The 144,179-nt window shown below is 35.8% G+C and overlaps 2 protein-coding genes across 2 annotated transcripts; both read left to right on the forward strand.

Moving 5' to 3' along the window:
* The first annotated feature begins 3,172 nt into the window (after positions 1-3,172).
* Positions 3,173-63,605, forward strand: LOC149780110 (protein arginine N-methyltransferase 7-like). The gene is made up of 14 exons (XM_089936884.1): positions 3,173-3,395; positions 8,221-8,257; positions 14,584-14,733; positions 17,980-18,088; positions 23,300-23,412; positions 31,220-31,452; positions 33,396-33,579; positions 39,338-39,468; positions 41,552-41,684; positions 47,991-48,074; positions 52,030-52,167; positions 54,460-54,696; positions 55,180-55,340; positions 63,282-63,605. Exons 1-14 carry the CDS (start codon positions 3,187-3,189, stop codon positions 63,544-63,546), a joined length of 2,184 nt encoding a protein of 727 aa, XP_089793010.1. The 5' UTR covers positions 3,173-3,186; the 3' UTR covers positions 63,547-63,605.
* An 11,660-nt stretch (positions 63,606-75,265) lies between these two features.
* Positions 75,266-104,782, forward strand: LOC149780111 (uncharacterized). Its single transcript, XM_089936329.1, has 5 exons — positions 75,266-75,468; positions 78,862-78,993; positions 81,425-81,591; positions 103,835-103,983; positions 104,490-104,782. The coding sequence occupies exons 1-5, from the start codon at positions 75,290-75,292 to the stop codon at positions 104,631-104,633; spliced, it is 771 nt and encodes a 256-aa protein (XP_089792455.1). The 5' UTR covers positions 75,266-75,289; the 3' UTR covers positions 104,634-104,782.
* Positions 104,783-144,179: the final 39,397 nt, after the last annotated feature.

Genomic DNA, 144,179 nt, shown 5'->3' on the forward strand with positions numbered 1-144,179 from the left:
CAGACAAAGGTAAGGCAGCGTACCAAATATGCCTCGAAGGTACGCATTTAAATGGACAGTACATCAGCATATAGACCAAAGAGAAGAATGGCTCTAGCAAGTAAAGAACTGGTCAGATTCAACATTCAAATAGCAGCCCTAAATGAAATTTGCCTAGCTGAGGAAGGGCAATTCATCGAAGTAGGAGGCGGTTACACCTTCTTATGGATTGGCCGAAGTAAAGAAGAACGATGTTAAGCTGTTATTGGGTTGGCCAAATCCCTCAAAAGGAGTGAATCAGACTAATGCAAACGAGACTCATTGTTTGGAAAATGGAATGCAACTATTATCAGAGTCCGCCATAACCAACCCACATGAGATCAGGGACAAATGTCATGAAGACCTGGAGTCTCCTATTACCAAAGGTATATAACTCTCCATCCCTGGTGACTTCAATGCTAGAGTTGACACAGATTACCAGACATAGCCAGGCTTCATTGGCAAAGAATGGCGTTGGCAAATGCAACAATAAAGGACTCCTCCTACTGAGAATATGCGACGAACATGACCTTCTAATCACCAGCACAGTCTTCCGCCTGCAAAACTGCAACAAGAATTCTTAGATGCACCCATGCTCCAAGCACTAGCATCTTACCAACTACGTCATCATCAGGAGAAGAGACGGGCAGGATATCGGAATGATGAAGGCCATGAGAAGTGCATAATGCTGGACAGACCACAGGCACATAATTTCCAAACTCAATATCCAGATTCAGATTAGCAGACTATCACAAAGCAAACACTGCCCATAAAACGTGATGTCTCCAAATTTAAACAGGACAAAGAGAAACATCATTTATCAATGAACCGTGTAGCCAAGTTGATACAATCGAAATAAACTCTCAGAATGTCGAGGAAAACTGAACAGTCTTCAGAGGCTCTGTGTAATCAATTGCATCTAAAATCCTTGGTCCCACCAGAGGTAAGCATCAAGTTTGGTTTGATGAAAACGATCCTGCCATAAAGAAACTTCTGAATGAGAAACATCGGCAATAGAAGGCCTGCTTAGAAGACAACATAATATTATCTGAGAAGACAGCCTTCAACAACTTCGAGATGGCCGTCCAATGTAAATTAAAAAATCTACACGATTAAAGGATGAGCAATAAGGTAGATGAGTGGAGACCAACATTACACTTGCTGATTCTCCAACGCCGAATGAACTGTGCAAGCAATTGACCTAGTGTAAAATAGCAAAGCACATGGAGCAGAAGTCTACAAAGTCGGAGGCTCGCACATAGCACAGAACCATTCCCAGACACCAAAGGAGTCAAGCGGAGGGCTGTGTGTTGTTCCCAACCATTCCGTCACTACGACACTGGGATGGACATTAAATACAGGAATAGCTCTTTAATCTAAGGAGAATACAGCCGAAAATAACTTTACCGGAAGTGGCTATTCGTGATCTTAAATTTGCAGCAGACTGGTCTCTGACTGCCAAATATGAATTTGACATGCTGCAGAGTATGGACCCTTTCTTTGCAGCTTGTGACAATTTAGGTCTCACAATCAGCATTGAGAAGACAAATGTGATATACCAACCTGCACAAGGAAAGCTTTAAGCAGAGTCTACCAACACAGTAAATGTACAAAACCCTCCTGGCAATCAACAAGTTCAGCTATTTGGGCCGCACGCTATCAATTGCAGTCCACATCAATTATGAAACCAACTCCAGAAGTGCTAGAGCAAGTTTAGCGTTTGACAGAGAATACGTGCAAATGTGTGGGAGAACAGAGTATCGATTTACAAACAAAAAGCTAGATCTACAAAACCATAGTGTTGACGACCTGGACGGTGCGCAGTTGCCATACGAAGAAACTGAATCATTTTAACATGGGCTGTCTGAGGAAACCGATGAGAATAAGATGGCAGGATAGTGTTCCATATGCTGAGGTTCTCACACGGGAAAGCATTCCAAGCATCCACACTCTGCTTTTGAAATCACAGTTGAGATGGGAAGGCCAGATCACCAGAATATCAGAAGAGAGACTACCAATGAATATCTTCTGTGGCGAGCTGAAGGAGGGAACGTGATCTTGTGGTGATCGAAAGAAACACTTCAAAGATTCCTTCAAGTCATCCCTGAAACACTTCAATATTTACCCTGAGTCTTGGAATGATCTCACACAGGATCGTTCCGCTTGGCGGAGTTTCGTCCATACTGGAGTTACAAGCTTTGAACGAGAAGAATTGCAAAGGTAGTGCAGAAGCCCGAGCAGAAGAAATCTCCAAAGTGCGGAACGTCTTGATCAAGCAAACCCAGGCGGGCTCTCTTGTCAAGTGTGTCCCAGACAGTTCAGAGCACAAGTTAACTTGATCAGCCACTCACATACTCAAAAGAAACCAAACCAGTTAGTGATGTTATGGTCATCATTTAACTCGAAAGAGGAACTACAACAAGAACAATAACATCTCATCAGTCAAAATATTTTGGACTCGTCCCCAGTCGACTGAACTGTAGCGGTACAAATAGTCTTTTCTATTACAGTCACACGACTTCCGTGCAAATATTCTTTCCAAATGTTGGTACACGGCTGTCGTGCGAGTAGACCCTTCCTGAAAATTAAGCCAGTCATTTGATTTAAAGTATTTAGCAACTCTTGAATAGTAGGGGCAGCATTAAATCGAATTTCAAGACCTTAGTTTATAAAGGAATCAATTTTAAAATGGCAGCTGACAGCGATTGTTCTGATGTATATGGTAATAACTTATATTTGACAATTGTCATGCTAAATGCAATAATCTTTAAAATAAAATAATTAAAATAACCCCAGTTTTTTCTTCTTATTGGAAATATATATGCCAATATAAAAATATCAATTTTATTATGGAAAGAATAATTTTATTAATTTGTATATCAATATCCTGATGCAATATGCATCCAAACTTATATCCGTTCCATATTTTATTCATTTATAACAAATTTAAAACAAGACATGGATTTGTTTGTAAACCAGTCTAAGCATAAGGAGTATTTACTTGATATAAATACTATGCATACTTTATAATAATTTGTTTACTCAGAAGAAAAAGTTTATCAAAGAAATACTAAATAATTAAAAGTTTAGAAGAGAAAGTTAATATGTACTGAAGAAAGAGTATTTCATATTTTATTTATTTTGTGGAAAATTAAAATAACTACTCCCATGCGTAATGGTAGCCTCCGGTTGATGCACGTGCTCTTAAGCGGTCAATGTACCCTTATTTCACGATTCTTTAAACACTTTAAGGCCTGCGGTGGCAAATATTTTCGCAGAGAGATGGGGACCTTTGTTTCTGAACTAAATCCCGTTACGGGAAAACAAGAATGGACCTTTCATGACGAAAAATACGATTACAAACAAGAAATCGCCAGGTTTGTGTTAAACAACGTTTTAGCAACGGGGTGAATTTTCCATTATATTAAAATAAATAAAAATGAAATATTTTCTGCTTAATTCGAGTGTGCTGAATCTAAAATAAACACATCTTCATGATATCTTTTTAAGTAAATTCACAGGAAGCATTCAAAACACGTGTACCGTCTAACATTTTTAATATTGGTCTAGGTCACTTTTTGCAGAATCTTGACCTCGTGTTATTTCAAGCTGACATTTGCATATTTTATATATATGGTTATATATAAATATTGGATGAACATTCAGCCATAAGAATAAATAGACTTTTCCTATGTTCCAAGTACTTCGGAAGCTTTCTGTGGCTTTTTATCAAGCCCCGCCCCCCCCCCCCCCAATCTCTGCTGCCGCACGATTCACCCAAAACCACCAAAACCTGCCAAAATCCACTACAGACATGACGTAAATTAAGCGAAGCATACCCAAAACCACAAGAAAACATTGGAAACAGTATTATTTTGTAGACACACACGACAAAATAGGTTGCATTTTTTTATATTGGATGTAAACATTGAAACAAGGGAGACAAATGTTACTATATTCATCGCTAGTGCTGGTTATCAAGTCAAAACGGACCCAGTCAGTACGTTCCAAGTAAAAAGTGCACATTGTGAAGTAAGTAAACCAATGCCATACATACCAATGAGGATGAAAACAATAATATATACACCACACTGTAAATGTTCTTGTCCTTTTTAGCAATTGGTTGTCACTATGGGCTATACTGATATGTTGTATTTCTTCATTGCATTTTATTTAAATTCTCCTATTTAGAATCATCTGAAGTAAATAACTGCCTATCAGTGCCATAACTGTCAAATGAGATCAACACAACATTATAAAACAACGAACCACTTCAAGTACCACCTAATTTCTTTATAATTGATTTCAGATTTCTATCAATCTGCTAATTAAAAATTTATAAATATGTACAAAGATTGTTGTTCAAAGTCTTATCAAGCACAGTTTTAAAACGTGAAAGAAAGTGTATAAACATTAAACAAATAAAGTTCAACTCAATATTGTACTTTGCATATTTTAAAGCAAAGCATTAATAGTAAATACAGTCAACATAATACAAGTAATGATTGCAACCTGTGTTGTAGGTAACTAAAAATTCCTAAAATTCTACCAAGATTATAACTATTGCAAAGATTTGACATAAAACTATTTTAAAAACTGGAACAATGGAAATACATTGCCATTTATCGACATTAGACAAGTGTATTTCTTGTTCAGTTTGCACAGTCTAGGTCAATGCTCACTATTATCGCCATTTCTTTTGTGATGTTTGTTCTGCCTTTGCAAGCTTTCTTTGCCCAGGTTTGTGTTCCACATCTGTTTTCATCTGGATGCATTGGAAATTTCCATTGGATGGATGTATGTACATCAAAGTATTGGAATTTAGTTGCTTTTGTAAAAAAATTTGTAAAGATTCTTGTCTTTTCTGCTGATATTTTTGTGCACCAAATGGTTTCATCAATTACATAAATAGGAATGGCCAAATAATTTACAGTTGCCATGGTTTCATATAAAGAGGAAGGGCTAGATAATTTATAATTGCCTTGGTTTCATATAAAGAGGAAGGGCCAAATAATTTACAGTTGCCAATGGTTTCACAGGGATCGTCCTGGGCTTTGCCAATGTCGCAAATTGCGATTTTTTTTCCTTATTGGCGACAAAAATATCCCATCTGGCGATTTTTTTGGCGACAGACTTTTTGCTTATTTAATTTGTACATACAATCATGGATTTGGACTGAATAAATTTAAAGCCAGAACGAAAGGAAGCCACAAACTTGACTAAGCAATGCTTTGGAATCAATCTGTTACACAAATGATCCTTTGTTCTTATTGACAACCCCATCTTTACAGTGCATTGTTACATCATAATCTGCTTATGCTGACATCTGGGCTGAGTACTGTATGCTGTGATACAGTCAATCATGCTACCGCACTATACCTACAACTGACCGACTTCTGAAGACGCGAATAGAACAGATACAATTAATTGAATGGCTAATCCTTCTGTTATTTTTTTTTTTTTTTACATATACCAATACAATAGTTTTGTTGAACCTTCATAGAAAACTGATAACCTTTGAAGTACCGACTACTGCTTATAAATACAAAGCAAATGGAAAAAATCTCAATCACAATTATATCTGTCGCCAGTGCAGCATTTTACTCATTGATCTTTTTCTTTTGCCATCAATCCCGTGTTACGGAGACTTAAACTCCGCAACAAAAATAGCAACAAAAAAAAAAACAGTTTTGCATAATTAATAATAATTATTTATTTCTCAAAATACAGGAGTGAAAGAATACCTAAATAGGGTGTGAATTTATGCTTATATATACGGTCCAATATTGCCAGGTGTTGACTCATGTAAGTGTCATTCGTGGGAATGGAGATCCTATTTTGTTTGTCGAGAAAATTTATACAGCATTCAGTGATCATTCTTGGGATTTAGGAAGCAATTCACTACAAGCTTTGTGAAGTTAGCCATAAGGGTGTGGGGGGCGGGCTGCTGAGAGACTATTGGTGTCACCTGTCAGCACTGTAGACTGTGAATGTGGATTCAGTAAGATGAACCTCATAAAAACTGACATCAGAAATAAACTCTGCATCTCATCTCTCGAGAATTTAATGAGAATCAGCATGTACAGATGTGAAAAATTAGACTTTGAAACTGCGTTCAACAAGTGGGCAGCCCTAAAATTGCGACAGATCTTCATGTAACACTTTGTAACATTTTGTTAATGCTTGTTGTAATTAGAGTATTAACTAACCCATCTTTTGTAATTTTCATTGCCTGTTACATTAATAGACTAAATTAACACTTGAAAAAATGTACACTACTTGTTCTGGTGACACTTTTTGAAAATTGGCGACAAAATATTGAGGTTGGCAATTTTTTTGGCGACAGCTTTTTAAAAGCCAGGACCATCCCTGGTTTCATATAAAGAGGAAGGGCCAGATAATTTATAAATGCCAGAGCCATATAGTGCACAACATAAATTTATGAACTGAGCTTGAGTTACACTATATAACCTGTTGATTAATTCAAGAATCTTGTGTTGTTTCCAATCAGCAACCTGCTTAAGTTTATTATTTATAGATTATGAGTTGTTGTTGGTCCAAATACTTGTGATAGTTTTGTTTTTTAGTGGTTTGCACACAAACATTATCATTTTTTGACATATGAACTTTCTGAAATACAGTCCTACCCACTTATATCGACATCACTTATAGTTGACAAGCTGCCTATTTCAACAAGAAAACAAAGTCCCGGTCCCTTGGTCTACTATTACTTCCAAAATTGTCATGCTTATGTCGACGTCGAGATAGAAAATAAACATGTATGTTGACAGAAGCCATTGGTTCCAGCTTGAACAAATCCTTTATTTTCTAATCGTTTATGTCAACAAGCTGATTTTTGTGGTTTATCGTTTGGTTCATATTAGATCTTAAAGGAGGGTTCTAGGATGCATTCCTGTTTCATCATCATGTATCAACATTCTGAATAGATTCAAATTCTATCATTCCATGAATTTGGTAATTGGGTACATTAGCTGTTGCATATTGTGCTGGAAGATTTTAATATGTGCAGTTTGTTATGAGTAATCAGTAGAACAAACATCATAGACCCCGAGCTACAGGCACATTATGCTATAGCAGATGAGGATCTTTGATGTTTGCAGTTTGACTTATAATTGAGTACATACAGTATTCAGTGTCACCTTACAACTCATAAAATATACACATGCATGCCACTTTATTTAAACTATGTCTGAACTGGCAAATCATTTAAAACAGTAGTTTTTTTTAACTTAAGCTTTAATTTTATAAGTCACTATAACTGCGTAGCACACACCGACCACTATAGTATCGCTATATATTAGTGGATTACTCACATACATCAGGCATTTGTCTATTTAGAGCTGATGTCAGAAGATATTGATGGTGTTGATACACATAAAAAAATTGCACTGAATTCTATAAATGATTTCAAAACAATTACAATATGGGCAAGAATTGGCCAAACAGCCCTGTTTCTGAGTAACATTCGGGAGGACAGTTTATCTAACTCTGCATCATTAAATTAATATAGATTTTTCCAACTAAGACATTAAATATTGTATTTAGTGAATAACATGAGTCAAAACATCTGGCAAATTTGGCAGCTACCCTTGATATTTTGTATCAGAAGAAGCCATATGGAATAACTTTGGCAACTTTACCATAAAGAAATTGACGATTTTTGTATGTCTTGTACTTTCATGTGTAAAACAACTTAAGGTTGTATTGCCTAAGTCAGTATAAAATAAATGTATATCTTTTAAGTAATTTCCTTTTACGATAATCAGGGGCCCCGAGTGGCTGAATGGTCTAAAGCGCTTACTGTTCTGGATCACTGCTATCTCACCTCTGTCTGCGTGGGTTCAAGTCCAAGGCTCGGCGAGTGTGGATACGTGGGAAAGCCTGCCAGTAGCTTCTTGTGGGCTGGTGGTTCTTCCCTGGGTTTTCCAGGGTTCTATCTCCACCGGTTATACTGGCCGCCATGTATAGCCTATCTTGTGCTGAAAAATGGCGTTAAACCCTAGAACAGCAACAACTTACGATAATCTTTCAGCTCACAATTGAACCGCTTGATTGTAAAGAATGATAAATCAAAGGAATTTTTCTTTCATAAAGAGTGCTGTTTAGGTTTTTATCAATCTCGGGAATATTTTCTTTGCCACTGGATACAACTGATACACTACCTCTTTTCTTTTCTTTCAGGTCAGCCTATGCAGATATGCTTCACGATACAGAAAGGGTTGGTTTGGTGACAAACATTGTAGTTAACAAAAAGATACTTTCAGGGGTCATGCTAGGGGCAATTCAGACGAAACAATCACTCTTGTCCATGATATTTCATATCAACTTGCTAAGAATGCAATGTTTTCATTACCTTCGCAAAAATCGGCAATGAGCCCTCCGATACAAAATTAAACTTATTAATATTTTGCATAAAACAGTAAATCTTGTTTGCTTTTTAGTTTAAAACTTGTTTCATTGGCAATAAGCAGTGAAAATGTACTTTACAATCAATTTCATTGCTAATTTTGTAGTTTTCTGGTGCTCTCAAATATGCATGAGATATAACTCTGCTGCCAACCATACAAATGTGCAACTCATAATTTAGTGAAATCTCTATTTTATTCAAGCCCCGAACTAAATACTGTATCAATAAAGAAGTTTTGAAACTAAAAATATGAACAGATTAATGAATTTATCTGTTGAAAACATGGGGCCCGGAGTGGCCGAGTGATCTGAAGTGCTCACTGTTATGGATCATTGTCATCTCACCTCTGTCTGCGTGGGTTTGATTCTCAGGTTCATCTAATGTGGGCATGTGAGAAAGCTTGCCAGTGGCTTCTCGTGTGTCGGTTGTTCTTTCCAGAGTTTTCTTGGGTTCTTCCTCCATCATTTATACTGGCCGCCATGTATAGCCTATCTTGTGCTGAAAAATGGCGTTAAACCCTAAAACAACAACAACAACAATCTTGAAAACATAGTGGGTTTCAATTTTTTGCCTTTGATTTGTCATCTTTACTGCTTTTCTGGAATAGTTATTTTTTCATGATGTTACTATTGAGTGCTGTTGACCAAGTTATGCAGCAGTATTTAGATTCAAGACAGTTTTTGTAATCTTGTATTAAAAGATTATTGACATTTTGTGTATTTATATAACAAGGATGGACATTTTGTTTATTTAAATACTAATGATTGGCATTTGTGTATTGAAATACTAATGATGGGCATTTGTGTATTTTAAATACTAATGATTGTCATTTTGTGTATTTAAATACTAATGATTGGCATTTTGTGTATTTAAACACTAATAATGGACATTTTGTGTATTTAAATACTAAGGATTGGCATTTGTGTATTTAAATACTAATGATGGGCATTTTGTGTATTTATATAATAAGGATGGGCATTTTGTGTATTTAAATACTAATGATGGGCATTTTGTGTATTTAAGTACTAATGATTGGCATTTGTGTATTTTAAATGCCAATGATTGGCATTTTGTGTATCTAAATATTAATGATTGGCATTTGTGTATTTAAATACTAATGATGGAAATTTTGTTTATTTAAACACTAATGATTGGCATTTGTGTATTTAAATACTAACAATTGGCATTTTGTGTATTTAAATGCTAATGATGGGCATTTTATGTATCTAAATATTAATGATTGGCATTTGTGTATTTAAATGCTAATGATGGGCATTTTGTGTATTTAAACACTGATAATGGACATTTTGTGTATTTAAATACTAATGATTGGCATTTGTGTATTTAAATACTAATGATGGGCGTTTTGTGTATTTATATAATAAGGATGGGCATTTTGTGTATTTAAATACTAATGATGGGCATTTTATGTATTAAAATATTAATGATGGGCATTTTGTGTATTTAAATACTAATGATGGGCATTTTGTGTATTTAAGTACTAATGATTGGCATTTGTGTACTTTAAATGCTAATGATTGGCATTTTGTGTATTTAAATACTAATGATTGGAATTTGTGTATTTAATCTCTAATGATGGGCATTTTATGTATCTAAATATTAATGATTGGCATTTGTGTATTTAAATGCTAATGATGGGCATTTTGTGTATTTAAGTACAAATGATTGGCATTTGTGTATTTAAATACTAACAATTGGATTTTGTGTATTTAAATGCTAATGATGGGCATTTTGTGTATTTAAACACTAATAATGGACATTTTGTGTATTTGAATACTAATGATTGGCATTTTGTGTATTTAAATACTAATGATGGGCATTTTGTGTATTTAAGTACAAATGATTGGCATTTGTGTATTTTAAATGCTAATGATTGTCATTTTGTGTATTTAAATACTAATGATTGGCATTTGTGTATTTAAATACTAATGATGGACATTTTATGTAGTTAAACACTGATAATGGACATTTTGTGTATTTAAATACTAATGATGGGCATTTTGTGTATTTAAGTACTAATGATTGGCATTTGTGTATTTTAAATACTCATGATTGTCATTTTGTGTATTTAAATACTAATGATGGACATTTGTGTATTTAAATACTAATGATGGACATTTTATGTAGTTAAACACTGATAATGGACATTTTGTGTATTTAAATACTAATGATGGGCATTTGTGTATTTAAATACTAATGATGGACATTTTATGTAGTTAAACACTGATAATGGACATTTTGTGTATTTAAATACAAATGATGGGTATTTTATGTATTTAAATACTAATGATGGGATTTTGTGTTTTTAAGTACTGATGATTGGCATTTGTGTATTTTAAATACTAATGATTGTCATTTTGTGTATTTAAATGCTAATGATGGGCATTTGTGTATTTAAATACTAATGATGGGCATTTTGTGTATCTAAATATTAATGATTGGCATTTGTGTATTTAAATACTAATGATGGGCATTTGTGTATTTAAATACTAACAATTGGCGTTTGTGTATTTAAATGCTAATGATGGTCATTTTGTGTATTTAAATACTAATGATGGGCATTTTGTGTATCTAAATATTAATGATTGGCATTTGTGTATTTAAATACTAATGATGGGCATTTTGTGTATTTAAATACTAATGATGGGTATTTTATGTAGTTAAACACTGATAATGGACATTTTGTGTATTTAAATACTAATGATGGACATTTTATGTAGTTAAACACTGATAATGGACATTTTGTGTATTTAAATACTAATGATGGGCATTTTGTGTATTTAAGTACTAATGATTGGCATTTGTGTATTTTAAATACTAATGATTGGCATTTGTGTATTTTAAATACTAATGATGGACATTTTATGTAGTTAAACACTGATAATGGACATTTTGTGTATTTAAATACTAATGATGGGCATTTTGTGTATTTAAATACTAATGATTGGCATTTGTGTATTTAAATACTAATGATGGTCATTTTGTGTATTTAAATACTAATGATTGGCATTTGTGTATTTAAATACTAATGATGGACATTTTATGTAGTTAAACACTGATAATGGACATTTTATGTATTTAAATACTAATGATGGGCATTTTGTGTATTTAAGTACTAATGATTGGCATTTGTGTATTTTAAATACTCATGATTGTCATTTTGTGTATTTAAATACTAATGATGGACATTTGTGTATTTAAATACTAATGATGGACATTTTATGTAGTTAAACACTGATAATGGACATTTTGTGTATTTAAATACTAATGATGGGCATTTGTGTATTTAAATACTAATGATGGACATTTTATGTAGTTAAACACTGATAATGGACATTTTGTGTATTTAAATACAAATGATGGGTATTTTATGTATTTAAATACTAATGATGGGATTTTGTGTTTTTAAGTACTGATGATTGGCATTGTGTATTTTAAATACTAATGATTGTCATTTTGTGTATTTAAATGCTAATGATTGGCATTTGTGTATTTAAATACTAATGATGGGCATTTTGTGTATTTAAATGCTAATGATTGGCATTTGTGTATTTAAATACTAATGATGGGCATTTTGTGTATTTAAATGCTAATGATTGGCATTTGTGTATTTAAATACTAATGATGGGCATTTTATGTATCTAAATATTAATGATTGGCATTTGTGTATTTAAATACTAATGATGGACATTTTATGTAGTTAAACACTGATAATGGACATTTTGTGTATTTAAATACTAATGATGGACATTTTGTGTATTTAAATACTAACAATTGGCATTTGTGTATTTAAATACTAATGATGGGCATTTTGTGTATCTAAATATTAATGATTGGCATTTGTGTATTTAAATACTAATGATGGGCATTTTATGTATTTAAACACTGATAATGGGCATTTTGTGTATTTAAATACTAATGATGGGCATTTTGTGTATTTAAATACTAATGATGGAGATTTTGTGTATTTAAACACTGATAATGGACATTTTGTGTATTTAATTACAAATAATGGACATTTTGTGTATTTAAATACTAATGATGGAGATTTTGTGTATTTAAACACTGATAATGGGCATTTTGTGTATTTAAATACTAATGATGGGCATTTTGTGTATTTAAATACTAATGATGGAGATTTTGTGTATTTAAACACTGATAATGGACATTTTGTGTATTTAAATACTAATGATAGGCATTTTTTGTATTTAATTACAAACAATGGACATTTTGTGTATTTAAATACTAATGATGGGCATTTTGTCTATTCAAATACTAATGATGGAGATTGTGTGTATTTAAACACTAATAATGGACATTTTATGTATTTATATACTAATGATGGGCATTTTGTGTATTTAAATACTGATGATTGGCATTTTGTGTATTTAATTATAAATAATGGACATTTTGTGTATTTAAATACTAATGATGGACATTTTGTGTATTTAAATACTAATGATTGGCATTTTGTGTATTTAAATACTAATGATTGGAATTTTGTGTATTTAATTACAAATAATGGACATTTTGTGTATTTAAATACTAATGATGGAGATTTGGTGTATTTAATTAGTAAAAATAAACATTTTGGGTATTTAAATACTTTTTTGATGTGCATGCAGATCCATTAAAACATCAGTTGTTGATGAAATTATTTTGCCATTACAAAATTTGACTTTTAACTCCTCCCTATTTTCATCACTTTGTCCTACTTTTGACAAGATGGAAAAGTTCCTTAAGTCAGAATTTTTAGTTCAGCCTAACTTCTCTATGCTATTCAGAGCATACCAATGAAAATTTCAAAAGAATGGTGGTTTTAAGAGGTGATTTTTATAAATGGATGGGACTGAAGGCAGTTTCTTCCATTCAGGTTTATATTCTAAACACTTTCTCATATTAAAAAATGTTTGCAGATAAATTGTTTTTTGAGACACTTTAACAAAACAAAAATGAATAAGCATTGTAAATAGCTAAATATAACATATATCAAGTTCGCATATTCTGTAAAATCATTTATTTAGATAAGTTTAAGAGAATAAAGCCAAAAAATTAGGTTATGGTGACAAAATTAAGGCTTAGAGATGAGGACTTGTCTGGCATATAGAGCATGATATTGCTACTATGCCATACTGTTTAGAGACAAGGAATTGCCTGGCATATATGACATGATGTTGCCATTATGCCATACTGCTTAGAGATGAGGACTTTCTGGCATATATGGCATGATGTTGCCATTATGTCATACTGCTTAGAGACAAGGAATTGTCTGGCATATAGGGCATGATGTTACCATTATGTCATTCTGCTTAGAGATTAGGACTTGTCTGGCATATAGGGCATGATGTTGCCATTATGCCATACTGCTTAGAGATGAGGACTTTCTGGCATATATGGCATGATGTTGCTACTATGTCATACTGCTTAGAGATGAGGACTTGTTTGGCATATATGGCATGATGTTGCCATTATGCCATACTGCTTAGAGATGAGGACTTTCTGGCATATATGGCATGATGTTGCCATTATGCCATACTGCTTAGAGACAAGGACTTGTCTGGCATATAGGGCATGATGTTGCCACTATGCCATATTACTTAGAGCAATTAGGATTTTTTTTTTAGTTGTTAGCTAATTTTTTTCTATCTCATTTTCCTCTTTTAAGGGTAATGCTTGAAATTTGGTTAGATACATTTGTAGATAGAAGTGATAGTACTTGCTGTGATCTACCAATTACTATATTTTCTCTTTAGCTTGTAAATCCAGAATTAAACTTAGAATATCCATGCTTTGGATACCAAGAAGAACAGGTCCCAAGTGTCGATTTCTTGAAAATTGCAGCTTGATGCAAGTACACATACTTAAATTATCAGATTAACCAGGAACAAATGAACATTAGATTTCATGCATCCAGTAAAATGCACACTGAGTGATTTTTTAAGGTCATCACATTGCATACTAAATTAGATAGTGTCAATTATCAATGTGTGTAAAGGGTTGACCTACTTAATGACTGGTTGCGCAGTGCTTAATTTATGAGATACATTTCCTTTTGTCAGTTGTCTCGTACTTTTCCTGTATGAGTGCCATAATGTTTATTCTCTTGTTTCATTTAGAATCAGAAATATTACAGTGCATTGGCCAAAGCCATATCAAAACGTCAGATGGAAGGTAAACCACCGCATGTCCTTGACATTGGCACGGGGACTGGTCTGCTCTCCATGATGGCTGCTAGACTGGGTGCTCAGCAGGTTACTGCATGTGAGGTAAAACTCTAGCCAGTTTTTTTTTTCAGTGTAAAGCAATGGGTAATTGATCAAACAATAATAAAAAAACTGTGATAAATAGTCTGGAATTTTTATTCTATTCTGTTGTTTTATTATGTATCCATACAAAATTTAAGTTGTCACAGCTTTTGCATGAAATTGTTTAAAATATCTTAGATTGGGGAATAAAAGCCTAATATATTAGAATTTTTATGTCAATATTTGTCTTACTGTCAACATTTCTTCAGTCTTACTTATAAAAAGGATGTTGGGAACAGTACAGGTGTCTTTATTATCATCTAATCCTTTAATACCAGATTATTTTTATCCTTAATCATATCCCATTATAACAAGGGTGTCATAAATTTCAGAAGTAGAAGTGGATTCAAAGGAAATGGCATTTTCATTATCAGCATGTTTGTATTGAAGCAGCCAGATGCCAGATCAGCAGGAATAAAACTCACAGACCAAAAGACATTAATGGCACTCTGTGGTATAGATTAAAATCCCTGGCCTCAATTTCTTAACATCGCTTGAAGTATAGGATTAAATCATTTTAATAACACCCTGCTGAAGTCGATGTTAAAACCCCAGACCTTAAGCTTGTAATGCTGGAGTATAGATTAAAATTCCTGGCCCCAAGCTCTTTATGACACCCTGGAGAATAGGTTCAAACCCAGGTGTGGAGAATCGATCCCTAAATTGGAACTAATTGTTTAAATTTCATGAGTTAAAGTCTTGCTGCTGAATAAAAGCCTGGTTCTGTATGTTCATTTTAAAAAATTGATATAATGAATACATACCTTCATCTATATATATATATATATATATATATATATATATATATATATATATATATATATATATATATATATATATATATGTCCATCTTTGTATGTCTTGTAAATTAGAGGAATAGACTATTATTTTCAACATATTTAATAAACTTGTGCCTTCCGTATTCATTTAGTCTATTCTGTGTACTGTAAAAAAGCAGACAGTGAATTAATTATATGTGAGTGAATGTGGAGGATAGCCCATTGATTAATGCAAACATTAATGGTTACTGATAACAGCTAATTAGTTACCACCAGCTTTACTGGTTTTGTTAAGTTAAGTTTTGTTAAGTTAGAACCAGCATATGCCTGTTGAGAATTTATTACAGATGTGGTCTAATAAAAGGTGCATCAGGTAGGGGTAACTGCCTTGAAAACAGGTGCATCTGCTGGATTTCATGCTAGAAAATCCAGACTCAGATTTTGTATGTATTCGACCTGAGTTCATACATTATTGAGAGCATGTTATATTTGATGATGAACAGCATAACCACAGGAAATCTATGCAGGCAGAAAAATTCTGATAATATTTTTTGAGATTGAATTGAATGTATTTCACATTTTCATATCATTGTCTTCATAACAGTGTTCAATCGTCTTTCAAGCTGATCCTTCCAGAATGTTTACATGGACTTAAAAGTGAAAATGCATTGTTTCTTCTTCAGATTCATGTATATATGTATGTGTGTATATATATATATATATATATATATATATAAAATTTAAGGGGCAATAACTCTTTCCCATACAATACTGTTAAATAGATTGTCTTTCAAGTCAATCCTTCAAGATATTTGAATGGGCTTTCAGCTAAAAATGCATTGTTTCTCATTCACATTTAGTGGAACCTCGCTATAACGCAATAATTGGGGTCCAAACAATTGGATCACATTAATAGCTGGGTCATATTAATGCGGGGTTTTACACTGTTTAACTTTTTTTCAGAGAACAACGCATTGGCACATATCCGTTTATTAATGTCTAATGTATATCATGAATAGGGTATCAACACCATTTACTATTGTGTCATTGTGGCATGCAGTTCGTTCATAATGCATGTAATTCATTGAAAAATTGCACACAGATTTAAAATATTCAGTAATTTTATCACATATCATTGTGTCTGAATTCAACGTCCAATATATAGCATGAACAGAGTATTAACACTGTTTACTTGCCATCTGATATCATACCAGTGTGGCATGGAGTTAATCCATAATACATGTAATTCCATTGCAAAAATTGCATACATATTTAAACTGTTCAGTAATTTTGTCACAGATCATTATGTGCCTGAAGCAGATGTATGGTTCATTATGTTCCAGGGTCTATGAACAGAGTCTGTACAAATTTCATACTGCTACAGTTTTCTCATATGCATTTCCATGTATCTTTATCCATTGTAAATTCCCAATAATTAACACTTGTACACCTATTCATTTGAACGACTACAGCAAGAATAATTAACAAACAACGCACGTTCAACGTGCATATAAATTTTGTGAATATCGAAAGAAACATGTGAAAAATACTTTTATAAAGATTTTGAAGCTGAACACATGTACAGTTTCATGCCCTTTCAGTTTCCAGCTAATAAAGTGGACATATTTACTGGTCAACAGATTGTGTCTAATAACACCGCCAAGCCCAGCAAACATATTGGCAGCTTTCATTTTTTTATGTTTATTAAATTATGAGAATCTTTTATCAACCACCGCATTGTCTGCTGCTTGGTTGTGTATGCATTTAAAGAAGAAACACATGTTGGCTATTGTTTGAGGAACGATTGTGTACAGAATTAATTGAAGACAATCACAAACATGACTTTCTGGCTTTACTCGTGGATCAGTAATAAGTAACATTTCCGATAATGTTTATTTTGGCATAACACTTAAAGAACCTGGTGAAATTGTTAAATTTGAGAAACCACGCCACTCCACGATCATATTATATTTAAATTCATTCCTGAACTCTTCCCCCAAACGATAATAAACATTTTTCAAACTATTTCTTGTACTTTAAAAAAAAAGATTTTTCTGGGTACAAGAAAAATACTTGTAACATGTATTTAAAATTTCAGGAACTATGCCACAATCGTATTATATTCGAATTCATACATGATCTTTTCCCCAAATTGATAATAAATTTTGTATACACTATTTGATGTATTTTGATGAAGAAATTTTTTTTCATGTGCGAATGAGTATATGAAATTTCGGGAGCCATGCCACAACTGCGTTATATCCGAATTCACATTATTGTGGTGTGTGTTGTAGTGGGGTTGCACTGTATGTTATTATGTTACATAGACAAGGTCAATAACTCTTGCCTATTACCTCCCCTTACAATACTGTTGAATAAATTGCCTTTCAATTGTTTCCATTATTTAATACATTTTTTTTTTCTTCAGGCATTTGAACCAGTGGCTAATTGTGCAAGGCAAATACTCAACCAGAATGGTTTTCAGGACAAAGTTCATCTCATACCGAAAAGATCTACAGATATTAAAGTTGGTCATGGTATGTATTTGTTATAAATAGACCATCTGATCATTAACTTGCAGGCAGCAGGATATTAATCTCCAGAATGAGGATGTACATGTGTAAGAGAAAGGGTCAGAAGGACTTTAACTTTCACAGGAGATATTAACACATTAACCCCTGGTGACGAGTTTATGTGGCAGGAGGTAGTAGCCTACTGCTGAGCTCTGTAGCGTCAAGGTCATATATGATACACTATAATGGGTGGTATTATAGAAAGTTATACAGATGTAGCTCTACAATGCTACCAAAAAGTCTGGAATTTCTAGTTGTACTACAAAATACAATGGAAAAAACCCTCATTTTTTGGACCCGATTTTCTTCTACCCAAAATTCGCCTGTGGTCGGAATCCGATTTTCTGTCCAGATTTTAGACTTTTTGGTCTCAGATCTAAGGCAGACCGGTATGAACTGAAAACAGACAGATGAACCTATGCAAAAAAGTAGGATAAGATGGGCATTTGGAATCAAGAGTGGTCTCAATACAAAAATAATGGGTCCATTAAGCAAAAAAAAAAAAGAACTCCAAGTTTTACCCTTGTGCTCAGGCTTGAGCCAAATAGCCAATGAAAAACTATGTTTCTAACACAACTAGGCAGTATGTTATTGGAAGATCACCTGGAAGTTGATGTTTTAGGATGTATTCAGAAATAGCTTTCAAAATGTGTTTCCTACTCGAATTTCAGATGAAAACGACAAAAACCTCCAGGGGTTAATGTGTTAATACATAATGTTCAGTCAGGTAGTACTCTGAATTAAATATAAGAGTTTCCTCCCTTTACTATCAAAGTACATGCAATCCATACATCAGTTGTATATATATCTAAATTAAAGAATCGGTTTGCACTGAAAAATAAAGTAAGTAACAGCCAGATAACACTTGTGTAAATTGACAAAGTAAGACTAAGTGGTGTTAATACTGTTAACAAAGTCACTGTATGGTGGTCACACAAAGTAAGACTCAGTGGTGTTAATACTGTTAACAAAGTCACTGTATGGTGGTCACACAATGTAAGACTCAGTGGTGTTAATACTGTTAACAAAGTCACTGTATGGTGGTCACACAAAGTAAGACTCAGTGGTGTTAATACTGTTAACAAAGTCACTGTATGGTGGTCACACAAAGTAAGACTCAGTGGTGTTAATACTGTTAACAAAGTCACTGTATGGTGGTCACACAAAGTAAGACTCAGTGGTGTTAATACTGTTAACAAAGTCACTGTATGGTGGTCACACAATGTAAGACTCAGTGGTGTTAATACTGTTAACAAAGTCACTGTATGGTGGTCACACAAAGTAAGACTCAGTGGTGTTAATACTGTTAACAAAGTCACTGTATGGTGGTCACACAATGTAAGACTCAGTGGTGTTAATACTGTTAACAAAGTCACTGTATGGTGGTCACACAATGTAAGACTCAGTGGTGTTAATACTGTTAACAAAGTCACTGTATGGTGGTCACACAAAGTAAGACTCAGTGGTGTTAATACTGTTAACAAAGTCACTGTATGGTGGTCACACAAAGTAAGACTCAGTGGTGTTAATACTGTTAACAAAGTCACTGTATGGTGGTCACACAAAGTAAGACTCAGTGGTGTTAATACTGTTAACAAAGTCACTGTATGGTGGTCACACAAAGTAAGACTCAGTGGTGTTAATACTGTTAACAAAGTCACTGTATGGTGGTCACACAAAGTAAGACTCAGTGGTGTTAATACTGTTAACAAAGTCACTGTATGGTGGTCACACAAAGTAAGACTCAGTGGTGTTAATACTGTTAACAAAGTCACTGTATGGTGGTCACACAAAGTAAGACTCAGTGGTGTTAATACTGTTAACAAAGTCACTGTATGGTGGTCACACAAAGTAAGACTCAGTGGTGTTAATACTGTTAACAAAGTCACTGTATGGTGGTCACACAAAGTAAGACTCAGTGGTGTTAATACTGTCAACAAAGTCACTGTATGGTGGTCACACAAAGTAAGACTCAGTGGTGTTAATACTGTCAACAAAGTCACTGTATGGTGGTCACACAAAGTAAGACTCAGTGGTGTTAATACTGTTAACAAAGTCACTGTATGGTGGTCACACAATGTAAGACTCAGTGGTGTTAATACTGTTAACAAAGTCACTGTATGGTGGTCACACAATGTAAGACTCAGTGGTGTTAATACTGTTAACAAAGTCACTGTATGGTGGTCACACAAAGTAAGACTCAGTGGTGTTAATACTGTTAACAAAGTCACTGTATGGTGGTCACACAAAGTAAGACTCAGTGGTGTTAATACTGTCAACAAAGTCACTGTATGGTGGTCACACAATGTAAGACTCAGTGGTGTTAATACTGTCAACAAAGTCACTGTATGGTGGTCACACAAAGTAAGACTCAGTGGTGTTAATACTGTTAACAAAGTCACTGTATGGTGGTCACACAAAGTAAGACTCAGTGGTGTTAATACTGTTAACAAAGTCACTGTATGGTGGTCACACAAAGTAAGGCTCAGTGGTGTTAATACTGTCAACAAAGTCACTGTATGGTGGTCACACAAAGTAAGGCTCAGTGGTGTTAATACTGTCAACAAAGTCACTGTATGGTGGTCACACAATGTAAGACTCAGTGGTGTTAATACTGTTAACAAAGTCACTGTATGGTGGTCACACAATGTAAGACTCAGTGGTGTTAATACTGTCAACAAAGTCACTGTATGGTGGTCACACAAAGTAAGACTCAGTGGTGTTAATACTGTCAACAAAGTCACTGTATGGTGGTCACACAATGTAAGACTCAGTGGTGTTAATACTGTTAACAAAGTCACTGTATGGTGGTCACACAATGTAAGACTCAGTGGTGTTAATACTGTTAACAAAGTCACTGTATGATGGTCACACAAAGTAAGACTCAGTGGTGTTAATACTGTTAACAAAGTCACTGTATGATGGTCACACAAAGTAAGACTCAGTGGTGTTAATACTGTTAACAAAGTCACTGTATGGTGGTCACACAAAGTAAGACTCAGTGGTGTTAATACTGTCAACAAAGTCACTGTATGGTGGTCACACAATGTAAGACTCAGTGGTGTTAATACTGTTAACAAAGTCACTGTATGATGGTCACACAAAGTAAGACTCAGTGGTGTTAATACTGTTAACAAAGTCACTGTATGGTGGTCACACAATGTAAGACTCAGTGGTGTTAATACTGTTAACAAAGTCACTGTATGGTGGTCACACAATGTAAGACTCAGTGGTGTTAATACTGTCAACAAAGTCACTGTATGGTGGTCACACAAAGTAAGACTCATTGGTGTTAATACTGTTAACAAAGTCACTGTATAATGGTCACACAAAGTAAGACTCAGTGGTGTTAATACTGTTAACAAAGTCACTGTATGGTGGTCACACAAAGTAAGACTCAGTGGTGTTAATACTGTTAACAAAGTTACTGTATGGTGGTCACACAGTCCAGAATACTGCATTTTGTATTGGGCTTGATTGTAAAAATCTTTTCATTTTTTCCATCCATCAAAATCATGGTTATACAGTTCACTAAGTGTTTTGACCATATTTCACACATATTAGTGGTGGGTGCTCTTAAGTGTAGTTCAGGTAACAAAGCCTTTAAAATGTCATGTCTTTAACTGTACTTTGTCACTTTAACTCAATTCCACTTCAGCAGTGGATTCTGCCTTACCAGTTTGCAGATTACCTATGTATCCTTAAAGGACTTACTGAATGTGGTGACATTCTGGGTCATAAATCAGTGAAGTCTTTTACTCAACAGCAGTGTACTTCATGCCTCCTGTAAATCCTGGTGTTTTTTACTGCGTAGCAGGGTGTACTTAAGTGGATACTACTTATAACTTAACGGAAGATGGTCAATGTATTTTGTGTGTATACATTACCCAGACCTGCCAACACTTAACAATTTTGCCATAAGTCTTACGAAAATTACCCTTAAAATACAGACTTACTGCATAAAAGCAAAAACTACAGAAAAATGATATTGCCGAAACGTCAGGATAATTTATTCATCTGTGTTTGATTTGGATCCTGGTTTCATATTAGAATTAGAGAACTAGACTAACTTTACAGCAGCACCTCAGACGCTTTAAACTGCACCTATTTGTTCATGCAAAGTGTCTGCATGATAAAACTGTTGAATATAACCTTTATTTCAAATGGCATCAAGCAAGTAATGCATGTTCAAGACGAAAGGGAAAATAAACCTCTTGAGAAATGTTAAAAATCAAGACAGAAGAATAAATAGGAATATTCAGATTCTTGTGAAAAAAAGCAGGAAGAGACAAAGTTACATCTATTGGACATCAAGTTGATAGATAGGAAGAAGCCATTGAGCTGCGTAGGGTTTGGAACTAAAGTTTGTGCAACTGTACTGGTGGTAAATAGTGTTTACGTACACTTTACAAATTTTTCAGTTGAACATAACGTTTATCATCACTGTATGTTTCGAATAGTGAACTTTTAATTACATTTTCCAGCTTTACAAGAGCAGTTTATGGTATTTTGTTAAACCTTACTGAAAACTGGTCAAACTCACGGAAAAAAATCAACTGCCTTACTGAGATGGACTTGTCAGGGTTGGCAGGTCTGCATTACCCCAAAATATTTCTTAAAGTTAATTTGTATGTGCCTATCATATGGGGCAGAGCTTGTTATGGTATGCTTTTGTCCTTGTATCCATCTGTCCATTTGTAATTAAATCTGTTTCATATCTTACCTGTAATTTATACATAGATTTGGCGTAGTGGAATACACTTGAGTCAGTGCAACCTCACAAACGAATAGTGTTACTGAGCAATGTCTTTTTCATTTTATGTTTTTATTTATTAAATTTCAGTAGTTGTCTAGATTCGAAAGATGGTTTTGGACTTGTGGATCAAAAATTGAAACTTTTTAAAAAAAAAAGGATGGTAGATCATCTTTCTCTACCAGATTTCATAAGTGGATTTCTTAATGGACAAGGAAAAACCTGTTTATATGGGATTCAGGAGGTCATCAGTCTAAAATTAATTATCACCTAAGCAACAGTCTACATGATATCTTAGTTCGATTTTGCTAAAACCTTTTGCTTACATGATATATTGATCATGTTTATGTATTGTCTGTGATACTTGTATTCCGTTTCTGACATTAACCTCATAAATTTGTGTTTCTTAATATCCACTTCAGGTAAAGACATGGAATCAAGAGCTGACATTCTTGTTACAGAAGTGTTTGATACAGAGTTGATTGGGGAAGGGGCTGTTCAGACTTTCACACATGCTCATCAGCAGCTTTTGAAGGTATAACTACATCTAGTCAAAAACTTTAGGTGTAATGGTATATTATATTGAATTATGACAATGTCAGTATTTTAGTTGCAATGCAGTATTATATTTTCATGAAAAGGTGATTATGTACCAATCAGACTACTTATGAAATTCAAAATTTATTAAAAGTTTCCTTGTGCAACATTTATTCTAGTCCAGTTGCTAATAAATGGTAAAAATATTGGTGACTTTTGTAAAATTATGCCTGTAGCTAGTCCATTAATCTGTTGAAGAAAGAACAAAAATATAAAACAAAACAAAGAAAGAAATGGATCCTGCCTGGTCCATCCGTTTGCCAAAAGGAACTGTAAAACTAACAGAATTCATATAAAGAAATTCCAGCTCACATTGCAGGATATAACCGATTGTTCCTGGTCATCAGAATGTTTGACTTAGTGCACAAAAGCCATGATCAAGTGTTGAAATGTCATGGACTAAAATAAGCAAGATATGATTTGATACTGAGTATTGTAAATGGCTGTCCTTGCAGGGCACCACATCTTTACTGCAGTGGAGAGAGGTATCTTGGCTGATAGTACAAAGCTGTTGCTTTCTGTTTAATGCTCTTGAATGTACCACAAATTTCAAGATACTAGGTTTTCAGGAACTTATAAAATATCCTGGGGACTAGTAATTTTTTAACTTAAAATAGCAGAATCAAGCTTTCTTAACTAAGCAAACTAACTAAGCTGACCTTTGATGAAAGACAACCAACTCTTAAAAATGTCAGTCAGGGATCTGATCCAGGACTGTATCATACATTCCAGCCATTATGGTTTTGGTGTAATCATTAAACTTTATTTTATCTAATTACATATCATCCTTGCCTGTATATGGATTACGTTATTTTGGTACACTAAAAACTAAAATTAAAATAGGCAGTAAAAGTTGTTGGTCATTTCTTTATCATCTCTTTGATTCCACTCATCATCTAAATATGAGAATATTCTTATTAAGATGCTGCACCATGAGAGTACTAGATGTCCACGTGCTTTCCTTATTTTCAATTTATTGCAACTGTACATGACACATTTCCAAGAAACAGATGGGCTTCTTCAATTTATATTTTTGCCTCCAACCAAAGTTTACAGATCAATCTATACTTTTGAAGAAATTGGTGCCAGATGTTAAGCAAAACAGGCTGTGACTTTTGGATGTTATATGACTGAATATTTTAGAACAGATGGATCTTTTCAAACTTCAAAACACGTAAAATCAGAAGAAAAAAAAGACAAAACATAACCACTTTATAAACTTTTAAAGAAGAATATCAGCACTTGGATTGAGTTCATTGCAGAATTCATGGCTTCACGATCAGTCAGCAAAAGTTAGATATATAGACTAGTTAAAAAGTGAGTGCTCAGTATAAATAATTTGTCGGTTTGTTTTGTGTCTGTATTCTGTTTGTAATCCACAAGGGTTTTGCCCTTTCGTGACAATAATTTTGAACCGCTGCAGAACCAGGTTATTAGCAAATATAAATGTATGCCGTATCTGATCAAATAATAATTTTTTTCCTGTCCAGAACATGTTGAATTTGCACACCCCTGCACTTTGCAATAAAATAGATAAACAAAATGCTTATTTGATAATAAAATGAAAGAAACTAACCTTGTATTGTTATTATTTATTCCTTTTTTTTCATCATGAGCATTAAAGAATAAAATATATCCATGAACTCCATATATGTAGCATAGGCATCCATACTGTAGTGTGTATCACTCATGTCTGATAACACATGCCATATTGTTCATTGACATGAACATTGAGATTAAAATCGTGTTTGGTTGCACTCAAAGGTTTGGATATGATATCCGACTGAAAACTGGATCCAACAAAATTGCAAATGAGAGAGGAATGTCATTCATGCATGACAGTGTTAGGTGCAAAATAACCATGTCAACTATATGACAGTATGTCGCAAATAAAAATCATTATTTGAAAATACATTCACTTGAGTGACAATGTTTTCACTAGCATGGGTTACAAAAGATATTATTGAAGCTAGTTATTGTTGTGTATACTATTTACATGCAGGCATCAATGCCTGTTTGTATTAAGTATGACTAGATGCCAAGCAAATAGAAGTGGGATGTGTGTGAATAAACACAGCTGCCAGCAAGCAGTAAACTCATTGTTTGAACTTACTGACAGGACATCAAAGACAAAGGTTATTTTCATTAGAGAGCAAACCAACCTCGGAGGACGAATTTTGATACTTTTAAGCCAATTTTTTTAAAGGATATAAATACAAAGGTTATTTTATTACAAAGCAAGCCAATCTCAGGAGCCGACTTTGGATTCTTAAGTGAGCTGATTGTTGTTTTTCTTTTAATAACTTTTTTAATGTTTTTTTCAGTATGCAAACTGGAAATTTGAAAATAAATTGAAACAATTAAAAAAAAATTTAAAGTGACACAATATAGTGCTTCGTGCATGGACATTGATGACCCAGCATTGCCCAGAAGATTTCAAGAAAATAAAATCATTTGATGAATTCATGAAGGCCCAAAGAGAATAAGATGATTACGCCAACAATATGATCATTAACATGGATAATATTCTAGTGTACTTTGATCTCATTCCTGGCTGGATGGTAAGATGGGGGTGAAAAGTGTGAGAACTAGCATGACTGGTGCAAAAAATTTTTAAAAAAAGGCTTTAGATTCTGTAGCTCCTGCTTCAGGAGATGTGTTCCCTCGAACAATAAGTTTTCATGGTATGAGAAATTTAAAAAAATATTCATCCACCGAAAGAATGGATTGTACAGGAGAAGTGTTGTGTTGATTAGATGCTGCTGCAGTAGATTAAAGAGTTTTGTCTCAAGTTGTTGTTGTTGTTGTGAGGTTTAACACCATTTTTCAGCACACGATAGGCTATACATGGCGGCCAGTATTAATGATGGAGGAAGAACCCGGGAAAGAACCACTGACCCACGAGAAGCTACTGGCAAGCTTTCTCACATACCCACATTGGCTGAATCTGAGACTCGAACCGGTGCAGACAGGTGAGATGGCAGTGATCCATAATGGAGAGCACTTTAGACCATTCGGCCACTCGCATAGCTGCCAACCCTCACAAATTTGGCGTGAATTTCATAACTTTTCAGCAATTCATGGATTCATGCTGCAAGCCAAAAATTCATGAATTTTCCAATTTTCAATTATTTTAAATCTTTAATAAAATAACCGATTTCCTGTTGAGCGCTAGTCGTGATGATATTCGCAGTTGCTGAAATGGTCTGGTACTGCTGGTCGCGATATTAGTAGAACTATAGCTGAGTAGTACAGTTGGCCCGGTAGCAAGCATTTTAGCCTATTTTAATCTCTATATATAAGAGTAGTTTTACAAATGCTTCTGAGAGAAACTGGGGCCTAAACGGAATTTTGCTCCGTGCATGCTTCACCAACACTGATTTGAGTTACTGTTCAGCATCGCATGTATGATCTTGAAAATGTCTTCACCACCAAGGAAAAGGAAATGTATTGCTTGAAAAGTGAAGTTTAATTTGGAATATATCAAAAATTGGCTGTGCATTCAACCATTAAACATTGATATACATCATGCTTTTTGCACACAGTGTGCCACAAATTGTAGTATTGCACATGGTCACAGAGATGATGTGAGGAAGTACATCGGTTGCAAAAAACACGTAGAGGTTGGGAAAATTAAAAATTTGCAGATTTCAGCTCTGGACTATTTTAAGCCATCGGCGGAAGACCTGCGAGCTACCAACGCTGAAGCATTATTTGTGAGTTTTCTTGTGGAACACAATCTTCCTTTATCAGCTGGAGATCATGCTAAACATTTGTTCCGACAAATGTTCCCAGACTCGAAAATCGCTTCCAAATTTTCCTGTGGAAGAACCAAAAGTGCTGCAGCTCCTATGCATTCCTCACAGCAACAGTGACAGCCAAAGAGTATTTTCTCTAGTGAAGAAAAATAAGACAGACTTTAGGGCCTCATTAGCTGTGGAAAATTTGTCAGCAATTTTATTCACCAAGATCAACCAGCAGGCAAGAAGTCTGAACTGTTTAGAAAACAAATTTACGATCAAGCAGTTGAGTAAGTTCAGGTCTGCCACAGTATCATGTCTTGATAAGTAACCACAAGAACAAGTGAAGTTTATGAATACCATAATAAATAGAAATGCAGATAATATGTTAGTTTTATATTGCGATCTTGATATAGTGTAGTATTGACAGTCAGAGTGGATGGAGTTATTGTCGTGGTATTTTTCACTAATTCATGTCCAAATTCACGACTTTTTATCACTATTTTCACTAATTGTGAGCCTGGAGGGTTGGCAGTTATGCACTCGGGGGCCCCCCTCTAACTGAAGTACAAGTGTTTATATTTTTTAAAATAAAATTTCAGTTGGACTGCATTTTTCAATATGTAATTTTTGAATGATTTAAAAGGTGTCCACAACTTACAACTCGAAAAAATGTGTCCCAGAACACACGGTGCTCCGAAACATTACTTACAAAATTTATTTATGGTGTTTCAACAAATAGGGTATATTTCATACATGTGTACTGTACTTATGGCAATATAAGATTATATTTGTTATGCTCCGATTAGGCTTTTTTTGCCACTTATATTAGCAATAATTATGCTTACACCTCTCGAGAGGTTGGTATGTATGCTGTAAGTGTGAAAAGTAAGAGTGCAACAACTTAACATTACAGGACACCATTACATATCGTTAACTGAATTACTTCATTAATTCAACGCTGTTGTACTACCATCGGGATGTGCATGTATAAAAGAGCAATGTGTACATCCTCACTGCATCTTGACAAATGTTTTCTTACTGGGACCCATGATAACGGTTTGGAGTTTTTTCGGAGCATCGACCCCCTGGGGAGAAGGCTTACTTTGTATATGCATGTCAGTTATTCTTTGTTAAGTTGTTTTCATTTAGCTCAGATTTATTGTACAGTGTATGCATACTGTTTTACATGGAAGTTTGAAACTTGGTGAGGGGATGCATTTTGGTGAGCACTATGAATGTAAGAATAAAAATGGTTTCTGTGTAGTAATATTAGTCTTGCATCACATATCTCAATCAAGCTTTATGGATGGCTCGCATTCGTGGTTGAAAAGAAGCTCAAAAGCCTCAAAGTCAGGGTCACCATGGTATTCTTGTTTTGTGTAGTTAGACCCAGGGAGTTTTAGTTATCATACTTAGAATTTGGGATCAAGAAGGTTTGTCCTTTCATATGCCTGCACCACAACCCCTAACTCTGACCCCAAGTCACGGTCGAGGTCATTTGAAATTACTAGTAATATATTTTGGTTTAAGGATTTGAACAGTTGTAAGACCTGAACCCTGGAAGGGATAGATGTCATGCATGTAATTGGACTGTACAATCAGTAACCACTGCCCGTTGCTCCTATCCTCTCCATTGACTCTCAGGCAAGATAATGTTAAATTCATTTAAAATATCCTTGTATCAGTGTCAGATGGGGTTGGGTGAAGTGAGACATACAATTTCTTGGAATTTCTCATTTGTGTTTTTTTTTTTAAAGCAAAAAACCTAGACATTGTTGTTGGTACCTAAATTCTTGGATATGCCTCTTCATAACATGGCATTTATGTCGATAACATTTTTTGTTTTGTCTCTACATTTATGGTTTGTAGCAACAACAAAATCTATGGAAATGAGGATCACAGTATTTTAATAATAAAAATGAACTTAATTCCATTTAATTTATAAGTTTCATTTGCTGCATTACATGCCAGCTTTTAGCTATGACCAATAGAGCTTATAGAATAGCCTGTTGTCTGTCCATTAGCATATGTTTGTTAACACTCCTCCTCCTCAACTACTTGGATGATTTATCCCAAGGTTGAGTTGATCCCAAATGAAAATGATGCTGCTCATTCAAAATGGCCACCACAGTGGCCAGTTTACAAATCGTGTTATTGCTATTCCTGAATGTATGGTCATAAAAGCGTGGCATTATTATAAAAGACTTATTATGATGTCAAGGCAGTCCTAAATGAAAATGGTACTGATCTGACATCCAATAATTCAACTATGGCAGCCGTCTTGAAAATTTTGTAATCTGTACTTTACCTGAATGGCAAGCCATATCAACATGGGGTTTTCACCAGAAGACTTTGTTGTTGATCTCAAATGACATTGATAATACTGAGGCATGCAACATGATCACCACAAAAACCATCTTGAAAATCTTGTTTTTGCTACTCTTCCTGAACGGATGGTTGTATCAGTATCAGGTTTTCACTTAAAGACTTGTGATGTCTAGTTGGCACTAAATGAAAACTGTGTCGATCTGAAGGCCACAATGACAACCATCCTGAAAATCTTATTATCGACACTTTTCTTGGCATTTGTATTTCACCAATAAACTTCTTATAATGCCAGATTTTTATCTTAAAATGCTGCTGCCTGGACATCCAGTATGATCACCACAGCGGCCATCTTAAAAATCTTTCTATCACTGCTTCTGAATTGATGTCCATATCACCATGGGGTTTTCACCACAATACTTCTTACAATGTCAAGTTGGTGCCACTTGTACATCCAGTATGGGGCCCCGAGTGGTCTAAAGTGCTCTCCGTTACAGCGTTAAACCCTACAACAACAACATCCAATATGGCCACAAGGGACCAGTTTTGAAAATCTTGTTATTACTCCTCCTGATGGATACTCACGTCAACATGGGGTTTTCACCAAAAGACTTATCATTATGTATGGTTGGTCTTAAATAACCACAGACCCAGTTGACTTAAACATGCTACAAATCTATGCTATTAAACTAAGAAACAGAAAAGAGTAAAAACCAACAAGTTTGGTAAAATTCCACATATTATTTACCAAGAAGACTAGTGAAAACTTCAAAAGAACTGACAGTATTGTGAATTCAATCCTAAATAGTCATAAACGTTCTATCACAAGTCCAAATATATGAAGTTCCAATTCCAAATTGAATTCCAGAGATGTTCCAAATAAATCCCAATATTGAAAGTGTTCATGTGCTTGTGGTCTTGAACATGCTAATGTGCCAATGGCTTGGAATGTGGCGATGTGTTAACAGTCTTTTGATGTACCACATTTATGTAATCCAAAATGTCCTTGACTGAATTTACTATAATTCCAATTTAATAATTTAGTCCAATAAGTATTAATGAACACTGTTTTTCCAGTGAACGGTTTAAATAAATATAAATTGACCCAGATTAAAAACTGAACACAGCAATAAGACTGATTCTGCTTTGGATGTTAAGGCAAAAATGAATAATAATAATAAGAATAATCCTTTAGTAAAAACACTTTATATACTCATCCACTTGACCTGGGTTGCAATTACTGTTTTCTGGAAATACTGTGTCAGCTTAATGGAAAATATCTTTTTTGGAACTTTCTAAGGTCAGAATCAAGACTGTATCTTTAACTCAAACTGAAGTAAACATGTTTACAAATAATAATGATCTGAATATTTAATCTACAGTCATAGAGAAATGTGTATTATGTTGTTTACAAAATAAATGTTACCAGTTAGGTAGACCATTAACTTGATTTTGGACTAAGGACAATTACAGAATACAGATATTTGTAACATATTCATGGAGAAATGCCAACAAACAATACAATTAAATATGTATTATAACTATTTTTTTTTTGGTATAAATATAGTTTGTTGAGGGTCTCAGTTCGTATCATGTGTGCTGTAAAACAAACAATGATCAAAGTTTTATTTTTTACCTTTCTTGAATATTTATTACTTAAAACTCCTTTTATTTCAGCCAGATTGTACAGTTATACCAGCTGCAGGAAATCTTTATATCCAGCTAGCATCATCAAAACTGGTGAGACGATGGAATCAAGTTCCACCAATACAGGTACCAGGATATGAGGCAATTATCTCTCCAGAAAAGATCTCCAGTTGTGGAGGTGCTCCGTCATTACATGACCTGCAGCTCGACCAACTGCCATTGAGTGCCTTCACACTATTAACAGGACCATTAAAAGTCTTCAGGTGATTACAGTCTTCATGTTGATATAAAAAAAAAGGGATGATAGTTATGATGGAATGCAAAGCATCGGGCAAATTAAATTAGTGAAATCATTTTTCATAAATCTTATTTTGGAACACACGACTAAAAATCAAAAGATTGCTTTTATATTTTCCTGTTACATTTTTATTATATAAATTTTATGAATAATCTTAAGTTATAAGAGGTCAAACAGTTTCTTTGCAAAACAAAAAAGAGGCAGGAACCTTTTCACTAGTAAGTGTGAAGATTGAAGAAAGACAGTGATGTCCTGTCAGCCTGACAATATTTAAAACAAATTAATTAGGGGTGCTGATTGGTTGAACAGTCTAAAACAATTGCCTGTACTGATAACTACCATCTCATCTCTGTCCGTGTGGGTTTGAGTCTCACACTCGGGCAATGTTTGTGTGTGAAAAAACTTGCCAGTAGCTCCCATGGATGGTTCTTCCAAGGGCTTTCCTAGATTCATCCATTTCCAGATAAACTAGCTGCCATGTATAGCCAATCATGTTCTAAAAAATGGCAACAATAATAAAACAATTCCTGATTACTATGTCACCTTTACATATACAATATTTTCTAAATATGTTCATGCCAATTTGATGTCAAACTCAAAAATAGATAGTTTACATTTGATGTCTGATTTTAGAACTGAAAATAAGCTAATATTTATTACTTGTCTTGAGAGTGTTTAACTTGGGCAAAAAATGAGGGTCAGATGTTTGTACATTAGAGGCCCAACTAGAAATAGTGATGGTTATACAGTACATACCCAAAAATGTGAAATTTTATTTATATTCCATTTAAATTTGCATTTCACATATCATCTCATTGTTTTTCGCTTAGTCTCAGTAATGCATTTTGAATTTACATTTATCATGTCCATTTATCATTTCCTTTCATTTTTGTTTGTTTGGAATGATTGCCAGTTCTGCACTCCTGCATATTGTGAGAGTGAACTAACGGAGACAGTAGCTGCTGTGGCTGGCATACTGGGGTTGTGTCTGGAAGAGTGTTGGTTTGAATCCTTCTGTTGGATCAACCTTCATCTGCTACTATGAAGACTGTGGGCAGGCACTTTACTCCAGGGCTGTTCCAGTAAAACATACCTGGGTTCAAGGGAAGGCACTTTTAATGTGGGGTACTCACCCATAGATGCAGTTTGTAATTTTCTTATGATTTGAATATGAACTCTGTGCTATCAAAGTACCCTGACATATTTTTTTTAAAACTGCCTTCTCTGGCTACCATGTATGTTTAACCGGAACAGCCCCCAGTTGCCTCAGCATGAAATAATCTAGTTTTGTTGCTGTGTAATAAAACATAAACTAAACCAAACCTGATCATTTGGAATGAAATAGAAATAAATTGACAGAAGTGTAGTTATTATTTTGAAGATTGTTAAAGGGAGAGAATTATTGCAATAATTTTGTCTTTTTTAAAAGTGTGCTTTAATAAATAGCAAATGCATACAATGCAAAAACAGTTTTGAATTTATGATAAATAAAAATATAACCACAACTACAATAAATTTTAAACTTGTTGAGTATTGTCAGCTAATTGTTTTTATTTCTTGAAATTCAGATAAAAACATTATATACAGCCACCAGTGGCACTGTCATCACAGAACAATATATCTGTTTTTAAGAAGTGAAAACATGTCTGTCAGTGTATTATCATGGAAATTTAGTACATCCAGAAAATAATTGCATTTCGTCCCGCTTTAGTTTATCATTCATCATTCAGCAATCTTCATTTTGGTTTTTCACTCCCCATTTCTTAAAAAAAATGCATTCTTAACTCTGTTTCAGTCATTTTTTTGTTTCATTTACATTACACTGGAAAAATGATCAATTTCAGGGTCTTTATGTCAGTAAAGTCAAAGTTTAAATTTTAGATAAGTTCTGAATATGTCCATTTTCAGGTTTGATTTCAGCGGCAAGACAGTCTTAAGGCCTGATGAATCTATTGGCACAGTAGTGAGGAGTCTGAATGCAGGACAGGTGGATGCCATTTTCATGTGGTGGGATCTGGAGATGGATGAAGAAGGGGAGATAATCCTAAGTTGTGCCCCCAGATGGGCTCATCCAACACCATCTCATATGCAGGTATTGTAACATGTGTGCAATATTTCATCAGTGATGACACTTTGTAACGAAAGATTTAAAGTCTCAAGATTTGTACATTCTTGAAGATAGAAAAATAATAAATTCACCTCTGCATTACCTATTGTCAGCTTATTTCAGTGCTACTCAACATTTGTGGCACAAACTGTGTTCCAGTAACCCCTGCTTGCAAAGTCTGATATAAAAATAAAGTTTTTAATTCTAAGTTGACTGATATTTTCAGTATGCCTGTGAAAAGGAGTAGTGCCCAGACAACAGAATAACTGGTAAGAATTTCCAGAGTGGTGAGTCATTCGACAATTTAAGAAATGGTGTTGTGAGGAAAATTATACCTTTAAGTGAAAAATTTTAGGAATTGCCTAGTATTTTTGAAAACAGTCATCCACCAATTCTGAAAATACGTGTTTGAATGGAGACAAGTTTTAGCGAAAATGTATGTATCGATGTGTTTGTCTGTATTTATGGCTGTGCATGGGCAATTTTTATTGTAAATGTATGAATGGGTTTGATTGTCTGTTCATGGCCTGGGTAAATGTTTTGGTAAATTTAATTGTATTAAGTGTGTCGGTATATATTTGTCATTTTCTGACTGCTATTATTCTGTTATACCCTTTTCCCAAAAGAAATTGTTCACCTACAGTATGGTTCGGTTACCAAGGTTGAATGCAAAAATAGATGAAGAGATGTGATATAGCAAGTCAGGGCACAGGAACAGGTGAAATTCCCATGTTTGAGTGAGACCACAGTGACAAGAATTGTAAGTCTTGAAAATCTTGCTTTTCTAATTGCAATTTGGGACAGAAACTTAATGGAAAAGTTAGTTTGCAGCAACGAAAAATCATCAGGCATAAATTATTTTACCATATTGTTGAATTAAACTTTAAAACTCTGATCTTTAAATTAGTTACAAGAATTTTAATATGAGTATTTATGCATAGCTGAGAAATGTTGAAACCTAATGTTGGAAAGGATATTTCTTCAGATTAGTTACTTTTTATTAGAACAACATATTTTAAAAAATCAGGTTTATTCAGAATATGGGAAGAAAGAGAGAGAGAGTAAGGTTAGTATTAGCTGCACAGTCTTGACTGCTGCAGTAATAGCTAGATTTCAATCTGATTGCATATCTTTGAATAATATGTGTTCATATTTTGTGCATATGATGTACGTGTATGCCATTTTGTTTACACATAACACAAGAATCCAAAATCTAAGATGAGTGCCACTTTAGCATATACATGAGTGGGGGGAGTAATGTTGTTAAATTACTTTTGCACACAAAGTCTGATTGCACACATTTGCACATCATTCTCTTGAAAATGTTAGCCAGAGAATTTCACAATGAATATTCATCTTCATAAGTATCGATACAATTACAGTTTTTAGACACTTCCGAGGGCTGAATCAGCCAATTGGATAGCTTCATCTGATATGTCAGACATCTCTTTCATGAAATTGACAACCTCCTTTTATAATGCTATTGAAGGTAATGCTTTGAAACAGTGTTGTAATTGATGGTAATGCTTTGAAACAATGTTGTAATTGGTGGTAATGCATTGAAACAATGTTGTAATTGATGATAATGCTTTGAAACAGTGTAGTAATTGATGGTAATGCATTGAAACAATGCTGTAATTCATGGTAATGCATTGAAACAGTGTTGTAATTGATGATAATGCATTGAAACAATGTTGTAATTCATGGTAATGCATTGAAGCAATGTTTTAATTGATGATAATGCATTGAAACAATGTTTTAATTGATGATAATGCTTTGAAACGATATTTTAATTGATGGCATTACATTGAAAGTGTTGTAATTGATGATAATGCATTGAAACATTGTTGTAATTTATGGTAATGCATTTAAACAATGTTGTAATTGATGGTAATGCATTGAAACAATGTTGTATTTGATGGTAATGCTTCGATACAAACAATTTTGTAATTGATGGTATTGCTTTGAAACAATGTAGTAATTGGTGGTATTGCATTGAAACAATGTTGTAATTAATGGTAAGGCATTGGAACAATGTTGTAATTGATGGTAAGGTATTGAAACAATGTTGTAATTGACGATAATCTTTGAAACAATGTTGTAATTGATGGTAATGCATTGAAACAATGTTGTAATTGATGGTAATGCATTGAAACAATGTTGTAATTGATGATAATCTTTGAAAGAATGTTGTAATTGATGGTAATGCATTGAAACAATGTTGTAATTGATGGTAATGCATTGAAACAATGTTGTAATCGATGATAATCTTTGAAACAATGTTATAATTGATGGTAATGCATTGAAACAATGTTGTAATTGATGGTAATGCATTGAAACAATGTTGTAATTGATGATAATCTTTGAAACAATGTTATAATTGATGGTAATCTTTGAAACAATGTAGTAATTGGCGGTATTGCATTGAAACAATGTTGTAATTGATGATAATCTTTGAAACAATGTTATAATTGATGGTAATCTTTGAAACAATGTAGTAATTGGTGGTATTGCATTGAAACAATGTTGTAATTAATGGTAAGGCATTGGAACAATGTTGTAATTGATGGTAAGGTATTGAAACAATGTTGTAATTGATGATAATCTTTGAAAGAATGTTGTAATTGATGGTAATGCATTGAAACAATGTTGTAATTGATGGTAATGCATTGAAACAATGTTGTAATTGATGGCATTGCATTGAAACAAACAATGTTGTATTTGATAGTAATGCTTTGATACAAACAATTTGTAATTGATGGTATTGCTTTGAAACAATGTAGTAATTGGTGGTATTGCATTGAAACAATGTTGTAATTAATGGTAAGGCATTGGAACAATGTTGTAATTGATGGTAAGGCATTGAAACAATGTTGTAATTGATGGTAAGGCATTGAAACAATGTTGTAATTGATGGTAAGGCATTGAAACAATGTACATAAATTGCCAGGAGATACATTTGGAAATTCAAGATGTGTCCAGGTCTCTGCTAAAGACCTGGAAATCCAAGTTGTGTTCAGGTCCCTGCTAAAGACAACATGACAACACAGTTATTGAATCTCAGACAGTTGGTCATGGACAACTAAGCTTTCATATGATCTTGCAGTTAGCTAGTGCTGCAGTTAGGAGCTAACCATTATTTTCAAGGGACAATATCATAAATTACTTTGCTCTGAACATTAAGTACAGAAAATTCTTTCACTGATTCATGTGAATGATGTGGGATACAGTAGTAAAAGTATGAAAATTGCAACCTTGATTTAGTGCAACAAAATGCCTTTCTCCTCTTATCACTGAAGCAGGTTCACACTTTGTCTATGTTTTCACTGCCTTTTGGGTTGTCACTGCTACTCATTCGCCATGTAAAGGATATACAGAGAGATGATCATAAAGGGAGAGAAGTCTAAATCCTGCTCATCATAAGTCTCAGCTACATTCTTAAGATAGCAACATATGCCTCAATCTCAAAGACAGTATCCAAAATGGGACAGAAATCTGAGTTTTGCTTCCCCAAGATTTGTAATAATTGCCAGTGATATATCACTGTGTGACAGAATTTGTCTGCAGGCACCAGACTTGTATGTTGTTAGGTAATCTTGGGTCAATTCTATTCAGCAACTCAAATTGGTGATCTACTTGTGTTAGAGGGGCTTCAGTTATTCAACCTCCTCCCCTTTTGTATTCTCTTTCCATGACAAAGGTTCAGGCTGATCCATAGCCATGAAATGATACTGCAGGAGATTAATTCATTACTGGCCAAGCTGGCACTTGAGAGATTTAGCAAAGGTACCAAAAATCAAACTCAGGCCAGTGATAGATATCAGCCAGCTGAACAAATACATAATTATGCCAGAGTTCAAGATGGATACCTCAGGGATGAATTTAGGATCAGCCTTAATCTGATTAATGCATACTTCCATATCCCTTATTCACCAGTTTGCATTCCAAGGAACAGTTTGCCAATTTCATACTCTGCCATTCAGTCTGAATAGCAACCTGTACCCACTTTTGAAAACAATTAACTGCAATATGATCTTAATTAGGTCTTTCAAGTTGACAGCAACTGGAGCATGCCTACAAGTAATCAGTCTACATGGGCTAAGTTCAGTTTTAATAATGGACATGTATCTCACTTTTCTCACCCTCCCATCACTTGTCACTCTAGAGCATGTTACAATCTCAGCTGAGTTTAAACATTTCCTGCATCAGTGTCAAGACAATTAAGGGCTTATGACTGCAATTCCTCAGGAATTATGGTTTATGGTTTTTACAGATGCTAGTTCATTCGTTTTGGGGCTCAAGAACTGGTGCAGGGTCAACATTGTGCCTTTGATCTCTCAACTGGCTAATTATAGGCTAGCTCCTGTTACTATCAAGTGCTACCACTCTATGATCTTGACACCTTAAGGTATCATGGTAGAGATAACTTAGACCAGGATAAGGCCGTATCACATGTGCTGGCCAACTTAGACCTTAGTAGGCAGAGACTACTCAACTTGTTTCTGTGTGGAATCTGTCATGGGTTTGGGCACAATTCAAGTAAGGTGAAGCCTTTAGACAGAATCTCGCTTGAGCTAATATCTCTCAGAACATGGGTTTTTACAACTGTAGCTTCAGCTGCATGTCTTTTCATTGGATCTCCAGATGAGATTGGATGGTTCCATGGTCCTTATGATGCATACAGCTTTCACAGTAAAGAACTGGTTACTGTCTGCAGGAAATCAAAAAGTGGTTGTCTGCTGTGTATTCTCAGTTGCTAATCAAGAACAGCAGTGATGCATGATCCCATTTGTGTTTTCAAGCAGTACTTAAAACACAGAAAAGGGTTGTGGGACACAACAAAACTCCTTTCTTCTGTTAAAGGTAGAAAAAGATGAATTATACCTCTCAGTCCTCATTCTTGTATCCTGAGTACTGGGTTACAGGCTTGGCTTGATTTTTGTTTTGGTCTTGTATCTCATCAATCTCAAATTCTTTGTACTGGTTTTCTTTTAGTGGACATCAGTACACATCTATGTTGATTCTAGTGGTGGCTGGAGTTGCTAACTTGAGGTCTAGTGCCACAGAGGCAAGTCTTGGAATGTTTTGGTTACATTGGCTGTGGCCACTATAACAACCAGATCCAGTTAATATCAGCACAACCTCCTCATTAACATGGATTTAGGACTTTTGCTGGCTTCAAATGGAATTTCCCTTGATAAGAAAATGTTGATCATTTCTCATAACCTGTGTATTGACTTTATTTGTTTCAGTACCATAAGTTTTGCCACCTTCATGTTGTGGGAGCAATTTATCCTTCATATAATGACTCCAGCCCTATTTTCCTCAGAGGATACCAATGGTAGAGGTTGGATGCTGATGCATTTCCTCCTGTTACATATTCTCAGTACATGAATTTGATTGGTGAAAATATTCAATGGGGAAAGTGAATTTTGTTATAAATTATGCTACCAGTATTTGAGAATACATACACAATCACATTACTATGTTAAGCCCTCCCACACCTCCCAGTTGTTAAGCCCTCCCACACCTCCCAGTTGTGTTAGCATCCTCATTGATAATGTACTCAAACTGAAATAGGTAAACATTTGGTATATGGGTATTGAGTCCACCACTGAACCACCGTTGCTTCTGAAGCCAGCATCTTTACAAAAATAAATACATTATGCAAAGTTACTGCCTTTTAGAGTTATTTTTTCATGTTTCAAACATGTTTCACATATGTGATACTCCCATTTTTCAGTGGCGTGACCACTGGATGCAAGCAATCTACTATCCATACAACAATATCACAGTCAAGGAGAATGAAGAGCTTAAAGTTATTAGCAGCCATGATGAATATAGTTTTTGGTTTGATGTATCCAAGGAAACAAGGTATCAATTTGTAATTTGCATTATCATCAATCTGAATGTAGTTCAGTGGTTTACTGCACAGTGTTTTCAGATTCCTAATGTATGATATCAGGGGAAATCTTTGAAATTTTGATTTCATTTCTATTATATACAAAAGGAGATGGTGTATTTTGCCTACTGAAAAATGGAAATAACTTTGGATACAATGTTGAATCAGATATGAACTGTAACTCTTATAATTAGTAGATCACCACTTTGGAAGTATCTGTCTGCTGTACGTTTTCCTAATGTTAAAGAACATGGTATAATCAAAAACCCCATTTACATACAAAGTCATGGATAAACTAATTCATTAGTTTGTGATTAATAATTCGGATATTGATACAGACAAAATGAAACATTTATTTTGATGGATGATGGCAAATATCTACTGTATATGCTTGACTATAAGTGGGATCCAATTGCAAAATGCATAGACCTAGATCAACCATTGCATAATGCATTGGCAAGTCTTTGTGCATTTTTTTATATAGTAATAAGTAGAAGAGACAACATAGACCCTGATGTGCCAGTGCATTAGGTTTCTGTTGCTAGCAGTTCAACCCAAGTTGTCAGCAAGTATATAGAGTAGATTGGAAATTAGTACATGTTTTGAGAAAAAGACTTGAGCTTGACTCAAATCACAGTTTTTTAGAATTAAAGTTTTTGAAAACTTAAAAACTTTTTTTATAAACTTGACAACTTTGAAAATTCAGATTTCTGTTATGGCTGTTCCATTTAAACATAAATGGTACCCAGGGAAGGCACTTATTAAAAAAAAAATATATGCCAGGGTACTTTGGTTAATTGCGTCTATGGGTGACTATCCCACATTGTAAGTATCTTCCCTGGGTACCAAGTATATTTTACTGGAGCAGCTCTTAGAGAAAAGTAGATAGAAGTGAAACTTTCTTGCTATTTTCTTTGCTACATTTGGAGATATTTAACTTTATCTTGCTGTTTCAAGTGAATATTTAGTATTAGACTCCAGCATTTTGAACTTAAGGATAGATATTAGAATTTTATATGCTGCTTTGGCATACTGTTGTACAAAACCTTTTTTGTAATTAATGGCAGATTGATTTAATTAGTCATGGGTAAACAACAAAAACATGAATAACTTTATTTTTAATGCAGGAAACAAATGGAAAATATTAGCTTTGCCTTCATTTTCCTTCAGCTTGTCATGGTGTTCAAGCAGTCATTTGTGTATGATCCTTTTTAGCTGATGGGTTTACCATTAATATTGTTTTCTTTGTTGCTTGAAATAGGTTTGTCTATTGACATGTCATGCCAGTGTTTGTATAATGAAATAGATTTCTGTCTGTTGACATGTAATGGCACTGATTCTATATTGAAGTAGGTTTCAGTCTGTTGATATGTCATGCCAGTGTTTGCATATTGAAATAGGTTTCAGTCTATTGACATGTCATGCCAGTGTTTGTATAATGAAATAGGTTTAAGTCTGTTGACATGTCATGGCATTGTTTGTGTATTGAAATAGGTTTCATTCAATTGACATGTCATGCCAGTGTTTGTATAATGAAATAGGCTTCAGTCTGTTGACATGTCATGGCAGTGTTTGTGTATTGAAATAGGTTTTATTTTATTGACATGTCATGGCAGTGTTTGTATAATGAAATAGGTTTCATTCTATCGACATGTCATGCCAGTGTTTGTATAATGAAATAGGCCTCTGTCTGTTGTCATGTCATGCCATTGTTTGTATAATGAAATAGGTTTCAGTCTGTTGACATGTCATGCCAGTGTTTGTATAATGAAATAGGCTTCAGTCTGTTGACATGTCATGGCAGTGTTTGTATAATGAAATAGGTTTCATTCTATTGACATATCATGCCATTGTTTATATATTGAAATAGGTTTCAATCTATTTACATGTCATGCCAGTGTTTGTATAATGAAGTAGACTTCAGTCTCTTGTCATGTCATGCCAGTGTTTGTATAATGAAATAGGCTTCAGTCTCTTGTTATGTAATGCCATTGTTTGTATATTGAAATAGGTTTCAGTTTATTGACATGTCATCCCAGTGTTTGTATATTGCAGTGAAGAGAGGACAGATGGAATAAAAGACAGACCAGTGTGTACATGTGGTGCTCACATTACTCATAGCAGGTCACGTCTAGCCATGATTAGTGATCCATACAGACTGGACATCTACATTAAAACTCTCCAACAGGTTACACTTTTTCTTATTGAATGTTGCTATAGTGCTGCTATTTTTAATGTGGTTCGTGGGAGTAGGAAAGTGTCTTATCTTGTTCCATAATGGATGTAAGTCTTGGGACATGGAAAATAATTACTATTTCCCATTGTCTAATGATTTGTTTGCACTTAAAAAATACAGCCCATTTAGCATCCCAGCATTTACAACAACAGAATGACAGCTCCGGTGACCTAAGTGGTTAGAGCAATCACCTTGGATGTGGGAGGTTGTCAGTTTGAACCCTGACCAAGTCATACCAAAGATTTATAAAAACAGTAATTGCTGATGCAGGGCCCCGAGTGGCAGAGTGGTCTAAAGTGCTCACCGCTCTGGATCACTGCCATCTCACCTCTGTCTGCGTGGGTTCGAGTCCAAGGCTCGGCGGGCATGGGTACGGGGGAAAGCCTGCCAGTAGCTTATTGTGGGTCGGTGGTTCTTCCCTGAGTTTTCCAGGGTTCTTCCTCCACCAGTTATACTGGCCGCCATGTATAGCCTATCTTGTGCTGAAAAATGGCGTTAAACCCTAGAACAACAACAACAGTTTACTGATGCCTTGCTTGGCACTCAGCATTAAGAGGTTAGTGTTGGTATTGGTCATCAAGATAATGCGACTGGGTGGGACATGATGCTAAATGTCTCTAGTATGATGCCCCAGTGCTTAACATTACTATAGACTGCCACACTACAGACATTGTAGTGACACACACATACACACAGATATAAAATTCATAATATAATTGGCAAGATCACCACATATGCACCAGCAATGATCAGTTCTTATTACATCAGTAAACCGTTAGCCCTGTAGTTGATTTTATATTATTGTGTGTGTGTATATATATAAAGTACTTTTTTGCGATTACTAATATTTGAGGTATTTTCAGTGCATCAGTTGTGTAGTTGTTTGAGCTGCCAGATGGACATTTCATGCATCTCTTTTCCTCTACAATGGTCAGTGGGAATTTGTTAACTTTAGGGCAACATTGGCCGTTTGGGGTGGAGAATATCCCCTGGGCTCTCTCAGTTTGCAATACTGAGTTCTGTGACTTCTTTGTAGTTTTTCCAGGCAATAATTAAGTTTAGTGCACTGGTGCATATGATTTAATACCAAGAGACATACTTCACTGAGCATGAGGTAGTCATTTTCCTGTAAAATGTGTGATGCCATGATGTAAATAAAGGTCACTCATTGCACGTGATACACCATACACATGTTGTTGTACTGGTACCACATTTCAGTGAATTAGGAATTGAAATTTGTAAGGCAGAAACATTGTAATTGCTAATGTGTTGCAACTGACAACTATTTTCATGCAATACTACATAATATCAGTTTAAACTAGGCTAGAATCAAACAAAATGGGAATTTCACTTACTATCACAATATGGTGGTGGTAATTTTACATGCTTGTAAGTGTGTAGTTACATTATACACATTTGAAATAGAAATAAGAAAACGACATTAGAATTAAACATGATACTTGTTTTCTCAAAAAATTGATATCAACCTGATTTATAGGTGTAAGACTGTTCCCTTGTTTTGGCTGATATCTTGATTTTTTCTCAGATCAGGATGAGTCTTGAGAGTTGCATAAATTTGCCGTGAAAATGTGATGGGGATTGTAGGGAGTCATCCTATTTTTGTTGGTGAGTGCAGCCAGCTCACCAGTAAAATACAACCAGTAAATGGATGAATATTTCAGCTGAGTATTTTTTGTAGAACTAGTCTACACCTGCATCTAGTTGGAATTATTTGATTTTCTTCCCAGTTCATATGCACAAAACAGCATCAGTTGTTGTTCTTGTAGGGTTTAATGCCATTTTTCAGCACAAGATGGGCTATACATGGCGGCCAGTAAAATGATGGAGGAAGAACTCGGGGAAAACCCCGGAAAGAACCACCAACCCACGAGACGCTACTGACAAGCTTTCTCACATTGGCAAAACAGCATCAGCATGGCAGAAAACCACATAGTTAAAAGGGTAATTGGGTGTTAAAGATATCAATCAGGATCTTTAAAATGTAATTAAATACGGATGGTTGGAGCAGGAAATTGATAATGCTGACAGTTTATTTTTTAAAGTAAGTGTTTATGGAAAGGCATCCTGCACCTTGTTTCTGAAGTACATGAATTATGCTTGACATATAATCAGGGCATTAGACAGTGATATGGGAATGAATATTCATGCTATGTGGGAGTGAATGTTCATGCTATGTGGGAGTGAATATTCATGATATGTGCGAGTGAATATTCATGCTATGTGGGAGTGAATATTCATGATCAAAAACTGAGTCAAGGAAGCTGAATATAGTCAGCCAGATGAGTATGAACTTAGATTAATTCATGGTTTATTAATCTCTTTTTAGTCCCAGACACAGTTTGTCTATAGTAGATTTACATTTTTTCCATACATTATACATGTTAGGTGCCCTTGTGTTGTTTCCTGCACAGTTTGTTAATAAATGCATGCAACGATGTGTCCACAACTTTTGTATTTTCTGAAATGTAAATTATAGACCTTTAGGCGCTGCTGGTAATTGTTGTCTGTAGAAAACTATAATTGTTTTGCAGTGTCCACCTCATTGGGTTCTAAATGACATTGATGCGTGTCTTCAGTATACATTATGCTTATCTTTGAATATATACAAGCAAGTTTGAAATAGTGGCACTTTGATATTTAGAAAACAATGCTTCATTGACTTGACCTATGTAGGCCATCACTTGATCTATGTAGGCCTTCACTTCATCTATGTAGGCCATTACTTGATCGATGTTGGCCATCACTTGATATATGTAGGCCATCACTTGATCTATGTAGGCCATCACTTGATCTATGTAGGCCTTCACTTCATCTATGTAGGCCATCACTTGATCGATGTTGGCCATCACTTGATATATGTAGGCCATCACTTGATCTATGTAGGCCATCACTTGATCGATGTTGGCCATCACTTGATATATGTAGGCCATCACTTGATCTATGTAGGCCATCACTTGATATATGTAGGGCCATCACTTGATCTATGTAGGCCATCACTTGATCTACGTAGGCTATCTCTTGATCTGTGTAGGCCTTCATTTGATCTATGTAGGCCATCGCTTGATATATGTAGGGCCATCACTTGATATATGTAGACCATCACTTGATATATGTAGGGCCATCGCTTGATATATGTAGGCCATCACTTGATATATGTAGGGCCATCGCTTGATATATGTAGGCCATCACTTGATCTATGTAGGCCATCGCTTGATATATGTAGGGCCATCGCTTGATATATGTAGGGCCATCGCTTGATATATGTAGGCCATCACTTGATATATGTAGGCCATCACTTGATATATGTAGGGCCATCACTTGATATATGTAGGCCATCACTTGATATATGTAGGGCCATCGCTTGATCTATGTAGGCCATCACTTGATATATGTAGGCCATCACTTGATTTATCTTGGCCATCACTTGGGGGCCTTTCTTTTCATATAATTTTCAATTGAACATTGCAGTAGCCCAGTAATGGTCACTTTATAGTTTGCAAAGTTAGGCTTGACCTGCTACATTTGTATATTGTCTTGCTGAGTTTATATTTACATAGTCTGTAATATGGGCAGGACTGAGCCCAAGCAGTTTGAATGCATAAAGGGTATGGATGATAACCATAATACATGTACAGCATGTGTTGAATGACAGTTGGAATATATATGCCAAATATACAGTGTATGGATGGAGAGTCAGTGGCCTGTTGTCCTCGATGGACAGTGTACACAGAAAAGGAAAGCGGATAAACACATTTGAGAGACGAGGATGTCTTTAGCATTGATGCTGATACCATCTCAGTTAATAAATTGCTTATCGATAAGTATGGCAAAGCAGAGAGCTCACCAGCACCATCTTTGCCACCTCAACTGACAAGATTTTTTTGGCAGTATCTATTGGCCCGATGCCTAAGGTGTATAATGGCCAGTCTTCTTTCCTTTGCCAGATACAAGCCAAATCAAGAGCAGGCCATTCCAAGTCTGGTACTGACTTGCATGATATAAGTAGGAACCAGTTTTGTGTATGACATATCCCATAACCCACCCTGACATAAGGAACTTTACAGTGTTATGGAGGATAAGATGTTCCAGTTCAATCACAATCAGGCTAATAGTCAGATTACAGTATAACCTCATTAATCTGGACACCTTTATTTCCAGTGAATATGTCTGGATTAATGAGTTTTCCTGATAATTGAATCATGCACATTTTTATTTTATTATGTCATCATATCTTATATTTGTACATATATTTGCTAGCTGTACATGTACTGTATATTCAATAATGGTTGAATAAATTAAATGAATACATCAGTTAACATGTGTTTATTTCACTTTATTATAACATGTACTTGTACATAAATATTGGTATTAAGGGTAATGAATGGGCAAATAAACAGCCAAGAGTCAATATACTGATTTCAAATATTATATGTGTTGGCATGTTGTATAAACTTGGCAAAATATATGTAATGAGAACTCCACAGGCAAGCTTCATGACATCAAACCCATCATTTGAGAGTGGTGTCCATCATCTAGAACACATTGTAGAGATGAGGTGGTATTGTGCCAGTCACAAACAGGATATGCATTCCTGACTCACACATACCTCCGGAAGGGTGAACCTTGACCAGTGTACATACTTTATCAGTGTCCAGTGACAGTGCAGTATGTTTTTTATTGAGAGTATCGACATTTGTCCCATGACAGTAAAGTTTATTTATGTAACATAGAAACTGTATTATGATGGACCACCAGAAATCTGAAGCTGTATATAAGGATTTTAGTTTTTACCTTTATCTTTTTTTTTTATATAGTGTAAAGAATTGTAGCATCTTTACCTTTGATGTTTTATATGTAGTTTTACATGTTTACATTATTTGGAAGGGATTGTCTTCCTAAAGTCATTTGGCAGTTGTTTATCTTTACAATTTTAGAAATTTTAATCTGCACAATACAGCCAATATTGTGATGAAGTACAGTTAAACCCTATTGTTAATACCAAGTCAGAAGGAAAAGAAAAAAGCCAAGCTCTATCTCTGATGAGAATTAACAATACCATATCTCCTCTATAAGATGAATCCAACTGCAAACTGCACGGACCCAGATCTGCTGTTGCATAATGTGCCAGCAAATCTGAGTCTGTTTATTGGTTAGGAATACTCAGCAGAACAAACAATGTAGACCCTGATCTGCAGGTACATTATGCTATGGCAGATCATGATCTTTGTTGTTTTCAGTTTGACTTGGCTTATAAGTGAGTACAGACAGTATACTTGGCCAAATTCTGCACAGTTATTGCATTTGCAGAATAATGGGTATCCCAGGTTAATGTGGTTTCATAATTGGACCTACAAGACTGGAATAGTAATTATGACTTGATCTGTGTGGTAAAAAGGTTTGGGCAGTGTACAAGCACTGTACAAGGTTTACATAAGTGATATAACTCTTGTAACCTATAAATGAACGATGAATAGACTAAAATAACTTTTCTTCGAGTGGACAACTGTAGGTACTTGTTTATAAGTCAGGTCTGACCAAGCTGCATAGACTCATCTCTGCCATCACATAATGCACCGGGGCCCCGAGTGGCCGAGTGGTCTAAAGCGTTCTCCGTCACTGATCACTGCCACCTCACCTCTGTTTGCGTGGGTTCGAGTCTCGGGCTCGGCCAATGTGGATATGTGAGAAAGCTTGCCGGTAGCTTCTCGTGGGTCGGTGGTTCTTTCCTGGGGTTTTCCCTGGTTCTTCCTCCACCATTAATACTGGCCGCCATGTATAGCCTATCTTGTGTTGAAAAATGGCGTTAAACCCCATAACAACAACAACAACATAATGCACCAGTACTGACAAAGTCTATGCAGTTTGAGAGGAGTATTCAGTAGAACAAAAAACCTAGACCCTGATCTGCAGGTGCAGTATGCAATGGCCAAGCATGAGGTTGGCCTTTTGTGAATATTCCACCAAAAGATCAAATCAGCACTTCATTCTGGGTGACATTTTTTGTTGTTGATAAATATAAATTAATACTAATAATATTAACAGCAAAAATTGTCTCATTGTTTTCTTGCCTTTTTAGCATTTTGCATAGTATATGGCGGACTGACAAAATATCAAAGAATAATAAAATTATATTAGGCATCACTTGTATAAAATTAAGAAATGCACCAAAAGCTTCAACTTCATTTCTTGATTGCAGTAGGTTATAGTTAGATGATATATTTTATTTGCTGATTTCAGAACATAAAATCAGACAGTGTATGTCTCTGTGTCAGCGATGGGAGTTTACTTCCATTAATAGCAGCCAGACTTGGAGCAAAAAAGGTAAAACTAGTGCAGCCTTCTGCATGCTTTTCAAATATTTCTTATGAAAATTAGAAACACTTTAATTTTAGAGCAACTGCAAACATTACCCCCTTCCCCCAACAAATCTTGTTCAAGTCCAAAATGTATTATATTGTGTTTCTTTCCAGTGTGATTGCAGTCATAATAGTCAAAAAGAACACTGCAATTTAATCTTTGCAATTTTGATCTTTAGCCTCCTCCCAGGGACAGGTGAGGTAGCAGAAAATATATATGCATATTGTACTTAGCCACACAAGTTATGTACCAAGTTTTGTGAATTTTAATGCATTAACTTAAGCATATATAGCGTTATCAATGTACCAATTTTATTTCAGTGCCCTAGTGACTTTTGCAACTAAAGGTTGTAAACGATTAGACAGTGGTCACAGTGCTGTGTATCCATCATCCATCACGCATCAAGTCGTAAGGTTAAAGTTTTTTAAAAGGGCAGTATCCATAGTTTTCATTTGTGGCTCTGACTTGCCCGAAATTTATGATGGAGAAGGAACATTGCCTAGTGGTTAGAAGTTAAGTAGGTCAATGGTCAGGTGCACAGAAAGTCCTTTTTCAAAACTATGCACACCTTTTATATTATGATGTCCATCAATCCATCCATCTTTACCAATTTTGCTTCTGTACAGTAATTCCTGATCTCCACAATCTTAGGTTACCAAACTTTCTGGGTGGATTGCAGTTGGGTTTTGGAAGAGCCTTTCAGTTTCCAGATCAAAAGGGCAAGGGCACTGTGGCTGAAAGAAGAAAAATGGTCTAACTAAATAATTAAGAGTTTTTCATTATCTGTAGTTTCCAAACATTTTGGTTGGCTTGCACTTTGGGTATGGAAGAATCCTGAAAATTTTGGGACCTGAAGGTCAAAGACTAAGGTCACTGTGACTGAAAGAAACAAATAGTTCTGCACATTAATATTAATTCAACATAAGACACCTCACTTTAACAGTTCCTTTTATTATGTAGGTATGGTTATGAATCACATTACATTATATAATGCTATGTATAATGTACCCCAGTATAATGTACCTCGTAGTAATACCTATTTAATAGACAGGTGTGGTCTTGGATCTCATGTTATTTAATACTATGTATAATGTACCCCATTATAATACAGTTCCATTTATAAGACTGATATGGTCTTGGATCTCATGCTGTTTAGTACAATATATAATGTACCCTAGTATAATTCACTTTAGTTTAATACCTTTAGTTAAATACCTTTTGTTTAATACATTTAGTTAAATACCTTTTATTTAATACCTTATATAAAGCAGGTATAGTCTTGGATCACTTAGCATTATGTATTACTATGTATAATGTACATAGTGTAATGCAGCCTGTTTTATAAAGCAGGTATGGTCTTGGATCACTTAGCATTATGTATTACTATGTATAATGTACATAGTGTAATGAAGCCTGTTTTATAAGGCAGGTATGGTCTTGGATCACTCTGCATTATGTATTACTATGTATAATGTACATAGTGTAATGAAGCCTGTTTTATAAGGCAGGTATAGTCTTGGATCACTCTGCATTATGTATTACTATGTATAATGTACATAGTGTAATGAAGCCTGTTTTATAAAGCAGGTATGGTCTTGGATCACTTAGCATTATGTATTACTATGTATAATGTACGTTAATGTACATAGTGTAATGCAGCCTGTTTTATAAAGCAGGTATAGTCTTGGATCACTTAGCATTATGTATTACTATGTATAATGTACATAGTGTAATGCAGCCTGTTTTATAAAGCAGGTATAGTCTTGGATCACTTAGCATTATGTATTACTATGTATAATGTACATAGTGTAATGCAGCCTGTTTTATAAAGCAGGTATGGTCTTGGATCACTTAGCATTATGTATTACTATGTATAATGTACATAGTGTAATGCAGCCTGTTTTATAAAGCAGGTATAGTCTTGGATCACTTAGCATTATGTATTACTGTGTATAATGCACAAGGTGTAATGCAGCCTGTTTTATAAAGCAGGTATGGTCTTGGATCCCATTACATTATGTAATAATAATATCTACAATTTATCCCATTATTATGTACCTCAGTATAAAACATTCCCATTTTTAAAGGCATTTATAGTCATGTACCTCAGTATAACATAATCCCATTTATAGGCAGGTATGGTCATGGATCCCATTACATTATGTAATGGAAATACATGTACTGTGTATAATGTACCCCCATATAGTGTACTTCAGTATAACAGTTCCATTTATAAGCCTGGTATTGTCATAGAAACCATTATATTTTATAATAGCAGTACTGTGTATAATTTACCTCAATATAAGGTGACTTTATTTAAGATATTACACTTGTATGGTTCTCTTGAACCATGTTATAGGGAGGGAATACCATACTTAAACTGGTCATTAGTTCATGATAACCCATATGCAAAAGACTAATAGCAATGTGCTGTTGTAAAAGGTGTCTAATTGAAGCTTATTCCTATAATTGAGAATATTTGATAGCAATTTTATATTAGCAATTTTATATTTATATATTTTACTTTAGATGTACATGTTCTCTTTTGAAATATGACAAAGCTCTTATATTTTAAAAAATTGGCAATTGTTAAAAAGTTTATTTGCCCCTTTAATTGATTTTTTTTTTTACTTTTGTGACTGCATTAGGCTGCTGCACTATGGATATTTTACAGCCTTGGGCTTCGTTTAGCTTGTATTATTATATGCTCATTTTTTTGGTCCGTTAAGTTTACATTGTCAGAATCCTGCAGTATTTTAAGATATTGCACTCATGTGCACTTCATAATGCACTCATGCGATTGACATGTGTGCCCAATAGTGTTTTAGGAACTACTTTACAAACAAATCATGATCACTCATGTAGTAGATGCTGTACGTTTTGGTTGATTAAATTTGTTTCTGAATTAACTAAAGCAGATGTTTCGTGGACTACCACATACCAGCTGCTTTGCCACATTCTGCATTAACTTTTTTGATGCAATGTTTCAGATTTAGGCTAGCAATAGATGCCAGACAGGTCATAAAATTGCTGGGTCTGTACAAATAACATGCAAGTGACAAGGCATAAGCTGTCTTCTTTAGCTCGGAATAAGAATGGCAAAAATATACTTAAAGATTTACATCCTGAATTTCCTCAGAATGTACTTACTAAGTTCTGCAAATCTGAATTACAACAGCCATGTCATGGGTTCTTAAGCTTGATTACACATTTCGAAATTGTACTGTAATTTTGACTGTATGTTCCAAGTGCAATTACATCCTCCTTATTGCACTCAAAATGAAAGAAACATTATATTCCAAAGTGTCTTTTTGATGATTGCAATTGAAAGACTTTATGTTTTTCCTACATTATGATTTCAAACATTCAATCACAGAACAGAAACACACTTGCAAATGTCAACACACTGCTCACTCACTGCTGAAATTAGATGTACAACATGTAGAATTGACACAGATAAATCCAGTCATTATCACAAAATTTAGCAGAATTCATTCCAGACTAAATGGAAAAGTTGTTGTAATGTGCATTCATTCACAATATGAATCTAAATTTCAATTTTAAGTTGACCAAAACACCATTTTTTTTCGAAAGTGATGTTTAGTGCATGACTAAGTTCAAATTTATCTGGGCAGAGTTATGTGTGCATTAATAATGTTGTGTACTGATGAATCTGCACTTATGTATTTAGTTTAGAACATGTCATACATTCAGTTATTTTGTTTGTTCTTGTGTATTTTTGTTTATATAATTAAGCCCTAGGTAATGAGTATATAATAAAAAGGTTAATGCATTTGTATGGGAAAATATGAACTCCCAAGGTCATGCAGTTTATCCGTCTGAAAAACTTGTTCACATTTCATATATGCAGCAACCTATAAATACTACATGTATTAGTAGTAACATTTTTGCTTTTCAGGTATTTGCATTAGAGCCCAATCATCAGTGCAGTAGGTTTGTGATGGACTTTGTAAACCAGAACAATCTGCAGGAGAGGGTCACTGTGCTGTGCAAGAGACCTGAGGAGGTCACACCACAGGATCTTTGTGGCTTAAAAGTAAGGGCATGTAGCATCTTGTATTACAGAAATTTATATCCTTTCTTCATGCATTCAAACAGAACACACGAGTAAATAGGAAATGACTATTTCACAGAACGTAATATCTGTTATGCCAAGGTTTATTCAAGATACTCCGCTCAATTACTGGAATGTGGCAAGTAGGTCGTTGTGACCTCCCACTGTATGTGATTAGCAGTGCCCACTAAGATGAATAAACCCATCAAGTTTTATGACTATATACAACAGTATCAGAGAAACTGAGCTTGCTGCAAAAACATGGATTCCTATGACAATGCCATTGGAAAAGTGACCTCTTTCATATTTTGATTGCAGTTTCTAGGCAAGACAAAAACAAATAGTTTGGTTAAGGTTGCATTTGGCACAGTGATACTTTCGGCAAGCATTTTCAAAAACAGTCCGGTAATAAGATTAATACATGCAGATTCCATGCAGTTTGCCAGCTATGTTTCACAAGTCTATTCAAGAGTGGAAAATAAGGAAGCCACAAGCAAAATGCTTGCCCTGAAATTATGTGGATGCTGTGAGGCAACAAGTTTTGGACCCATTTTTGCCTGAAATGATTGAAATGGGGCCTAAATTTGAGAAGTCATCATGCTTGCTTGATATTTGATGAGGCTGTGGTCAATTTAATATTGCCAGTGCAGATGGCATGCAGTTAATTAAATGTTTATAAAATGAATAATAATACATGATAACTTGCTTGGATTTTGTCTCCATTGTATGGGATTTATACTCCATCTGTGACACTATGAATTTTCTGATCAATTATCACCAACAGATAAATCACTGCAGTGGCCTAAGTGGTTAGAGTGTCTGCCTTGGATGAGGAAGGTTGCAGGTTTGAACCTTGGCCAAGAGTCATACCAAAGACTTATAAAAATGGTACTAGCAGCTGCCTTGCTTGGCACTCAGAATTAGGAGGTTAGTGTCAGGACTGGTCTGCCTGGTGTCAGGGTAATGTGACTGGGTGGGACATGATGCTACATGTCTGCGGCATGATGCCCAAGTGCTGTCACTATAAACTGCCACACTGCAGACATCATATCAATATGACTGGAAAATTGTTAAAGCTACGTTAAAAATCAGATTACACATATACACATTCACCAACATACATGAGGACTCAACCAATACACAAAATGAACTATGTTATGTACCATATGTACTCATAAGTTGAACCCAACTGCAGACAACAAAAACACTGATCTACTGTTGCATAATGTCCCAGCGGATTAGGGTCTATGTTGTTCTATTAATTACTACTTTTTTAAAACAGCAAAAAAGACCTAGATCTGCGGGTGCATTTTGTGACAGTAGATCTGGATCTTTGCAGTTTGCAGTTGAGTTGACTTCTAAGTGAGTATATATGGTCAGTTCTTTAAAATACCAACCTAACATCTGGATTGATAGGAGCTATTCAATTCTGTTGTTCCCACGGCTAATTAAAAAAACCTTCAAGACACAGAGATTTCCTGTGAAATCCTTGTAAACTCAGACAACACAGGAGTTTATGGAGACAGCTTACTTTGTTAAGCAGGTGACTGCTACATACATGATGATAATTTTGTACAATATGACAAGACCAAGACAATCAGAGTGGGTAACCTTAATATGGAGGTGACTGCTAATACAGTAACTTCCTCCAGGGACTAGTAATACATGTTTGTATATACATTCCTGCATACATACTTATGGTCAATCCATAAATAACACATTTTTATGTAGTTACTTATCTGTCAAGTATACATACAAACATACATGCATGTATGCATACATACATATTGTCTAACAATAGACTCATAAATAGTGTTTAAAAATAGACTCATAAACGTGTTCAACAACTGAATTGTTAATTGCTCCAAACAGTAGACTTATAAACAGTGTCTAAAAAAAGGATCCAAGATAAAGTTGTTGATTTTCCAGTAATAGCTTGTATGTTTATAGATTTTAGTAAGATTGAAGTTGTTTATTTCTAGACTGAAATTGACACTTGCAGGGGGTGGGTTTCAACACCATTTTTCAGTACATGATAGCCTCTACATGGTGGTTAGGATATTTGATGGAGAAAGAACCTGGGATAACCCCAGGAAGAACCACTGACTCACGTGACTTGACACACAGACAGTTGAGATTTGTGAGTGATCGGTAAAGGCAAGTGCTTTAGACCACTTGACCACTCTGGGATCCATATTGAAATTTACTTTCATAAATTTGATAATGAATTTTCTGCATATGATTAGTGTGACTGGCTTCTATTTGTTGTTTCAGATCAGTGTTATAATAGCAGAACCAGTCTTTCAGTCATCTGTTTTACCATGGGATCATATATATTTCTGGTATGCTATAGATGAACTTAGAGAGCACATGACCAGGGACTGTAAAATATTGCCAAAGAGCATGAGTGTCAAGACCATTGCTGTTGACTACACTGATTTATGGAAGATCAGAGCACCTGTTGGGATTTGTGAAGGATTTGACCTTAAGATATTTGATTACCTAATTCAGGTAAGCTAATACATCTGCCATGATTTTTTAAATTTATTTTAAATATAAAAAATTTCATAACTTTTATTTTATTTATGTTTGTAAGAATATTTCATGCACAAAAATGAAGTTATATGTCACAGACTGACATAAAGAACTGATTCATTTCGGTCCAAAAATGCAAGATTCAAAGAGAAAAGTGGCTTTTAACTTGTAAGACAATAAAGTTCATTTTTCTTAGCAATAATTGATTATTCAGTGTCTTTTTTAATCCTATTTTATTTACTTTTGGTCATTTAGCTTTTTTCTGGCATATGTGTTGTGAAATATGTGTTAATTTTTTTTCTTGGCAGTAGCTTTTTTCCCCCTATTTTTAGGAATTAATCAGTTTTGATTTTTTGTGTTTATTTTTACTCCCAGATTTCATGTTTTAGGTGTGGAGGATTTGTATTACTATTATTTGCTCATTTATCGTGCAGTTTATTCTAATTTTAACTCACATAGGAAGCAATAGAGAAAATTGATGCCCATGTGGAGCCTCAGCCCTTATGGGAGTATCCATGTAGAGCCCTTAGCAAGGAGTTGGAGGCTTTGAACCTAGACTTCACAACCTGTGTTAAAGACCATGAAAACCTCACCAGAGAGTTGACTATGAAAATAGAGAGGTTAGTAGTGTTAGTGAAATACCCCAGGAGACTAATCTGTTTGTTCAAAGTTGAAAGAATTCAAAAGCCTTTTTATTCAAATTATCTATTGAAAAGTCAAGATCTTGAAAGTTTACCTGTTCCATGACTTAAATACAGGACACAAAAACTTCACTTTTCATGTTCCTGAAGATTGGTAAGTGGGTTGGAATGATTGACCTTTTCATCACAAGACAGTAGATCATAGTAACTTTATTGTCCTTTGTCCTGCAGGAGAAGTAGACATTTTTCAAATCTTTTTGAGGCCTGAAAAATTATTTAGAAATAAGTCTTTTACTATTTTGTCAAGCAAGCAGTTGTAATACCCCAAGACTCAGCATGGCATCTGCACAGACAAAAGACCAATACATTTGGAAGTAGTAGTAAATATATTTATTTGATGGTAGACTTTCCATATTAATGACATGACATTGCACATTGAGATGTTACCCTTAACAGTTAACTGTATTGTACAAGTGAAGAAATATTTGAATTGATGAGCAGACTGCATGTTACATGCTTTTCATATGTGGCTTCCAAGCCTGCCAGCTTTCCAGATAGTGTTGGGTTTTTTTGAGACTCCAAAAGTGTGTTTTAATAGCCGTAATAGATTACATGCTACTGTTGAATTGCTTTCCATTTCCAGGACTCATAGTCCCCATTATTTGTATAGGTTGCTAGATTGAGCATCGTCGAAAAAGATTCCACACAGCTATCCCCCCCCCATGCCCAGCACATGTGCACACACTTACATAATCACAACACACAGACATCAAATAAAAAATACACTTTAAAGTTCTTTCTTTAGGGGCTGACCATATAATTTTCTGGAGAGCCTGGAATTTCTTTTTAAAGAAACTTCTGACCCCAGAATAGTTGAAAAAGGACGCTTGCTCTGATTTGTAGAAAACAAACAAATTCTATTAATCATATTAGTTGATGTAAAAAAATTATCTTGAGATAATTGAAGAAAATATATCCTGGTTAGAAAGAAAATACCAGGCTTTCCCTACTTCCTAGAGATTAAATAGTCAGTCCCTTAAATTCCACTTTACAGTGGAATGCAGCATTAACTAGATTAAATAGTCAGTCCCTTAAATTCCACTTTACAGTGGAATGCAGCATTAACTAGATTAAATAGTCAGACCCTTAAATTCCACTTTACAGTGGAATGCAGCATTAACTAGATTAAATAGTCGTCCCTTAAATTCCACTTTACAGTGGAATGCAGCATTAACTAGATGCAGACTGTGTTACTGTTAGTAGTTTAGTGAGCAGTTTGAAGGTCATGCTAATGTCATTGATGTTTATCTTTACACTTATTAGAAACTGGATGGTATTAGTGTTCTAATCCTGGATGGTATTACTAAATAACTCTGTTGATGGAAGTCGTACACTCCAGAATGACTAATGTCGATATGGTGTTTTCAGTATAAAATTTTCCCCAGGGCTGCAGTGCTTCACAAAGTCAAACTCACTCAACCAAGAGTTCTGAAATTTAGTTTTGCTGGGTTTTGCTCATTTCACAGATGGCACAGCCTTCTCACAATTACACTTGTGTATGCAGGGTTTCCACACTACATGGAAATTGTGAAAAAGTTGGAGAAAATGATAATTTTTTTCCCGACCATGAAAAGTCCTGGAATTTCGCAAATACTGATTAAAGTCATGAAGAATCAGGGAATTTTCTGCCACCACTTGACGCCCAAAACAATCACGTAATTGAGTCGTAACTAAACTGATCATGGGTTAAATTTATCGAGTTCTAACCAGAATATTTGAAGGGTGCAGTATGGATCATTTGGGTGATTGCAATAAACATATATGCTGAGTCAATCCAAACGCTTAGTTGATTAGATTCATCTAGTAGAATTTTATTTTCAAAGTCAACTCGATATCCATATCTTTCCTTACGTGGAAGGTATGAAAACTAGTCTAACGTCACAAGAGGCCAACATGGTGGTGGCAAACCGTAGCTGCTTACCGCATGAAATTGATATGAAAATTGTGAGTATTAAAATCATTATGTCTTTAATCTGCTGAAAGACAAGATAAAACTACGGCATTAATGAAATGTGACCTGGTACTTGCGATTTGCATTGCTAGTCGCATGAGTACACATATCTAACAACCCACATTTTCAAATGATGTAGAGAAAAAATAAAATATTTAAAGGAAAGTCTTATACAGATTGTAATAAAAATACAATAACGACAGAACACAAAATTGTCCATATTTATATATTCCATGAACAACTTTTTTGTTGTATAACACGACTACCACGTTGACATGTGCTTTCTGTTTGATAAATCAGACTTGCCAGATTGCTGGTTTTTACAGAATGTATCTGACTTTCATTTAATATAATTGAATTTCTATACAACAACATCAAAATGGAGTTTGTTGTTGATATCATGTGACGAATGAACTTCTGATGTCGTCATTTGAGCTTCGTGAAGTGACTAGTAATAAAAATGATGAGTACTGGGTCAGATATCATCAATGCCATAGTTACGTCTAGTCTGTCAGTGGATTAAAACATAAAGATTATAATACTTGCTATTTCTGAGAAAGAAAAACGATTTAAAGCAGGTATGAGTCGATATAACGTAAGTGTTGTGATGTGATGTGATTTGGATTTTTGACGTAGCTTTAACAATTTTTCAGTCATATCGCTATGGTGTCTGCATTGTGGCAGTTTATAGTGATGTCTAGCACTGGGGCATCATGCCGCAGACATGTAGCATGATGTCCCATCCAGTCCCATTATCCTGACACCAGGCCAACCAGTCCTAACACTAATCTCTGAATGCTGAAACCCCACTGAGGCAGATGTTCATACCATTTTTGTAAGTCTTTGGTATGACTCTGCTGGGGTTCAAACCCATGACCTCCCACATCCGAGGGGGATGCTCTAACCACTAGGCCACCAGAGCGGTCTGATATAACATAAGTGTAATTTTTCTAGGCCAGCTGGTAAACTACTACCTTATATCACTACCACATGGTGGTGTCCAATTCCAAATTTTCGATATTCAATTGCAAGGACCCCATACAACCTAAATGTCCAAATATGAAAAATGGGGTGGGAATATTAGGAGGAAACCCGGATTAGAAAACGGACTGCTATTCGTTTCAAACCAAATTTGTAGTCCAAATTGTTGAATCTCAGAGCTGAAATGAGAAATTGTCGTCCCTTATATTATAAAAATGATTCGAGCCCCTGTATCAATGCAGGTTTGGGGACTGGTTTAACAAATTACAAGAAGACAAGTTGATTTTACTGAAAATTAAGTCCTTTTTTATACAACAGTTTATAATTTTGAAGGTCTTTTGTCAAAATTTAAATCAACCCTTTTGAAAATGTTTTTTAAATGATGGATTTTTAACCAGATCGTCTTAAGGATATTCGGTTGTTTGGATAATCTTGTGTGGGATTTTATTGGCACAGATAAATTCAGGGTTAAACTCTCTTTGTTACAAGACACATTTCTAATTATTTGCATTTATTGTTTTTTTTAAATACTGTATATATATATTGGGCTAGTACCATTGAAAAGCTTATTGATGACTTATTGGAAATTAAGCTCATGTTAAAAAGTTAATACAAACTGGGGGCCCCGAGTGGCCAAGTGGTCTAAAGTGCTCTTCGTTACGGATCACTGCCATCTCACCTCTGTTTGCGTTGGTTCAAGTCTAAGATTCAGCCAATGTGGGTATGTAAGAAAGCTTGCCAGTAGCTTCTTGTGGGTCGGTGGTTCTTTCTGGGGTTTTCCCGGGTTCTTCCTCCACCATTAATACTGGCCGCCATATATAGCCTATCGTGTGCTGAAAAATGGCATTAAACCCCACAACAACAGCAACAACAACTCTTCATTACAAGACACATTTCTAATTATTTGCATTTATTGTTTTTTTTTATATACTGTAAAAGGAAATGTTTACTTTCCATAAAATACATACATATATAGAATTCTTTAGAATTAAAGGTTTGAAAGGAACAAAACTAATTTATGTTCATTATGTTGTTCCCACTGTGCAGCATAATGCAGATCAGCAAAATAATGTTAGAATTTTTATTTTGCACATTGAAATGACTTTACATGCCAATTTATAGGAATATAATTAAACTTGTTTCGTGTGATACATTTTGTGGTTTTGTACATGATCATCTTTTCTGGCTTAGATGTTTTGGAGAGTCTTGAAAGAGAACCATTTTTAGATTTATAAAATACATGTTTTATAATCTAAAATATTGTATAATTCCATTCGATAATGGTCATATGTAAACCTTGAAAAATTAATTTCATCCTGGAAAAACCCTGAAAATGACCTGGAGATTTATCTTTAGAAAAGCGTGGGAACCGTGTGTATGTTACCATTTTGCATTTAGAAAATGTCACTTCCATACTATTCCTACTAACAAAATAATCCTGTTTTGCATGTTATACGTGGAGAGTAAATCATACATCAAAGGAATATTGCCACTAAACACCAACTAACCAGTAATCTTTAATAAAAACAGCTTAATCATTCTCAGTAAAGGCAATGAAGTGTAAATAATGTTTGTTTCTTCAACACGGATCTCTTTGATTGACCACTTCTAATGAATTGAGTTGGTCCATTTTCTCTACTTTGCATATTTGCCTCATGGGTGAAGTGCTTATAGGTTGCTGTTACACAAAATCACTCATGCTTTTGTCAGTCAGTTGCATAATCTGACTGACATCAGATGTATAGACTACCCTGTAGTGTTAGTTTTCCTTGAGTATTAAGTATAACTGTTTCCATTTATCCAGGCAACAGGTTATGGGCATATATAGTGGCAAGAAAGGTCTCTCTCACTCTGTTCGTAAGATTACTGAAATTTTTGTTGTGATATTAGACAAGGACAGTGGGAATTTTGTTAAACCATTCATTTGCACCACAGATTAAATAATTTGGCTACCTTAAGAGAGTCATAGTTACAAATATGAGCACACTGACATTGATTTTAAGGTCAAAGGTCATTCCTCAGGTGTTTAGCTGTACTGGCCCTTGAGCATGAAAATGATAGTACAAAACAAGTATGAATTGATTTTTTTTCTTTGCCAGTCAGATCTAGTTAGTAGTTATATCTGATAGGTAACGTAAGTAATCGAACTTGAAACTTTGTTTTGCTTTAAAATATTTAATTATAGATTTAACTAAATTTATTACGTATGCATATCTTGACATTGCCCAAAATAAGTTGAATGATAGCCTATTCATGATATTATGTTCAAAGTTTAAAGTGGCCATGACAAAGAAATTTGTCCTTCATTTACAGGTATGTTAACTTGAACATGTAAGAAAATATTTTGTCACCAAATATATTATGTTGGCATTTCTGAAAAAGATACCAGAGTCAGTTTCAGTACTCAGCAGTCTCAATACTCAGTACTTAAGAAAAAAGACAGTCTTATCTTGGATTCCTAATAATTCCTTTCAGCAGTATTACATCAGTCTCTTTGTGGGAGTCTTGTTTATCTCATTTTTCACATCAGTCTCTTTGTGGGAGTCTTGTTTATCTCATGTTTCACATCAGTCTCTTTGTGGGAGTTTTGTTTATCACATTTTTCACATCAGTCTCTTCGTGGGAGTCTTGTTTATCACATTTTGCACATCAGTCTCTTTGTGGGAGTCTTGTTTATCTCATTTTTCACACCAGTCACTTTGTCGGAAGTCTTGTTTATCACATTTTTCAAATCAGTCTCTTTGTGGGAGTCTTATTTATCTCATTTTTCACATCAGTCTCTTTGTGGGAGTCTTGTTTGTCACATTTTTCACATCAGTCTCTTTGTGGGAGTCCTGTTTATCACATTTTTCACATCAGTCTCTTTGTGGGAGTCTTGTTTATCACATTTTTCACATCAGTCTCTTTGTGGGAGTCTTGTTTATCACATTTTATTCCATGACATATTATTTGAATGTCAGTTTCAAAGATAAGTTCAATTCAGCTTTTCATTGATTGATGTTGTTGTAATAAAACAATACTATTTATATACAACAGTTCTATGGAAGGTGTCACACCTGATGCTGAAAGTAAAATATGCATTACATTACATCTGCAGTAGTATTGTTGTCCTGTTGAGGCAAGACAATAAAGCAAGCTGAATGAATTTGTTGGATTTCTTGTGAAGCAGAAATATTAGTTTCTGTTGCATACATCACACACCCATCAAAATTCTTATACTCAGAATTTCATGGGTGAAACCTAAGCTAGGTTATCTTTCCTGTGCAGACTGCTCTGGTGGCCTAGTGGTTAGAGCAACCGCCTTGGATGCGGGAGGTTGTGCATTTGATCCCCGGCTGAGTCGAAAGAACTTATAAAAATGGTGCTAACAGATGTCTCACTTGATGCTCAGCATTAAGAGGTTAGTGTTGGGATTCGTTGGCCTGGTGTCACGATAATGAGACTAGGTGGGACATAATGCTACATGTTTGCGGCATGATGCCCCAGTGCTAGACATTACTATAAACTGCCACACTGCAGACTTCGTAGTGATATGACTGAAAAATTGTTAAAGCTACATTAAAAATCCAAATCACACACACTTTCCTGTGCAGTGTTTAGCATCTTGATCCTTTTTAAAAGATATAAAATTCATACTTGAATAATTTGTAACTTTATTTTTGGTTACTCTCTTCATGTTGACATGAATTGGCATGATTTTTGTCTTACCAAAGGTGTGACATAGTATCACTGTTCCATCAACCTTTTGGTTAAAATTCTTGTAAAGGGCCATTTCTTCTGTTTTTATAGGGGAATCATCATCAGACTGTCCAAAAATATATCTGGGGTGGGGTGGGGGTGAATATTCCTAGAGGCTGATGGGCAGTAATCTAGAAGATCAAGGCCACAAGGAGCATTTATTAAAATCTTTGCTGGGTGGTCATTGGGTAACGTTTCTGAATTTTGTCAGTACCATCTGTTGTTGTTATGGATTAATTGACATCACACATAGTGGAAATATCTATTGTGGGATATATGCTGCATTGGAGGTCTATAAGGTCAAAGGTCAAATTAAGTATCTTGAATGTTTGGATGAAAAGAAAACCTATGTGTCTAGTGATAAGCTTTAGAGTTTAACCAGATTCCCATAAATGGCACCTCCTTGGTGATGATGTATCCATGCACCAAAGGTCAGGATCATGAGAGGAATTGTTTTCAGACTAAATTCTTAAGAGTTATATGTTTCCATGCATGCAGTATGTCAGACTGGTCACATATTACCAGAGTATTGGAGTGGTCTGAAGTCATGGTATGGGATTTGTATGGTTGTGTGTTACTTGGGCTGCTGCAACATCATTGTAGGTGTCAAAGCAAATTTACAATTGTTTATGCATTCTGGAGTGATTACATATAGTGATGGAAGTACCTTACAAAGATTAGGTCACCTAGCAACCATAAATAAATGGAATTGTGTTACCAAGTGTTAATGCTTGAATTCTGTATATGTTTCCTTATTTTCACTGTCTGTGGCATGTAAATGTCATTGGTTCATTCACTTCTCATGAAGTTTTATTGTGTGGCATCTTGTGAGTCTAGATATAGTTATCTTTTATCCAGCATCAGCTGCTCCATCATAAATTTGTAATGACTCAATTCTAGCTGGCTGATTATTAACACCAAAGTGTTTCTTTTACATTTTGTAAAATAAGACTCAATAACAAGAAAGTTCAGTACATAATGTTTCATCTGTTCATTATATCATCATCTAATGCCAGTTTGTATAAATAATCCAGCTTTCCAGGACAGAGTCCACATGCCACAATCATTGTGGATAATGTTAAGATTCCACATCATTGAAACTCATTTAATGTAAATTGTGGCTGTTCTCTGCAAGCATTCTCACTACCAATAAAAATGAACTCTTTTCTTTTCATTCATTGCTTTTTCAGCCAAAGTCATTGTAATGGTGTGGCCGTATGGTCAGAATTTGAATTTGGAGATGGACAGGTAGTGTCAACAGGTCCTAGAGAGCCAATTGTTCTTGACAGGAAGATAGAGTGGGATATGTACACCAGACAAGGAGTTCATTTCCTGAGAAACTCTGAAAAAGAAAACGACGACGACAAACAAGACAGATTTATTAGGGTTAAAGTTGAATTCAAGCCAAGTGCTGGACATGTCAATCTTGATTTCAATCTCACCAAGTCCTCATAATGTTATTACATATTGTATTAAAAAAAAATTGTCATTTTAATAAATTTTGATGCTAATAATATTTTTCTGTCTTTATTTTATTCACTTATATTTTAGAGAGTTTTCTAAAAAAAGTGTGTATTTTGTTAAAGCAGTAAATATCTTGTTTAAAATAACTCTTAAAATCATTTTTAAATAGATTTCAAAATTTTGTTTGAACTAGCCCTCAAATAGCAGATACATTTGTTAAGAGTTGTCTATCTTTGTATCAGTAAATCAGTAATTTTGAGCCAACCATCAAAGTTGACTAATACACTACAAAATTAAACATTGCCAGCTTAACAGGAAATTATATGTGTACCCACCAATATGGTGTACAATCTTTTGAAAGGTAAAATAATTTACTTTAAATCATTTATATGTAAAATAAACTGAATTTAAGTACAAGGTCTTTAAATAGCACAATCTTTTGCTTGGATATTTATATTTTTTGTTATGAGATTTTCAGTCTTGATTATAGAAGACAAAGTATTTTATTTTGAATGTTAAACGTATCACTTTGACATTGTGAATATAAACGTAATACACACACATAAAATGAATGACTAGATTTGTGTAAAATACAATTATCCTACTGTTGCCAAAGAGGATGAAGTCCAAATTGACAAAAAACCAAGAAAACTTGCAAATTTGCAACAATACCCAGCTGTAGTATTGGGCCCAGCTAAACTGTTGAAGAAACACCCCACCCCTTTCAGGAAAATCCGTGACTCCTCCTCCTGCGTGTTCTAAGTGGTAAACAATCAGATTCAGAGTAATTTATAGTTTAAAACCTCTTTTCACCCATCATTCTTATGATGAGGTTGCAGGATGAGCCAGGAAAGGAATTCTACTAACACCTTCCTCTTTCCCAGTACATGCCAGATTAAGTCTTTTTGAAAGGTCTTTGTCAGAGCTCTCAGAAAATGCATGGGTCCATTTCACAAGGTTGGGTTACCAGCTTTGCTTTCAGCTCCCTCTGGTATCTTTACAGGAAAAAATGCATTTCAGATTACAACAGAATATATTCATTAACCTTTAAGGATGTGAAGATGATGGAATAGTAAAAACCTTTCTCTTCATGGATTCACATAGTCATTGCAAAGTACACCACACCACTTCCAATAAGACTATGGTCTAATCCACTAGAATTAAAAGTCAAGATACTTGCTTTATCTGTCAAGAGAAAGGGCACTGGGCTCTAGAATGTCCACAATGCGAAAAAAAGGACATACAAGAAAAAAAAGATGAGAGACAAAGGAAAATATACATATTGTCAGGAAACGAGTCATTTCATCTTCAAATTGCCTAAAGAAAAAACAGAGGAGGAGGAGAAGCAAGAGGAACATACTTCAGAATCAAGGAAAAAAAGCCATGTCTATCAAGAAGGCAAGACATCTATAAGACTCTGAAGAGGAACATATGCTGGGGAATACATGCAAAGAGGCTGACAGAGACAGAAAGAAGAAAATGGACTTTTGTGTTATGAAATTTCATTATTATTCTTATTCAGAGAGAACATGTGAAAGAAATGCAAGGGTTTATTGTGATTATATAAACTTTTAGGATGAATAAGATACCTAAAAGCCCCGCACACACAGTGGGAAGGGATTTAAGTTTTACCTGTTTTGGCAGTTATTGAGTAGCATCTCGTTACTGAGAAATATAGGTGGCACTGAAAAGGACGTTGTATTTACTTAATATGAAACCGGATTGTTTTGACATCATCATTCTTTTCCACGACCAAGTCATACTCATTGTGCTTCTGCTGTTGCTGCTTTGGCATCTCAGTGTTGGTGAGAGTGGATATAGCGATTCCAGGTGTAGAAAACTTCGTACATTGTAGCAAGATAACCGGGTTGGATTTCGGATTTATAACAGAACAGTTTTGATGGTGATACAAATACAATGTTTAATGATGAATGACTTGAATGAGAAAAGATTTGATTAATACGTGCATGTATAAGATGCAGACAAATTAACATAATCTGCATGAACCTAATAATGCAACAAATGAAATACAAATAAATTACCTTACACAGCTCAAGGACAAAGGTGAATGAATCACATTAATTTCACACGACGAAAAGAATGATGTGTTTTACTCAAATAGTAAAAATGAACTCGGTGACAAATGAGGTATTTTACTCAAATAGTAAAATAATGAAAGCAAAGGGACAGATACCATACAAATATCTGTACAATTCCAAAATTAACCCACGTCTAAAATATTACGTGTACGGAGTTGCACAATTCGTTACCAGCACACTTGTCTACCAATCACACTGGTCAATCGAGAAGTATTTGAAGTAGTCACCGACCACCATTCAGTTCCTTGGTCAATCAAGTAATCAGCACCAACCAATCGGTCAGCAACGCCCAATCACACGCTACACGACCAGCAACAGTTACCTCAGCTCTACGGTTGGTATGGTTCAGCTTTACAGCTGCTATGGTCAACTTCTGTGGTTAGCTTTACAGCTGGTACCACGTCGACTCCAATGAGCACCACAGCTTGAATCCTAGACCGTGTCCGTTCAGATTCATTTCCTTTGTAGTACACTGTTTCATATGCTCCCACTTGCTTGCGTTGACGGCATTGTGCTGTGTTGTAATGAAAAAAACGTTTTAGTTTTATTGGTGTGGTCCTTCTCAGACTTGCATCATAGAGGAGACCCCATAGTGTCTAAAGTTAAAAAGGGTTTTATGTGCCTATGGTTTTCCCCCAAAATGTCTTTTAATAAATTTGATTTTTTATTAAATTTGGTTCTTGGGTTTGTACACCTTCCTTACCAGTGTTTAGATACTCTTGGACCTTGGCTGGTCTTAGGAGACTTCATTTACAGAAGTGATCCGTGCCAGGGATCAGAGTTGTCCGGTGTTTGCGATGTGTTTTGTTTTATAGTGTTTTGTATGTTAACCATTGTATTTTGTACGGACTGGCTGGTATAAATAAAAAAAACTGAGTTATTTAATTATGCAAGATTTAAGTTTTGTAGAAGCAGTTTAATGTTAAGTAAAAGAGAAGGAAGCCAATGTAATTGGTGCAAAAGAGGAATAAGGACATTTTTTTGACGCACGAGTTAAATTATGGTCGTTTAGTTATAAGTTATTCTAGCCTGGCAATTGGTAGCAAATCTGGTGAAAATCATTTGGTAACTCATCTGTAGTAATTAGTATAAATGAGTAAGCCGAATATAAATTCAGGAATCTTTGCAAATTACCAAGTTACTTTCTGTTGAAACCATTAGATCTGAAACGAGTATAATAATGAATGTACATAAGGAGCACTGGAATTGCTTAGAGCACTAGTTCAAATTAGAGCCGCTTAGCTAAAGCACGGGCAGCGGACATGGTATGCATCATCGAGCTAGTGAGCATTGGTCATGCTAGTTCACGTGCTGCGGATTTATTGTCAATATAGCTGATTAATTTTATGTAGGTATTAGTTATGAAAATTCTAGTTATGGCAATTGATAGTAACTCCGGTGAAATCATGTAAATACATAAATAACATAACATTCTGTGTGGTGCTTGTTATGTTTGCAAATAGTTTAGAAGAGTTATTTGCAAAAAGTTTAGAAGAGTTATAGAGTAGAGAGTTAAGGAAGCTGTTAAACGTGTCTCTTCATTCATTCCTTAGAAGTATGAATGTCCTGTCCTGATGCAGACAATTTGTTCTTGTGGAATGTTCATTCATCAGTATCCTTTTTCCTTCCAAGTTTTATACTTTGGTATACATTCTATTGTATTGTTACCTTGGTCTCGAATTCTATGCTTCAACTTGTATACAGTCCTATTATAGAAACCTTCATATGTATTTCATTGAGAATATGAAACTTTATCCGTTGTCCTTATTCCGTTTCCGTTTCGATATTGTAATTTATTATATAAAATTCCATCCTCCTCCATTTCACGTCGACAGCATTTCTCCTACTTGGGAGATTTTCTCTTGTAGTATTCCGTTTATATTTTTATTTCCCTTTGTATCCATTGTCTGAATCATAGCCTATATTCATTCTGGATCACGCGGGTCTCTAAGTGGACCGCTCACTGACAAGACTTCCGTAATGTGAATATTTAGTCTTACGGTGAGGCGTTTATACACAGATGATGCAGTCATATATCATCTGTGCGCTGGAAGTATTCAGTTTTTCCCATCGAGAGCACTTCGCACGTGTGGCATAGAATTAACCGAACTCACTGTTTCGAAATATTGTACAATATACATAAATCACCCTCGGGTATCGTTGTACACAAAAAACGAAACCCAAGGACATGTATGTAATAAATAAACGGATTTATCAATTCCGTGACATACATTAAGGTCTCTTCTCTTGGTTTGAGCTAAAGAAGTTGAATATATTTCTGTTAGGTGCTTCAACTCCTTAAAAATGCCCTGTGGAAGACTCGCCATTTTGTTTTCCCTCTTTCTGCTGTTCACTGTTGACTGTTTTCCTCTTCTCCTCTTCTTCTTGCTGTTTTGAACAAATACTTAATCTTCTTTCGTTCTGATGTTACAAAAAATCTCCATTCGTTCCATTTGTTTCTTCATAAAGTCATCCACCAATGGTAATGACATTGGGATGCATTATGGCTCTGTGGTCTTAAAATAAATAATAGAAAAGAGTGAGAAGCAAGCAAATAACTCATTTACCTAGTATGCAAAATGAAAATATAAAAAGGGGAACTTTGGTATTGCGAATTAAATCCTAAATAATCATAGAATTACAGGCACAAATCCTAATAATTAAAATTCTAAATAAACTTTGGTGGAAATCCAAATTAAATCCAGTGCTGAAGTGTTGATATGCTTGTGGTGGCCCGTGTCGTAGTAATGTACCAGCAGTCTTCTGTTGGATCACACTAATACAATCCAAGAATTAACCCCTTATTTGAAATTTGACTCTGAATTCAAGTATTTATTTCCAAGAATGCTATTTTATGAAGAGTGCTCTGTATTTCTCGTGAATAAAGAATTTGAATAAATTCCAGCCCAAACAAATTTCTGGACACAACAATAATATCAATTGGTTCTGCTAAGATCTTAAAGCAGGAAGAATTCATTTTCCAGTAACAAGATTATACAGTCTCCTATTTTACTTAATTAGCATTTTCTAAAATAAACTATTAAATAATGGAAAATATCCGTTTCGAATGATCCTAATGTTTACTATTTAAAATTTAGGTTATACTTAGAAGGTCTGCTACTAAAATTATAATATAGAATATGGAGTATGTCGGGTAGGCCAGGTATATGTATAGGGGAATTCTTATGTCATAGATCCGGACCAAATAAGTATGTTTGCTTGTATAAATAATGATCCTAATGTTAAACCCATTCACAAAAATTCTTTTATCTATGTATTAAGTGTTTACAGAAGAAATAAAATCAATAATTCAGGTTAAGTAGAAAATGAACATGTTTATCGACACGGTTAAGTCTAACATCTGATGTTACATTTCAATAACATCTAATGAAATAAATTTAAAACAAATAAAAAAAACAATGCAAATTAAATATACATAACAAGTGAAGGCAGTACTATCATCGCACGGAAATATTCTTCCGGAAAGATGGGAAAGCAGTCAAAACAAAATTTAAGCCATCCTCTTCTGGAATAAACTTATTAGCTATATCCGCAGTAGTAATCGTAGTCATAGTACTTTGACTTTGAATCAAAGATGTAACTGCAGCAGGTGCACTCCTATATATTGTCATCGTTTTTTCAGCGATATGTATTGTACATGAACTGTTCGCAATTGTAAACTCTAGGAATACCCGTGCGCTTATATATTAAAAGTGAGTCAGGCAACCTATTTCTAATGCTTAGAAAAGAGAACGCATGTTTTGACTGAATTTTGTAACGTGCGTTTTGATTGTGGAACATCTTGATCCGTTTCAGTCCAGTCTTAAACTATATACAAGCGCATTCTCCTGTCGTTTCACGTTGACTCAAGAAAACACAGAGTACTCAACCATGCATGTGAATGTATCGTGGACTATCCCAAGCATCACAGACACTGTACTATGGAATAAAAGAGTTTATGTGGACAGGCAAGGGTGTCAAGCGGGTATCAGTCTACGGATCTGCCGTGAGACGAGATTTAAAAAGAAAAATGAAGTGATGCCATGAATTAAGTATAGGGCACCCAAAAAATCACTTACGTGTCAACAAACCCTAAAGGCCCTTTCAGGGCTACCTAGTTCTCTAGTAATTATAGGGTACTGCATTTGTATGGGAAAATGTAACAAGTTTTTTTTCTTCTGGTTAATACTGCACGACATTGGAAGTGAAGTATTATTCCGACAAAACTAGTTCATATCTTCCCATACAAATGCAGAAAACTTTTTATTATCATTTTCTTTTCCTACCTAAGGTCTATTAATACAAGAATAAACTAAAAGAAACAAGGTAATTGTATTTTTGCTGTATTTCAAAAAATACACAACCGTAGATTCATCAATTTACAGTGACACTATTAATGCGCACATAGCACCGCCCAGCGGCCTTTGAACATTGCTTGCTCGACACTGGTTTAAAAAAAATAATCTTGTTTTGGTCTACTTAAAACTGAAATTTATAGTCCTATTCTGAATGAATGCGCATTTTTTAAAAAAAAGACTTTTCCAGTTGGTCTGGAATGGAGATTTTATTTGTTGATCCAACTCAATTCAGCTTTTCTGCATAAGATGAACTGGATTTATTGGGTCAGTTCAGTGCCTTAAGGAAACTGTAATTTCAGCTGGAAACGTAGTCGAAATTACAGTACAGATTTGGTCCGTATCAGGTTTTCCATGATATGGTCTTGTCATTCGGATTTGAAGAACTAAGAAAATACATTTTAAGTATATTTATTACCATTTTTATCACCAGCTAAAGAAGACATGTTTATATCCAATCACTTATATGCTCATTGTTGGAAGGACCAAAGCTATGACTTGTATCATACATTGTATATCATCTATCGCTAGCCTAATATTGTATCAAAATAGTTCAACGGGGAAACTTGCAAAGCAGCTCTTGTGCGACAGTTCATTTAGCTAGCGGACATAATTTTTTTTTGTCGTCTTGGCTTATTGGCTTTGGTTTATTGGCTCTGGGGCTCATAGTTTCCTACCAAAACCTTCAGTTGCATTTTTTTTCTCTAATCTAGTGTTTTGCCAATGTTGTAAAATGGCTGGTACGTCATTGATCGATATCACTGGTCAACAGTGAAATCATTACTGACTTGAAAAGGCCCTAATCTGTAGTATTTTGGTGTGCCGAACACGAATATAACCGTGAAAAATTTGTATTGGCTCTCGTTTTGAAGATATTCATATACCTCATTTTCTATGTTTCACTGTGTAAATTTCTCCAGTAGGACTGCAGCAACATCCGGAATAATGATGTAACATTGCATAATACCATCATGCTCACATCATCCACAGTTGATTGCATCATTTTCTGATGCAATGCAATACTAATGCCATGCGGCTGCTGAAGTAAGTTGACGTCAGCAGTGTACTATACATGTGTAGGCCTATTATACTAATGCCAGGCGGCTGCTGAAGCTGACGTAAGCAGTGTACTATATAAAGCCCAATCAGATAGGTTCAGCATTTAAAATATTTTAGACGTTGTGCGAGACAGTTCAAGCTACTGTTACATAAAACTTATTATTTTATCCATTTACGTACAATAAAGAACAGTAATGCCTCGAAAGTGTGTTAATACCGCGGACAATTTTTGCTATATTTGTGGGGAAGTGACATTTGCCAACCAGAAGAAAAGTATCAATTCTCAAGTGAAGAAGGCATATCATCTTTACTTCGGATGCAAGGTTGGTGACCAAGACAAGCCTTGGGCTCCGCATATATGCTGTGCTACATGTACAACACAGCTTTCACAGTGGTTGAATTGCAAAAGGTCATCAATGCCGTTTGCAGTCCCAATGGTGTGGAGAGAGCCAAGCAACCACCTAAATGACTGTTACTTCTGCTTGGTTCCTCCTCTTTCCGGCGGAATAACGAAGCGAAAGAAGTCGAGAATAGTCTACCCAAACATTCCGTCTGCATTGAGACCAGTTCCACATGGTGAGGGACTTCCTATTCCAGAACCTCCAGCAGAATATTCTCTTGATTCATCTGACGAAGACAAAGGTGAGTCGACCTGTTCTTCTCCTGGTCCATCAGCATGCAGTGATCCAGATTTTCACTGTGGTGCATCATCAACCCCACACAGAATAACACAGGAAGAACTAAATGACCTGATTCGTGATTTGGACTTATCAAACAACAAGGCAGAATTGCTAGGATCAAGACTCCAACAATGGAATCTTCTAGAAGAAGATGTCACAATTGCTGCATATCGAAAGCGCCACCAGCAATTGGAGCCTTTCTTCAGAAAGGAAAGTAATCTGATATTCTGTTCCGATATTGAGGGCCTCATGAATGCTTTAAAAATCACTCATGACCCACAAGAATGGAGACTATTTGTGGACTCTTCGAAACTGAGTCTCAAGGCTGTGCTTTTGCACAATGGAAACATTCTTCCATCTATTCCAGTAGCGTATGCTGTCCACATGAAAGATACATACGATAACTTAAGGCAGCTACTGAATTCCATTGAGTATAACAAGTACAGCTGGCACCTCTGTGGTGATTTGAAGGTAGTTGCCCTTTTAATGGGACTGCAGCAAGGATATACAAAATACATGTGTTTCTTATGCGAGTGGGATAGCCGAGCAAGGGAAATGCACTACATGAGGAAGGAATGGACTCACAGGCAGAATGTAGCCATTGGAGAGAAGAATATCCAACACCCAGCTCTGGTTGAGGCTCAGAAAATCTTGCTACACCCCTTCACATCAAACTAGGTTTGATGAAGAACTTCGTGAAAGCCATTGACCGGACTTTGCCAGCATTTCGATACCTGCATGAAAAATTCCCTCGACTCAGCGAAGATGACCGGTTCAACAACTTGCTGGAAGGTGACGCGAAACAAGCATGGAATGCTTTTCGCCTAGTTTCTACAAACTTCCTCGGAAATGTTAGGGCAGAAAACTATAAGGAACTAGTAGAAGACATGTTGATGAAGTATAAGAAACTTGGCTGCAATATGTCTCTAAAGATTCACTTCCTTCATTCCCATTTGGATTTCTTTCCTAGCAACTGTGGTATTGTTAGTGATGAACACGGCGAACGTTTTCATCAAGATATCGCAACAATGGAACAAAGATACCAGGGAAAATGGTCCACTACAATGCTGGCTGACTACTGCTGGACACTCCTCAGAGATGCTCCCGAACAGCTGTACAAGAGACAGGCGAAGAAATCTAAGATGTAGTCAATGACTTGATTTTTTATAGGTAGGCTATTACAGTTGACCTTTTACTATTGGAATGCATTTCGTTATGTAAACATTAATTTCTTGCAGATTACAAAAAAACTAGAGCCAATTTTGCAATTTGACTGTCATATTCGTGTTCAGCACATAAAAATTGATAAGAATTGACTAATTTTATTTCAGTAACATGACTTTTGTAAAAATTTGTTGTCCAGTGTATGCGATAGCACTTGGGCTTATTATGCTTTTCTGTGATATTTTATTATAGACCCTAGAGAGCACTGATCATAGTCTGAACCATTCTATTTGCGGAAAGTTACGTATATTTAACTTAAATAACTGTTTACATGATCAGAATGGTATTTTAATCTTTGCGTCTTCCACGGTTATTGTTGACATTAAGAATACCACGTTCATTCGCTTGCTTGTTTGAAAGTTTCATTTGTGACTCAGTGAACTCATCCACATCGCTAACTCTATCATCTCTACTTTCAAATGGACGAAAGAACTTGTTTAATTCATTCACAGATATAATAACCAAAATTTTACAATGTTACACTTTAAAATGGCATGTCCTGTATTGATTTATAACTTGATACTGAAATAAAACCAATCTGATCTGATCTCAGTACCGGAATATAGCGAAGTCTTTATTCTTATGTGTTCCATTTTAAATTTAACTTGAAACTGTGAGTTTCGAAAGTTCACGCGCTATTTAATCTTAGGTAAAAATAACCGAAAACTTTATAAATCATCGTTCAAGAACAATTCCACCATTCCCTAATCATGGTGATACATCTAGTCTTTCTGGTTTTCTTTGGTGTGTTTTTTGCCTGGCGACTACAACAGGGCGACAGGTTCCAATGGCAGCTGTCCGGGAAACACATATATACAAGAGTAGATGTTGATATATGACATATATCTGTGGACAAAAGACCAGACCGGATGGAATTATCTAAAATAGTATGTATGTATGTATGTATGTATGTATGTATGTATGTATGTATGTATGTATGTATGGGTGGAGGAAGAACTCTGGGAAAACCCCGGAACGAACCAGCGACCCACGAGAAGCTCCTGGCAAGCTTTCTCACATAACCCACATTGGCCGAATCCTAGACTCGAACCCACGCAGACAGAGGTGAGATGGCAGTGATCAGTAACGGAGAGCGCTTTAGACCACTCGGCCACTCGGTGCCCCGTGTGTGTGTGTGTGTGCGCGCGCGTGCGTGCGTGCGTGCGTGAGTGCATGCATGCATGCATGGATGTTCTTAACATTTATATGCAACATTCATACCGAAAAACACATCTGAAATACAAGAAATCATTAAACACCCTTCGCAGTTCGCGATTAAGTAATGTTCCCACCTCCCCCAATTTAAAAAAAAATAGAAACGGATATAATACAGTGCAGTATGCTATAAAAATGCATTAGTGTATTGATACAATGTATTACGTTTTCCATACAAATTAAAACAACCAGGATATGATTTCTTTGGTCATGTAGTGAAAATATATCAGTGTATTGATATAATGTACAAAGCATCGCTTTTTAATTTTTCATTAATCTGGAATAATTAATTTTAACTGTTAAGATCTGGTTGTAGAGTACGTATGAAATATAGTTCCTTTTCTTCTCTTAAATATTCATTATCAGTAAATATTTTATATAAGTGAAAAACTTTCCTCCCGACCAATGTTGATATTTATCAAATTTCATAAATCCACTGCTCTTGCTTGCTCTCAATGTACTGCATTCTATTTATGTAGATTCTATTTATTTAGTCATCTTTCGTCTGACCGATGTAAAGGACTTATCATTTAAAGATATCAATGCATAAATGACATTTTTTGAATAGCAATCCACGTCTAAAGCAGTTGTGTTGATTTTGATGTTAATAACTTAACTACAAAGAAGGATCCAGGGATATTAATTGTTTTTTGGAGTTTTTTGTGCTGTTTTATTTTTGTTTTGGTCTGCTTTTTTATTTGTTTGTTTGTTTGGTTGTTTGGTTGTTTCTGGGGGACGGAAGGGACTAAAGAGGTATGAAGTATCGTTTACTTTATCATTTCTACTTTCAGATGGACGAAAGAACCTGTCTAGTTTATTCACAAACATATATAATAACCAAAAATTTACAATTTTACAATTTAAAATGCATGTTCTGTATTTATTTTTAACTTGATACTGAAATAAAACCAATCTAATTTAATCTAATCTCACTACCAGAATACGGCGAAGTCTTTATTCTTATGTGTTCCATTTTAAATTCATCTTGAACGGTGAGTCACGAAAGTTTAGATAAGACAATCACGCGTTATTTGACCTTTGGTAAAGATAACCGAAAACTTTATAAGTCATCGTTCAAGAACAATTCCACCATTCTCTGATCATGGTGATACCTCTTGTCTTTCTGGTTTTCTTTGGTGCGTCTTTTGCCTGGCGACCACAACAGGGCGACAGGTTCCAATGGCAGCTGTCCGGGGAACACATAGATACAAGTGTAGATGCTGATATATATGACATAGATCTGTGGACAAAAGACCAAACCGGATGGAATTATTTAAAATCGTATGTATGTATGTATGTATGTATGTATGTATGTATGTATGTACGTACGCATGCATGCATGCATGTATGTATGTATGTATGTATGTATGTATGTATGTATGTATGTATGACTGACTGACTGACTTCATTTCCTCTTAAAAAGAGATTACATCAGATCAAACAAATTCATGATAATGCAAGATCATAAAATAGAACAGAAAACTGACAAAAATACAATAGTAATACTGTGTCAGCTACCGTATTGACAAAACGAAATATCTCAATACCTGCAATTATGCAAATCTGCAATCATTTGGCGGAGCAAGGCACTGATCTTTTAACAGTTGCAGGATGATGATAATATTTCGAAAAGTTAATACGTCTATAGTGTTATGTGCTTAACATTAAGTTCGAGATAGTAACGAAAATGAAATGAAAAACTTATAACAGTGTAATTATATATGTAGTTTTGTTTCTTCATATGACGCATGTATTTATGCATATATATACTTGTTTGCGCGTATGCGTGCGTGCATGCATTTATCTATGACTGACTGTCTAAATGACTTAGTTACCTCTTCAACAAAGAGTATATCAGGTTGCTAAGATACATATTATACATATCATAGGATTATGAGACACATCATAGACGAGAACGCAAGCATGATATATACATCGTCAACTAATGCATTTACAAAATGAGATATATAAATACAGAAAACCATATAGAAATCTCTAGGAAATAAACATAAACAAATACATAAACAAATACATAAACACACACACAAACAGCTGTCATACAACAAAATTTGCGAATTTGACAAGAAGACTTTGCCCTCTAATTGTTTATTTTTAATGTTAATTTACTACTTACTTTTTATATCATGTTAGGGCATGTTAGTTGATAGTAGGGCACACATTTTATTGTAGAAGCTATGCTGTTTGCGGTCACCAACATGAGCCTATCTGATGCATCATCGTCAATAGACGACATGCAGTCAACCCTGCTTCCAAGAAGTGTCTCCAACAATATATCGTCTTCTTGACTGAATAAGTTAACCCCGTCTCTCACTTCTAAAGAGTCAATCACTCTCTCAAAGAAAACGTTTCGTTCCTCAAGCAGCATTCCCCAGCCTAAAATAAGATGTTTCGCTCTGTCGTCAGTCTCTTTTCCAGAGTTTGCATACCATAACTTTACCAACAGGCATGATATATAGTTTCATTACTTCAGAGAGAGGCCATAACATGGATGGAAATTTACGCCCAAGAAACCATATATTACTTGGTTTTAAGTCCAAATAAATATTTCTGAAGTGAATTAAATCACCCCTTAGTTCCATATTTGCTCTCCAGGTAGTTTCTTCATGGTTTTGGATAATATCAATAATATGTCGATTCCAGATGAGTTTTTCTTCAGTTTGTACTCTTTCTGCATAGTATAAAAGAACACTTCCCATACCATATTTCTTAGTTATTCTGTCAATATCTGGTATAAATCCCGTCTGTAGATATTTATCAAATTTCATAAATCCACTGCTCTTGCTTGCTCTCAATGTACTGCATTCTATTTATGTAGATTCTATTTATTTAGTCATCTTTCGTCTGACCGATGTAAAAGGCTTATCATTTAAAAATATCAATGCATAAATGACATTTTTTGAATAGCAATCCATGTCTAAAGCAGTTGTGTTGATTTTGATGTTAATAACTTAACTACAAAGAAGGATCCAGGGATATTGCTTGTTTTGGGAGGATTTTTCGCTGTTTTTGTGTTGTTTTTTGTTTTCTTGGTTTGTTTATTTGGTTGGTTGTTTCTGGGGGTGGGAGGAGACTAAAGAAGTATGAGGTATGCAAATGGCAACAAAAAACAAGTAACAACAACAACAAATAATAATAATAATAATAATAATAATAATAATAATAATAATAAAAATAATTATGAGGACTTATAGCGCCTAATCTTTAGAAGATCTAAGCGCTTTGCAACATTAGATAACACCTATAACATAAAAACATATAATGATATTATTACAAAAAACAAGCACCATGAAATAAAAAAACATTAAAAAAATGCTGACAATATTTAAGGTAGGGAACATTATTAGGCCTTTAAGTTTGTTCTTGCAGTCGAAATAAGTGAGTTTTAAGAGCACTCTTGAATGGGATCATTGTGGCTTTGTGTCTAAGTTCAGTGGGCAGTTCATTCCACGTTGCCGGGCCCTGGTATGCAAAAGAACGTTGTCCATATGACTTCGTTTTCGTAGTGGGAATAATGAGTATACGATTGTCAGAACAGGAGCGTAAGTGTCTTGCTGGTGTGTACACATGGGTGAGGTCGGACAGGTATGTTGGACTGGAGTCTGTCAGTGAAACGTAGCACAGAGAACACATTTTGTGTTTGATTCTGGATCGAATAGATAGCCAGTGTAGGGTACAGAGTAGCGGGGAGGTGTGCTCTGATCGTGGTACTATAAGTATGATTCGAGTAGCAGTGTTTTGAACTTTTTGAAGTTTCTGAAGTAGATATTTAGATGAACCAGACAAAATTGAGTTACAATAGTCCAGTCTTGAAAGTATTAATGAACATACAAGTGTTTTAGTGGCATCAACTGAAAGACATTTGCCAATGGAGCTGATGCGTATCAGCCCAAGATAAGCAGCCTTGCATATGTTCATGACCTGTTGGTGCAATGTGAGAGTACTTTCCAGAATGACATCTAGGTTTCGTATTGACTATGTGAATTTAATGTTGGTGTTACTGATATTTATTGTTTGAGGTAAAGGATGTGACTGAGAAAGTTTTTATGTTGGGATCATAATGGCCTCAGTTTTATCATCATTCATCTGCAGCTGGTTACATGTCATCCATGATTTCACATCAGAAATGCACATCTCTACACCATGGATGGTAGCATCAACTTCAGTTAGGTGGCTAGATTTGTATATTTGGGTGTCATCAGCGTACAACTGGTGAGACACTGGATGATGATCTATGACACTTGAGAGCGACTGAGTGTATAGAATGAAAAGAACAGGTCCAAGAACAGAACCCTGTGGAACACCACAACATAGATTAACTGGGCTGGAGTGTATTCGATTTGCAGACACAATTTGTGTCCTGTTGACCAAGTAGGACTTGAACAACAGTAAGGCTGTATCATGAATGCCAAATACATGCTGGATATATGCAGACTGTACATGGCTAAAACGACTTTGAATTCAGATGAGATACAAGCTGGGATAGAATAACATTTTCTAATATTTTTTATATGAATGGGAGATTAGAAACTGGGCGGTAGTTCTTTAATCTCAATCCAAAATCTGAAAACTACCAGTTTACAAACAGAAGATTGTCCATGTCATCTTTAATCTTGCCATCCATTTCTGGATTGAATAATATCTTTCTAATTGTAGCCATGGGAAGAAGATTATTTGTTACTTTTCGGCCGGGTCATATGATCACAACCGTCCGGATGCACATCTCTTCCACAGCTCAGACAAAGGTAATAAAATGCACGGATGGGACGAACTCTGGCTGGATATACGGTAAGGAACATATTGTTTCCTCAGGTGTTAAAGTTGCCTTCAGCACTAAGATCACACCATACTTTAATCTAACCACGAAAGTTACATTGTAACGTTTTGAGAACTTATTGTCCAATCCACGTGTCACGAATCAGGTAACCGTTTTCATAACGATTCCTTTATACGGTAAGATAAATAACTATATGAAAACCAAAGAACAATTAACAACAATTCACATACTTTTGATTATCGGTCTGATTTGCGTTAATATGCTTTGAAATTGAATAGGCAAACTTCTTGATTACGTCATACAACATTATTCATCTCAACGAAATGTTTCGTCTAGGGTTTAAGCTAGGCAGCAAGGCAAAGTAAAACACAACAAGCATTCAATTTTACAAAATATCAATATATTTCCCTAACATATAAAATCAAACAACGTGAAAGAATTAAAAATAATCTGGAGACCCACAGTGTATGAATTCATAGTATATCATCCTAAATTGTATTATCAGTTCTACATTAGTCCGGAAACTGTCAAATGAAGGTTCTAATGTGCTTATGTGCTAGCACCTTTGAAGAAACAGTTTTATTATCCAAATGTTTTACTTCAAGGTAATCCAGTGGAAGTAAAGTATTACTAATGTCCTTGGAAGTTCCTCATAATCCTACAAAACTATTTAAATGTTCAATTCTTTGAATAATTTCACATAATCCAAAAGGTTTAAATTCAGTTAAAGGTTTTTCTACTCTGGTAATCAAAGCAACAAATTTAAAATAAATCACAATTTCCTCTTTCCCTTACAGAACTGAATATAACTTGAAAATAAGACGTTGCGTATTTAATTCTTTTATAAATCCACCACCTACGCAAGGAATCAACAAATCTCCAATCACAGAAATGGTTCTCCAGCATTTAAATCATATATTGGAAAAGAACTTAACAGTCAAGTTCTGACCTTCATTAATATTTGAGCAAATCAACAACTAGGACGTGCATGATATCTCTACAGGACAAAGGTTATCCTTAGATCACTTGATGTGTTCATGACCTCCATTCAAACAAATGAGTGCCGTACATTGACCGAAATAGTTATTGACTTGACCTTAGCAATTGGCTTTATTTTATTACGGAAATTTCACTTTTGCATTTTTATACAAGTTTGCCAATGAATTTAAAGTATTAAAATATAAATTTCATAAGTCCGATTGATTTAAATATATCTATATTATAAATTGATATATAGTACAGATATCCGTAACACAGTCTGAAACAAATCGTTATAAACATCAAAACGTTGTTATTTCAGGGCATCAGTTACTGGCTTCCTTTCATCGTAAAGAACAAAATTCAGTTACCATTGTTTTTAAATGTTCGCAACCTTTAGATGATCAAATAGTTCTGTTTTCTCAGACGCATTATTCATTCAGGCACAAACTATGTTAAGCCCTTAGTTACTTTATATTGTAATGACGCCATCTTCCAACATCCCAGTAGTTGCCACATTCAGCTTTTTTTAGAGGCTTGGTCTGATCTTTCGGAAGTTGCGTGGGTCCTTTTCAACAGTTAAGGAGAGTTACCGGCTTTGGTTCCGAGAACCAAGATCTCTTGTAAGGACCCCTATGTTTTTTCACCAGTCTCAACTGTTATCTCTACGTGAAGACGTGTACAGTAGATAGGGTGAAATACACGTTTTGGATTTTATTCTGGTATCTTCTCAGTTTCAAAGAGAAGGGGAAAGTTTTGACCAGCTATTATTTCTCAATTTTCTCATCACGTTCCCCGACTTTAATGTCCTTCAGTTTCGGTCCAAAGCAGGAGAATATTTTGATTGTCCATAGTGGACTGAGGTATGAAAATGGGATCACGTTGTCTTTTATTCTAAACCTCTAATTTCTACTTGGCGGAAGGAATAATGTCCTTATAATGGGGTCGAGCGCCAGGAAAAGATATAGCAACGCGCTAATAGCAGATCAGTTTTACATACTTGCAAGGTGTTTCTTCCCGTTTCCATCCCCTAAAAATCCACCAACTGCATGCCAATATGCATTTTGATGATTCTTATTTGGAAAAACAAACAGCAGCAACAGAAAAAGAAGCATCGCTTTTCAAAGATTTGTCTCGATTACTGAAGTGAAAGAGCTAAGAAACTTACTGAGTAATCATCTCTGAAATTTGAAGCGATCCCCAGTTGACTTTGAAAAACAACGCCACTACTAACACAATCCATTTTAAATTAAATATATTGTATTTTCCGTTCCTTCTGCAGATTCCTTGCAAAATTAGGTTATACCTAAATCAGTAATTCTGGAGATATCAACTTGTGGTGGCATTCAATTCCGAAAGCAACATGAACGCCATTTTCAGAGTAGTTAGCTTTGTTCTGTTTTGATTGATAAGAGAGATGATGTCAAAGGTAACATTATGAATCCGGATGGAACCACGTTTCAGGAGTGCTAACGTACGGTCAATCATGCTGGCAAGACTGAATCTGGCTAAATCTAAGGGATGTGACGGAGTAGAACCGGACAACGTGGACGGGTACGCTGATGGTCAAAACACCGGTTTCCACTTCACAGCACATGATCAGATTGAATACAACAGATGGCTTGCAACAGGTGTCATATCTATCTATATATCTATCTATCTATCTATCTATCTATCTATCTATCTATCTATCTATCCATCCATCCATCCATCCATCCATCCATCCATCTTGTACTTTTTCATACGTTTGCAATTTGAACTCAGAACTGTAATGGCAAATCTTTAGAAACGTCATGTTCTGATTTCGTGAGGGTACAGTTTACTTTCTACAGGTCTGATTTTATAATTGACGCCAGAAAATGTATATACTTTGAAAGAGGATATAAAAGATTTTGAAAAAGCGTTTTGTCGTTAACATTTTATTCCACGTATTTGGTAACTCAATAACGAAATAAGCAGCCTGATTATGCACCGCAGAATGTACAGAATTGCATGTCTGACATTTAGAAACGAAAGCATGTCTCACGCATTTATTCAGAATGCAAATTGCAGCAAACAACAAATCAGGGCATTGCAAAATTTAGACACCCCCCCCCCCAACCAGGCGCATACTAGATGAACTGACTATGGAAACCATAGCAGAAAGTGCTAGGATAAAGGAGGAGGAAGATGAGAAAAAGAAAATTGGGATACTGCCTCACATTATGCTATTCATGTTGTCTCGTTGACGATGATTAGACAGACTGTCTAACTGACTACTGGATTATAATGGTTTTTGTACAAAGATACATGTACCACTGGTTTATACCTGCACGGCAGGTTGTTAAATTGATCCTTGGGGAAGGAATTAGCACCACATCCCCCAGGCATTAATGTGCTCACAGAGCACTGTTTTATTTAGCCGTCAAGTCGTGGGACTAATTAAAGGGCTTTCATGATTGGGAATGGACCCAACACACACTCATGTTAAAATAAATGAATTTCAGTCTGCTATCGACTGGTCCAGGTGTCTACCAAAGCAGTAATAATTCTAGTACATAGTGTACATTGTAAGTACCCTACACTTTTCTAATTACTAATATGTCTGAGCGACATAAAACAAGTTTAGCTACTATTAGGTTAAATAAAGTTTTAATTTTGAAACGATGGATGAAAGGATCAGGCCAGTTTAGTGGTTTTATCGAATTGGGATACCATGGTCCTCTTAATAAGAAGCAATATTGGTAGCCATTATTAAAAGGGCTTTTTAGGTTAAGTAAATGTTCCACGGTTGTCTTCTGCCTCTTTACGTTTCTCCTCACTCCGTTTATTTTGTCTGGTTATTTCAGGAAAATTCTAACCGTGCACCGCAGACAAGTAGCTGGTCGCTTCCACTAGCTGGTAGAGTGGATAAGTCTTGCAGGCTTGTTTGTAGAATTGAGAGAGGATCCTGACTCCATAGTGCCATTGGGCAGGACGGGGTTTATAAACGTCCAGGGACCTATAGGCTAGGTATTTTACTGCGTTGATGTAATGTCACGCCTCTTTAACCTCGTCCATTGCTGGTCCTAGCCCCATTTCCCGGTAGCGTTTCTGTTCTGGGTCAGTTTCCTCTTCCTCTTCTATTTCCTCTTCCTCTACCTCTTCTTCACTAGAGAAGGCCATTTCCAAATCTGCTACCAACGTGGACGCGTCCACACGGGGAACTTCCTGCCTTTGTGATGCTATTTGACGAACAGAAGAGTGAGCTACTTTACTTGCGAACGTCTCCTGTGTAGTCTGTTGATATTGCTGTTTTCTCGGAACGAAGTCCGGTTTTTCTGGAGCAGCCTGTACCTTTGTCCTGGCTCCTTTTTTGAATATTTGGAGAGGTTGGCTGCTGCAGGTTGCTGTCTTCGTGGGTCGAAAAACTAGAGTTGCAAGATAACTGGGTATGCGTAAGCTCCGCCTGTTTCTGCTATCTCCTCTTTCGACTCCTGGGCCTTCTCTTCCTATCCTTGTCGTTATTTTTCCCATATTAAAGGTCCCTTAGTGCACTCAGCGCTTGAGCTGGTATAATTTTCGTCGCTAGCTCCATTATTGTTGTGTTGCTCGCTGCTTTGTTCGCTGCGGACTGAATGCTTAGCCAGACTCGGTCGGTCGGTCGTTTCAATTAAAGTCGTGTTCGCCCTTACGGGCACGTACGACTTGTTAATTTCCAACTTGGGAATAATTGATTTTTCGAGGGAGAAGGAATGGTGCTACTTCCCCCAACGTATTAATGCATTTAGGAAGTGCTATTTGATTAGACAGATTTCGAGACATTGATGTCTCACGGGACTCACGGTGAGTGGGAATGGTCCACACGCACTCACCTAGATGATACATATCTGGAAGTGGCAAAGGAGGGCTGGACTCAATGGAAGTGATGCGCCCTACATCTGGTATCGATTTTGGTACCCCGTTTCCGAATAGCAAATGGAATCTTTTGCCGTATTTATAATTTGGAAAATCACTTGTGGTGTTTGTAGAATAAGATATAGATATAGATAGCACGATGAATCTCCTAGTCTGTTTTAAGGAGAAGTTATTTAATCGAGTAATATTTGGGGTTTCCATTCTAAAATTAAATATTTCCGCTTTGTGCGGGGTGCCTGATGAATGGGGTTTAGTCACCTTATAGTTCTAATGTTTTAAGGACATATTTCCTAAGTTATGTAATTCGGTACTGCATTGTGTAGTTGGTCTTGATGGCTTTGGGTTTTTAGCCACCTTATAGGTCTAATTTTGGGTTGTTACTCTAATATTTAAATAGTTTACAAATCAATTTATTGCCGAATTGTGAAGCGGGCCCTGATGGCAGGGATTTAAGCCACCTTATAATGTTTATTGTTGTTGGCCAGTCATAATTAATATATGTTAAGACGATTCATGATGCCTTAAATAATGATAGAGCAGATAGATGTTGTTATGAATGATGGTTACTTAGTACTTAGCCAGAGTAACGAACGCTTCCTTTATATTTGTGAAGCATGGACATAAGGAAAACATCCCCATACACCAAAATTTACATTGCCCATCTCATTACCCAAAAACACGGAACGCGCGGGCCTAAAAGAAACCCCCCCTTTATTTTGACCTACAAACACTAACTACAAACAAAAACACACATACTATTTGACAATGCAGGAAAACGAATTTCTTATAAACACGCTTCTATAATTTTGACGTACAGTCAAACACAAACACAAATACACGTATGTTTGGCAATTGGACAAGGATATCGTTTCTAGACTATCCCTGATAAGGGCTGTATTTGTGGACGAGGAGTTATGACAATCATGTATCTTCTATGATTGAGTCCCTGTCTGGCGGCAGGCTTTTCCACAGGATAAGGTCTGCTTCTTCGGCAAGAGAAAGAGAACTCCTTCGTGTCTAAACGGCAGTAGACAAAACCTCTGTCTGGTTCCTGCTATTGCTGCTGCTGCTGATCTCTCTGTTCTCTCTGCTTCTGAAGTCTGTATATCTCGGTCCATTCTTCTTTCCCCTTCTTGATTTCCTCTCTGAAGACCTTTCTCATCAGGTCTTTGGCCACCTTCAACATCCTGACATTCTCTATCTCTTCAGGATTGGGTATCAGGCCTTGTCTGACACGATGCAAATGCACTTAAGATTCGTTTAGTTTAGGTAAATTTGAAGGCATCGTCATAGGTTGAAGAGTCTACAATAGAGGGGCCAGACTGGAGACTGCCTCCCTTTATATGGTTCAAGCGCGGACGCGATAGAAAATATCCCTACTATTTTACTTGGGTCGGAACGCTGTCGTAGCTGTCTTTATGGTAAGGGATAGAGAGAAGTCAACGAGCAATTATGTTTACAAAAATTGAAAACAGCCGACATACACAATTTTTTTCAAAACACAGCATTTTTCATTCAAACGACAAACAACCGCTAATTAGCAATAATAAAATGCTATGTTTGACAAGGTTGACACCGTTGTGAAGTGAGGTTACATTTTCACTGATGGAAGTCGTTGGGCCATTTATGTACACTAAATTTTCTAGTTAAATACAAAAGATAGTCGTAATGGTCACAAATCGTCTAAAAAATATCCAAGACTGCGTTGATGAAGACAATACACACAATATTGTCCACACACCATGGAATATGTGCTTTGTAATTTCACATTATAGAATTGTGTCGTCTGGGCATTTCTTCTCATAAGGTCGATAATGTCGTCTTCCAAAGGTGGCAATCCATACGAATCAAAATACTTGACACAACCCGTTTTAGGGAAGTAGATGGCTACCCATTGGGTTCCTGGGAGATTACTGTCGTCCGTGTTGATGACATAAGCTTGATGGTCTTGAGGTTTGAGATGAGGCAGTTCATCTTTACCACACACGAGAGGATTCCAAGAAGCAGTGTACGAACGTTGGTTCAAAAGGTAATAAAGTTCCCAGGTATCCATTTTTTTCTCCACAGGTAATCAATAAGTCATCAATTAAATCCTGGCTTTTTACTTAAAAATCTCTGACAAATAACCGTTTCTTTGCTTCGTCTCCGCACTCTGAGCCAAGAGAGCTTCGATGTGATGGATCTCTAGAGCAATCAGTGAAGGAATGGAATGATCACGCAAGTCTTTATACCACTGATGCAACACGGCTTCTTCTGAGATAAGACTCCAAGCGTCCTCCAGATAATCGTCCAATTCCTCTTCTTGACTCATCACCATACATTTATCGTGTTGATTTGACCGGGATAATCGTTTTGACTGACATTCATAGCAATCTTTATTGATCGATTCCGTAATTTGTTTTGCCAGGTGTTTGTCAAAACAGGAGACTAAACGTTGTTCTTGTTCTAGACATCTAGACTTCATCAGTGAGAGGAGTGTCTAAAAGAGAATTGTTGTTGTTGGACTGGTGACTGTTGGGAGGGTGACTGACGTTGGACGCAAGACTCCTGCTGTTCCCGTTTGAGGAATAATTCAGGAAAGGATTGGGGAGAAGATAACAGATGTAACTGCTCAGTGAAATGGTCAACAGTTGTCTGTCTCCTTGTTGCAAATTCAAATTGGCCATGGCAGCACCAATGACACAATACACCACAAAGATTTGACAGAAAAGGACGATTTGCATTTTAGGCACACGTTCTCCACACCACAGCCACAAAGGTTGCTTTTGTAGATCTTGCAGGGAAGAACTCGGTGAAGTAGTCGTCACGGTTGTAGTGCCAGCTGCAGCTGTGTTGAAGGGCATGATGGTCACTTATTTGTATAGTCGATGACTTGCGAAGCGTCTATCCAAGAATCAAAACCGGGAGGATATCCTTTCCAACATACTTTGACTTCTTTGACACGGCATTTTCCCACTTTACAGGTTCTTCGTTCGAGAATAATTTTGATGTCGTACACTTCGTCTTCTTTTTTAGTTACGCGTTGTTACTCGGGTAAGTAAAACGTTCTTTTTAACACTTCCCCGTTTATGTCTTCCAATTTATAGACGACAGGATGACGGCCACGCACTCGTCCAGTGACACGGAACAATTCGGTGGTCCAGTTGGGTAAGTAACCTTTGTCAAAAGTGCGTTTTATTTTGCCATTGTGCACCCATCTCCTGTTAACAACACTACACCTTTCTTGGGAACAGTAACCGTCGGGGACGTACCAAACGGTCGCTCAAAAACAGTCACTTCGTTGTCAGGAGTCACTTCTTAGGGAGCATATCAGATGCTCCGATGGTAAGATTGGTTGTACACATCGACCAAGTGCGGTAAGACGTCGATGTACCTGAGCGTGTGTTAAAATATTTCCACATGCGTTTTTCAAGGTGCGCTGAAAACGTTCCACAATGCTGGCTTTGGTTTCTAGATTCTCGGTGGTGAAAAATGAATGTCACATTTCTTCAATTCATTTTGGAAATCTTGGTTCAGAGATTCGGTACCTTTGTCAGATTACTGTTGAAGAGAGTGATGGTCACTTTGTTTCAACACCAGTTTGAGGGATCGCACTTACTCAGTTCTCGATCGGGAAGTCACTGGCAGGACCCAGGCAAATTTGGAAAAGACGTCGATGACACAAAAAATAAATATTTGTAGCCACAACTGTAGGTGGCCAAATGAGAGACATCGGCAAAATCTGCTTGCCATTGATGATCGATGCCCTCCAGTCGGGTGCGACAGCTGGAAAATTTTCGTCGAATGATTTGGTGTAAAGTGTACGTGGCTTGTTCTTGTAACCATCGTTTCACCTGAGGTAAACGTACACGTTTCAGTTGAGTTTTGACAGCATGATTCAATTTCCGAACTCCGTAACCTGCAGGATCGTAGTAAATGTTGACTAACACCTTCTCCATTTTTAGTAGGTTACCTATTCTTCAATGATGCTACTTTGGATCTGGCAAGATGGTGGTTTAGAAACGGCTTTACGTGTCCGCCGTTCGACGGGAGTGGAGTCAAGGGTTGTGGTGGTGGTGGTGGTAATTTGACGAATTTAGTCTTCTTTTCTTTTTCACTTATGGTTTCCCTTCTTTCTTTTTCACTTTTGTCGAAGGAGGAGTGGACATCATCTTCTTAACCCGAGCTTTAAGTTCTTCTCGTTGAGAGGTGGGGTGGTGGTGTGAAGATATCAACAAGTACGCCTAAATCTTTCTACGGATGGGAGCTGCTAACGGTGTTTGAAAGACTTCTCGGGCCTCTTCTTCCTCTGGCATCAGTGGGGCTGCGTCTGTCTTGACCGCTGGGGGTGGGAGTGGTGAAAGAGTTGTAGTCGTTGCAAGAGTTGACCGTACTTTTGCGATTATTCTGTTTCGGACAAATCATTGCGATCCATCAACGACTGTAATTCGTGTTGTAACTGGGACATCTCGTTCAAATGAGGATTGGGAGGCAAATGCAGGGTCCGTTGTTCTTACCAACGATGGTATTCCATCCATCGTTTGGATGGTACTAAAGCCAGTTTTTGTCCTTTCATTCGATTCCAAAGGTCACGTCTGAGATCGTTTGACTCCTGAGGTCCCTTTTATCTTCTGGACCCTTGTTATCTTGGACCCATGGGTAAAACACCTCCCAGGAGTCCTCCCAGCATGGCAGTCACTATTCCTTTGACAAAAGGTCCAAAAAAATCCTCAGCGTTGCACCAACAACATCTTTTTCTTTTGACGGTTGGGTATTTTCTTTTGGACCATTTGGCAAAAAACGTGTCGATGGTTGGCTAAGCATTCTTTCTGGTGTTTAGACAAAGGTATCGTTCCTTTCCAAACACTGAGACAACATTCGCTCACGGTATTGATGACATCGTTAAAGTCGGTTTGAATGAGTTCTTTTCCCATAAGTGAAGGAGCTTTGGACAGGACAGACAACATATCCCAATGTTTGGCTAAATGAGGAGGAAGTCCTTTCATTTTGTTTCCTTTTTAGCCAGAGAGTGGTGTGCACTTCTTTGAGGGGAATCGTTTTGGTTCAGGAACAAAAATACACTGAATGTCCATCGCTTGACATGCGTCCTTTTATCTTATTTGTCTGATAAGGTTTGAGAGAAAAAAATCCTCTCTTTTGGTTGCTCATCTTTTTCCTTGGACGACTGCGTCTTCTCAGGGGTAGACATAGATGCTTGGCTAAGTGTTTGTTCGGATAATAAGACTGTCCTTTTCTTTTTATTTTTCCTTTTTGAACAGAAGAACGACAACGGCGACGGTGTACACTTTTTTGAGAGAACATCTTTGAATGTTCAGGAGCAGAAAAATACTGATATCCATGCTTTACTGCAGGTCTTTTATTTATACTGAAATGGGTCGCCACTGATTGTCTTTACGTCGTATAAACTTGATGACAGGCATCACACGTCGTGGAGGGGTGCGCAACGGATTAAACCGGTACAGTTCTTACTTGGATCAATCCAGTAAACTCTGTAACATGCCCGATTTCTCTTGGACTTTGATTTTGGGGGCAGGTACTTTCTGAGCATCTGACACTGCAGCTAAAGAGACAGAGGGTGTCACCGCTAAAGAGAAGTTCTTGGAGACGCGGCTTTCCATTGTTTCATCAAATGAGGAAGAACGGATGTCAAATTGGGTTTGGCAGGCATCACCAGCAACGGAGAAGTGGAAAGATCTGTAGCTACTGAAGACTCTGCTGCCATCACTGCATGTCGTGGTTTGCGAATGTAAGGTTGCATCCTTGCCGAAGTGCCTCTCTTCCGGGTAGAAGTTCTTTTCTTGGGGTTTTTCTTTTTCTGAAGAAATTTCTTTTTCTGTGGTTGTGACCTGGTCTTGACACCTCCGCTCTTATTCTTCTGCGCTCGTTTGGTTTTTTCGGGAGTGTCATTTTTCTTGGGGAAGACTTTGGGGCATTGGGATACCATTTTAAGAGGGAATGAATGTTGACACCTCCTAGAGAACCGCTACCTCCAGGTATCAAAATGCTTTGCTTTTTGCTTTGAGTGTCGATGTGAGCATCAGCCCGTTGCGTCAAGGCTACTTTGTTTCTGTCAAAAAGGCGTTTGGTTTGATGTGGAATGTGAATGATGCCTCGCAGTAATTGACGTGCTGTCACCGTAAACCATCGTAGGACCTCCTTGAGACTGGTTTCTAAGACACGAGCACGTATTTGTGGATTTTTTCGCGACTAATGCCGTGCAAGGCACGAATCAATTTCACGGGAAGATATGACTGAATGACGTCATGAAGACGATTATGAGACAGATCCGAAATGACCGAGGTTTGTATAGATATTTTGTTGTTTTTAAGTCGACACCAGTGGTGAAACAGATGGGTACGAAATCGCAAATAATGCCTTTTTTAAAAATCCAATAGTAAATAGGCGTGTGGGGCTTGAGTGGCATCGTCGTACGCATATGTCAGCCAAGGCGTTCCTACCTGTTTGGCTAAGTCTTGCACTTATGATTTATCTCGAGGGCTTTTAAACAAGACCACTTAATGAACATTAAGACTGATGGTGCGATTGGCATTACTTTGTTGAAACAATTGTGAGTGACGTAAATGACACTGGCATTACGATGATGCCATTTGCGCGTAAACAATGTTCAAAGACTTCTTCTTCGTCTTCTCCTAAATGTCGTCGAAGATGACAAGATGGGTTTGACTAGGGTCAGACACGATCCCGTCGTCTTCTCCAGGAATGCCTTCCACAAACACGATGGAATCGCCTTGATTTTCTTGCACAAGACGCCGATTGCCACTTTTTCTAACACCACACGATTCGTTGTGGTGGACGATCGATCAAATAATGTTTATGTTCGATCGAACGTTTGTCAAATTCGGTTTCGCCGGAACCGCAATTAACATGTTAAAGGGATTGCGAAGATACAAGGCCTCCCAACTAGGACGATCTATGTGTTCCTCGATGACTTTGAAAGTGTAGGAAAGAAGAGCAGAGACAGTAGAGGTAGCCCTAGTGTAGGGAATGTCTCTTTGACAGAAGCACAGGCAAGACAAGAGATTTAATAATTTTGTCAGGACACAAAATGGAACAACACGAAATACAGAAACACATAAAAGCCAAATGGTTAAATGCATCTTTAAAATTCATCTCAAAACGATAAAAGATTAATATAAACACTTCTCTGAACAACATGTTTTTGGTAACAAAGTTGTCCCAGGGGCAGTGTGTAATAGGGTTAGGGTTATATAATGTGTACAGTCACACAGGTAACCGCCCGGAATGGTCTTTTGGGAATGTCCATTACAGTCCTGTCCTGAAGGGAGTGGTTTTCCGTGGTGACGGGTTCTTCTCCTAACACGGTCACTAACACAGGTTTTAAAGCTACTCTTTCACTGGACGTTTGAATTTAGGATCACAAATCGTGGGCATAGTTGGTCACTTCTCTGGTCCAAGTATCGAAACCCCAACTTTTCTAGTCACGTACATCTGTCCATTGAGGGTGTAAGTCACAAGTTACACACACACATCGTCGTACACATCTTCAGTACCTAAAATTTGACGAGTCTTTTTTCCCGTAGAGGTCGAGAAGTATCCAGATGAAAGCGCAAGGCTTTAAACAGAAAGAGCCTCTCGCAGACATTTAAAGAGACCACTTTCATGTGTTTTGGCGGTACCGTACTGTACAGATCGTACCGAATCCACAAGGAATCGTCTGGTAAACGAAATCCCCGAAAGGAAGTCACTAAGACACACACCACACGTCGACCCTAATTCATGGGACACATTGCTCGTAATAAGTGTTGGAAATCCTCCACATTTTGAATATTCTCATTGATTTCCTTAGACGGGATCTGTTGTATCACAACTGATAAAGGTCGTGGTATGGTAGCCCTTTTTATACCCTCTCTTTTCGGAAGCAATAAGTGTCCACAGACATGATCGTAATCCAGTGGCAAATTTAAATGGTTCAGTCACTAACATGCACATCAGAGGCCGTTCAGAAGTTTCCTCTTGAACTAAGTTCACGTTGTGTAAAAGAGTTTGGTAATCCTCTAACTCTTCTTTTGGAATTCCTTGCAGTATATCTACCTCGTAGTAAAAAATCACCAACAATCCAATTGTTCTTACCCGTGAGTAGTTAATCAAACTTCGAACCACTGGAACATTTTCATTTGAATCAGTCCTCTTATAGCATTCAGGTACCAGTGGTTTTAACATCGGTGTCGTAACGGATGCAATTGTTCTTTGCGTTGAACTTATATTTTGACCAGCTCTCGGTAAATGGGTTCTCTCAACTCCACAGCCAAACGACGAATGTTCCCTTGTAAAGTAGCCATTCAGTCTCCAGTAAGAATCAGGAATCGCTGGGTCGTGGCCAATTGCCTCGTTTATCTTTCTGACTGAAGTAGTGTCCGTCCTGTCATATTCAGTCTTCGTTTACTTTGAAAAAGTGCATAATTAAAAATGGAAAATGATTTTGAGTCCGCGATTTACTTGTATTTTGCCCAACTCTCGGTAAATGCGTTCTCTCAGTTCCAGAGGTAGATTCTCATTGTGTTCTTCTAAACTAGACATTCACAGCGATGTATTTCTTTTGTCGGAGGTAATAAATGTACTTTTTGCACAGAATTGATCGTACTCCAGTAGCGAATTTAAAAGTGTAGTCACTAGTTCACACACTATATGTCACTCAGAATTTCCCTCTACATCCAAAATTTGACAGCGTAAAATATTTTGGTAATCCTTTAAGTCTTCCTCTGGAATTCGTTGAAGTATGGTCACAGTGTAAGTAGTATCATGTGTAACCTCCAAAGTCTTCTGGTCATCGTCTAGTTGAACAATGTCTGACCATTGGAACTCTTTTAAATGAATCAGTCCTCTTATAGCATTCAGGTGCCAGTGGTTCTAACATTAGTGACGTAACGGATGCAGTTGCTTCTTGCGTTTCACTTGTTTCTTGACAAACTCACAGTAAATGCGTTCTCTCAACTCCGCAGCAAACCACCAATGTTCTCTTGTAAAGTATCCATCCAGAGATTACTGAGGTCATCCCACTAAAGATAGGTAATGACAATCCGGAGACCATCGTACATGTTCCAGGTAAGCCGAATATTTCTGCTCCCACTCGTGAAGTGACATACCGCAACTGAAACACTTGACTTTATCCCCTTTGCCCAAGTTGATAAATCCGGCTTTGGCTAATTCTTCGGGGGTATGTCCTCCAGGAGAGTTAGGCCATTTTCCTCGGAAGGTTTGGAATCGACATTCAAAATTGCAGTATTCAGGAAAACGCACACGGAACGAATATTCGTCTTTCTCAGGTTCATTTCGATGAAGGTACAATGACAGGAGTTTACTTGGGGTTAGATGACATCCTTAGGGTGGTAGCTGCATCGTTTCACGTGGAGGTCCACGATAACGAGTGGCATAGCTTTCGCATCCGTCAGGTTTGACACGTACATCATCACTTTCCATGGTAGGTGTAGTGGTAGTAGTAGTCATAGCAAGGTTCCCATGATGTGGTACTGAATCACTGAGGTCACAGCGTACGGTATCCCTGCAATCGCAAAGTACAGCATCGCACTCGAGTTTTCTCTCGCTTGATAGTTGCTGTTTAAAAGGATTCATCTTTCTTGCTTGATCTTTGTAGTTACAATGAAATATCTGTTTTGGACGATTTCCCTTTTTATATGCTGACCAATATCGACGTGACCGTACGGTAAAGGGAAGTGATTGGGAAGCCACACTCGTTTCTGGTAAAGTATTTGATAGACTTTTTCCAAGGGCCTGCTGACAATTAGGTGTGTGGGTAAACGTACAATCTTGTGCGGTTCGTAGGTGGTCACTTTAAAATCTTGATCCTTTCCAGACTGCAAGGGTTCTTTCAAGACCCCAAAGTTCACCACTCGACTGGTGCGATAATTGAGAATCAATCCTTTCACTTTACAATCGGTGTGTACTTCTCCTTATTTGTCCCGGTATTCTTAGCCGTAATTTTCAGGTCCACCACTAGCAAAACTTAGAATCTTGTCGTCGGGGTGCTCGTCTGTCCAGGCTCTTAAACGGTCTCCTTCAATTTTAGGGTAACAGCGACTCAGATGATTGATGTAGATGCAACTGTCCGTGTCAAAATAAAGTACACGATCCTTGGCAAAATGTAGGTGAAACAGGATGGTTCAAGTCCGTGGGAGGCAAGACTTGACATTTGATCAATCCTTCGTATTGTCTAATGTTGTCCAGGTCGCTCTGTTCTGTCAGCAATAACGGGTGCTCTGAGGAAAGTGACAAAATTTATAGACGTAAGGAGACAGCGGACACTCATCCAATTATTTGATTTCTTCTCATTTCTCCTCGTCGGCGTGGTACAACAAATATGTGGCATTCATTCGTCCTCCGTACAAACTATCCCGCGGGTTCAGCGGGTCCCCCCAACATTTCCTCCACTTGGTGTCCTTGTTGTTCTAACTTCAAGACCCGCTGACAAGTGGCCTGGTATAAGTCTTCCATGGTCCATTATAAAAACTGATTTGTAGTGCCACGTTGAGGGGTAACAGAGGGGACATCCGTGAAATAAGCACCCCTTAAACTCGTACACGATCTTGAGGTTTTCTAAGTCCTAGCCATCTATCGAATACGTTCCGATGGTCTTTTCGCCTCCTCCGTTTCGGGGGTGTTGGATCCATTTTTGTCTTCCCTGTCACACAAGTAATGTAACCAACGTAGGGCTTTGACCGAGTATTGACGTTTGACAAAATTGGTCGTTTGAGGGTTTATGACAGACACGGTGTTTTCCGGCATGAATAGTTTACGGCATACTAAGGAAACTCTTTGGCAGTGATGCAGGCTTCTTTCAAAGGATCGATCCATTCGTGCTCCATGAACAGTTCTCGACATTTTCCACATCAACGCCTTAAAATATCCACGTCGGAACGACAACACTTTTGCATTTCTTCCTGAAAGTCGAAATGGTCCGACGCGTGAGTGTGGTACCAAGCGTAGAAAGCTTCTCTATGCTCAGTGTGCATATTGTCGGGGTCGTCGTAGTGAACCTCAAACAAATGGGGCAGAACGGTGTCTTGATTGGTTTCGGTATTGAAAAAGTGCGGCAATAGTCTTTGGTCATTTCTGTCATTTCAAACGTTTAAGCATTCGATTCAAAGGCATGGAGAAATAACTCATCGAATCTTTAAACTGCACTTGCCACACTTGCATGGAGATGATTTTGGCTCTGTTCAAAGTCACTTTAGGACGTTCGGTACTTTGCTCCGTACAGTATCCCGAGAAATTGTCAGCCATCACCGTGGTATGACGATGAAAATCTCCGTAATGTTCGATGTCTTCTTTCTCCACGTCTCATCCATGGGGTTTAAGATCCATAGGGCAAAATCAGTTAGCGTATTAGATCCCCGAAAGATTTTTTCACATCCTCCAGGAATCTTGATGCATTGAGGGCAATGACTTGAGATAGGCTCTTGGATTCACTTCTCGCACGCTCGGTGACCCACGCAGAAATTAGGAATGTGAACACAGGTCTTTTACATGCATTCAAAATCGAAAAGGATGAAATTGCCTTTCTTCTGGTCATCGTATTCCTCTTGATGTTTGGGTTGGTATTTTTGAATGACGCATTCGTGTTCCAGGCCCACGATTTGGCGACAAATGTGGCATTGTTTATTTCCTGAATATAAGTATGCCTTGGCATTATTGGCACGTATCACTTGTACACAAGTAGGGCACAATCTCTGCAGTGGACAATCACTTTTCTTCTGTGAACCTTGCGTCTTTAGATGTTGTTGGTAACGGGCAGGGCTGACAAATATGCGATGACAAGCAGGGCAATGAACTCCTTTTTTATATCCACAATACTTGTGTTGCTCTCGATTGTTGTATCCTTAGTCACATTTCTCACAGTAATAACTATATCCCAGGAATCCGGTGATATTGGTAATGACATTTAAATGTTCATCGTGATGATAGATGTGAATGTATTTTCTGTCTTCGAAATTTTTAAAATATTTGCCTCGAAACAACAGAGGTCCGTGCACTTCTTGAGGATGCACTATCGAGGTGAACCATGGAACTATGAGGTCTTGCAATTTTTGCATTTCAGGAATACCACAGGGTGTATCTTTGGATAGCCCAGCCTGATGTAACAGTAGATCTGCTTCTTTTCGTTGTTTGGCTAGGTCCGATCGTTGAATAGTTTTCCAGGTTCTATTCTATTCTGCCATGTCGTTCTTGTCGGCATACGTTCGTCCCACCACGATGGCACGGGCTAAACACATCTTGTCTTGAGGGTTGTTCATTTGGACGAGGTTTTGTTTGGTGCTGCGAAGGTCGTCAAGCAAAATCACACGTGGGTCATGAGTAGTGTCGCTTTTCCATCGGTGATGTGAAACTTGTCTTTGGATTGTTGCAGCTATTGAATCTTGTCGATGACATTGGAAGGTGTCCGTTACGATGGGCTGCTAAAATCGATCCAAACGGTCACGATGACTGGAAAGTCTCAAGCCATCGTTTTCTTTGACTTCGCATTGTCGTTTCAGAGTGGTTAACAAAAGATCCCATACATCGGTGATGAACTCTTCTGCATTCTCCAACGGTACGTCGGACTTGAAATCTTTGAATTTCATCAATTACGTATAAGCCGTAGTCCTAAATTTTCAAGAAGAGCGCTTTTGCGTCTCTCGAATGTGTGAGTACTTTTCAGGGTTTACTGGTGGACTTTGGTTTTCTGTAGACTCTCTGAGGTCTGGATTCTGGCTCACTCATGTCATCTTCAAAATCGCTGGCATGACTTTGAGCCAAGACTTCAGCTACTGTGCGAGGCGATAAATCACGTTTCTGTCTCTTACTTTCTTCTCTTTTCTCCACGAAATTATGAGATCGTTTCATCTTGACTGCAAAAAGTCAAATGACTACATTTTAAACTCCATAGGTCCCAATATCAATGTCAGACCAGTGTCTTCCCTACATAAAAGGTCAGTGTCTTCCCTGCCAGTATTCATTTCACTCTCAAACCGACCAGAACAATGGAAGATGCCAAACAGATCGAACTTCTGATCAGAGCTTTGCGAGGTGTGTCATACTAAAGTTTTCTTCAAACAAGCCGACGGACAACTCCCCATCCTTTCGATATAAAAGTCAACATACTTGCTATATATGTAAGATGAAAGGGCATTGGGCTAGAGAATGTCCAGACCGTCAGAAAAGCAAGACAGGTATAAGAAGAGACAAAAGTCATATTACCTGTTTTCATTGTCAATAGAAGAGATATTGGCCTTCATAATTCCCTAAACAACAACAGGAGCAAGATGAAGAGAGGGTTTCAGAACAGGAAGAAGAGGTATCCTCCCCAAATGAAGAACCCAGACACGTACAGAAAGAGAAAAAGACAAGAAAAGAACACGAGGAAAAGTGAGGGAGAAGAGGAGAATAAACCCGTGAAAGTGAAGAAATTTAAAAAAACCCAGAGAGAATGAACAAAGACACAGAAGAAGTCGATGAACTTTCTGAAGTATTTTGTTGTGAATTGGATTGTAAGATTTATAACAGAATGGACGAGACAGAAAACGTAAGTGTCCCTTGGTTTTATTTTTTTAGAATATCAACCTACACTCACGCACTCACTCGCACACGTAAATCATGGGCAAAAAGAAGGGATTTTAAGTTTTAATTGATTTTGGCAAAATGAATGCTATCTCTCTTCGAAAGAGTTGAGTGACCCTGTAAAGGTCCATTGCTTTTTTTTTTAAAGAATAAACTCAAAAACGGGAAGCAATCAGCTTTAACCGCTCTAAGCATTTGCCAAAGCCAAGGCCTAATTCTGGACTTGCTTCTGTCGATGATGATTTGGTAGAAAGCACTAGGGCTGGTATCTCAGGTGGAGTAACAGGGTTGGGCTGTTTGGCTCGGGAAGGTCTTTTTTTCTTGGGTCGTATTAAAGAAGTCTGATACATTTGTTTCAGACTCCTTAACTCAGCCAAAATGTCTAAGAGTACCATCACTGTTTGACTTTCACTATCCTCATTCTATCCTAAACCTTGTTTCTTCTCTGCTGATGCTTCTTCTTCCTGTCGCTTCCTTCTTCTTGCCTCTTCTTCTTGTTGTTGCTACTAAGGAGAAAAGCTTGTTCTTCGTCTTTCTGCTACTGTAAAAAGTTCTCTAATTCTTCTTTCTGTCTCTGTTTAAAATGCTCGGCGTGTGCTACAGAAGGAGAAGGTGGCGAAGGTGCTGGTGTCCAAACAAATTCTTGCGAAGAAGAGAGAAAATCCATTATTTTGGTAGCCATTTCTTCTCGTCTCCACTGCCGGTACATCCCAATCCCAATTCATCGTCTTCTCAGTTTCGGTCATGTCTGAAAACTCTGTCGCTTTGATTCAATGCGCACAGACGCTAGCGTATCTGTATGTGGAATGTGACGTCAAAGGCAGCTCTTCGGATTGGAAGATAGACTCCGTACTGTGACTGAAATTTGGAACGCGTATTGGGATTGGTGAAAAAAACTCCACCCGTTTCTATCCGCTTTTCTACTATAAATAACAGCGGTTCACATCATTCCCTTTACCTGTTCTCGTCACAAGATGTGGATTAACGTTGAATTATGTACCCTCGTATCTTCGATGCTGTTCTGTACGGACTTACCCATGTATGTCAGATCATCATGAACAATCATCCGGATTACCGATACGAGCGTTTGGAAAATAAGAATCTATGTGGAGAGACAAGGCTGTCTGAAGAGAGTCCTCGTCTATGGGTCCAGAAGTCAGAAGAAGTTGAAGAAGGGAAGAAGACCTATGTCATGCCCTCTTTGTTAACGGAATGGTGTTAACAAAAAACCAAAGGCCCTTTTCTGGGCCACACAGTTGTCTCGAAAATATTTGTTCTCTTGCCGAAAAAAGTTTTAGTAGATTTGTTTTATTTTAGGTTTGCCTCCCAATAATTTATTCTCTTGCCTAAATTGTTTTTAGTCGGTTTTATATTTTAGGTGTGTCAGATTGATGTTCATCAATCTATGCATATGTGTTGTATAAGTTTATGTTCATCAATCTATGCATATGTGTTGTATAAGTTTATGTTCATCAATCTATGCATATGTGTTGTATAAGTTTATGTTCATCAATCTATGCATATGTGTTGTATAAGTTTATGTTCATCAATCTATGCATATGTGTTGTATAAGTTTATGTTCATCAATCTATGCATATGTGTTGTATAAGTTTATGTCTATGTCTTTACTGTATTTATCTTTACCTAGAGTAGCGCCTATTCAGGTCAAACCCTTACCACATTGTTGCCAATGTCCAGTACCGTGACGTCCCTTACCTGTTCCATTTCTACTGATCCAATACAATAACTCAACTTTCCCTTGTCGGTATACAGGTCGAATATTCCCCATGTTAAATTCCCACTGTCGCTCAACGTGGCCACGGTGATCTGAAAAGTCTTGTCGGTAAAAGTGCCCAAGGGGTGGGGTCTATAATGTATTTTCACATTGTTGCTAATGTACACCCTTTCACTACTATTGTGCCTACGCATGTAAAGAAATAAATTTGTAAATTTAACAGGATATATATCAGCCATTTTTGAATTCTTATATAAAGTCAGGTCCTCACACAACTACTGGATTTTCGATAAACGGTGCTCATTTGAGTTATTATTTTTTATTTTTTTATTTTCAAAACATCTTCATCGTTATTAGAATAATACTGTGAGAAAATTTGCACTCTAGCATTTTCAGCCGAATTGAAACTTTAGGTAAGCGATCATTCAGATAGTATTGGCATTTATGTGCGTATCAATATTTTAGGTTGTTTGCTCCTTCGGATTGCCTACTTCTATTCCGGATTTAACTACCGAATCCGTTTCCCGCGTTGGGTAACGAGAATATCGCTGGTTTAATGGTTGATCATCCCAGATCAGTATTCACTTTACGTGATTTACCATTTCTTGCATGCTTTGAGACTTTAGTAGGCTACTATTGGATTGACAATTTATGCAAATTTAGCTTGTTTTGCTATTTGGCTATTGTCATGTCCGTTTTGGGGTTTTCAACCAAAACGAATTCGTACGATGACGCTGGTGAAAAAACTACACTTGTTGAATCATTTTTGCTAAACTTTCAACTTGTTTCTTGGAATTTTATTTCTTATTCCTAATAATAATGTATTTCCATAAGCGGATAACATTTGTCACTAAAAGCTAATCTTCTATAAGGTCCTCATAGTAAGAACTGAATATGCAAGATTTGAAAATACACAAGCTGCTAATGTCATCAAATGAATCTCACGAACATGTATAACGAGGGTCTTTTTGAAATCTATAAAGACGATTTTACCTGCCTTGATTACAAAATGACATTCAGCTACTAGTTATGTCAAGGAAGAATGAGAAAAAAAAGATTGTGTCTTAGTGCATAATGATACCGATGTATATTTATATATATTTTTATCGAGACAGCTAAATAAGAGTAAACTAATGCTTTTCTATTTTTATATATTTTGTTATATTTTTGCTGTATAAATGACAATCAGGATGTAAATAGGTTTATAATTTGATGGGTCATTTGTGTGCTGCCCTGTACGTATAGGAGGAACTATGTTTAGCCTTACGGCATCAGAGACTACACTAGTTTCTAAACAATTATTGAAGAGATCAATGAGAGAGGAAGCTATAATATGAGCCGGAAGCTTTGCTATTTTCACACAAACCCCATCTGATTCGACAGTAACAAGGGTGAACCGAATCTTCAAATCTGGATATTTATTCAGCTAAGAAATCAGACAAGTAGAAAAGATCACGTGGCGTGGAAATAAACTTTTTCACTGATGAAAGATTTCCAAATTTCGTGATCTTGATGTACAGTTTCAATATTTATGGTAATTTAATGAGGGATATATAGGGCGAATTCGATGCATTAATGTCTTTAAAATGCTTCCAGATAGTTTTGTGTCCTTTCTCCCTGATATTGAATCAGGAAATATTTGCACATACTTTTCTTTGTTAGAGACGTTGTGTTATTTCGCCAAATTTTATCATTCTGCCAGTCTTTTGCTGGTAGATGTGATGTGTGATGTGATTTGGATTTTTAACGTAGCTTTAACAATTGTTGGGGGCCCCGAGTGGCCGAGTGGTCTAAAGCGCTCTTTGTTACGGATCACTGCCATCTCACCTCTGTCTCGGTTCGAGTCTAAGATTCAGCCAATGTGGGCATGTGAGAAAGCTTGCCAGTAGCTTCTCGTGGGTCGGTGGTTCTTTCCGGGGTTTTCCGGGTTCTTCCTCCACCATTAATACTGGCCGCCATGTATAGCCTATCGTGCTGAAAAATGGCGTTAAACCCTACAACAACAACATTAACAATTGTTCAGTAATATCGCTACGAGGTCTGCAATGTGGCATTGTATAGCGATGTCTAGCACTGGGGCATGATGCTACAGACATGTAACACGATGTCCCACCCGGTCACATTGTCCTGACACCAGGCCGACCAGACCTAACACTAACCTCTTAATGCTGAGCGCCAAGCGAGGCAGCTGTTAGTACCATTTTGGTAAGTCTTTAATATGACTCGGCCGGGGATCGAACCCACGACCTCCCGCATCCGAGGCGGACGCTCTAACCACTAGGCCACCGGAGCGGTTTTGCTGGTAGAAGTAACATAATTTGCTAGCTATTTTTTTATTCCATCGATGTATTATTATTGTCGTGTGCGTCGCTTAGCCCATTTAATTTTAACAGATCATGTGTATTAAGGATAAAACCCCTTCATACCAATCTTTTAAAGCATTATCCTGATCGACATTGAGGGATGAAAACATGGGAATAAATCGTTGTGAAAATTAATCAAAGATCTGTATACCATTATTTTTATGAACATTTTGGTATATTTTCTTGAATTGATTTCTCGACGCACAATCATGATAATAGTCGGTTATAATTAAGCAGGGTATAAGAGTTTCTCATATGGACAGTGGGGGGGGGGGTAGTGCTAATGTAATCAATTAAAATTAGATCTTGTCTAGGTTACCCTTGTTTGTTTATTAGCAAACTGGATAAGGTCACGGAGTGAATCGTGTCCACCAGTTTTAATTATTGTGATTGAAACGATCCATTTTAATGTCGTCCATTACGATGCATTCAAATTTAGGTGTGACGAGAGTGATACATTCAATAACACGTTAATCAATTAGCAGGCGATTGAGGGGGGTCGTTAAAATGAGCACAGTGGAAAAGATTTTCATTTAGAGACGGAAGAGATTTCATAAAGATTCTGTGGAATCATTTCCAAGATTTTATGTCCGTTTTGACTAAAAAATACCTAAAAATATAAACCACTATCCCACTGCCAGGACTGTATAACTTTTTTTTTTCTCTCCAAATTTTAACCATTCACTGGTAATATAGGAATCATCAAGATAATCGTTGAAAACTATTGACATAGACCAAAGATAGCGATACATTTATGATGTGGCAATGGCTGATTAAAATTTATCAATCTTGAGAAGTAAATGTGCAAAATTGGGATGAACAATATACCATAATCAATCTAGCACTGGGATAAACAATATGCAATACCTTATCTAGCATTGGGATTAACAATATGTAATACCTTATCTAGAACTGGGATTTACAATATGTAATACACTGTCTAGCATAATGATTACCAATATGTAATACATTATCTAGCATTGGAATTTACAATATGTAATACCTTATCTAACATGGGGATAAACAATAGGTAATGCCCCATATAGCATTGGTATTTACAATATATAATACTCTGTCTAGCATTGGGATTAACAATATGTACTACCTTATCTAGCATTGGGATTTACAATATGTAATACACTGTCTAGCATTGGGATTACCAATATGTAATACATTATCTAGCATTGGAATTTACAATATATAATACTCTGTCTAGCATTGGGATTAACAATATGTACTACCTTATGTAGCATTGGGATTTACAATATGTAATACACTGTCTAGCATTGGGATTACCAATATGTAATACATTATCTAGCACTGGAATTTATAATATGTAATACCTTATTTAACATGGGGATTAACAATAGGCAATGCCCCATATAGTAACAATATGTAATACCCTATCTAGCATTGAAATTTGCAATATGTAACACCTTACCTTGCATTGGGATTTACAATATGTAATGCCCTATCTCAAACCTTAAAAACAAAGGCAGAATCGTTGGACGCAGCCTTATCAAAAACAAAATCTAAATTTATTCCATGAAAATATTTAAAAAGGCATGATGCAGAGAAATGTTTAAAAGATGAGAATTAAAATTATTAAAATCACTACAGAAAGTAACATAATCAAAACCTTCTTATGTGTTGCATTGCAGGCAAATATGCTGCCAGGTGGAAATGGATTTACCGAATATGAGTGGGCCACCTCCCTGACATCTAAACTCTTACTAATAGCTATCTGTGTCGTTGACATTAGGCCTACGGAATTTATCATGATTCTGTTCAGTGTATCATTTGACACTGAAAGCTATCTCTGTCTTTAATATTAGGCCAACGGAATGTTTTATGATTTAGTTCAGTGTGTCATATGTCACTGAAAGCTATCTGTGTCGTTGACATTGTACCTACGGAATTTATCATGATTCTTTTCAGTGTATCATATGTCATTGAAAGTTATCTGTGTCACTGAAATTAGGCCTACGGAATGTATCATGTTTTAGTTCAGTGTATCATATGTCATTGAAAGCTATCTGTGTCGCTGATACAGAATGTATCATGATTTAGTTCAGTGTACCATATGACATTTAAAGATGGGTAGGATATCGACGTATGAAGCCGCCTCCGTATATTGGAGGCTGTAGTGAATACGACGTAGGATTACGTGACAACTGGTATAATAGCGAGCCTTCAATGAAATCAAACCGATAATTGATTTTGTCTTCAGATACTGTGATTGCGACAGTAATCAAAGACCAATAAGATTTTATGTCAGACTGATACTGAGACTGGTTCTTATTTCAGAGGCAAGAGCTAGGGGTCTTGCTGTAGGTTTGAAAAATGACGTGGACCAGGTAGCGCAACTTCACACGAGCTTTGATTGGGCGTTGAATGAACAGTGTCACAAGTACCACGAATGTGAAGGATACAGACCCTTTTCTGAGGAGGGGAAGGTTACCAAGCTCTAATCGCTCTGTCTTTGTGTGTGTAGTGTGTGTGTGCGCGCGCGTTTACACTTTGCTACATGCACGTGCATTGACAATACATCAATGCAATACAAATAATGGTTTAATATAATACTACTTTCTTTATGCTATGTGTATATAATACTTATTTGGATAAACTGTCGATGTGCTAAAACTGTTGACTGTGAAAGTCGGGTGGCTGTGCCATATTACGTGCCTGTGAAATAATTGGTACAAAAACATTCACTTACTGATCTTAGGCAAAACAAATTGTGTAACATTTAGGACTGTAATCATTTATGTCGATTTAACTACTTGTTCAAAGTACATCGTGTACTTTCGATATACCAGATGGTTAAATGAGTTGATCTGTAATGTTGAGGAAACTGATCAACTCATCAGAATCCACAGAGCTAGGATCTGGAAGACTAATGTTGGTTCACGTTAGAAGACCATGCTTTTTTCAGAACGTAACTGTCCCTTTTTCTCCACAGGCTGTGTTCAATGTTGAGTACATTCACTCGACAAGTCACCAACTTACCAGCAGTGAAAGAGCCTATTGTACCCACCCGCATCTACCAGGAATGACCACTCAATTCAAGCTAGAGAGTGTCACTTCCTTTAGAATTCTCTGCTGAAGGCTTCGGAGGGCATTTCGTTGTTACAAGATATAATTGGATGGTTGATAACACGCGGTGATAATAAATGATTCGTACATAAGCAAATCATGAATTAATAAACGTGCCATAAAATATGCTCCATGGGTATTTTAAAAATGAAAAATAAACATTTCCTCCGTATTTATTAACCTACACATGAGGTATATGGACTCTCTCTCTCTCTCTCTCTCTCTCTCTCTCTCTCTCTCTCTCTATATATATATATATATATATATATATATATATATATATATATATATATATATATATATATATATATATAGACATATATATATAGGCATATATATACATATACACATATATAGATAGATATATACATATATAGACATATATATATATATATATATATATATATATATATATATATATATATATATATATATATATATATATATATACAATTGCATATATAGATAGATATACATATATGCATATATATATATATATATATATATATATATATATATATATATATATATATATATATATATATATATATATTCATATATATAGATATACATATACAGATATATATATAGATATATATTCATATATATAGATATACATATACAGATATATATATATATATATATATATATATATATATATATATATATATATATATATATATATATATATATTGTTACGTGTTGAGGCTCTAATAGACAGACAGCAACAAAGAAAAAGTGAAGACAACAAGCATTGTAGAATTTAACAAACGGTTTATTTCGCTGGAAAAACATGGTTAAAACGAGGAAAAGAACTTACTGTTTTAAGAATTAAATCCCCCTCAAAAAAATATAATTCAACAATAATCAACGAATTAAAAATTAGAATTCCTACTAATACAATTTTCTAATGAAGTTTAGTTCGAGTCCCTACGAAAATCCAAAATGGAAGGTGATGACGTATACTATTACCTGTATAGTACGCAAGTGTCTACAGTTCTTTGTTGAACCACAGAAAATATTCCGGTGTCTAAATTCCGAATAAAATTTAAATAAATGTCTTTGTCCAAGAATTCTGTATGATCACTCAAATATTTCCAGGGAAGTGAATTAAATGAATTAATAATTCCATAAAATAAAATTTTAACTCAACTCGTCACAACAAAACATCTTTCAGTGTTGAAGATAAAACGCCCAACTTACTAAATTCTCTATAGAAAAAGGTTATACATTTACTTGAGACGCAAAACAGATTTCTGGAAGAGGATCAACCCTCCCGTAAAACCAGAATTTCTAGAACATAGTAGAAACTATTTACGTCTAAAATCAAAGTAGTCTCAGTAAGCCTCGAGTTCACTATTATCAACCACACCTTAAGAATCAAAGAAGAAGATGTTTACAAGAACTGTTACTAATTTTGAATCAAGCCAGGAACAAAGCCATCATTAGGTGTTTACTACTAAATGGTCAGGTCAAACTAATTTCTGGAAAATATCAAATTCCAGTAAACATAATTACATTACTTTAACAGGTAATGAAATAAATAAAAAAATTTAAAACCTGCAAACAGACAATTAAATTAAATCAAATATAAATTAAATAAAATATACATGACTATTATCTTTTACCTTTATGTGTCTGATGTCAATATCATATTCCTGTAACAACAAACTATACCTTAATAGTCTTTGATCTTTATTTTGCATCATGCCGATGAAAGTATGGGGGTTGTGGTCACTAAATACAATAATCGAAGAAGGAGTTGAACTAATGTAAACTACAAATTGTTGTAATGCCAATATCAAAGCCAAACATTCTCGATTGTTGAATAATTTCTTTGATGCTTATTTAATTTCTTAGAAAAATATCACACTGGCTGATCAATACCATTTTCGTCTTCTTGAATGAATTCTGCTCCAACCCCAACATTAATTGCAGGCAGTTCAAACTATTGGCTGTAATTTGGAGCTGTAAGAGAGAGAGAGAGAGAGAGAGAGAGAGAGAGAGAGAGAGAGAGAGAGAGAGATTGTGTGTGTGTGACTTGGATTTTTAACGTAGCTTTAACAAGTTTTGAGTAATATCGCTACGATATCTGCAATGTGGCCCTTTATAGTAATGACCCGCAGACATGTATCATGATGTCCCACCCAGTCACATTATCCTGACACCAGGCCATGCGAGGCAGCTGTTAGTACCATTTTTGTAAGTCTTTGTTATAACTCGGCCGGGAATCGAACCCACGACCTCCCGCATCGGAGGCGGACGCTCTAACCCCTAGACCACCAGAGCGGTTTGAGCTGTAAGAACTGGCGCGCTTTTAAATATCAGAAGCCTCTTTAAATTTTTCAGTCCAAATGAACTTGTTTTTCTTGCTCGAAAAACTTATTAAGGGTTCAGCAATTATAGAAAAATTGGTACAAAATTTCCGATATTATCCACCTATACATTAAAATCGCATCAGTTGCTTTTCACTAACAGGCACATGGAATTCAGAGATAGCCTTGACCTTAGCTTCTATAGGTATAACTTGTCCAAGTCCCACGATATGTCCTAGAAAAGTTACACTAGCACGACAGAATTCACATTTTGATAAATTAATTGTCAAACTTGCATCTGTGAGCCCGTCAAAGAATTTCCGAATTGTCAATAAATGTTCTTTCCAGGTGTCGTTGTAGATGATGACATTATCGACGGAAGCCTCACAATTATCTAGACAAGACGTGATCATATTCATGAGACAATGAAAAGTACTTTGCGACCTTTTCATCTCAAACGGCATCACTTACACTGATAAGTCCATCTGGAGTCAGGAATGCCGAAATTTCCTTCGCTCTTTCCATTAGTGGAATTTGCCAAAATCTCCAAAGAAGGTCAAATTTGGTGACATACTTGGCATTTCCGATCTTATCACTACAATCATCGATTCTTGGTAATGGAAATTAATCTCTCTTTGTCACACTGTTCACCTTGCTACACTCAGTGCTCATACAGAAAGTTTTATCTGGTTTCGGAACAAGTATACATGGTGAACTCCAGTCACTTTTACTGGGCTCTATGAAATCATTCTCCAGCAAATACTGAATTTCTTTTTTCAAGTATTCCTGTTTGAGAGGGTTCATCCTGTATGGGTGTTGTTTCACATGTTTGGAATTTACACTTTCATCGTCATGGAAAATTGTGCTTTTTCTTGTAGGAACATCTGGAAATAAGTGCTCCTATTCAACGAATAACTGTTTAAGTTCATTTCTTTTTTGCTCTTGCTAATAATAAAGGTTCTGGTCCAGATTTTTCATTATTGCTGAATTTCGAAGATTTGCCACTCCAAGATCAGTTGAATCTGATGATATTCCTTCACTTCATTTTTCCCTAAGTGGGACAGGTACAACTAAATTAAATCCATGTTTGACCTGGCTATCTATTTCAATATAGTCGTTTAGCATGTTTATGTGGCAAAGTTGTTTTTGTTTTCGCCTCCCAGGAGTATCTATGATGTATTTAAATCATTTACTTTCCTGTCAGCTGTGTAGGGACCATAATACTTGGCCTGAAGAGGAATTTGTGGCATGGAAAAGTGAGACAGAGCTCTATCACCAGGCTGAAAAATTATTTCCTTAGAGTTTTTATCATATCTTGACTTCATGTTTGATTGAGTAGAGTGCAGATTTGCTCTTGCAACCCCACAAGCCTTTGACAACTTATGCTTAAAACTGGAAACATACTCAACAAGATTAATATCAGTATCTTCATTAGAAAGAAGTTTCTCTTTCAACAACTTCAATGGTCCATGCACAGTATCCAAAATTCAGTTCAAAGGGACTGAAGCCTAGAGATTCTCGAATTGATTCCCTAACAGCAAACACTAGTAAATGAATTCCTACATCCCAGTCTTTACCCGTATCAAAACAATATGATTGAATCATATTTTTCAAAGTCTGATTAAATCTTTCTAATGCCTCTTGGATGTCAGGGTGATAGGCAGAAGATCTGAATTGTTAAATGCCTAATTTGTACATAACATAAATTTGAGCCTTGATCAGACTGAACAGATTTGGGAAGGCCGAATGGATTAAGAAAAAACTTTATCAAAGCTTTTACTATTGTTTTAGATTTAATATTCCTCGAAGGAATTGCCTCTGGAAACCTTGTTGACGCACAATTAATGGTCAACAAGTATTGGTTACCAGTCTTGATTTTAGGCACGGAACCAACACAATCTACCATAATTCGACTAAATGGTTCGTCAAAGGTAGGAATCTGTTACAGATGAGACTTATGTATGTTCTGATTATGTTTCCTACCATTTAACAAGTATGACGAGATCTACGGTGTTTACAAACATCACTTTTGATTTTTGGCCAATAGAAGTGAGTCAAGATCTTGTGATAAGTCTGATTAATCCTTAAATGAACGGCAAAAGGAGTTTCATGGGCCAGACTAAGTATTTCCTGTCTGTAAGGTTTTGAAACTACAATTTCTAGTTCACTGACCACTCGTCACCAGCAAGTACCTCGAGAGGTCCCCATTTTCTCATAAGACTTCCATTTTTAATGAAATAACAGACAATAACTTCAGTAGCTTCAGTTTCACTAATAACCCTTCGAAACAAACAGGAGATCTCAGGATCTTTTTCCTGTTCAACGACAAGTGATTGTCGTTTGTCACCCTGATTAGAATAAAGAAAATGAGTAGTTAAAAGAGGATCACTGTGAGCAATACGGTTTGATTGATCCAAACAAGGAGTGAAAGTGACCTCATCAAAAGCCTGATCAGTACATGTGTCAGCTAAAAAAATACTTTCCTTATAAACATCATTCTTAAGAGCTTTCTTTGCCATTACTCTGGAACTGCACAAGCTGGGAATAAATCAGGGAATTCGTTTTCAATTGGATCGACTTTCTGACCCAAACAAAGCATGTCAGTTACAAGTGGATTAACCACAACATTGTCTCCAACTAGGTCGTTTCCTAGTAATATATGAATGCCCACAACGGGTAAAACATACATTGTTCCAACTGTCACTGGTCCTGAGACTAAGTCTGATGAAAAATTTACACAATGGAGAGGAACATTAACAAAGTCGCACTCTACTCCCTGAATAAGAACATTCTCACTAGAAGAAGACTTCTCAGAAAAAGGCAACGTATCTGACAATAAAAGACAGAGAATCTCATGTGTCCCTTAAAATATTAATACGGATAGCGTACAAAGAAAAGCGTGTATTCCGAAAATATTTCCTAAATGTACTATCAATTTCAAAGTTAATCAGGAAACGCTCCAAATGTATTCCGAATGAAGGATCAAATGTGCTTGTGTGCTAGCACCACAGAAGAATCACTGTTCTAATATCCAAAAGTTTTACTTCAAGGTATATCCAACGAAAGTTGAATGTTACAAATACCTTAGACTGTTGCACGGTAATCAAACGAAATTAATAAATTTCCAAGTCCTTGAATAATTTTACAATAATCAAGTAAAGTCTGTTTACAATAAACAGTTTCAGCTATACAATTTCAGCGAACAATAGTTAAAAAAATCTGTAGAATAAGAGCTCTGTACATTAATTCCTTTATATAGTCACCTAATGCGCATCAAATAAACAAATATGAATAACTAAAAAAGAGTTCCAAAGGTTTAAATTATTCTACATTTCGAAATACCTTAACAGTCAAGAGTTCACTTTTACAAATTATCCAACCACCAGCTAGGGCAGTCATGACATATGTATAGTACAGATGTTCTCTTCGGATCACTTGATGATATCCTGACCTATTTAGACCAAAATAGGATATTGACATGAACTTGTCGATTGGACCTTGATTTATGAATGGATAAAGTACTATGTAATACATGTACTCTACACAGATGGCGTGACCTCAATTTAGTGTCAGAATACCAAACATTAGAATATTGTCTTTAACCCACATGATTTAAAATAAAAACTACTTTATAAAATAACATGCGATTTGGATATCCGTAACTCTTGTATTTTCAACGGAGTTACTATTGGCTATAGTCAATTGTGCATGGGCGGAATGAATGAAATCTTCACATCCCTTCCCAGTGTCTCCATAACAAATTGCAGATCTTTACTTTTTGAGGCTATTCACGATCCTATTTGCAATTTGATAAGCTGCTTTTTTCTTCTATTTTGAGCTTCTTTTTTCATTTATATTGATTAAATACTTGTAAGACTTACATATTATTTAAAAATGAAGGATGTTAACTTGAATGAAGTAGAAGACTACATAGACAGCATGGCTAGCTTCTTGTACACTGTAAGCATGCCAATTAAATTGCCTGTAAATGTATTGAAATGAGTGGGAAATATAAACTGAGCGAAATGACGAACCAACAAAAGGTAATTCAAGACATTTCAAGTTATTTACAGATGACCTAATTCATTATTATGACTTAACTAAAATTGCTACCGACTTAAAGTTTTTTTTCTATCATCCATTTCTGTATATCCCCTTTGTGTCGGATCGTTTGACTGTTAATTTTAATATCATTCATTGGTGTAGAAACATTTTCATATGACAAAGGCGAAAATCTGCTACGCTCACTTAATTCACGGATATTTGCCCGATTCTTCCTATGATGGTGCAGAGAGAGAGAGAGAGAGAGAGAGAGAGAAACAGACAGACAGAGAGAGACAGAGACGCAGAGACAGAGACTGACATAGACAGAGAGAGAGAGAGAGACATGCACTGTTTCCATTGTCAATCACAATGTTTTATTGTTGCTGGTCAATTAATAGTCTGCCTTATCAACCAACACATTGAATGGACTGTTTGGGGGGCATGGCCATCTGACTTTATTATTAGGTTTTATTAAATAGGGAGAGGAAAAAAGCGTTACTCGGGTTCTTGAAGTTTTTTGGTGTAAGTTTAGCGTCAAGGCAGCCATCAGACCCAAATTCTCTCTCTCTCTCTCTCTCTCTCTGGATACAGGCTTATCTCGCTTACATAAGGGGAAATCATTTATTGTAAAAATAGTTGGGCACCACCGTTGTCACCATCCATACTTGCTTATAAGTCGAATCAAACTGCAAAAAACATAGATCCAGATCCGCCGTAGCATATTGCGCCTGTTTGTTTTACTGATTACTCGTAAATACTGTACAGACCCAGATCAGTCGGCGCATTATGCAACAGCAGATCTGAGTCTGTGCAGTTTTTCAGTTGGATTCTTCTTATAAGCGAGTACACACGGTCATCCGATATAAAGTTACTTGTTTTTATACTGATCCTCATTTCATTCAAGGGAATATAAACTATTTCTAAATATAAGCATTATTTACTTGTATGACAAGGTAAACCACTGATAATGCCGGCAGCTTCAAGCGATACGCTTTCTACATTAATGGAATTCTCCTAACTAGCAACCGCTCCGTTTTACACTGGCATATTCTAATACGGGTACAATAAAAGTCAGGTACATCTTTGAAAAGATGTATGGAAAGCAGCTTAAACTTAAATGCTCTCAACAATGTAATTTTTTTATTTCCTATATTGACTGTATTTTCAGTATGCTCATTTTAAGGATTTTTGGGGAGGATCGTCAAACCAAGGTGTCGACTGGCTTTAAGAAAGAGTAGGATTTTGCCATCCAAATCAAGTTCAAGTTTTATTTGACGTTTTATACAAGATTGATTTTGTTTTAAAAAAAGTTAGTGTCGTAATTCAATGTTTTTGATGAGTCGCTCACATTTTCAAAATCCTGATCAATTAATTTTTCAGTATTAGCATTGGTAGTAGGTGAATGAATCTACAAATAGTAACAGCGTCGGTTTAATTAATAATTAAAAATAGCTAGGTTTTAAACATTATAGCTAGTTTCATTTGATATATGGAAACACAACGAGTGATTAATCAATAAAGCGTCAGATATTGAAATACCAAGGCAACAAGGATGTAGTTGTCAGTTTCGAGGCGCATATGGTGCCCAATGTCCAATATAAGGTGGTGCATTGGTGATATATATAGTAGACTGAATAATGCAGATGGAAAGACAGATATCATTGGTAATGATATATAACATCATGATTAAAGAAGCTGGGTCAGGTTCGACGAATAAAGAATATAAAGTTAAAACCATGACACTTTTATTGTCGTACAGACCAATTATTTAAATAATAAACGGAAATTTTCAAAATTCCTTTTAGCAAAATGACGGCATTATGATTTTATATACAAGCTGACCAAATCAAAAGGTTTCGTTAGTGCTATACAACCGTTTACAAAATCGCAAATGCCAAAGATGTTACTTATATTAAGGAAAATATTACCAACACATGACCTAGCAGCTGCTAATGGAGCGACAACTGGGGCAAAACAGAAAGTCACACCCGTGTATGATACGAGGTGGGAAGACGTTTTCAAAATCTGGTATTAGAAAGAAACGAAGTAGGAAGACATTTTCAAAAATCTGGTATGAGGAAGAAACGAAGTAAGATGTTTTAAAAATCTGGTATTATGAAGAAACGAAGTAGGAAGACATTTTCAAAATTTGGTATTAGGAAGAAACGAAGTAGGAAGACGTTTTAAAAATCTGATATTACGGCAAAGACGAGGCAGGAATATGTTTTCACAGTAATTGGATTTAATTTAATATAGTAATATAGGATTTCGTAAGTTGATTTTGATTTGAGTTCATAACAACATCCAAACGACAATTGACGATAGAATGCAAACTAAAATCCACCTCAGCAAGTTGTACTTGGTCTTGAGACTTCTCAAATACATGGGAGTAATGTTTTAAGGTTAAAAAAGTCAAATAGAATGATAACAAAATCAAAGCATGGTCCTAATCTAAAATGTTCACACTTAAAATGGAAAGAACAATGTAGGTTTATTGGTCCATTACTTGCTGGCATTTCTGAATTTTTTTACTTGGCATATTAAGTGCAGGCCCAGTTTAAAGGTTATCAGGGTTACGTATTAAGATACTTTTTAAAAAAGTCACATGTTTTACTTTAGATTTTTTAACAAGAATGACACTTCCATTTATAAAATGTTAGAGCCTCTTAAAAATTTGCAGATTAAACAAATTGTGAAAAAATAAGATAAACGATTTTAAGAGGTTGTTTTAGCAAATATATGTTGCCAAAAAAAAATGAAACCAAATGAAAGCATTGAAAGGAAATGGTAGGCATGAGTTGACATTTCTAATTATTCTAAAAATGCTGCTACTGAACATCATTGGTCTGCCCCCAAGACATATTAAAAAGTATATCATACAAAACAAAAGGCCAATAATTTACAATTGTATATATATATATATATATATATATATATATATATATATATATATATATATATATATATATATATATATATATATACACACACACACACACACAACATGATGATTCCATTATGTGTGTGTAATTGTATGCAATATATAATTCACCGTTCTAAGGATGCACAACCACATTGATATATTACTAAGTTTAGTGGCCCAATTTTTATTACATAATTTATGAAATAATATGCGAAAAACTTTGTAATATAATTTTATAAATGTGAAATCATATTGTCTGAGATGTTGAGAAGAACTTGATAAAAATTATGATATTATCATGCAAATCAAAACCTGTAGGAATATTATGAAAGGCAATGATGTAACGTGTAATAATAGAAAATGAATACGAGATAAAGAAAATTTCGATCATCAAAAATTGGTTGTGAACTAGATATTCGTAAATCAGTTTTACCACGGTTACCAAAAGAAAAATAATGCTGCCCTCTTAAAAACAATTCAGGACAGGTAATCCACTATAGCCCACCAAAAAGAAGATTGACGCTACCTTCTTACACACACTGTAAGCCTGGTAATTCATTATGACCCACCAATATATCAGCCGAATGGTACATGTATGAAGCATGCTTATTGGTGTGATGCAGATCCTAATAACACACATCACAATGTGCCAATCAATTTATGGATGAGTTCAACATACATAAGGGTAAGACACTGGGCCAAACATCACTGAAAACTTTCGCCACTCTGTATTGCCGCTATTAGACAGGCAAACACAAAATGGTCAACAGAAATTGAGGAAAGAAAACTAAAGGGTAAGTCATATAGCTGATTGAGTTAGTGATACTTTACACTGGGTAGTTCACTGATTTACTCCATGTCCACTGACCTTGTTTAAACACCGTCGTCTCCAAGGTATGTCCAACAATACCTCTGTAGGGTTCTATACGTTCTGTGACGTACTGTTATGAGTTGGGGGTGGGGTGCTCCCAATATTTTATTTAAATTACTATGGAACTCCCACCCTGGCTCGTTTTGTAGGAAGTGAAATTAGTGATAGAGAGAGATAAAGCTCCGAGCCCCCAGTCAACAATGCCGAGAATTAAATTATCAAGAACACAAAGGTGAAATTCAAAAGAATAACAATTTAATACAATTTAAACGAAATTAATTTCTCAACCAATCTTCTTACTCTCGACCATGTAACAACCTATTTCATCCCGTGATTATAGTGTGAGATGGCTTTCCCCTGTACTTGGGTTCTACTCATCTGTGTTTTACTCTGCTAATCCCTTTCCTCCTTCCGGCGTTCTCCGTACTACTATTCTTCCTGTACTCTTCCCTTCTTGTCTCCTTTTCTCCTCCTTCTCTCTCTCTCTCTCTCTCTCTCTCTCTCTCTCTCTCTCTCTCTCTCTCTCTCTCCTTAGCGACTAGGCTTGTTCTCTGCCTACTGCCTTGCTCTATCCTGTCTCCCTCTCTGAGACTCGGGACTTACTACTCGGTAGTTCTATCCCAAAAGCTTCCTTTACGAAGCTTTCTGTCCCTAGAATGTACTAAGGTTTTCCCGCCAGATCACGAGTGGCTCCCGGAGTTATTGCTACAGCTTCCCGTCACGATGCCCTACAATTCTGGTTCGAATTGATGGCCCCACCCTTCCTCAGTTCCGATTGGATATCAATTCTACCCCAGTCGGTTCAGATTAACAGACGAGCCTCAGGCCATCTGTCAACGCGGGGAGATTTACAACCGCATCGAGGGTCCTTTGTTCTAGAGCAAAACTTCCAACGTTTACATGTGAGTTTTCACACCTAACGATGTGGGCCCTTGTACAAACACGAATCGCTACGATAGACGTAGGGTCTACATTCACATGGCGGCTAACCCATTCCTTTGTTCCTGACTTACGTAATCGCGGACAGGCAAAGGTGACAACCTCTATATGTATACCATCAGCATAAATTGTCTTTAGCAAGGACTATAACTATAATTAACATCAAATGATTTAAGGATTAAACCAGAAATGGAAAATTTTGTAAGAAAGCATAAACTAGTAGATATTTACAGAAGATTAAACATTTTAAGAAAAGAATATACATATGAATACAAAATACATAAAGGGATTAGATTAGACAAATTTCTAGGTACAAATTTTGATGGGAAAATATACAAAGAATCAGGGATATTAAATTTTAAAATTTCGGACCGTAAGCTTATTTTCTTGACAGTAGAAATTAAAAATAAAAAAAGATGGGGAAGGGGGAAATGGATGTTTAGTAATTCAATTTTAAAAGATAATAATTTTGTTAATGAAATTAAAAATGAAATAAAAAAATTTAAACAAAAAGAAAACAAAGATATAATTATAGAATGGGAAACTTTTAAAAAGAAATTTAAAGAAATAGCAATTAACTTCTCAAATATAAAAAGTAAGAAAATTAAATTAGAAAAGGAATCCATTATTTTCCAACTTCAACAAACAAATAATAGGAACTTAGAAAACAAATTTAAAAAGAGACTAGACGAAATTACGCAAGAAGAAATAAGAGGAAAAGAAATTAGGGCTGGTAAATTTACAAAAATTTATAAAAAAGCAGAAGGTCTATATAAAAAAGAGGAAAAAAGAGGGGGGGGGGGTGAAAAAATCTTAGATAAACTTAAAATAACTGGAAACAAGCTAACAACTGATAAGCAGGAAATTATGAAATATATTAAAGACTTTTATTCTAACTTATATAAAACACAAGACATACCAGAACAAACAACTGATGAATATTTAGAAGGCTTTCGCTGCTAGATGATCTCATCAGAACATAAAGACTTATGTGAAGATTTCATCTCGCAGGAAGAAATAAAAGAAAGTATCTTATCCGCGAACAAAGGGAAATCACCGGGAGGAGATGGGCTCTCCGCAGATTTCTATATGAAATTCTGTGGAGAGCTGTCGCCTATACCTGAACGGTTATACAATAATATACTACTTAGAAATAATAAAATGACTGAAACGATGGGGGGAGGGTATAATTATTTTAATATATAAAGGAAAAGGGGAGAGGGAGGATCTCATAAACTGGAGGCCCATCTCCCTCCTAAACATGGATTATAAAATACTTAGTAAAATTTTAGCAAATAGGATTAAAAAAGGAATGGATAAAATCATTAATATTTACCAAACTTGTGGACCCCAAAAAAGGGAAATACAAAATAATATATTAAATATTAAAACAATTTTAGATTATTGATATGAAAAAAAAAAAAGCTGCCATGGTACTTTTTGACCAAGAAAAAGCCTTTGATAGATTAGAACATAACTATACTCAAAAAGTTCTAAAGAAATTTGGTTTCGGAGATAATTTCCGAAAATGGACTAACATATTGTACAATCATATCACTTCTAGAGTACAGATCAATGGAGCTATGACAGATAAATTTGAAATTAAACGATCAGTGAGGCAAGGATGCCCACTATCTATGCTATTTTACGTAATAGCAATTGAAATGCTTAGCATCAGCATAAAACTTAACAAAGAAATAGTTGGTATTAAAGTTCCAAATTTACAAGATGAAGTTAAAATGTTGCAACATGCAGACGATTGTACAAATTTTATAGAAGATCCAAATTCATTTCAACACTTAATAAAGGAATTCGAAAGATTTGGTCAAGCATCAGGATCACAAATAAATCACGATAAAACAGAAATTTTAGAAATAGGCAACTGGAAATGTAAACACTCTGTTTTACCACCACATTTGTTTAAAAACAGAGTTAAAGCTCTAGGTATATATTTTGGTTTTGATGAAGAAAAAGAAAACTGTAAGAGAATGGAAAATGAAATAAAAAAAATGTTGATATCTGGGCACTAACGCCACTCTGCATCATGGAACGAGCCCAAGTGGCAAAAACTTATATGTATGCCAACATGAATTACATTATGAAATCGATAGATATAAATAACATTGCTTTAAATAATATTGATAACCAGATCATAAAGTATATTTGGAATTTTAAATTACACTATGTTAATAAAGAAACTTTGCATAGGGCAAAAGAAAGGGGGGGATAGGTTTACCAAGTCCACTACTTTTAAAAATAACAAACAGTTTAAATAGATTTAAAAGATTGATTCAGAACCAAAATTACCATGGGAGGGCTTTTATATATATATATATATATATATATATATATATATATATATATATATATATATATATATATATGGTTTTACCCTAAGAAATAGAATAGATATTTATAAGAATAATAAACTTAGCAAACTTCTCGAAACACCTGGGAAATTTAAAGGGATAAGGGACTTATTATTTAAATATAAAGACAAAAAAGGTTTATGGGATATCGAGGAAAATCTAAGATATAACTGGATACGGGAAGATATTACAGGGACTATACAATGCAAGGTAGAGAAAGAACACATGTTTGTAAATTGGAAAAGAGCATGGGGTCACTGGTCTAAACTAGGCTCCCTCAAAATACAAAGCCTCTGCTTCAAATACATGCATGATACGTGGTTGACGGGAGAGGCTGCAGTGAGACGGCACATGGTCAGAGTACCGCCGAAATGTCCACTATGTAAAATAGGTCCATTTAATAAATATCATACTTTACTACAATGTACATATACTAAAGGAAATAGGGAAAAAATTATAACTGAAATTAAAAAGAACAATATATATATATATATAAATCACAGAACATATTATACCTTGATGGAAACTACAATAAAAACATCCTATATCAAATAACCAACTTTATAGTTTCAACCATGAAGGAATGTGGTCAGGTTATTATTATAGGAAAAAAAAAAATGAAAATGTCCACGATGAGGAAAGTACAGATAAGGACGTCATGGGGCTATGTCACATGGCGCTACGCGAAGTGAACAGGCCCATGAAAGAGTCTGGAAAAGGAACCCTCATAGACTAGACATTCAAATATAACATTTTAATTAAATTAACTGGTGTTTTCTTTTTGCTTTTTTTTCCCCTCAATCCTACTAACAATAGTACAGTTCCATACTGTGCAAAGTACCCCGACAGGGAAGACAATTTACAGGTAGAAATTTTTTTTTTGGCTTTTTGGCATAATATTCAGATAAAAGATGGACATGCTCGAGATGGGAAACATACACAAATAAAGGAAGTATAGACCCCCATTTCGAGCATAGTTTTCAATCTCATTTTATATGCAAGAGTGATAAATTTAGGTATACACACGTAAACCATTAGGGTTTCAAATTAACATACAAAATAACACTCTTCGCCAAAATTCAAAATTTTAAATAAACACTCCCCATGTAAATATAAACACGGGAGAAAATAAGACAACTGGGTTTCGATAAATTTGGCATAGTTGCTGTCCAACATGAAAACAAAAAAAATAGCAATCAGAACATATAGCATACACACTTAGCAAACATGGGACGTAGGTGACCCTAGCAAGGTCGACAAAATACTAGGGAAGGAAATCCGAGAGGATAATAGAAATCACTCTCGGAGGAACAACCCTAAAGACACACTAGGGAAACTTAGAAATACCCTATTCCAAATTTCTAAATAAAAAGTTTTTAAAATTATTAAAAAAAACCAACACAAACAACACACCTTTGGGGGTAACAAATACATATAAACCATTTATAAGCTTTGGCTAAGATGGGGGGGGGGGGCATCTGTCTGGTGCCCCCCCCCCCCCCAAAAAAAAGTATTAACTATAACTACAGGATATATAATATTTTTCATTGCCTTTATCCATTATGATAAGTATACGAGTACGTTTTGGTGTAAACCTTGCCATCAACAGTCCAATAAGCTTCCGAGTTATGTGTTCCAAAAGTTGATTTGCCAAGTCTTGTTTTGGTATTGTTAGGCCCTCAGTTACATAAATGCCAGGATCACATTCTGCCATATTCTTCTGCATAAAAAAACATGAGTGCTTTGGTTTTGTAGCATTCGAATTTTACAATTCCAATTTACATCGATTTACCAAATAGAGAGGAAAGAGCTATCGCTGGATCCCATATTGTATTTATGGATACATGATTACCGGTACATGAAAAACTTATATATAATCATCCAAATAATGGAACAGGATCGAGAGTTATATAATTCCTTCGAAGCAGATATTTGCAATTTCGTACAAGCAAAAACAAACTTCGATTCTCAATTGCTTTCATCTACAACATTTAAAGTAACAAATGAAAGTCAGTTGCAAATTAAAACTTAAAATATGTCCTCGCATTTTTGGACAAAAACAATTTCACGAAAGAAAATCAACTAAAAATTTGTTTGAATCAAAAGAAGAAAACTATAGCAATTGTCAGTATTATTATTATTATTATTATTATTATTATTATAAGTTATATGCATTTAGAACCTCATAAGTTATTAATCTGTACTGTATGGCTTTTATTAAATAAATTCGTTTTAGAAGTTTTAATTTTCTTACCTGCAGACGAATCCACGCTAAAATATAGTACCACCTATCCCTTGTTAATTCAAAACGAAAACGTCTTAAACTATGATCTCCAGAAACAATTCATACTGGACAGATCGATAGCCAATCAGATTTGACCCATCACAAATACAATGCCTTGCATACCAACCGGAAAGTTAATTATTTATCTCAGCTCGAACAATTCAATGGACTTCAAACCATATTGATGATATAATCAATCTGCCTCAGTTCGTACTGGTACTCGTTAAGAAATTTAAAATCATTATTTCGAAAGCTAAAGATTTACTTTACTTACATGAGGCCAATATTATCAAATGGATCTGAGATGTGCTCAGCATGTAGTTTAGTCCGATAAATCAGCGCCAAAGATGTCCGATCTCACCTATGCATAAACATTGCAATTACTGCAGACATTTTTTAAACATATCAATATATATATATATATATATATATATATATATATATATATATATATATATATATATATATATATATATATATATATATATATATATATATATATATATATATATATATATATATATATATATTAGTATATCTACAAAGCAAATATAAGAGCATGTATATACAGGCATATTCGTGTACAAAAGATGTGTACATACACGTAGATACACATATTCATGTATACACATGTGAGTATATTTAGATACATACACAGAGATACACACATTCATATATACACATGTGAGTATATTTAGATACATACACATGCGAGAAAAGAGTGAGAGAGAAAATGGGATATTTTCTCAAAGTCAACACTTCATTCAGAGATCATATTAAAACTATGATATTATTCACGATTATCAACTACTCTATTTTCATAGTCATTACTCTAGTTCCCTATAAAATATGTTTTCACAAGATTGCATTTAGTAAATAACTTTTATAGTTTTGGATCTCCAACGTCAGCGTTATTAGCTTCAAATTTAAAATGAAATATCAATTCAAAGTAGAGCTCATCCAGACTTGGTTTTTTGTTTCGAAGTTTTGATCCAAATATAATAGATTTTATTGCTAATAACATTATATTTACAAACGTTTACTTTAAAGATATTTTTAAATCTCCAAATAAAATAAGATTGTCAAATACATCGAAATTCACTCAAATCTCAGTTCTGCAAAACCCGATACCAAAAAAATTCATAACAACACAGCTGCAAAGAAAATGTTACATCGTTTATTCCTCACTGTCACAGAAAGAGCACCATTTATGGGTTACAAAACCAATTTTGAATAAGAAACTTTTGTAGTCAGTATGTTGTAATTAATTTTAAACTGAAGCCAACATCGTTTTGTATCCAAAGTAATTTTATATGGAATCGAAAATACCGTACTCCACCAATCTCTGTATTTTGGAATGTTTAATTTAATATAAAAAGGTTTCTTAAGCTTGGGATACTGACAAAATGACTTTATTAAAAAAAATGTATAGCTCTCGGCATCCTTGTCCATTTCTGAGTACAACTTAATGTTTTCTTCCCTCATGCTGCAAATATAATATTTTTAATTTTAGCCCGATTGCACTTTTAATACCATAATATTGTGTAAAATGGGGTGACAAATCATATAACTCAGAAAGCCCTTCAGATGATAAAAAAAACCTTCCTCATCCAAGAAATGATATATAAATTTTACCTCACCCACGATCGATACAAACAGGTGTGTTGTTATTCATTAACGTTTCTACCGAGATATACAAAGAGCTCTCTCATCAATCTAACAGAAACAATGTGTAATCGACATATTGTGCCACTTTATTTTTATACCCATTTATGCATATGCATTTAATATCGTTATTATTCCGAACCATAATTCATAAACTTTCTGCTACTTTTAAAACAAATCAGGAGAAAGAGGATCGCATTGACGACAACCACGTCCAATCTAAAAAACTGATTTTTTTTTATCAACACCTGTTTAGCATTTCTTTAGAATATATATATATATATATATATATATATATATATATATATATATATATATATATATATATATATATATATATATATATATATATATATATATATATATATATATATATATATAATTTGTTCACCAAAATTTAAAAAAAGCACTTCCTGTATAAATTTTAAAGAGACAGAGTCAAAAGCTATTTCAAAATCAACCTGTAAAAAATGCCATTCATTCTCTTCTGTACAGCACACAATATCATACATCAGTTTTGTTACTTCCCCCATGCACCTAACTTTTTTAAAGCATTTTGCCTTTCATGTATTATTTTTGCAAATATTTTAATTTATTCTGCTAGCTATAGCTGATGATTTTATGTACTGGAAACGTTTAACAAAGTAAAAGGTCTCCAATTTGTTATCCAAATTCCATACATTTATTTTCCTTTGGCATAAATATATTTCCCTTTCTCTTTGTTACTGGAAAAAATCCCTTTTTTGAATTACTGATTTTTTTTAATTTATCAAAAGCTATTCTAAATAGTTCCAAAAGAATTTATAACATTCAATGGTGAACCCATCAGTTCTGGGACGTTTACTATACTCATGTTCTTTAAGCATTTTGAAGCTTCAGAAAGAGTTATTTCACCTACTAAATCCTTTGATTGTTCTTTTGTTAATTTTAGGAATCTCAAATCTCCCCAGTATATCATCCGGTTTATTGGACTTATGTTAATATTTTCTTTACTAATAATGTATCATGGAACTTTTTCAGCTGATTCAAAATTTTGAAGTAATGAGTGATTCTTTGCCCTGACTCATCTTTCACATTTGTTACTGGTTCGTTCAGATAATATCTCTTTTCCAAACCACAAAAATAATTTTGTCCGAAAAACACCATTGTACATATTGACCGTTTTCGAAGCCATGTCCATATTTACAGAGTCCTGAGCTACGGTCGGTTCAATGGACCTTTCGGAGAGCTGTAGAACATGCTTTCGTATCAAATCCGATTTTTGATAACATGTAAATACAGGTGGAATCACACAAGCCTACCATCCGTTGCCATTTCGAAACAATAGGCAAAAATTGCGGATACTAGCCTGTTCCATCAATAACGAGCCACCAAGCGACCTTCGTTCATAAAAATTTGTTTTGGTTGTTTTCATCAAATGACTCTCATATCATAATTATTTCGTCATACGGCTATTTTCATGCGTCAACATCGCAACAAAATGCAAAATCGATGGAATAATTTTACACTGTAACCCAGAGTGCTCAACCTTGTTAAGTTATCCGTCCATTTTATAATTTGGCACGTTATTGAACCATGATGATAGCACCATGATGATAGCCTCATGATGATAGCCCTAGCCCCATGATGATAGCCCCATGATGATAGCCTCATGATGATAGCCCCATGATGATAGCCCCATGATGATAGCCTCATGATGATAGCCTCATGACAGACAAGAAAATCCTTCATACGTTTTCTCTGTGGCAAAAATCCCCCAAGCATGTTTAAAGCAGACGAATAGATAAATGAATTTTATTATATATTAAACATTGGCATATACAAGTGTATGTGAATTACAACATTGAACGGCGGATATAGTGGTAAGACAAACTATATAATAAACGTTTTCAGTATAACTGCACAATATTTATTTATTTATTTATTTATTTACGAGAACATTTAGGTTATTACTGGACAACAAGTTTTAAAAGATGATATAATTTTGGCCTAGTGAATATATCTTAGAAAACAAATTACTCTGATTTGTATAGAAACGAAGACATTGAAACAAGTTATTGAATTCACCTTCATTTATATTCATACAACAACGAATATTTCTTCAGTCCACTGGTACAACATTATTAGAACAAACATACACAAAAGGAAATCTATTATTGCAAATTAGAATTGTACAGTATGAAAATTCTTAATTTTGTAAGATAAGATATTTCGATAGTTTTCAAATTTCAAATCTTGCTTTGAAAATTCTGAAATTAATCTATCTGTGAGGATACCGTCAGCTTCAAGGTGAACCAAAAATGAGACCATACTTGACAACTTGAATATTTGCGTTAAAGGTAACTTTTGGATTACATTTTCTGTGTATTTGTTTATTTATTTTGCAGACTCACAGTACGAATTTTAGCCCACTATATCATTTAAGTTTCAAATATTTTTTGTATTAAAATTTACTTTAAAAATTTTTTTTTTGAATAGAGTGTAATTTTGTCTAATTACAAGAAAGATGAAAGGGATCTTTGTTACATCGTTGTGTTTCAAGCTACACTAAATGTCATGGAAAAATGAATTTCTTAACAATGCTCCTGACTATTTTGGTTTTCCATTGACTTAACGAGCGTTGTGCATGCAATTGTCTCTTTTTGTATCAGCTGGCTATCTCCGGAAAAAATCAACTAATACCAACTTTATCAGCTGATTAAATATTTGTACCTTTTGATCCACAAATTGCGCTTAGTGAACAATCAAAGTTTTCCATTAATTTACTTTTACATCTTGGAAATGTATCCTTTCCGATTTAAACATCAATGGGATCAAAGCAGAACTCCACTACCACAGCATACAGGAATAGCATCTGTATCAATACAAAAGGATGAAAAGAAATTTCCGATACATGTGCCTGAATGCTTCTTGATGAGGCAGTCTTGCAGTTTTTATGCTGATTGTCATGGGGTACATGTACTTTGAAGTCTTGTCTCTGGCAAGATAGAAGTCAATTCAGTCATGCTCACTTGACAGTCGTATTCAATAATTCATCATATCAAAAAAAAAAAAGATAACATTTTTGGATTTGATTCTTTAATCTCGGATACAATACACAATAAAAAGCCCATCATGTATTTCACATGCACATGTGCACTACAGAACAACTACAGCCATAATTCATATTTTAGAATCAAGGGTAAAATACACACGGTGGCGTACTAACGGTAAATGGCGTCCGAGGCCAGTGGCGTAAATGGCGCACATGGCGACGATGACGGCCCAAAGGGCTAGATTACTAGGCCCGACTGGTCAAAGCCAGCACAGGATTCATGGGAGGGGGCAAGTACCCCCTCCCACCTTCTAACCCCCGACACACCTGCTAGGGGGGTTTGAGGAGCACTGTGAGTTCCCCTAGTGAGTTCCAACGATTTTCCTACATATAAATTCTCGCATTCATACAGGACAATCAAACACCATTGTATGCATGAAAGGTGGGGATTCAAGAGCAACAAATCTGCAAATACACAATTTTGGTAATTCTAGACTTAACATTATCAGCTGTTTTGGCACCCCAAGATCTCCGGAATCTTGGGTTGTTTATTTAAAATGGCAAAGCTATGATTAGGAATAGACTGAAGTTCCTAGTCTGGTTAATTGGTAAGCATATATTATAAATTCGGCCCTAATGGAATAGCAATCTAAACATTCACCAACCTCAACAATGACAACGCCTCCATCAGAATAAAGTGACGTTATGACACTCTCTTTAATCCCAAAATGTGTTTGTAAATTTTAAGGCAGTTTTGAATAATTTCTGGATATAGCCCATACCCTTTTATATTTCCGTTTAGCATCACACAGATACTGTACTTTCTTCAGATCCATTTTTTTGAGAGAATAGAAGCACCTTTTAAAACTTTAGCGGGGGACATATTATTTCCAAAAAGAACATTCTCCATGTAAAGTTTTACCAAAATGGTGATATGTTGTCATTTTAAAAGTCAATATGTTAAAAATTATAACAAAAATTGCATCAAATGGGCTTTTACAAATGAGAGAACGGTTTATTTGTAGAAATGTTCTTTAACTAGCTCAGAAGTATCAAAGAAGCTTTATCTGTTATAGCAAATGAATTATTGTGATTATATTTTTTTCAGCACACGATCCTAAACTTAGGCTGCTGTCTTGTGAAATAATTGAACTATGGTGAAAACAACATCGGAAGAAATTCAACCAAACGCGAAAGTTATGTTTCAGTATTGCCACATATACAGAAACAGAAAATGTATTTAATATGTTGCAACTTACGTTATCTCTTCTTGATATGAACACATAAACTAAGGCAGTGGGCAGTTATTCCCTCCTATTTAGGTCCCTTAGAAAATCCTACTATTTAGGTCCCTTAGAAAACAATTCATTTCTGGAAGTCCAAGAGAGTTATTTTTTAAATACATGGTCACATATAACTGCAACAGTGTTAATAATTCTAAGACAATATGTTTGAGAGGGTCTTTCTTTATATGCCTTTTTTTGGACATAAAATTTGGAACCACGTTTCTAACGGTGAAATGATACCTTCATGTACGGTCTGTGGAACGTTTGCACCTAAAGCTAAGCGATGACAATTCTAGTGCGAGAGACACAGGTTGACCACACAGATTATGCAAACCATCCATATATTTGTACACATTATATTCAAGACTTACAAAAAAACATATGGTACTAGCAGCTGGGTCGCTTGGCGCTCGGCATTAAGAGATTAGTATCAGGACTGGTCCGTCGGTCTGATGTCAGGATAATATGACTGGGTGAGACAATGCTACATATCCGTAGCATGATGCTCCAGTACTGCCACACTATAATATGATTGGGTGAGACATAATGCCACATATCCGTAGCATGATGCCCCAGTGCTAAACATCACTATAAACTGCCACACTATAATATAACTGGGTGAGACATAATGCCACATATCCGTAGCATGATGCCCCAGTGCTAGACATCACGATAAACTGCTACACTAGGGATATAACTGGGAAAAATGTTAAAGCTACGTTAAAAATCCAAATCACGCACACACACATAACTAACATAAGCTTCTAAATATATATTCAAAATATGTTTGTGCCAGTTGTCTTTACATTTTGTATGATACGTACGTAATTTGAGCATACATGCTGTTCCCTTCAATGGCAATCTGAATTTTCTGTCTCGAAGAAGAGCCCAAATTGCAATGCCAGTACTCCAAAATAATGTATATTTTGAATAACACAGAAACCTGATCCTTTTTGGAATATAACGTCCATGTCCAGCGCCAGATTAAGGCCTTCCAGGGGCCTAAGCACTGAAAATATTATGGTGCCCCCTTTACAAAATATGAAACTAAAAAAATGTAAAATCTAAAAAGGTGTGAAAATACCAGTGTTGAATTCATTATAAGTCAAAATACTCGCACATGCAGATCGAAATGGTCATACATATATAATTCATTCAATTTTATCATCAAAAATTCATTTAAATGTTTTCTGGTGCCCCTGTTGGGCTGGGGCCCTAAGCACGTGTTTAGTGTGCTTAAAGGGTAATCCGGTCCTGTCCATATCTGTTTCTTAAAAATAACAATCATTTATTTAAAGTTTTTGCTTGAAATAACCGGAATTTAAGAACGCACGTTCCAGTGTAGTGCCTCTAGACAATTATATAATGTTGAGATAACAACGAAGTATAGAATACTATTATCTCCTTGAATCGTTACATTAAATAGATTGTGAGTTTTATTTTATCTGCAGAAAGCATTCATTGGAGTTCAGAAAAGAGATCTTAACAACAACAGCCTGCTATAACAACACAAGATTAAAATATGCGTTGTCATTAATTACCCTGACGCTTAACGTCATCTTTATCAAAGGAAAATTAATCAGACGGGCGCTTTCAAAATAATGGTTCATCATCTTTAATTAAAATTTCGTGACTGAAACCTATTATATCGTATCCAAGTCAGTATCCCGATGTTTGAATTTCTTAACTATCTTTCAATCCTAATTGATCTTATGAGAAAACGTCGCCAACTCGTGTGTTTTATTACATGTTTGATATTTCTGAGGAAAAACAAAGCCATAAACATTGCAACAGGATACAAATCTCCTCTTCTTAACACGAATCTAGCATATAAGAAACCTAAACTGAATACGTGTGCTAAGCTAATAGTCATAATTTTCTACGCTCCTTGCATTACACGTATTATGATTTTGATTACATAATTTTAGGTTATATTGTTAGTTATCTTCATTGCACGCCACGCTTAAAAGCAATTTCATCAAATTACAAAAGAGTAAAATCGTTGCTCCTTTATATTTGGAAGAATAGGAAACCATGCAAGTTCCGTATTGACCCAATAAGGTGTTAGCAGGACTTAAATAATGGATCGATCGATAGACACAGTTTCACTCAAAAATATTACTGTTAAACTTAGTACGACGCTGCTAGGAAAGTGGCGGCAAACTTTTCGCGTTAAGCGTCTCCTCCATGCAAGCCATAAGAGTTAATCAAGTAAAGTACAGGTGAATTACCTTTATGCACTGGACGAGGAAGCGCACATGAATCAGCAGAATAATTTTTGACGTGAATAAGATGAGGACGCTGATATAGAGGAGAGTCACGTGGATAGGAGAGGGGACCATTGTTTTAGTTGAAAAAATGTATTTGTCAGAACCTACTGGCAGACATAAACGCCACTTGTCCACCTTATGTGAAGGTGAATGATAAATGTGTGTTTGGCTTCGTTGCTGAGTACAGAGCTAACAATTGTGTATGTTGTCGGTCTTGGCACTTTCGAAATAGCTACATTTGCTCACTTCCTTCACAAAGTACCAATATTACTATTTTACTCTATATCGACTCAATGCATAGAGCCGGCCATCTTACTGAAGTATTCATCAGCAATGGAGGTATGTGAAAATTTAAAATTGCATTATGTTCGGTTATCTGATCTATAGGGGGAAAACAGTTTATATATCGTAAATTTCGAACTTTATTCTAAATTTCTAGAAAGGCAGACCTATGGCAACCATTGTCATTGTTATCCGATAAAATGCATACTGTTTTTAGTTATACATTTTAAAGCTGAAAACACGTGTTAAATTCAATTATATTTGACCTCATTAAACTATGAGAAACTAGATTCTTTATAATCCAGTAGTATTATTCTTGTTGTATAAGTATTCATGTACGAACGTAGTTTATAAATTAATAATTTCGCACTGGCGTTCTTTATGAAACAAGGGCTAGCCTCAGCTGTTGTACTTTTCTTTTTCTTCTGTGCCAGGCACTCGGTGAACTCATATGCGATTGATTAACCCGTATTCCGTAGTCAATGGCAACTTCAGTGACGTTGGCTGGACAGTTGATACTGGTCGACTGAGTGTGATGGGCCAAGGCTTCTGGACCAACGGGTCTGTGTGTTAGAGATGGTTCTCGGGAATCAATCAATAGGCCTAGAGGATTGAAATACCCACGATCATTCTGCCATCTCGTCTTGATTTCATCAGATAACAGCATCACATTTGTTGATGAACAATATATTAAGCGTTCTGTCTAAAATTCAGAGCAATTATACATATGACAATCTAATGCACCACCGTAGTTGTAGATGAGCAATACATTTTCCATATCTGTTGATAAATCCATACATTAATCACATTTGCTGATAACACCGTACATCTGTCAAACCTGTTGATAAATCCATGCATTGATTATATCCGTTGTCGAATAATAACAATTTCTAAAATGTGTTGATGAACCATGCATCGATCGTATCCATTGATGAACGATGCCATTTTTGTGATACCCGTTGGTGAACTTTGTGAATGTGTACGTTAAAGACAACAGTTGTTTTAATAAGATGTGTGAGGGATCGAAGTAAGCTTGTGAGATAGAAAGTTAGAAGGAATTGTATGCTTAATTTGCATTACACACACACACACACACACACACACACACACACACACACACACACACATATATATATATATATATATATATATATATATATATATATATATATATATATATATATATATATATATATATATATATATATATATATATATATATATATATATATATTGCAACGCCTCCCTCTTAATAAAAGGGGTGGATAATTGGATTTGGCTGGCGTTCTATAGAGGATAACCTCCCTCGATATTATAACCCGGTGGGAGTGGAAGATAGAATTTGAAAAGAGAACTGAGCAAAAACATTGGGAAGAAATAATGCAATACGAGCCCCCTTAGACGAGAAAAATAACAAATTTAATCAATACAAATTAATAGCGGAAAGTCCAACTGAATCTAAGTTATGGCAACATAATTTAATAGCAGTGTCTAATTTGGATTTATATCATCATAATAACGAGTGGTGAAAAGAGCGCAATGTCCACTACTGATTGCACCATCTTTCTCCCGTGACCGTGTATCAACGTCTTCCTGTTTCCTCGAGCCTTCCTACTCTCTACGCTTCACCACTTCCTAGACTTCCTAGTACTTTGTTCTGAACTCATCACTTCTTTTCTTTTTACTTCCGTCTTCGGACTGTCCAGTCTCTCCCCAGAAATCAGTTCCTTAATGCTGGTCTCTTTCAGAAATTCTGCGTCCTAGCACTAAACCCTGTCTTTACAAGACTGCCCCCTGGTCCATTGTCCTTGTCTAACGATGAAAGCACTATTCTTTTTAGGCGTCCTCGGCGCCACTTCCTCTCTCAGGAAATTTAAGACCAAAGAATTTCGACTAAGGTCGTCACTTTAAATTCACATTATTTTCAAAGTGTACGCCTTAGTTTACTCTGACCAGTCGAAAGCAGCGGTTCCTAAATTATCCGAAGATAATCATTTCTTTCGTCAGATTTCAGACAGCATTGAATCAGTGAAGTACTGGGCGATTTCAATTTCCCTTTCAAAAATGATAATTTGACATGGGTTCCAATCAAGTGGTTATGGTTGGTAGCTCAGATGTTTACTTTCTCAGGACAGCGCTGCAATGCGCTGTTCAATCTCATTGGGTAATAAATTCTAGTCTTTCAAGTTTTAACACTGTCATGGATAGAAAAGATGAAAGGTCGAAGGGTCCTTTCACAGACACTTCTCTGGCTTAAATGTGATAAATTTTAATGCTCAATGCATTCAACTTTAAGGTACAATACAATTCAAAAGTCGACACTTTACACACACTCACAGCTATTGTGCCACCAGTAGTGCAGCACCCGTCTGTACGTCTGTCGCTTTCTGTCTCTCTGCCCCTCTGTTTCTCTCCATATATATATATATATATATATATATATATATATATATATATATATATATATATATATATATATATATATATATATATATATATATATATATATGGATGAATGGAGAGAGAGGCAGAGAGAGTTACCCTTTTCTCTCCTTGAGCGATCAAGTATCAAATATTAAACAGAAGTTTTCAGCTCTGCATTTATGGTCTATCCTAATTAGCAGACGCGTAAGCTTTTAATTTACAAGTCATTGTTTTATTTCAAGTTACTGACATGTAACGAAATGTTCTTGCCATTATTATACCATTATAGTGGTCGCTTTTTATTATTAACATGATGTTCGCTTTTTAGCAGCTTCATATCTTGTGTCCGCTGATTGCACTATTATTTGCGGTAATTAATACAATAAATTGCTTTTAAATCTTGGAAATATTTCCCTTTCAATTAGCTCAGCAGGAAAATCAAAGAAAAACTGCACGGTTTTGATACATTTAACTAGAATGCGACTATCAATTGATACAAGGTAATAACACGGTGTGTGCGATAACTAACAGATTTTCCATGCAGATGTTTTCGCGCGTAGGAAATTATCTAGTCTGTTATAGCCTTTAACCGACTTTCGTGAGAAATTATTACGACTTCAGTCGTTTCTATAAACTTTTGCAAATGCGCCTCCTCTAGTGTGAATGAACAGTTTAATAATATAACATTGACAACTCTTATCAATAATATATCACATAGAAGACAAAATCAGAACTTTGGTAGCGGACATCCTTCTCGTCTTACACCGAATCTGTAGGTGGAATTCAAAGTAAAGACGTATCTTCAATCATGATTAAACTTAGCAAGATCGCTAATAATTTGGTGGCTGTTTTGTGTGATAATAATTTGGTGGCTGTGTTGTGTGATAATAATTTGGTGAAAAGGAAAAGGAAGTTTGGTAGCTAATAATTTTGTGACTAGGTATTGTGATAGTTAATAATTTGGTGACTAGGTAGTGTGATAGTTAATAATTTGGTGACTAGGTAGTGTGATAGTTAATAATTTGGTGACTAGGTAGTGTAATAGTTAATTTTGTGACTAGTTAGTGTGATTTCTAATAGGTTGATGAATAGAAAATGTGATATCTAATAATTTTGTGACTAGGCAGAGTGATAGCTAATAATATTTTAACCTAACCCTACTTATGTTCTCCTTTCTTCTGGACACAAAATTATTCGGGTCATGACACGATCACGCTTTCTAATTTCTTGTTAAGAAATTCCGCCGCCAAATAGGCAGCAATGTGTGAATATGTATTTAAAAATTAGCAATTAATAAGCTGTCAAACAACAGAATGAATCGAACCGAAAGAAATGTGATCACTTATATAAAAAAATTGACCTTACAGTGCCATGAAATTTTGTTCACATCTTTTTAAATAAGATAAAATCATATTTAAAAGAAGTTATATCTTGTTTAAAAATATATATTGTTTTAACAATATATTACCTTCTTTTTAGCAAGATATGACAATATAGATTGTATAGTAATGCTGTTTCGACGGGTTTTGGATTCAGTTTATTGGTATATTAGTCTCTGGTAGTTGTAGGTACCCCGGGTGGGTGGAGGAAATTGTAAAGCAGCTAAATGAAATCAAGGCCGGCCATTGAAGATCAGAGACGTAGGTACAGAAAATAGACCCGTGGACGATAGTTTCATCGGGAACAAGTTAATGGAATCAATGAGTAGAGTCCTAGTGGAACATATTTAGCTTTCTTAATTCTGAATTTAAATTTTCTCGGAAACGAAGAAGGATGGATTTTTCAGTGAAAGTCTTTTGGTCAGAAGTTTTTCACACTTTGGAAACTTGTCACGGTATGAAGAGTTCAAGAATGAACTCACCTACTATAGTTCCTTTAATTGGTTTGCCAGCTATCTAGATATATTCTTGTTTGAAGATGATATTATATTTTAAGAAGATAAGGAAACAAATTCCTTGTACTATTCGGCCACCGTAAGCCACCTTAAAAAATAATACAGCAGAGCTTAGCGTCAGGCTAGATAAACTGTTTTACCTACCTACCTAGCGAGAGTACATGAGTGGCATGCAGGTTCACGTGGCATTTGGCAAAATATGCCACAACAGCATTGGCATTTCCGATGAATCTCTTAATATACACCAGGCGCCATCAGTGAAAATATTTTCAGGTTGATGATAAACAGTAATACGGCTACATCGTGGTTTATTCTCTATTGGTATAATTTGGTTGCGGTCACAAATTCCAAGAAAATGCAGTAAAGCGGGTTTCAAGAAAAACTTTGAGCTCTTCCAACCATACTAAACCATTTCGGAATACTTCACATTTGTGGCCAAATTCTGTCTTTTGAAAGAAATTGACTGTTTTTTTTTGTGACTGGAAAGATTGAGGATGATGGTCTAAGCTAAAAGCTTCTTCATTTTCTTTCAATGCATTTATGATTTCGAACGAGAGTGCCCCCCCCCCCCCAAACATAAAAAGAGAACAACACAACGATCAAGATATTAGGGTCTGAAGTCTTATGAAACTGTAATAGCGAGTTTGAAAGAGAAAAACTCAGAGAAGTCTCAGAGGAAGAACTAGAAACATCACTCGTAAATTAAGCAGAAGAAACCAAACGCTCATTCCACTCCACCCCGCAATGATTACTTATGTCAGTAATTGCGACCACCTATGTACTTCAAATATAAAGGCTATGGGAACATTGACCATCATAATATTTGCATTAGATATTCAGTAATAATAATAATAATAATAATAATAATAATAATTCACGTCCATATAGCGGATAATATATTCAGCGTAAATAATATACCATGCATGTACAGATTGTTATAGTGTGAGTGCCGGAAAGAGATTTTTAAATGAAGCCGAATGATATAAATATAACCAGATAAAAACAGGTCGCGGCCTGGATCCGACCCGTGGGCGGTTACACATTGAGCTATTCAATTTCGTAGTCTTATATTCCGGTAATAATCATGCTTTGAATCTTGTAGAATCTGTGCAACATGCCTATCATAAGATCATAAGATCCTTTACTTTGAAATATAAATACAGTTGTGGTAAGATAACCCACATCTTACAGTTAACTAAACTTGAATGTTAGATTTTTCTATGCTGGCCTCAGAAATATTCGTGTCAACGTGATGTCATACATGCTTTAATCGGCAACATATTTGCAGATTATTCTCATTTTAAGAAAAAATTAAAAAACATGCTTATTTAATGATGCATTTGATCCAACAGCAACTATGTTTTACAAAGAGTAGATCTACTTTTCAAAGTCAAGATTGTTAATTGCAGAATTGTATCGTTATTTCATCAAAGAAAATGTTAATAATTGTGGAGGTTCTGTAGCAGCTACACCACGGACAGAATCGTCGTGCGATGGTTACTTGTTCTTGCAGCATTTTGTGTGCTACCAGAGAAGAATATTTCTTACATTCGTGTGCCTATTTCATTGTTGTGTATCATTAATCTATGTAGAGAAACGTCAATTAAAGGTTGCCTATAAAGGTATTGGTCAATATTTTGTGATTTTATTATTTCACAGAGGTGTATATAAGAATTTATATCTATATTTATAAAGGTACTGGCCAACTACTAGTAATCCATGGAGGCGTGTAATCGAATTTTTATGAAGTAGTGGAAGAGTGATTTTTTTTAGATTTCGGGGTACTGATATAGGTCCAAGCCATCTATAATGTTTACTGCGATCGTTACACACGAGTGTATACAACTGTTATACAATCATACAAAAGTATCTGCTTTGGGAATATTTACGTTTCTGGTGATTCTGTGTTCTTATGACCTGGCATTACGTTCATATAAAACCAGACTGATTACGCCATTCAATAATATCTTAGACGATCGATCAAGTCTTTGCTCAAGAACTGTAAGAAGGACAAATGAGTCCTTGTGAATTAACAGTCGAGAACGTTCTTGGATTAATGATGGTATAACATATTCATTTGGAAATATAATCCGGGTAGCTTAAGTGGTCAGTTGCATTTCCTCGTTGTAGAAACAAAATCTGAGTGTTTTATGCCTGGTGGAGAAGTCAACGATCGGGTATTTATAAATGCTGAAGCAATTATTCCAATCTGGCTTCGAGTTAGTATTGGGTAATCAGGATGGTTTCGACGGTTGGTTTCTATTTAGTCCTTAACAAAATCATATTTGAAAGTATACAAGGGTCTGATAACTCCATTTTCAAGCAGACGTGCATCGATTAGTTGATCCAACAATCCCACAGCAAAATCTTCAACCTCATCACCTCGGTCAGAATCCATCAGTTTTTATTTGTATCCTTTCATCTTTATTAAACTTGAACGAGAATACTACCGAAAAATGATTAAATAACTTGTCATTGGGATTTAACCCGAATACAGGCTCCTTAGATTTTAATTATTTTTTAACTTCATGACTATCATAATGCAGTACTAAATTGAAGTCAAATAGAAGAAATTGATGACAACCCCATTCTTCGTGAGGAAGTAGAAATTGCAGTTATGTCATTAAAGAAAGGAAAGTCAGCTGGCGTTGACAACATACCAGCAGAGCTCATTCAAGCTGGAAAAGAAGAGATAATCACAGTCCTAACAACAATCTGCAACAATATATGACAGACATGAGAACGGCCAACACATGGACTCAGTAAGTGCTCCCCATGAAAGGAAACCTACAGCTAGACCTACAGAACCATTAGTCTCATCATCCAACCAAGCAAAGAGAAGATAATTTTCAAGAGACTAAAGCCTCATGCAGAGAAGACATGCTTTCGAGCAGGAAGGAACGCCACAGAACAAATCTTCAATCTCAGTCTCCTTTGCGATAATTACCCTCAGCATTAGCAAAATCTTTACTATGTCTTCATATATTTTAAGAAGGCCTTTGATAGGGTATGGCAACCATGAAGTACTACATCAGCTCAAACCTGTTGCGGGTTTTTGAGTACCTCTTTGACAAAGCCACCCATGCCGTCCTCATCAATTGTAGCAGAGGAGATTGGTTGGGAAGAACAGTTGGAGTGAGACAGGGATGTATACTGTCACCTACACTCTTCAACATTTTCCTGGAAAGGATCATGTAAGATGACTTGGGAGACCATAAGGACACTGTCAGCATCGGAAGAAGAACATCACCAACCTTCGCTTCGCAGATGATATTGATGGTTTAGCAGGACATACAAATGAACCGGCTGATTTAGTTGAACGCTTCCACAGAACCTCCACAGCATACGGTATAGAGATTAACGCTAAAAAAATCAAACTAATGACAAATAACACCAATGAGATCATTGCAGAAATAAAGGTCAGTGGACAGAAGCTGGAAACAGTCTCTAGCTTCAAGTACTTGGATCAATTATCATAGACGAGGGCTCCAAAATCAGAACTACTTTGCAGGATTGCCCTGACAACAACAGCAATAACAAGGTTGAGACCAATATGGAAAGACACCAACATTACTCTTGGTTCTAAAATAAAGCTAATGCGCTCGATTGTCATATTCATTTTTATGTATGCTTATGAAACACGGACGCTCACATAATATCTACAAAGAATGATTTAAATCTTAGAAATGAGATGCTACTACAAGATATTAGACATCTCACACATTGACCATGTAACCAACAAAGAGGTCCACGACAGGATCCAACGAGCCATCGGACCCTGTCAAGACCTCTTGACCACTGTGAACAAAAAGTAAACTGAAGTGGTACGGTCAGTTCTCAAGATCATCTGGACGGGCAAAAACAATCTTGCCAGGCACAGAGCTGGGGTTGCAGAAAAAGAGGCGGGTAGAAAAGGAGGTGGGAATGCAACATTAGAGAGTGGACATACATGGGGTTTGGAGAGTCATAAAGGGCAGTAGAGAACAGGAAAAGATGGAGAGAATTGGTTGTAAAGTCAGTTGTGGGGCCCCAGCGACCTTCTCTCAAACGGGATTGATGATGATGGTGATGATGATGATGATAACTATCATAACCTTCTTCCAGTGACTGTCCTTGAGTAGAAATTTTGATAATTTAGCGTTATCAACCACGACCTTGATCTCACTAATTTTTATATCTATGTATCATTTTTGTCGCATCATCATCATCATCATCATCATCGTCGTCGTCGTCGTCGTCGATTGGCTCTTACATCAGATGAATTCGGTTTATTTACATTAAAATGTCTCCGTTCATTTGATCTCCGGTCCTTTTAACTTTTGATATAGCATTTGTTTTGACATAGTCTTTGATGAAAGCAATAGGTGTAACAGTCTTCGACTCCCCCAGCTTCAATGATCATAGCCAGGTTTTGTGCGACAGGGACTCACACCCTCACAATAATATATTGAATTTCCGCGTTATACGTTTTACGTATTCCATTTCGATCTTAAAAAATCACAATCTCGCCGGGTCAACATTAATAATAAACAACAACTTCAAATGCTTGTGCAAGCCCATGCGAGTCAAAATAAATACCTATGTCGATTTGTTACCAAATATGTATCCCAGGAGTGCTCGGTAATCAAAAATCTTTTCATTTGTTATTTCGTTTACCATTTTACCACCAGTTACCCTTTTCAGAACCATTCCGGAAGCAGTTCCGACAGTCCATAACGATGATACTTTTGTAACCGCAGGTGCCAGAGCCGCTAACAACGTTGGAATAGCATTATTATTTGTAGATGCGGCACCCCAGACTTGAGGAATGTTGATTTCACCGAGGCGTTCTTTCGTTCGGCCGCAATTAAGTTCTTTTTGTGGGGTCAACCACACCTGAATATTTCCAGTTATCTTTTTTGGAGAACACCTCATTGTGACTCATCAAAATTTTCTTATTAGGTTACTTATTTTCAGAAGCTGCTTGCGGATAAGACCAACCTATGACATTGTTATTTGAAACTGCAACAGGTTCAATTACTAGTTTAGAAATGTTTTACTAGTTTTCCACAGACGGGTCAATAAAACGCATCAGGGCACCTACGCCCTACAATAGCAACTCAGACAGAATCACAGCAATGCATCTGTTGTTGTTATTAAACGGCGGAATTGTATTACATGCATCCAAGTGCCTGTCAACCACGGATTACTTAAATATATCGAAGTTTTCCAAAGAAAAATATCTAATCGGGTACAATCTAGTGAAGTCTTTGTGAGAAATCTGCAGACCAGTGCCAATGCTTTGATGCATATCAATGAATGATAGCAGTTTAGGAGATGCACGCGCGACACGATTATTATCGAAGACAAGAATAATTTACTTGGTGCTTTAAAACGCAAAGAAACTTCAGACATTCCTAATTGGTAAAAATATCATTATACCCATAACAACGACAAGAGATATATTTTCACATTATTATGTGAAGCTGATTCAGAGTATCAGAAAACGTGATACATGCAATGTTCGTGTTTCCGTGATACATGCAATGTTCGTGTTTCCGTGATACATGCAATGTTAGTGTTTCATGCCGTACTAAAGGACAATGTCGTCCAGCAATGACAGCAAATGTGAACTGTATAAAACGACGAACTCAGGATGTATTCATGGTCCCAATGATACTGTTTCCCACCTAACAGTCTGGTAGGATTTTGGCAACCTTTCATACTTATTATTGCGCAGGCCCAGGTTTAATTATGCTCTAAGGATGTACCGTCGTCTTTGATAGAGAGCACCACGTAAGTATTATGGTATAGACTGTTTGGACAACTGTGTACTACTGTCGTTTGCGAACATCATTCTCCACATGAGGATGCGCTTAAGCAGATAGACACAAGAAATGAGGAAAAAGTTAAAGAAGAAGGAAGAATATGGAAAAACAATAAATTGTGTTGCTATTGTTGCTGGTTGTGGTGGTGATATTCGATATTTAATGGCATAAATATGGACATTCTTAATATCCATCAAAATCCAGATTGTGTGTATGACACTTATTGTAGATGACACTCCACTTACTGTAGATGACACTCCACTTATTGTAGACGACACTCCACTTACTGTAGATCACACTCCACTTTGTAGATCACACTCCACTTATTGTAGATCACACTCCACTTATTGTAAATCACATTCCACTTATTGTAGATGACACTCCACTTATTGTCGATGGCACTCCACTTATTGTAGATGGCACTCCACTTACTGTAGATGACACTCCACTTATTGTCGATGACACTCCACTTATTGTAGATGACACTTCACTTATTTTAGGATGAGAGCTGGATACCTGAAAAACGTTCATCACTGTAATCTCAAAACACGCGTGCCTACAAACCATTTCTGTTAAAATTAAAACAAAGAAAGGACAAATCACATTTATCGTATTCAGTCTTCCTTTGTTTCTCTAAATGTTTGTAACATGCATACTGTCATCTTATATTCTTTGCACAAACGGGATGTATAAACTTTAAATTTCAGTTACGAATATTCTAATTTAGAAGGAGCAATATAGGTAACTGGCAAAGATCTAGTTAATCTGAGAATCTCTGTTATTTTTTGACTTGAGTATTTAATTGTATTTAATATTTTAAAAGATTGTTCAAATAATTTTTCCGAATGATTTGGTGGTTATGTTCTCAAACGTCAGATTCCGAAGCCCATGGATGAAAATGTCATTTAATTTTGAAAGTCTATATGACTTGTCTGTTGCATGTTCAGACATGTTCATATGTGACTATTGGATCTCTGTTGTCATTGACAGTATGTGAGAAAGCTTGCCAGTAGCTTCTCGTAGGTCGGTGGTTCTTTTCGGGGTTTCCCTGGGTTCTTCCTCCACCATATATACTGGCTACCATATATAGCCCATACTGTGGTGAAAAATGGCGTTAAACCCGACAACAACAACAACAACAACATGTCATTAACATGTAGGTGGCGAGATGTGTGTAGTCATGTGACTAGGAATGCAAATGGCCAGTTTCAGGTGAAACTTCATCAACACTGTAGTTTTGTCTTGTCTGTCAGCGGACTAATGGCATAACGAATGTTATGCTCGCAATTTCTGAGAAAATATATAATATCCCTATCGATTTTATATCAGTATATCTCGATGAAAGGTCGTTCAAGTTAGCTAGGCCGGCTATTAAGCGGCTACCATATGACGATACCGCATGGTGTCGGCGAATTCCAACTTTTCAATAGGCAAAAGACTCTGACCCTACACACCAACAAAATTGTCGAAATGTGAAAAATGAGATGGGGGAGAGTCAATGGAAATTCGAATTATAGATAATGGGTGAAATCCTCAACATACTTAATCTTTCTTTTTATTCCTTAGAGGATATTTTATTTTCCCACGTTAATGCCGGATATATTTCATCGTGTGGTACCCAAAAAATATTTTAAACTCACTCTTCGGCACAAAAGGTCACACCCACCCCCTTTTAGTAAATTCACCAAATTTTCATAGCCAGTTCATACGTGACTTATGAAAGCGGTAGGATTGGTTGACCGAATCTGTCTCTGTGAACTACATTTTTGTCATTTTGTAAAATAGTTGACCGTGTTTGAAAACAGTGCTATTATGATTCCGCAATGCATCACACGGGTTTGCCGTTGTTATCTAGGAAGTAGAAAGGGAAATAACTTCAGTGATACACGTACCGCGTCTGGTCAAATTTCTTTATCAACGATTAATTTCAATGTCTGAAATGTTAGGCAATTTATTTGTATTTATTCTAGACCACTAAGTACTCGTTTTTGCTGTTGTAGGTACAACTTTTGTAGGCACACACAATCAAGTATCGCATGGCATGATGGGTAATCTTATATTTTCACGTGTGAAAATAAAAGAATGTATTTTTCATATGTGAAAATATAAGAATGACAAAATATGAAACTTATTTCACAAAAACTTATCTATATTTCACGCTTATGCATATAATGAATTAAAATACATAGATATAGGTAGAAATATAAAGTAAAATAACAGATAGATAGATAGATGGGATAGAGGTTTGCTTGTTTTTATTTTCCTTGTTACATTCGACATGAAAGAAAATTTTAATGCTGTTGTACTCATTTATCAATGATTCTTTAAATTTCGATTGCCACTTTTATTTTCAACATTTAAAAAACCAGATTGGTTTTTGTGTTTAGTTCACAAATAAATGCACTTGCTTTGGCATTATCTACCCTATAGACGTATATACAAGGATCACATTTACTGAGAGTACAAAATAAATAGTTTAAAATCTTTTGTTGTAAAGAAGAAAATGGATGACCAAATTTTTTGTTTATCCACACTGCATGGATTTTTGAAAGTTGTATGACTACACCAACACTAAGCATAAAGCATGTACATGTATTCTATGCATGGCAACATCCGTGTGCACACGGTCATGGGGATATTGTGTCATACTTTCTTTCTTTAAAACATTTTCTGTTTTAGTTTGTAAGTCTGTATGTGAGTGCTTTCCATGTTACCATAAATCTTGCCGGTGTTGTATGAATAATTTTGTGAGCAGAAATATATATTTATCAGTAAATGGAAATAACTTTGCTCTTGCAATGGCCATAATATCAATAATGATGACTTCTGTTTGAAATTTGAAAGGGGATATTAAATTCTCTATTATGATTTGTGGTGACTGGAATGTTGTTCCAGACATGGAGCTTGAAATTTTCTAATGTTATACATGACCACCACTCTATGGTTCGAACATCATTCTAGAACATCAATAATCATTTTGATTTAATAAATCCATGGAGAACATACAACCCTGAGAGTAGATTTTTTTACATGGTTACTGGAAAAGTTTATGAAACATGGTAAATTTAACTATTTGTTAATCTCTGAGGACGCATTTTCAAATCCTGCAGACTTATCTATTATTTTGTGGCCTATAAAATACGCCATTAAGAAATGTCTCTGCAATTTTATGTATCAGCTTTAAATAAACATTCTGGAGACTGGGCATTCAATTCCAAGTCATTTAAACAAGATTAACAGATCTGATTTGGTTTAAAAAATGTAGACCCTATTGGCACTACAGTCACTTTGCTTTGATTTTACCTAAATTAATTCATTTTTGTCAGTTCTTTTAATTCCTTCACCCCGTAACAAAATGAAACGAATAAGAAATTTCTCAAGTTTCTTTCTGGCTTTTAAACTGAGATACATTCTCATAGCTTCTTTTCATGAAGGGGGAACTCATGTATGTTTTACATAACATTTTCCTTGAGCATGATTTCTTTAGTAAACGAGCATGTTAATTAGCAAAAGTTGATTTTTGAACAAATGTTTTTAACGTTTTGAGGAATATGTTATATAAATTAGATAAATTTAAAATGATTTTTAAATCCATCGCAAATATATTGTCTGTTGAGATTTTATTTTTTTTATTTACGCTGTGTCGTTATGAGAACATTAACCATCTATTGTTCAATATTACATGTCTCAATATAGTTTAGTTTTGTTATCCTACGTAGTTTCAAATCTTATGCAAGATGGAGAAAAGAAACAGTATTGTGCGTATGCAACATATTTTTGATGCACAAAAATCGTAATAATAGGAATCAGTTATGTGGAAGATAGCCACCACAGGCTACTGAAAAATTTAAAATACGTACTAATGGGAAGATTTATGGAGGATACTCTGGCCTAATCTTACTTCCCTTGCCCCCATCCTTTGAAAATCAGCATTGAGTTCAAGAAGGAAAAAATATAGCCTTCCAGTGAGGGTGCTTTCCAAGTTATTTGATCTGTTGGGAACAATAGGCCAAGTATGCTTTGCTTTCAGGCATGTCTAAAGGATGTTATCTGTTAACAATCCAACATATACCACGACCATTATTAATGTACGAGATCGGTTGCTGCTTGCCTCTGTTCTCTCTTCTGAACAAATGCTTATGTGTTCTGCCACTAGAAGAAACAATTAATGTTTTTATTAGTTTCTAAAACTGGTGCACAAAAAAAATTAACCAACGGCACCCCCCCCCCCCCATGGAATAAGTCATAAACATTCCAACCCTATTACGAAACAACCCTTATAAATAAATGTACAAGAGCAAATGCACTCATTTATTCACACCACAGTGTTTATATATTTTCGTGTATTCTGACGGAAAATATGGCCGCATCCTTATATCAACCCTGGATTTCACGCGGCTTTGATGCCCTTGAGTGTTGTTATACTTAATATTTTTCGCGTCCGCACTAAAAACAAATAACTCTACATTCCTCGTCGTGTCTTAGCTGAAAACAAATATTCCTGTCACGTTCTTCAGTCACACACACATACACGCACACCACCACCACCAGCACCACCAATAATAAAAATAATAATAATAATAATAATAATAATAATAATAATAATATTTATGAGTAGAGAAATAAGATGTGTTTCCTTTCCCTAATACATGCTCTCTCAGAGCGATAGAAAAAACGATGCACGCGAAGGAGATATTCAGGTCGTCTGCTCGATAATAACCTGGGTCGCTGGGTGGCCTAGTGGTCGAAAACGCTCGCCATTACCGTTCACTGCCATCTCACCTCTCCCCGTGGTTTGAATGTAGGTGTGAGATAAACTTGCCGGTAGCTTCCAGTGGGTTAGTGGTTGTTAAGGCGATTTTCCTGGGTTCTTCCTCCACCAGTTATAATGTCCGTTATGTATAACCTATCACGCGATGGCGGTAAACCCCAAAACAGCAACAGTAACACAACAACAATAATAGTAGGTGAGGATTCTCATTTGAATATGACTCAAAATACTGTATATACTCGCTTATAAGAGGAGTCAAACTGCAAACAATAAATACCCTAGTCTGCTGAATCAGAATGCCCCTGCAGACCAGGGTCTATATTGTCTCTTATATTGATTACTCCTAACAAACTGCATAGACCCAGACACACACACACA

Source organism: Sinohyriopsis cumingii, chromosome 16 (genome assembly GCF_028554795.1).
Source record: "Sinohyriopsis cumingii isolate HCF-2022 chromosome 16, ASM2855479v2, whole genome shotgun sequence".
Taxonomy (NCBI): Eukaryota; Metazoa; Mollusca; class Bivalvia; order Unionida; family Unionidae; genus Sinohyriopsis; species Sinohyriopsis cumingii.

Bases quoted from the DNA above. Each gene is read 5' to 3' on its own strand.
- LOC149780110 (XM_089936884.1), top strand. From the start codon at position 3,187: ATGCGTAATGGTAGCCTCCGGTTGATGCACGTGCTCTTAAGCGGTCAA. The intron at 39,469-41,551 runs GTATCAATTTGT...TGTATATTGCAG, and splicing joins GATGTATCCAAGGAAACAAG to TGAAGAGAGGACAGATGGAA. The intron at 54,697-55,179 runs GTAAGCTAATAC...TAACTCACATAG, and splicing joins TATTTGATTACCTAATTCAG to GAAGCAATAGAGAAAATTGA.
- LOC149780111 (XM_089936329.1), top strand. From the start codon at position 75,290: ATGGTGATACCTCTTGTCTTTCTGGTTTTCTTTGGTGCGTCTTTTGCC. The intron at 78,994-81,424 runs GTAAGGAACATA...ACCACGTTTCAG, and splicing joins GAACTCTGGCTGGATATACG to GAGTGCTAACGTACGGTCAA. The intron at 103,984-104,489 runs GTTACCAAGCTC...TTTTCTCCACAG, and splicing joins CCTTTTCTGAGGAGGGGAAG to GCTGTGTTCAATGTTGAGTA.